We start from the raw sequence: 144,179 nt of genomic DNA on the forward strand, positions 1-144,179 counted from the left end.
TGAGAGTTTTGCCTCTTTCACCCCTCTATGCAAAAGTAGAAGTATGTCCTTTCCCATTTTCTTATCTTTATTCATCAAGGGGCATCATTCCACCCTGAGCCATTTCTATTACCATTCATTTGGACGAGAAGCATATTGTCTGTGCAGAATTGACTACCTAATTTGTAGGGCCCAGCACAAAATCAAAATGTAGGGGCCCTTGTTCAAAAATCACTAAGAATGTCAACACAATAACAGTAGAGCATTAAACCAAACACAAGCCCTGCTAAGTGCAGAGCTTTGTGAAAATTCACAGATTACACACCCGATGAAGTTAACCTGCTCCTGTGTGCCAAGATCCTCAGGCTTCCTGAGTTGAAACTGCTGGTTGACCTGTCTGACTCTTGCACTAGACTGAGTGTCTGAGGACAGTGACTGGGTGGTAGACATCCCTGTGTTATAGACAGTTGCAGGTGCTTATAGGAAACAGAGTAAACTGGGTTTTGTTTTACTTACCTGATATCATAACCACCCAATGGGTCCTAGACAAAGCTGATTTATCAAGACAGGGAAGTGCAATAAAGAAAGAGTACTTCACACAGACCCAGCTGTGTGGGAGACCAGAGTTTTGTTTTTATTTTTTTATTTTTTATTTCTTTTCTTTTTTTGAGATGGAGTCTCACTCTGTTGCCCAGGCTGGAGTGCAGTGATGTGATCTCAGCTCACTACAACCTCCACCTCCTGGGTTCAAGAGATTCTCCTGCCTCAGCCTCCTGAGTAGCTGGGATTACAGATGTGCATCACCACACCTGGCTAATTTTTGCATTTTTAGTAGAGATGGGGTTTCACCCTGTTGGCCAGGCTGGTCTTGAACTCCTGACCTCAGGTGATCCACTCACCTCAGCCTCCCAAAGTGCTGGGATTACAGGCGTGAGCCATGATGCCTGGCAGAGACCAGAGTTTTATTGTTACCCAAACCAGCCTCCCTGAGCATTTGGGGATTAGAGTTTTTAAGGACAACTTGGTAGGTAGGGGAAAGCCAGTGAGTTGGGAATGCTGATTGGTCAGCTCAGAGATGAAATCATGGGGAGTTTAAGCTGTCTTCTTGCACTGAGTCAATTCCTGGGTGGGGGTCACAAGATCAGATGAGCCAGTTTATAAATCTGGGTGGTGCCAGCTGATCCATGAAGTACAGGGTCTGCAAAATATCTCAAGCATTGATCTTTTTTTTTTATGATTATACTTTAAGATCTAGGCTACGTATGCACAATGTGCAGGTTTGTTACATATGTATACATGTGCCATGTTGGTGTGCTGCACCCATTAACTCGTCACTTACATTAGTTATATCTCCTAATGCTGTCCCTCCCCCCTACCCCCACCTCATGACAAGCCCCGGTGTGTGATGTTCACCTTCCTGTGTCCAAGTGTTCTCATTGTTCAATTCCCACCTATGAGTGAGAACATGCGGTGTTTGATTTTCTGTCCTTGCGATAGTTTGCTCAGAATGATGGTTTCCAGCTTTATCCATGTCCCTACAAAGGACATGAACTCATCCTGTTTTATGGCTGCATGGTATTCCATGGTGTATATGTGCCACATTCTCTTAATCCAGTCTATCATTGATGGGCATTTGGGTTGGTTCCAAGTCTTTGCTATTGTGAATAGTGCCGCAATAAACATACCTGTGCATGTGTCTTTATAGCAGCATGATTTATAGTCCTTTGGGTATATATCCAGTAATGGGATGGCTGGCTCAAATGGTATTTCTAATTCTAGATCCTTGAGGAATCACCACACTGTCTTCCACAATGGTTGAACTAGTTTACAGTCCCACCAACAGTGTAAGAGTGTTCCTATTTCTCCACATCCTCTCAAGCACCTGTTGTTTCCTGACTTTTTAATGATCGACATTCTAACTGGTGTGAGATGGTATCTCATTGTGGTTTTGATTTGCATTTCTCTGATGGCCAGTGATGATGAGCATTTTTTCATGTGTCTGTTGGCTGCATAAATGTCGTCTTTTGAGAAGCGTCTGTTCATATCCTTCACCCACTTTTTGATGGGGTTGTTTGTTTTATAATTGTAAATTTGTCTGAGTTTTTGTAGATTCTGGATATTAGCCCTTTGTCAGATGGGTAGATTGCAAAAATTTTCTCCCATCCTGTAGGTTGCCTGTTCACTCCGATGGTAGTTTCTTTTGCTGTGCAGAAGCTCTTTAGTTTAATTAGATCCCATTTGTCAATTTTGGCTTTTGTTGCCATTGCTTTTGGTGTTTTAGACATGAAGTCCTTCCCCACGCCTATGTCCTGAATGCTATTGCCTAGATTTTCTTCTAGGGTTTTTATGGTTTTAGGTATAACATTTAAGTGTTTAATCCATCTTGAATTAATTTTTGTATAAGGTGTAAGGAAGGGATCCAGTTTCAGCTTTCTACATATGGCTAGGCAGTTTTCCCAGCACCATTTGTTAAATAGGGAATACTTTCCCCATTTCTTGTTTTGTCAGGTTTGTCAAAGATCAGATGGTTGTAGATGTGTGGTACTATTTCTGAGGGCTCTGTTCTGTTCCATTGGTCTATATGTCTGTTTTGGTACCAGTACCATGCTGTTTTGGTTACTGTAGCCTTATACCATAGTTTGAAGTCAGGTAGGGTGATGACTCCAGCTTTGTTCTTTTGGCTTAGGATTGACTTGGCAATGCGGGCTCTTTTTTGGTTCCATATGAACTTTAAAGTAGTTTTTTCCAATTCTGTGAAGAAAGTCATTGGTAGCTTGATGGGGATGGCACTGAATCTGTAAGTTACCTTGGGCAGTATGGCCATTTTCACGATATTGATTCTTCCTACCCATGAGCATGGAATGTTCTTCCATTTGTTTGTGTCCTCTTTTATTTTGTTGAGCAGTGGTTTGTAGTTCTCCTTGAAGAGGTCCTTCACATCCCTTGTAAGTTTGATTCCTAGGTATTTTATTCTCTTTGAAGCAATTGTGCATGGGAGTATACTCATGATTTGGCTCTCTGTTATTGGTGTATAAGAATGCTTGTGATTTTTGCATATTGATTTTGTATCCTGAGACTTTGCTGAAGTTGCTTATCAGCTTAAGGAGGTTTTGGGCTGAGATGATGGGGTTTTCTAGATATACAATCATGTCATCTGCAAACAGGGACAATTTGACTTCCTCTTTTCCTAATTGAATACCCTTTATTTCTTTCTCCTGCCTGATTGCCCTGGCCAGAACTTCAAACACTATTTTGAATAGGAGTGGTGAGAGAGGGCATCCCTGTCTTCTGCCAGTTTTCAAAGGAAATGCTTCCAGCTTTTGCCAATTCAGTATGATATTGGCAGTGTGTTTGTCATAAATAGCTCTTATTATTTTGAGATACTTCCCCTCAATACCGAATTTATTGAGAGTTTTTAGCATGAAAGGCTGTTGAATTTTGTCAATGTCATTTTCTGCATCTATGGAGATAATCATGTGGTTTTTGTCTTTGGTTCTGTTTATATGCTGGATTACATTTATTGATTTGTGTATGTTGAACCAGCCTTGCATCCCAGGGATGAAGCCCACTTGATCATGGTGGATAAGCTTTTTGATGTGCTGCTGGATTCGGTTTGCAAGTATTTTACCGAGGATTTTTGCATCGATGTTCATCAAGGATATTGGTCTAAAATTCTCTTTTTTTGTTGTTTCTCTACCAGGCTTTGGTATCAGGATGATGCTGGCCTCATCAAATGAGTTAGGGAGGATTCCCTCTTTTTCTATTGATTGGAATAGTCTCAGAAGGAATGGTACCACCTCCTTCTTGTACCTCTGGTAGAATTTGGCTGTGAATCCATCTGGTCCTGGACTTTTTTGGTTGGTATGCTATTAATTATTGCCTCAATTTCAGAGCCTGTTATTGGTCTATTCTGGGATTCAACTTCTTCCTCGTTTAGTCTTCAGAGGGTGTATGTGTCATGGAATTTATCCATTTCTTCTAGATTTTCTAGTTTATTTGTGTAGAGGTGTTTATAGAATTCTCTGACGGTAGTTTGTATTTCTGTGGGATTGGTGGTGATACCCCCTTTGTCATTTTTTTATTGCATCTATTTGATTCTTTTCTCTTTTCTTCTTTATTAGTCTTGCTAGTGGTGTATCAATTTTGTTGATCTTTTCAAAAAACCAGCTCCTGGATTCACTGATTTTTTGGAGGGTTTTTTTGTGTGCCTGTCTCCTTCAGTTCTGCTCTGATCTTAGTTATTTCCTGCCTTCTGCTAGCTTTTGAATGTGTTTGCTCTTTCTTCTCTGGTTCTTTTAATTGTGATGTTAGGGTATCAATTTTAGATCTTTCCTGCTTTCTCTTGTGGGCATTTATGCTATAAATTCCCTCTACACACTGCTTTAAATGTGTCCCAGAGATTCTGGTATGTTGTTTCTTTGTTCTCATTGGTTTCAAAGAACATCTTTATTTCTACCTTCATTTTGTTATGTACCCAGTAGTCATTCAGGAGCAGGTTGTTCAGTTTGCATGTAGTTAAACGGTTTTGAGTGAATATCTTAATCCTGAGTTCTAGTTTGATTGCACTGTGGTCTGAGAGACAGTTTGTTATAATCTCTGTTCTTTACATTTGCTGAGGAGTGCTTTTCTCCCAACTATGTTGTCAATTTTGGAATAAGTGCGATGTGGTGCTGAGAAGAATGTATATTCTGTTGATTTGGGGTGGAGAGTTCTGTAGATGTCTATTAGGTCCCCCACACAATAATAATGGGAGAGTTTAACACCCCACTGTCAACATTAGACAGATCAATGAGACCAAAAGTTAACAAGGATATCAAGGAATTGAACTCAGCTCTGCACCAAGTGGACCTAATAGACATCTACAGTACTCAAGCACTGATCTTAAGAGCAGTTTAGGGAGGGTCAGTATCTTGTAGCCTCCAGTTGCATGACTCCTAAACCATAATTTCTAATCTTGTATTATCTTGTGGCAAATTTGTTAGTCCTACAAAGGCAGTCTAGTTCCCAGCCAAGAAGGGGATTTGCCTTGGGAAAGGGCTGTTATAATCTTTGTTTTGAACTTTAAAGTTCCTCCCAAAGTTAGTTCAGCCTACACCCAGGAATGAACAAGTACAGCTTGGAGGTTAGAAGCAAGATGGAGTTGGTTAGGTCATATCTCTTTTACTATTTCATTTACAATTTTAGCAGTTTCATCATCAAATAAGTAAGAGAACATTTTCAAAGGCCCGGTCCAGTGGGCTTCCTTCTACCCAGCCCCTGGCTTTGGTGGTTATGGCAGAGCTGAGTGAAAGTCATGAATAAGAATCTGCTCCTTCCATGGAGACTCCTGTGAGAGTTGTTCCAATGGTTTTACTTCAGTCGGACCCACTGAACTCAGGTTTAGCAGAATGTGGGGGAACTTCTGCACATTTTTAGGCCTGATTTTGTGGCAAACAGTGGAGCTATTGAGCGAGCACTTCTAGGAAATGAGAACAGATTGTGAGAAACAGTGCAAATTGCAGGAATTAAATAAGCTGGTAACAGCAGGCCTGTAACAGGCGAGAAAGGAGGAAAATGGCAGGAATGCGAGTCCTGCAGAGATGTGTATGTAGGCTCTGTGCAGCTGCAGGCTTGGCATTTGTTTGGGACTTTCTTTGTGTGACTTTGTGGGAAGAGCATTGACTTGGCATGTGTAGACCTATGTTTGTGTTCTAGTTCCACTGTTTACCAGCTAGCTGATTCTGGGAAAATTGCTAAACTTTCTCAGTTTCCTAGACTCTGCATGTAATAAAATCAAGACAATAATACTGTAAGTAAAATAAAATATTAATAAGACAAGCCAAACTGCATAGCTTTAACCAAAACATAGAAAATACATAAGTACTCTTATTTTGGTTACACACCCAAACTACAAGTTTTCTGAGCCCAAACAACATTTTTCCATTTATTTTCTTACTTCCATCTCCTAGGAGTTCTAATTATGGATCCTTATTCAACATCGTCTGTGGCTGGCTGGCCGTCCCTATCCTGATCTGCAGTCTCCATATTTGCATGAGTGAGCATTGTCAGCAAGAGTATACAGAGACTTAAAGATAGACAGACAGACAGAATTTGGTTTTACAATTTAAAAGCTGTATGATTTGGAGGAAGCAGTTTAAAGTCACTAAGCTTCAGTTTTCTCATAGGTTTTAACAGGGGTTATTTTTAGAATTGTTGTGAAGGCTTTATGAAATAACGTTTATAAAGCCCAAATACAATGGAGTGCCAATAGTTAGTGTGTAATGATAGCTAGTTTTATTCTGTTACTCCCACACCAGTTGATCCTGCACCAGAACAGCTGCTGAGAAGAGTAAATTCTAGTCCCTCTTGCTCATCTTTATCTGTGTGACATTGGGCAAAGCTATTCTACATTTCTAGGCTTGTGGGAGGAGCTAGACCATCTATAAAATGCTTTCCCCATATTTGTCTTTGATATGGTTTGGCCGTGTCCCCACCCAAATCTCATCTTGAATTGTAACTCCCACAATTCCCACATCATGGGAGGGACCCAGTGGGAGGTGATTGAATTATGGGGGTGGGTTTTTCCTGTGCTGTTCTTGTGATAGTGAATGGATCTCAAGACATCTGATGGTTTTAAAAATGGGAGTTTGTCCACACAAGCTCTCTCTTTGCTTGCTGCTATCCACATAAGATGTGACTTGCTCCTCCTTGCCTTCCTTCATGATTGTGAGGCCTCCCCAGCCATGTGGAACTGTAAGTGCAATAAAACTCTTTCTTTTGTAAATTACCCAGTCTTGGGTATGTCTTTATCAGCAGCATGAAAAATGCCTAATATGGTAAATTGGTACCAGTAGAGTGTGGACGTTGCCAAAAAGATATGCAAAAATGTGGAAGCAACTTTAGAACTGGGTAACAGGCAGAGGTTGGAATAGTCTGGAGGGCTCAGAAGACAGGAAAATGTAGAAAGCTTGGAATCTCCTGGACACTTGTTGAATGGTTTTGCCTAAAATGCTGATAGCAATATGGACAATGAGGTCCAGGGTGAGGTGATCTCAGATGGAAATGAGGAATTTGTTGGGAACTGGAGCAAAGGTGACTCTTATTATGTTTTAGCAAACAGACTGGCGGTATTTTGCCCCTGCCCTAGAGATTTGTAGAACTTTGAACTTGAGGGAGATGATTTAGGGTATCTGGCAGATGAAATTTCTAAGCAGCAAAGCATTCAGAATGTGACTTGGGTGCTGTTAAAGGCATTCAGTTTTAAAATGGAAACAGAGCATAAAAGTTTGGAAAATTTGCAGCCTGACAATGCGATAGAAAAGAAAAGAAAATCCTATTTTCTGAGGAGAAATTCAATCTGGCTGCAGAAATTTGCATAAGTAATAAGCAGCCAAATGTTAATTCTCAAGACAATGGGGAAAATTTCACCAGGGCATGTAAGAGACCTTTAGGGCAGCACCTCCCATCACAGGCCTGGAAGCCTAGGAGGAATAGATGGTTTCATGGGCCAGGCCCAGAGTCCCTCTGCTCTATGCAGTCTGGGGACGTGGTGCCCTGTGTTCCAGCCACTCCAACCATGGCTAAAAGGGCCAAGGTACAGCTTGGGCTGTTGTTTCAGAGAGAAGAAGCCCCAAGCCTTGGCAGCTTCCACATGATGTTGAGCCTGTGGGTGCACCGAAGTCAAGAATTAAGGTTTGGGGCCTCTGCCCAGATTTCAGAGGATGTATGGAAATGCCTGGATACCCAGGCAGAAGTTTGCTGCCAGGGTGGGGCCCTCATAAGAACCTTCGCTAGGGCAGTGCAGAAGGCAGTGCCTAGTGGAGGTGTGAGAAGAGGGCCACTGTACTCCAGACCCCAGAATGATAGATCCACCAACAGCTTGCACTATGTGCCTGGAAAAGCCACAGACACTCTATGCCAGCCAGTGAAAGCAGCCAGGAGGGAGGCCATACCCTGCAAAGCCACAGGGGCAGAGCTGCTCAAGACCATGAGAACCCACCTCTCACATCAGCGTGACCTGGATGTGAGACATGGAGTCAAAGGAAATCATTTTGGAGCTTTAAAATTTTACTGCCCTGCTGGATATCAGACTTTCCTGGGGACTGTATCCCCTTCCTTTTGGTCAATTTCTCCCATTTGGAATCACTGTGTTTACCCAATACCTGTGCCCCTGTTGTATCTAGGAAATAACTAGCTGGCTTTTGATTTTACAGGCTCATAGGTTGCCTTGTCTTAGATGATACTTTGAACTATGGACTTTTGAGTCAGTGAGTTAAGACTCTGGGGGACTGTTGGGAAGGCATGATTGGTTTTGAGATGTGAGGACATGAGATTTGGGGAGGATCAGGGGTGGAATAATGTGGTTTGGCTGTGTCCCCAACCAAATCTCATCTTGAATTGTAACTTCCACAATTTCCACATCATAGGAGGGACCGAGTTGGAGGTGATTGAATTATGGGGACAGGTCTTTCCCATGCTGTTCTCATGATAATGAATGGGTCTCACAAGATCTGATGTTTTTAACAATGGGAGTTTGTCTGCACAAGCTCTCTCTTTGCCTGCTGCCATCCATGTAAGATGTGACTTGCTCCTCCTTGCCTTCCGTCGTGATTGTCAGGCCTCCCCAGCCATGCAGAATTGTAAGTCCAATAAACCTCTTTTTTTGTAAATTGCCCAGTCTTGGGTATGCCTTTATCAGCAGCATGAAAACGGGCTAATACAGTCCTAATACCACAGCTAATATTTAATTTTCAAAATACCCATACAACATGGATATTACTATGTTCTCTGTTTTGCAGATGACAAAAATAAGCTTTAGGAGACAGAATAACATCCATGGAATGAGGAAACAATGAAGCTGGGTTTCCACCCAAGCCATCTGCCTCTATAGCATTTGTGCTTAAACTCTATGTCTATTGAAATCCATGGAATCATGCTAGGAAAGGATTCCTGCATCTACAACCCTTCACTTCTGTTTTTCAGTTTTTGGACATCTGTCTATGAGCCAGGGCTTCCAGAACCTCCAGTGGTTCCTTGGACCCTGAGTAAGCATTGCAATTACTCTTCCTCCTACAAAAATTAAAAGGAGAATAAGCATAGTTGCAGAAGAGCAGGTTGGTCCTCATGCCTCAGAATGAAAACTATCTCTGTTCTTTCTTTAAATACAGTTGCAGTTTGGCTGTGTAGCACTCTGTCACTTCCAGGAGTCTTTGCCCACCAAGGTCCTGAAGCTCAAGTCACAAGCGTCCAAGTGCTCCTGCCCAAGTGGGGCTCCAGAGAGCTAATTTTTCTCCAGACGGAGTTGGGTAGTGCATCTGTGGTTTTTGTCTGACCAGCATTCATTCTCCCTTTCTCTAATCACAGTGCCGATTTATTTAGAAGAAACACTCCTCTCTATTCTCTGTCCATATGACTTAATTAGCACTGATCCCATAGGCTAGCTTGGAGTATGAGTACATAACCTGGTTTAGGCTGGTCAGTCTTGGGAATTTTGCTAAAATTTGGGGAGAATACAGATATCTTTTCCATGAGGTCTCCAGAATATATTTCTGGGACTGCTAATGGCCATCTTCTTGCCTATCTGCCCAAGAATGAAGAAAACTAGGAGAAGAGCAGACTCAAGGGATGTGAATGGCCATAATCCTGATGTTGTTTGAGCACATGTACCCAACTGTGCTTGAAGCCAGCACTTCTATGAACCAACCCGTTCAACTCTGTTTTTTTTTTTTTTAAGTCAGTTTGTATTGGGTTTCTGTAATTTATGAAACCGGATGATCTCTGGATAATACATAAAGAGGGACATGGGTACAAACCTTGAACTGAGCAAGGAAGGACAACTAATTCTTTTTTTAATTCTCAAAATGCTTTCCTAACTATATGGTACCATTGAATCCAAGTGGTACTCTCTTGCAACTTGTGGTAGGCAGGAGCCTATGAATGTATTACCTTACATGGCATTAGGATCTTTCCAGATGTGGTTATGTTAAGGATTGAGGTGGGGAGATTAACTTGGATTATTCTGGTGAGTGAAATGTAATCAGAAGTATCCCCATAACTGCATTCTAACATAACTGTGTGCCTACTTACATTATAGGACACATGGCATCATAATCATGCATGAATGTCTAGCTCTGTGTTAGTTTCCTATGGCTGCCATCACAAATTACCAAAAACAGTGGCTTAAAACAACCCACATTTATTATCTCATAGTTCTGTAGTTCAGAAGTCTGAAATGGGTTTCACTGGGCTAAAATTAAGATGTCAGTAGGGCTGCACTCTATTCTAGAGGCTCCAGGGGAGGACTCATTTCCTTGCCCTTTCCAGCCCTCCAGCCCATATTCCTTGGTTGATGGCCCCATTCCATTATCTCCAAAGCCAACAATATTGCATTTCTCTGGGCTTTTTTTCTATAGTCAGATCTTTTTCTCATCTCTGACTCCCCTTTTTCCCTTAAGAACTTTTGTGATTACATTGGGTCCATCTGCATAATCCAGGAAACTCTTAATCCCATGTGCAACCTTTATTCCCTTTTGCCATATAACTTAACATATTCATGGCTTCTAGAGGCTCGAACATGGACACTTCAGGGGTCATTATCGTGTCCCATAATATCCTCCATCCAACTGGGGACTCCTTCATAGGAGAGATTGTTTTAATTAATCTTTGCATAACCAACAACTAACAAAGTTCTTCACACATAGTAGAAGATACTCGATAATGTATCTGAACAGATGACTGATTTAATGAATTTATGAAGATTAAAATAAGTGTTGTGGCATGAAAGCAGAGATTTCAAAAGTTTAACATAGATTAAAATGAATTGATGAGCATCTTGGTTTTGAGCAACAGATAGTATGCAATAAACTGAGTACAGAAAATGTTAATTATAGAATTTAAGTGGCAGAAATGTGAGTGTTTGCAGTTAAATATTTCCAACTTTCCTTTATGTTTGAAATTTTTAACAATAAGATGTTGGAGAGAGATCTTAATCCAGGCCTTAGCATACCAAACTACCTCCATAAATTGTTGAGAGATGGATAAATTTAGTGGAAATCTGCTTGCCAATTAGCTCGGAGGTTAAGATGGAGATCAGAACAGTCTGTCCTTTTCACTTTTCTGATGCACTGATCCTTTTCTGGCAAGTGTTATGCAATATGATCAACACTCCATTCCGAGGTGCTTATGTGCTGAAGGAGTTGTTGCTACAACAGCTTGTTGATGAGAAGCCTGCATAGCTAGTTCCAGCAATCTGGGCTATTGTTGAATGTGGGCAGTAAAGCAGCAGGTATCTTGTCTGAAGAAGTCTTCTGGGAGCCCTATAGTTACTGTGCATTACAGATGATGTTTTTATCCAGTTATGTATATGATACTCAGATGGAGAAAGAATGTGTGAGAGATGAGTTCAGTGATTGTCAAGTGCAATTGCAGACATTAAATTATATAGTTTGTTTATGCCCATATCTAAGAAAAGTAAATAAGGTCATTGGCAGGGAATTCAACAGTAATTGCTTCTCTTAGTCAGTTAATAAGCATTGTCTGAGCACCTACTATAGACCAGGTGCTGGGCTAGGTATTGTGATACATGTGGAGATAAATCAGTAACAGGCCTTGATTTGAGTCACTCACTCTGATCTCTAGGGAGATCTCAATGTCTGTAGCTATTTTTTACACCCTACTGCTCAGGAAAGGAGAGCTCTGTTCCAGTTCAAGGACAAAACAGATTTTTTTTTTTTTCTCTGGAGACGGAGTTTCGCTCTTGTCACCCAGGCTGGAGTGTAATGGCTCTATCTTGGCTCACTGCAACCTCTACCTCCTGGGTTCAAGTGATTCTTCTTCCTCAGCCTCCCGAGCAGCTGGGACTACGGGTGTGCACCACCACACCCAGCTAATTTTTGTATTTTTACAGAGATGGGGTTTCACCATGTTGGCCAGGCTGGTCTCGAACTCCTGACCACAGATGATCCACCTGCCTCGGCCTCCCAAAGTGCTGGGATTACAGGCGTGAGCCACCGTGCCCAGCCAGATTTTGTAAAGTATGCACAATGGAGCCACCATAGGGAGTAGTGCACTTTGAAGAAGATGCATGGTTAAACTTGGATCTACTTTGTGACTCACCCTATACTCCCTTAGACTAAGGTAACGCTAAGATTAGGTCTGCAAGTGGCATCTTGGGAACTGCCTTGCCTTTGGAAGGCCAAATGTAACAAGGAGTTTCCCAGTCAGAAGAATGCCTGGAATGAGTAGTTTAGAGAAGTTCCACATTAGATATGGGATGGGGTGGGGCGATGTATGATATAAAATGGCCTCAGTTATTTAACTCAGTGTTGCCTGGTACAGAACCACATAGGGACTCTAGCCGAGGACTGGGCTAGCAAGAAAAAGGGAGCGTTTTTCTGGAATGTCCTTTATATAGGTATATATTCCTCAGAGACAACATTTGAGTTTCTGTAGAGGTAAACATCTCATCAAGAGTCAGGGACTGAAATCTTTGCTCATCTTCTCTCAGGTGACATGTTTTACACTTAGCTTAAAGACCTTAAGTCTCAAATGGGGAGGTAAGATATACATCCCCATAGTGACTGATCATGCTAATTACCTTTTGCTGTAATAATGTATTATTTTATATTCCTGTCTCCTCTACCAGTTTTTGAATCATTAAGATCAAACACTATTCTTTGTTATTCTTTCTATTTCCAGTGCCTAGTAGAGTGGCACAGTGTTGTTAATAAATATTGTTGAATGAATTAATCATTAATAGGAGGCCAGGCATAGTGACTCATACTTATAATCCTAGCACTTCGGGAGGCCAAAGTCAGGATTTCCAGATCTGCCTGGCCAACATGGCAAAATCTCTCTGTACTAAAAATTACAAAAATTAGCCAGGTAAGGTGGGGCAGGCCTGTAATCTCAGCTACTCGGGTGGCTGAGGCATGAGAATCACTTGTACCTGGAAGGCAGAGGTTGCAGTGAGCTGAGGTTGTACCACTGCTCTCCAGCCTGGGTGACAGAGTGAGATTCTGTCTGAAAAAAAAAAAAAAAAAAAAAGAATTTATTATGGACAAAATGTGTCTCCTCAAAATTCATGTTGATGCTCTAGCCCCCAGAGTAGCTATATTTGGTTGGAGATAGGGCTTCTAAGGGAGTATTTAAGGTCAAATGAAGCCACATGATAGAGCCCTGATCCTATAGGATTAAAGATCTTATAAAAAGAAACATGAAAGAGCTCTCTCTACTTGCTTGCTCCCACCAAGGAAAGGCCACGTGAGGACATAGCAGGAAGATGGCCATCAACAAGCCTGGAAGAGACTCCACCTAATACTGAATCAGTTGGAATGTTGATTCTGAACTTCTAGCCTCCAAAAGTATAAGAAAATTAATTTCTCTTGTTTAAGCCATGCAGTCTATGGTATTTTGTTATGGCAATATGAGCAATGTGATACAGAATTCCTATCACGGTGTAAAACATTGAGAACATTAGCAAGATAGCCAACTAGAAAGAAGCTCCTAGTGCTTGTCCCTCTCACAAAGACAGCCAAATAAATAAATAAACAAACATTTTTAAGGAAAATAGCTAAAGGAGAGCACTGGAGTACATCAAAGGAGTAGCATAAATCCTGTAGAGAACAGAAACCCAGGATGACTACCTAGAGGATGGAAGGAAACAACTCACCTTCCCTAACCCATTCCCCAGATGGGATCACCTTGGAACCAGGAGGGACTTCTCTCTGTGAGGAAAAGGTAAATGATAGCACTCAGCAGCCTCCATCACTACCTTGGATACCTACAGTTCTCACCTCTAGGGGCTCCGGTAGTCCTCACAGGCACTGGACCCAGCTGAGGGAGTTTTCTGGATTCCACATAGCTGTAGGCCCTCAGAGAAAGAGCCAACCCCACGCCTTCTTTCTGTGGCCCTGGTGGCTTCCGCCCTGCTATCTTGGAACTGGAACCACTGCTGGAGTGTGTGCTGCTATGGGGCTGAGCAGCCATGACAACATTCCACTTCTGAGGCTTTGTCTCCATCAAACAACCTTAACCATCTCTAAGCAGAGCTACTACTACACTGTATGCCATGGGACCAAACTGCTGCAGAGCTGCTGTGTCCATCCCTCCCAGTCACTACTTTGCCCTTCCCCTTAGGACCTCACCAGAAACAGTACAGGCACAGGCCTGTACTGCCTCTGAGAAATCAGTAACTTGACTACCCAGAGCAGTCACACTCACCTGTGCCTGAGCTTAAAAGGGGGAATTGGTGCTTTGGCCACCCATGGAAGTTGCCCCTCCCTGTGCCTGAGCTGATGTGCTACCTTGTGCCTCAGGGAAACAAAGCATTGGCTAATCCAAGACTCCCTGCCCTGTAGCTTAAACAACAACAACAACAATAATATTGGTCTGCTCTCACATTGCTATAAAGAAATATTAGACTGTGTAATTTATAAAGAAAAGAGGTTTAATGGGCCCTCTGTTCTGCAAGCTATAGGAGAGGCATGATGCTGACATCTGCTTTGGGAAAGCCTCAGGAAACTTTCAATCATGGCAGAAGGTGAAAGGGAAGCAGGCACGTCTTACGTGGCCAGGGCAGAAGGAAGAAAGCAGGATGGGGGGAGGTGACACACATTTTTAAAAGGCCAGATTTCATGAGAATTCTATCATGAGACCAGCACTAGGGGGAAGGTACTAAACCATTACAAACAGCCCCTATGATCAAATCACCTCTCATCAGGCTCTGTCTCTAACACTGAGCATTACAATTTGACATGAGATTATGATGGGGACCATATCAAGTGTAATGCTTCCCTGAAACTGGACTGGCCTTCTAGAGTCTAAGCTGCAGAGACAGCCTTCTTCCCAGGGAGTGAAGTCATCACTGTGCTGCTCCTTGCCCACCCTACCCCTCCAGGGCCCAAGTGACAGTTATGCTCCACCATCTTGGGGTCCCTGCAGCCACTAGACCTGGTCTCATAGAGCCTGGGCTACTGTTGTGTACCACTATCCCAGGGTCCAGCAGTTCCTCATACCCTAGGACCTAAGATGACACTGTGCCCTATTGGCTCTTGTTTCCAATTTCCAGCTGTACCCTGCTACCAGGACCCAAGACCTCCAGAGTACCATTTCTTTCTCAGAGCCTGGCCAGTGCTCTGCCCTGTTCCCCAGGGTCAGAGTCACAGCTACAACCCAGACTCCTGGACTCAAGCTGCTTGATCAGGGAGATGGGGTGCCTCAGAGTAACAGGCCTCATATTTCTGAAAAGTCTGCATCCAACCCTGTCTCATCCAACCTGTCTCAGAGAGTACATTCAACCCTGTCTCACAGAGTAAACACGTACCCCAAGACTCAAGTAACACAATAGGTTTGTGAGATCCTGAGCCCAGGACCCTGGCTCCATAACCATTCTAAGTACCTGTGCCTGGAACCCAGGGCCACTGTTGCTGCCTGTGGGCCATGTCAGTCCCAACCCCAAAAAGGATTCCCTTAACTAAGAGTCCCTACTGTGGCAAAAATGAAAACAGCAGGATCCCCAAAACCCTTGCTACTGAAGACCTTAATAAGCTACACTGCCATTACTGCTGCCATAAATTCCTACAGCCTAGACCACAGAAGCACCCATAGCCATTGCTGAGATTGATTGCAGGTGAAGAGTCTGTGTGGAGGCTGGAACACTGCATCTACTGGGAACCAGAGATATCATACCCTTCCTAACCGGCACACTAAGAATCCTCTGCTTGTGGGTCTCTCCCTACAAAGCAGCTCTGTAAAGTGTGAAAGAGGTGATTATTCCACCAGAATGCACAGATATCAACACAAGGACACATGAAACGTGAAAAGCAAGGAAACAGGACACTACCGAAGGAACACGATAATTTTCTAGTAACTAACCCCAAATAAAGGAAAATGTATTAATTACCTGAAAAGAAATTCAAAATAATGATTTTTAGGAAACTCAGCAATATACAAGAGAACAAAGACAGACAATTCCATGAATTTAGGAAAACAATTTATGATCTGAATCAGAAATTTAATAGAGCTAGATATCATTAAAATGCCAGAAATCTTGAAACCAAAGAATTCAATGAGTGAAATAAAAAATGAAACAGAGAGCTTCAATAGTAGACTAGATCAAGCAGAAAAAAACATTCTGAACCTGAATATAAGTCTTTTGAAATTTCCCAGTGAGAGGAAAAAAAAGGAAAATAGAATAGAAAAGAACAGAGACAGCCCGCAGGACTTGCAGGACACCATTAAGCAAACAAACATTTGCGTTATGGGAATATCAGAAGGACAAGAGACAAAAATAGAAACAGAAAGCTTAGTTAACAAAATAATTGGTGAAAACTTCTCAAGCCTTGGAAGAATATAAACGTTCAGATTCATGAAGTTTAAACGTTCTCTAAAAGATTCAACCCGGAGATGTCCTCTCAGAGGCACATTATAATAAAACTGTTAAAAGTCAAAGACAAAGAGAGAATTTTAAAAGCACCAAAGAAAGAAAGAGAAAGTGCCAAAGAGGAAAATGTCAAGTCACATGTAAGCGAATCCCTATTAGACTACTGGTTGAGTATCTCTTATCGAAAATACTTGGGATCAGAAGTGTTTCAGATTTCAGATTTTTTTGAGATTTTGGAATATTTGCATGTACATGATCAGATATATTGTAGATACAATCCAAGTCTAAATACAAAATTCATTTATGTTTTATTTACAACTTACATACATAGCCTGAAGGTAATTGTATGCAATATTTTAAATTATTTTGTACGTAAAATAAAGTTTTGACTGCATTTTGACTGTGACCCATCACATTAGGTAAAATGTAATTTTCCACTTGTGGCATTATGCTGGTACTCAAAAAGTTTTGTATTTTTGAGTATTTCAGATTTTGGATTTTCTGATTAGGCATGCTCAACTTGTGTCAGTGGATTTCTCAGCATAACCATATTAGGCCAGGAGATAGTTGGATAATGTAGTCAAAGTGCTGAAAGAAAAAAAAACTATCAACCAATAATACTTGTATTAGTCCATTCTCACATTGCTATAAAGATACTACCTAAGATTGGTAATTTATAAAGAAAGGAGGTTTAATTGACTCACAGTCCCTTGAGGCTGGGAAGCCTCAGAAAACTTACAATCATGGCAGAAGGTGAAGGGGAAGGAAGGCATGTCTTACATGGCAGCAGGAGAGAGAGAGAGCACAGGGGAAACTGCCACTTTTGAACCATCAGATCTCATGAGAACTTCCTATCATGAGAACAGCATGGGGGAAACCATCTCCATGATCCAATCACCTCTCATGAGGTCCCTCCCTGGACACATGAGGATTGCAATTTGAGATGAGATTTGGGTGGGGATCCAGAGCCAAATCATATTGATACTATACCCAGCAAAGCTGTCCTTTGGAAATGAAGGGGAAATCATCTTTTCTAGACAAGCAAAAGTTGAGGAAATTCCTCACCATTAGACCTGCATTACAGTAATTTTTTCTTTTCTTTTTTTTTTTTTTTGAGATGGAGTATTCCTCTGTCACCCAGGCTGGAGGGCAGTGGTGCCATCTTGGCTCACTGCAACCTTCGCCTCCTGGGTTCAAGCGATTCTCCTGCCTCAGCCTCCCAAGTAGCTGGGATTACAGGTGTGCACCACCATGCCTGGCTAATTTTTGTATTTTTAGTAGAGATGGGGTTTCACTATCTTGGCCAGGCTGATCTTGAACTCCTGACCTTGTGATCCACCCACCTTGGCTTCCCAAAGTGCTGGTATTACAGGCATGAGCCACCACACCCAGCCTATTACAGTAAATGTTTGAGAGGTCTTCAAGTGGAAACCAAAAGATGCAACTTACTAACATGGAAATATATGAAAGTGTAAAATTCACTGATAAAGCTACATATATAGTCAAAATCAGAATACTCCAATACTGTTATAGCACTTTGTAAATCATATTATATATCTCCAGTATGAAGGTTAAAAATCAAATCAGCCAAAATAATAGTTACAATAAGTTATTAAGAAATACATAATACAAAGAGATGTAAATAGTGACATCAAAAATATATATTGTGGGAGTGGAAGTAAAAGTCTAGAGTTTTTGTATGTAACTGAAGGAAAGTTATATGTAAAACAGTCTATTATAACTATAAAATGTTTTATGTAAGCCTCATGGTAAACACAAAGGAAGAATCTATAGCAGATACACATAGAATAAAATAAAAGTATCACAATAAAGAAAAAGATCTTTTCTTCCTCTTGGAATAAAGGATCTAAGGATCAACAAAACAAACCTTAAATAATTAAAAACTGGCAGTAGCTAGTCCTTATCTATCAATAATTATTTTGAATATCGATGGATTAAACAGAAAGACAGAGTAGCTGAGTGGAATTAAAAAGTTAAGATTCAATAATATGGTGACTACAAAAAACTCACTTTAGCTTTAAGGACACACGTAGGCTGAAAATGAAGGGATGGAAGGAGATAATCCATGGAAATGGAAAGCAAGGAGAGTAGAAGTGGCTGTACTTAAATCAGTTAAATAGATTTTAATTCAAAAACTGTCACAGAGACAAAAGAAAATCATTATTTAATGATAAAGTGTTCAATTTATCAAGAGCACATAACAATTGCAAATATATGTGCAGCGAACTGTGGAGCACCTAAATATATAAAGCAAATATTAATGAAAGTTAGGGGAGAAATAGCAACACAATACTAGTTGGGGACTTCAGTATTTCAATCCATTTTCAACAATGGATAGATCAATTAAATATAAAATTAATAAGGAAACACTGAAATTAGACTAGACCTGAGACTAAATGGACCTAACAGATATATACAAAACTTTCCATCCAATAGCAGCAGAATATACATTCTTCTCTAATGCACAATATCCAGGATGATATTTTGGAAATATTACTCTGTAAAAGTATTTGCAAAAAATATTTTCAAAAATATGATGGGCTAGAAAATGAGTCTTAACAAATTAAAGAAGATTGAAATTAAATCAAATATTGTTTTTGACCACAATGGTATGAAATCAACAACAAGAGGAATGTTGGATAATTTGCACATATGTGGAAATTAAACAATATGCTTACAAACAACCAGTAGTTCAAAGGAGATATCAAAAGAGAAATTTAAAAATATCTTGAGACAAATGACAATGGAAGCACAACATAACAAAACCTATGGAATGTAGAAAAAGCAATTTAAACAGGGAAGATTATGGCAATAAATGCCTCTATTAAAAAAGATAAAAATACCAAGTGTATAGCCCACCATTGTGCCTCAAGAGACTAGAAAAAAAGAACAAACTAAACTCAAAGTTAGAAGAAAAGACAAGATAAAGATCAGAACAGAAATAAATGAAATAGGGAATATAAAGATCACAGAAAAAAATCAATAGAACTGCATTAGGTTTTTTCTTTTGAAAAAATAAACAAAATCAACACTCTTACCTAGACTAAAAAAAAAAGAAAAAAAGACTCAGATATATAGAATCAGAAATAATATTAGAGGTATTAAAACAGATGCCTCAAACAGAAAGGGTAACAAGGGACTATTATGACCAAATGTGTAGCAACACATTTAGTAAGCTAGAAGAATTGGATAAATTCCTAGAAAAATACAAGCTACCAAGGTTGAATCAGGTAGAAATAGGAAAGCCTGAACAGACCAATAACAAACAAAACGATTGAAGGAGTAATTTAAAACTTCCTAACAAGTAAAACTCAGGACCAGTTGGCTTTACAGTTGAATTCTACTGAACTTTCAAAGAAATGTTAATACCAATACAACTTAGACTTTTTTAAAAAAGTAGAGCTGGATACTGTAGCCTTGTAGTATAGTTTGAAGTCAGGTAGTGTGATGCCTCCAGCTTTGTTCTTTTGGCTTAGGATTGTCTTGGGAATGCAGGCTCTTTTTTAGTTCCATATGAACTTTAAAGTAGTTTTTTCCAATTTTGTGAAGAAAGTCATTGGTAGCTTGATGGGGATGGCATTGAATCTATAAATTACTTTGGGCAGTATGGCCAGTTTCATGACATGGTACTGGTACCAAAACAGAGATATAGATCAATGAAACAGAACAGAGCCCTCAGAAATAATACCACACATCTACAACCATCTGATCTTTGACAAACCTGACAAAAACAAGAAATGGGGAAAGGATTCCCTATTTAATAAATGGTGCTGGGAAAACTGCCTAGCCATATGTAGAAAGCTGAAACTGGATCCCTTCCTTATACCTTATACAAAAATTAATCCAAGATGGATTAAAGACTTAAATGTTAGACCTAAAACCATAAAAACCCTAGAGGGAAACCTAGGCAACAGCATTCAGGACATAGACATGGGGAAGGACTTCATGTCTAAAACACCAAAAGCAATGGCAACAAAAGCCAAAATTGACAAATGGGATCTAATTAAACTAAAGAGCTTCTGCACAGCAAAAGAAACTACCATCAGAGTGAACAGGCAACCTACAGGATGGGAGAAAATTTTTGCAATCTACTCATCTGACAAAGGGCTAATATCCAGAATCTACAAGGAACTCAAATAAATTTACAAGTAAAAAACAAACAACCCCATCAAAAAGTGAGTGAAGGATATGAACAGACACTTCTCAAAAGATGACATTTATGCAGCCAACAGACACATGAAAAAATGCTCATCATCACTGGCCATCAGAAAAATGCAAATAAAACCACAATGAGTTACCATCTCACACCAGTTAGAATAGCGATCATTAAAAAGTCAGGAAACAACAGGTGCTTGAGAGGATGTGGAGAAATAGGAACACTTTTACACTGTTGGTGGGACTGTAAACTAGTTCAACCATTGTGGAAGACAGTGTGGCAATTCCTCAAGGATCTAGAACTAGAAATACCATTTGACCCAGCCATCCCATTACTGGGTATATACCTAAAGGATTATAAATCATGCCGCTATAAAGACACATGCACACGTACGTTTGTTGCGACACTATTCACAATAGCAAAGACTTGGAACCAACCCAAATGCCCATCAATGATAGACTGGATTAAGAGAATGTGGCACATATATACCATGGAATACTATGCAACCATAAGAAAGGATGAGTTAATGTCCTTTGAAGGGACATGGATGAAACTGGAAATCATCATTCTCAGCAAACTATCGCAAGGACAGAAAACCAAACGCCACATGTTCTCACTCATAGGTGGCAATTGAACAATGAGAATACGTGGACACAGAGTGGGGAACACCACACACCAGGGCTTGTCTTGGGGTGGGGGGCGAGGGGAGGTATAGCATTAGGAGATATACCTAATGTAAATTATGAGTTAATGGGTGCAGCACACCAACATGGCACATGTATACATATGTAACAAAACTGCATGTTGTGCACATGTACCCTAGAACTCAAAGTATAATAAAAAACATAGAGCTGGAAAGAATATTTTATAACACATTTTATGATGTCAACATCACCTTGATTCTCAAACCAGATAAAGACACTCCCAAAACTAAAACTATATATCAATAAATCTGATAATTGATGCAAAAAATCCCAATAAAATATTAGCAAATCAAATTAAACAGTATATCAAAAGAATTATAATTCATCATCAAATGAGCTTTATTCCCAGCATGTAAAGCTGGTTTAACATATGCAAACCAATGAATGCAAGATATCATATTAACAGAGTGAAGGACAAAAACCACATGATCATATCAGTTGACGCAAAAAAACCATTTGACAAAAGTTCAACATCCTTTTTAGACAAAAACTCTTAACAGTTTAGGATAGAAAAAATGTTCCTCAACATAATAGAGCCCATTTATAAAACAAAACACAAAGAACAAAAAAAAACCTCAGAGGTAACATCATAATGAATAGAACATAATCAATAAAGAAACCCTGAAAATTCTTCCTGTAAGATCTGATACAAGGCAAGGATACTCATTCTCACCCTTTTATTTGGCATAGTACCAGAAATACTATCAAGTACAATTAGACAAGAAAAATATAAGTATCCAAATCACAAAGGAAGAAGTAAAATTATCTCTATTTGCAAATGTCATGATGCTATATGTAGAAAACCCAAAAGACTCCACCAAAACACTGTTAGATCTAATATATGAATTTAGTAAAGTTGCAAGATATAAAATAAACATACAAAAATCTGTGGCATTTCTATACACAAATAATGAGCTGCTGAAAAAGAAACTGAGAAAACAATCTCATTTACAATAGCATAAAAAAGTACTTAGGGATAAATTTAGCCAAGGCGGTGAAAGACCTGTACACTGAAAACTATAAAAAAATGAGAAAAAGAAATTTAAAAAGACACAAATAAAAAATATTCCATGCTTATGGATGAAAAGAATTAATATTATTAATGTGCATGCTACCTAAAGCAACTTACACATTCAATGCAATTCTTAACAAAATCTCAATGGTGTTCTTTACCAAAGTTGAAAAAACAATCCTAAAATGTGTATGAAATTATAAAAGACCCCAAATAGCCAAAGCAATTCTGAGAAAAAGAATAAACAGCAACCAATGTTAGAGGCATTACAGTTCCAGATTTAAAATTATGTAACAAAGGTATCATAATAAAACAGTATGGTACTGTCATAAAAACAAACATATAGACCCATGTTACAGAATAGAGAGTGTAGTAATAAATACAAATATATTTGGTCAACTGACTTTTGACAAGGGTATCAAAAAAGACACAGTGAGGAGAGGATAGTCTCTTCCATAAGTGATGCTGGAATAACTGGGTTTCCATATGCAAAATAAATGAAATTTGACCCTTATACCACACACAAATATTAATTCAAAATGGATGAAAGAAATACATATAAGCACTGAAGTTATAAAACTACTAGAAGAAGCTAGGCACAGTGACTCATGCCTATAGTACCAGCGCTTTTGGGGGCTGAGACAGGAGGATCTCTTGATACTTGGAGGTGGAGGCTGCAGTGAGCTGTGATCACACCACTACACTCCAGCTTGGGTAAAAGAGTAAAATCTTGACTCAAAAAAAATAAAAAATAGGGGGGAAATAAACAGGGAAAAAGGTCCTTGACATTGGCCTTGGCAATGATTTCTTGGCTATCGCACCAAAAGCTCAGGCTGCAATAGCAAAAATAAGTAAATGAGACCATATCAAATCAAAAATCATCTGCCCATCAAGGAAAGCAAGCCACAAAATAAAAAGGCAACCTGTAGATTGTAAAAAAATATTTGTAAACTATATATCAGATAAGAGGTTAATATCCAAGATTTATAAAGAACTCATAATTTAATAACAAAAGCCCCCAATTAAAAAATGGCCAAATGACTTTAATAAGCATTTCTCCAATATGACACAGAAATAATCAATAAGGCCCTTAGCATGGGGGTGGAGCTAAGATGGCCAAATAGGAACAGCTCCGGTCTACAGCTCCCAGCCTGAGTGACACAGAAGACGGGTGATTTCTGCATTTGTTTGAGGTACCGGTTTCATCTCACTAGGGAGTGCCAAACAGTGGGTGCAGGACAGTCGGTGAAGCGCACTGTGCGCGAGCTGAAGCAGGGCGAGGCATTGCCTCACTCGGGAGGCACAAGGGGTCAGGGAGTTCCCTTCCCTAGTCAAAGAAAGGGATAACAGACGGCACCTGGAAAATCGGGTCAGTCCCACCCTAATACTGTGCTTTTCCAATGGGCCTGGAAAACGGCACACTAGGAGATTGTGTCCCGCACCTGGCTCGGAGGGTCCTATGCCCACGGAGTCTCGCTGATTGCTAGCACAGCAGTCTGAAATCAAGCTGCAAGACAGCAGCGAGGCTGGGGGAGGGGCGCCCGCCATTGCCCAGGCTTGCTTAGGTAAACAAAGCAGCCAGGAAGCTCGAACTGGGTGGAGCCCACCACAGCTCAAGGAGGCCTGCCTGCCTCTGTAGGCTCCACCTCTGGGGACAGGGCACAGACAAACAAAAAGTCAGCAGGAACCTCCACAGACTTAAATGTCCCTGTCTGACTGACAGCTTTGAAGAGAGTAGTGGTTCTCCCAGCACGCAGCTGGAGATCTGAGAACGGACAGACTGCCTCCTAAAGTGGGTCCCTCACCCCCGAGCAGCCTAAATGGGAGGCACCCCCCCAGTAGGGACAGACTGACACCTCACTCGGCCAGGTACTCCTCTGAGACAAAACTTCCAGAGGAACTATCAGACAGCTGAATCTGTGGTCTCACGAAAATCCACTGTTCTGCAGCCACCACTGCTCACACCCAGCCAAACAGGGTCTGGAGTGGATCTCTAGCAAACTCCAACAGACCTGCAGCTGAGGGTCCTGTCTGGTAGAAGGAAAACTAACAAACAGAAAGGACATCCACACCAAAAACCCATCTGTACATCACCATCATCAAAGACAAAAAGTAGATAAAACCACAAAGATGGGGAAAAAACAGAGCAGAAAAACTGGAAACTCTAAAAAGCAGAGCACCTCTCCTCCTCCAAAGGAACGCAGTTCCTCACCAGCAACGGAACAAAGCTGGATGGAGGATGACTTTGACGAGTGGAGAGAAGAAGGCTTCAGACGATCAAACTACTCTGAGCTATGGGAGGAAATTCAAAACAATAGCAAAGAAGTTAAAAACTTTGAAAAAAATTAGAAGAATGGATAACTAGAATAACCAATGGAGAGAAGGGCTTAAAGGAGCTGATGGAGCTGAAAGCCAAGTTTCGAGAACTACGCAAAGATTGCAGAAGCCTCAGTAGCAGATGCGATCAACTGGAAGAAAGGGTATCACTGATGGAAGATGAAATGAATGAAATGAAGCATGAAGGGAAGTTTAGAGAGAAAAGAATAAAAAGAAATGAACAAAGCCTCCAAGAAATTTGGGACTATGTGAAAAGACCAAACCTACGTCTGATTGGTGTACCTGAAAATGACGGGGAGAATGGAACCAAGTTGGAAAACACTCTGCAAGATATTATCCAGGAGAACTTCCCCAATCTAGCAAGGCAGGCCAACATTCAGATTCAGGAAATACAGAGAACACCACAAAGATACTCCTCGAGAAGAGCAACTCCAAGACACATAATTGTCAGATTGACCAAAGTTGAAATGAAGGAAAAAATGTTAAGGGCAGCCAGAGAGAAAGGTCGGGTTACCCACAAAGGGAAGCCCATCAGACTAACAGCTGATCTCTCGGCAGAAACTCTACAAGCCAGAAGAGAGTGGGGGCCGATATTCAACATTCTTAAAGAAAAGAATTTTCAACCCAGAATTTCATATCCAGTCAAACTAAGCTTCATAAGTGAAGGAGAAATAAAATACTTTACAGACAAGCAAACGCTGAATGATTTTGTCACCACCAGGCCTGCCCTAAAAGAGCTCCTGAAGGAAGCACTAAACAAGGAAAGGAACAACCAGTACCAGCCCCTGCAAAAACATGCCAAATTGTAAAGACCATCAAGGTTAGGAAGAAACTGCGTCAACTAACGAGCAAAATAACCAACTAACATCATAATGACAGGATCAGATTCACACACAACAATATTAACTTTAAATGTAAATGGGCTAAATGCTCCAATTAAAAGGCACAGACTGGCAAAGTGGATAAGGAGTCAAGATCCATTAGTGTGCTGTATTCAGGAAACCCATCTCATGTGCAGAGACACATATAGGCTCAAAATAAAGGGATGGAGGAAGATCTATCAAGCAAATGGAAAACAAAAAAAGGCAGGGGTTGCAATCCTAGTCTCTGATAAAATAGACTTTAAACCAACAAAGATCAAAAGAGACAAAGAAGGCCATTACATAATGGTAAAGGGATCAATTCAACAAGAAGAGCTAACTATCCTAAATATATATGCACCCAACACAGGAGCACCCAGATTCATAAAGCAAGTCCTGAGTGACCTACAAAGGGACTTAAACTCCCACACAATAATAATGGGAGATTTTAACACCCCACTGTCAACATTAGACAGATCAACGAGACAGAAAGTTAACAAGGATATCCAGGAATTGAACTCAGCTCTGCATAAAGTGGACCTAATAGACATCTACAGAACTCTCCACCCCAAATCAACAGAATACACATTTTTTTCAGCACCACACCACACCTATTTCAAAATTGACCACATAGTTGGAAGTAAAGCTCTCCTCAGCAAATGTAAAAGAACAGAAATTATAACAAACTGTCTCTCAGACCACAGTGCAATCAAACTAGAACTCAGGATTAAGAAACTCACTCAAAACTGCTCAACTACATGGAAACTGAACAACCTGCTCCTGAATGACTATTTGGTACATAATGAAATGAAGGCAGAAATAAAGATGTTCTTTGAAACCAACGAGAACAAAGACACAACAGACCAGAATCTCTGGGACACGTTCAAAGCAGTGTGTAGAGGGAAATTTATAGCACTAAATGCCCACAAGAGAAAGCAGGAAAGATTCAAAATTGACACCCTAACATCACAATTAAAAGAACTAGAAAAGCAAGAGCAAACACATTCAAAAGCTAGCAGAAGGCTAGAAATAACTAAAATCAGAGCAGAACTGAAGGAAATAGAGACACAAAAAACCCTTCAAAAAATTAATGAATCCAGGAGCTGGTTTTTTGAAAAGATCAACAAAATTGATAGACCGCTAGCAAGACTAATAAAGAGAAAAGAGAGAAGAATCAAATAGATGCAATAAAAAATGAAAAAGGGGATATCACCACCGATCCCACAGAAATACAATCTACCATCAGAGAATACTACAAACACCTCTATGCAAATAAACTATAAAATCTAGAAGAAATGGATAAATTCTTTGACAAATACACCCTCCCAAGACTAAACCAGGAAGAAGTTGAATCTCTGAATAGACCAATAACAGGCTCTGAAATTGTGACAATAAGCAATAGCTTATCAACCAAAAAGAGTCCAGGACCTGATGGATTCACAGCCGAATTCTACCAGAGGTACAAGGAGGAACTGGTACCATTCCTTCTGAAACTATTCCAATTGATAGAAAAAGAGGGAATCCTCCCTAACACATTTTATGAAGCCAGCATCATCCTGATACCAAAGCCTGGCAGAGACATAAGCAAAAAAGAGAATTTCAGACCAATATCCTTGATGAACAGTGATGCAAAAATCCTCAATAAAATACTGGCAAACCAAATCCAGCAGCACATCAAAAAGCTTATACATCATGATCAAGTGGGCTTCATCCCTGGGATGGAAGGCTGGTTCAACATATGCAAATCAATAAATGTAATCCAGCATATAAACAGAACCAAAGACAAAAATCATATGTTTATCTCAATAGATGCAGAAAAGGCCTTTGACAAAATTCAACAACCCTTCATGCTAAAAACTCTCAATAAATTAGGTATTGATGGGACGTATCTCAAAATAATAAGAGCTATCTATGACAAACCCACAGCCAATATCATACTGAATGGGCAAAAACTGGAAGCATTCCCTTTGAAAACTGGCACAAGACAGGGATGCCCTCTCTCACTGCTCCTATTCAACATAGTGCTAGAAGTTCTGGCCAGGGCAATCAGGCAGGAGAAGGAAATAAAGAATATTCAATTAGGAAAAGAGGAAGTCAAATTGTCCCTGTTTGCAGATGACATGATTGTATATCTAGAAAACCCCATTGTCTCAGCCCAAAATCTCCTTAAGCTGATTAACAACTTCAGCAAAGTCTCAGGATACAAAATCAATGTACAAAAATCACAAGCATTCTTGTACACCAAGCACAGACAAACAGAGCCAAATCATGAGTGAACTCCCATTCACAATTGCTTCAAAGAGAATAAAATGCCTAGGAATCCAACTTACAAGGGATGTGAAGGACCTCTTCAAGGAGAACTACAAACCACTGCTCAATGAAATAAAAGAGGATACAAACAAATGGAAGAACATTCCATGCTCATGGGTTGGAAGAATCAATATCGTGAAAATGGCCATACTGCCCAAGGTAATTTATAGATTCAATGCCATCCCCATCAAGCTACCAATGACTTTCTTCACAGAATTGGAAAAAACTACTTTAAAGTTCATATGGAATCAAAAAAGAGCCCGCATCGCCAAGTCAATCCTGAGCCAAAAGAACAAAGCTGGAGGCATCACACTACCTGACTTCAAACTGTACTACAAGGCTACAGTAACCAAAACAGCATGGTACTGGTACCACGACAGAGACATAGATCAATGGAACAGAACAGAGCCCTCAGAAATGATGCCGCATATCTACAACTATTTGATCTTTGACAAACCTGACAAAAACAAGAAATGGGGAAAGGATTCCCTATTTAATAAATGGTGCTGGGAAAACTGGCTAGCCATATGTAGAAAGCTGAAACTGGATCCCTTCCTTATACCTTATACAAAAATTAATTCGAGATGGATTAAAGACTTAAATGTTAGACCTAAAACCATTAAAATCCTACAAGAAAACCTAGGCAATACCATTCAGGACATAGGCATGGGCAAGGACTTCATGTCTAAAACACCAAAAGCAATGGCAACAAAAGCCAAAATTGACAAATGGGATCTAATTAAACTAAAGAGCTTCTGCACAGCAAAAGAAACTACCATCAGAGTGAACAGGCAACCTACAGAATGGGAGAAAAATTTTGCAACCTACTCATCTGACAAAGGGCTAATATCCAGAATCTACAATGAACTCCAACAAATTTACAAGAAAAAAACAAACAACCCCATCAAAAAGTGGGCAAAGGACATGAATAGACACTTCTCAAAAGAAGACATTTATGCAGCCAAAAAACACATGAAGAAATGCTCATCATCACTGGCCATCAGAGAAATGCAAATCAAAACCACAGTGTGATACCATCTCACACAAGTTAGAATGGCCATCATTAAAAAATCAGGAAACAACTGGTGCTGGAGAGGATGTGGAGAAATAGGAACACTCTTACACTGTTGGTGGGACTGTAAACTAGTTCAACCATTGTGGAAGTCAGTGTGGCGATTCCTCAGGGATCTCGAACTAGAAATACCATTTGACCCAGCCATCCCATTACTGGGTATATACCCAAAGGACTATAAATCATGCTGCTATAAAGACACATGCACACGTATGTTTATTGCGGCACTATTCACAATAGCAAAGAGTTGGAACCAACCCAAATGTCCAACAACGATAGGCTGGATTAAGAAAATGTGGCACATATACACCATGGAATACTATGCAGCCATAAAAAATGATGAGTTCATGTCCTTTGTAGGGACATGGATGAAATTGGAAAACATCATTCTCAGTAAACTATCGCAAGGACAAAAAACCCAACACTGCATGTTCTCACTCATAGGTGGGAATTGAACAATGAGAACTCATGGACACAGGAAGGGGAACATCACACTCCGGGGACTGTTGTGGGGTTGGGGGAGGGGGGAGGGACAGCATTAGGAGATATACCTAATGCTAAATGACGAGTTAATGGGTGCAGGAAATCAACATGGCACATGGATACATATGAAACAAACCTGCACATTGTGCACATGTACCATAAAACCTAAAGTATAATATTAAAATTAAAAAAAAGCAATAATCAATAAGTACATGAAAATGTGCTCAACATCATTAGTCTTCATGGAAACACAAATCAAAACTGCTCTGATATAGCACCTCACACCTGTTAGGGTAGCTATTATCAAATGGACAAGAGACAGCAAGTGTTGACAAGGGTGTGGAGAAAGGGAACCCTTGTACGCTGTTGATGGAAATGCAGATTAGTACAGCCATAAAGACAAACAGTATGGAAGTTCCCAAAGAAATACAAAATTAAACTACCATATGACCCAGCAATACCTCTTTAAGGTACATACCCAAAATAAGTGAAACCACCACCTCATAAAGATATCTTCACTCCCATGTTCATTCCAGAATTATTCACAATAGCTAAGATGTGGAAAGAATCTAGATGTCCATTGATGGATGAAAGGATGCAGAAACTATGGTATAGATATACAATGGAATATTATTCAGCCTTAAAAAACGAGATCCTTCCACTTGATGCAACACAGGGATCTGAAAGACATGCTAAGTAAAATTAGCCAGACATAGAAAAAGGAACGAATATTGCATGATGTCACTTATATGTGAAATAAAAAAATGTCTTATATGTAGAGATAGTGAATAAAACAATGATTACCATGGTTGGGATGGCAGGGGAGAAAAGGGAAGATGTAGGTCAAAGGATACAAAGTATCAACTATGTAAGATGAACAAATCAAAAGATCTAGTGTAAAGCATGAGGGACTATAGTTAATAATAGTGTATTATATTTAGTATTTTTGCTAAATGAGTAGATTATAGGTGCTCTTGCCATGGGACACTGGGGTGGGAATGGGTAACTATGTGAGATAAAGAATATGTTAATTTGGTTCACTACAGTAGCCACTTTACTATATGTATGTACCTTACGTTGTGTAACTTAAATATACACAATAAAACATTTTTAAAAAGTGCAGAAAATGCTAGCATTTAAAAGGATAAAGACATCACTTCCAGCTGAGGGCAGGAGGATCATAACAATGAGGAAGTAGCACTGGAGAGCCTTGAAACCTAAAGGATGCTATTTCCAGTAACGGAAAACATGATGAACAATGGCAGGGGGTAGGAAAGGATAAGAAGTCAGATCACAAAAAGGAAATGTAATACCTGAAAATGGGGTTTGAGAATTTAAATGTTGGGGGATAATTTAACTTTCAGCTAAGGTCTTTTAACTTATTTTCATAGGCATCAAATAGCTATCACAATTTGAGAAGCCATACTAATGTGGTCAGAGTGATGCTTTGAAAGGAATGGTTTCTGTGTTCAGCCTTCTTGTCTGAGGGTGACTGACATCAGGCATGACCTCACTATTGACAGTCTCAACAGGATAATCCTATCTTGTATACAATACATCAGCCCCCAAATTCATATGTGATACTCCCACAGTTACAGGCAGTCATTCCTTACATCACTGCTAGTACAAAGTTTACTTTGGGGCCAGTTCTTATCCAAGCAGTTTATCAAGCCAGGGTCGCAGGCATCCATTGCAGGAGGAAACAGTAGCTCAGGAACTTCCTTAAATTTACCACTGGATTTATTTCCAATTCCTTTGTAATCTCTTCCTTAGAGCAGTAAATTCTGAGCTCAGGGCTTTGCATCTAATTCCAATATTTGGATTGTGAGAGCTTTTAATACCTGTGGACTTGGCTATTGCAGGGAACAAAATGCATCCCCATTAATCAGAACTAGACTGAGTCATGTTACACAAACCGCAGATTTCTACAAGAAAATTAAAAGGCAGTATCATTTCACTTCTGCTAAGTGTTTTCTTAAGATTCAGGGGGAAATTCGGGACCCTCTATATTGTGTCCAGTGATGCTGCCAAAAATATAGCACCCGGAGACACGACAAATGAATGTATAAATAGATATTGCTCAGAAGGGGTTAGTCATAAATCACTGTGTGAGCTGGAACCCAGGCCTCTTTTTTGTGTTGCTTAAAATGTGAAACGTTATTGGTGACTTCTAGAAAAATAATTTGATTTTTGTACAGTTGCTTTAGAAGGTTGTGGAAAAGTAGGGAAGCATAATTTCCCTAGTGGAACCAAAGGCAAGATATAAGATTTTCTGGTGACTCTAGGATCATATAAACTACTTTGATAATGGGATGGAGTTTGTTAAAGAACTGCAATGGTGTGGTTTCTGGAATCGTGAGTTTCCATCTTAAACATTTAAAAATCTGGGGTATGGTGATGGACTGGCTTTGGGTCAAAAATGCACTATAGTAAATTGCATTGATGTGGCAGCAACAACTACGGGCCTTTTCTGTTGGGGTCCTGTAATTCTTCCATAGTACTTACTCCTAGAAAACTTATCTCTGTGTTTTTTTAAAAAAACTGCTTTATAATGTCCTAAGTTATGTCTGAACTTTTATTTCTTAAAAAAATAAAATAGAGTTTCTGTTTGTTAAAGATATTAAACTCAAAACTGGAGGACGATGGCAAAAAGACATTAAGATCTTCATAGACGAAAGTGCTAAGCATTTTAATAAAACTGTGTGTTGTTAATGCTAAATTTTTAAAATATTTTTACAGATATTCCTATTATGCCAGTTATGATTTTGGTTAAAAGTAGTACCTTTCCTTTTATTTAAGAACACAGTGGTTGAGATTGCTACTTTTATTTTCAGAAAACATATAAAAAGATTTGGAAGGTAGTGAATTAATTCAATCACCAACCCCAATACTAATTCGTTAGGAGTCACCCAGGAGTTAGCCAAAAAGGCCTGAGATGTTGAATATATTTCCAAAGTGTTATAACTTCTCAATGGCCAATGTTTTTGAATTAGTTTTTGCTACATTATTTGTTTTCATGATTTTATTCTGCTGGCCATTTGGTCTGGGCTCAGCTGGATGGTTCTTCTACATGTCCTATCTAGACTCACTCATGTGGTACAGTCAGTTAGAGGGCTGATTGAGGCTTGTTGGTCTCAGATGGCCTCAATCACCAATTTGGAGTTTGGATCAGGTGACGGGGCAACTGAACCACATATTTCTAACATCTGATAGGCAGCTCTGGCTTTTTCTCTCCATGGTGACTGGGTTCCAAAAACAGCAAGAGAGGGCAAACTCCAGTGTGCAAGCTCTTTTTAAAGCTTCTGCTTTTATTATGTTGCTGATGTTCTATTGGACAAAACAAGTCACATGAACAAGCCCAGATACAAGGGTTGGTTGGAAAAATAGATTCCAAACAATTTAGATTAGCTTTCAGTTTTATAGATTTGCTGAAAATAATATTAGCAATCTCAGCTCATGGGTTTTTGAAGGAAGGAGTTGCAAAATATTGTGGTGCCTGTGTGTTTGTGTGGTGTGTGTGTGTGTGTGTTTTAGTTAATCTATCATATCAAACTTTTCTTTAATGATATGATCCTGTGGTGGATAAATATTGTAGCTCTTTTACTTACTAGTTGTGTGACTTTGGGAAAGTTTCTTAGCCTCTCTGTTCCCATTTCCTCATTGCCTCATGGGACTAAAAATAGTATTAAAGGATTAAATGTGTTAACAATTGTAAGGCTTGGAATAATGCCTGGAACACAGTGTACACTCAATAAATATTAGCTATTACTGATTTTGGTCCTTTCCTTCTGTATTATTTTCATATTATTGCTGTAACAAATGACCACAGACTTGGATTGACACAACACAAATATCTTACTGTTCTCAAGGTCACTAGGTGACCTCTGGGTTTTCCTGGGCTAAAATCATGTATCAGCATAACTGGGCTGGTCTATTTCCTTGCCTTTTTAAACTTTGTTCATCTTCAAAGTAATTAATGTCCAGTGGAGTCTTTCTCATATCACATCACTCTGATCTCTGCTCTATCATCATGTCTCCTTCTCTGACTCTAACTCTCCTGATACCCTCTTTCACCTATAAGGCACCTTGCCCTTATATTGGGCCCCCCTGAATAATTCCAAGCTAATCTTTGCATCTCAGGATCCTTAATTTAATCCCATCTTCAAAGTCCCTTTTTCCATGTAAAGTAACAAATTCACAGGTTCTGGTGATTAGAATGTGGACATCTTTGGGGAGCCATTACTTTACCTGTCCTAAACTTGGATTATTCATTACAAAAATAAGCATGTTGGAAACACTTCACTTAACCATAGCTCTTTCAGGAAAGATTCTAGTACCAATAAAGAAATTTCGTCTTCTACAATGTTGAGAGCCTGTCTTTCCACTCTATACTGACCGAAAGAAGAATAAATGTTTTGAATGATGAGATAAAAATTGTGATCCACTATGTATCAGTTAGAGTGTCAGAGAAAATGCTATATATTCACCAAATCTTATTTATTTTTATTCTGGCATTTAGCTATATAATACCTGCACCACTCTTGCCTCTCACTGTTGTCTTGAGACAAATCCTCACCAATGAAATGAGGGTGGCAGAGATCTATGTCACATCTGGAGTGAGGCAGTTAACAATAGGTATGGCTTTCACATGGCAACTTCCCTGTTAGAGGGACTCTGAGGCCCTAAGGATGACCAAGACACAAATTAGAAGAACCCTGGGTCCCTAAGTACCTGTGTAGTACAGAGCCCCACCTTTCTGCTGCTGAGACACTGAGAGTCGAAGTCGCTTCCATCAGCAGCTGGCCTACCATTACTAGTTTCCAAACACTGATGTGCTGAAAGACTGTCCATCCTCAGCTCTGTACCCTTAGTGAAAGGGGTTAGAGTCTGTGCTCCATCTTGACCACATTAGGTTTTTTCTTACTCCTGTACTGCAAGAAGAGACTTTAGATATTTCAATAGACTATAATTTGGATTAGGGAATACTAGAAAAGAGTGGTGGCTATTGATCTTCTCATGCTTCTGGCCAGAATAATTTTCACAGTATTACAGAATTTAAGGAGCCACAAGGTCTCCTAATAATCATCTCATCTTGTCTCTACCAAACAGATGAGGAAACTTAGGGTCATAGAGTTTCAGGGATTTTCTAAATTATTCTAGTGAAACTCAGCAGTAGAACTGGGACGTGAATCGAATGCAGCATTGAGCTCGGTACTCAGCATAGTGCTTGGTGTACCAGGTGGTCTGTGAGACGTTGTTAAATGAATGATTGAACGATGTACTCATCCTTCAATGTCCAGCACAATGCCATATTCATCATGGAATCTTTTTGAAAAGCTCCCATTTCAAATTAATCTCTCCCATCTTCTCTCTTCCTGAAAGATGATATTGATTCTGTATATAGCATTTAATAAAATCTGCCTGAAATGTAATTTGTATGCATCTATCTGGTCCTGGGGGACAAATAGGTTTTATTTCATTTGCCAAATTAGATTGATTGGTGGTAATGCCTGGATCACAGCATTAAAAGAGTGTGAGATTTTGTTCAGCTCAGTGGAAAAGAATGCCATAAGTGAGAAGGAATGTCTGCCATGGAAAAATGATTAGAATATATGGAACATGTGGCATGTGTTTACCAATCACAGTCTATTGTTTATTAGAATAAAAGCTTCTTTAGGACAGAGATAATATGGCTTTTTCTTTCTTATAGTCTACATGGTGCTAAGAAGAGTATCTTGTAAATAAAAAATGCTCAAAAATATTTGTTGAAGTAGACTGAAATTAAATTCACATGAATCTGAATCTATGTCTTTTAAAACTGGAAACTTCCATCTACTCCTTATCCATTTTTTTTTTTTTTTTTTTTTTTGAGACAGTCTCGCTCTGTCGCCCAGGCTGGAGTGCAGTGGCGCGATCTCGGCTCACTGCAAGCTCCGCCTCCCGGGTTCACACCATTTTCCTGCCTCAGCCTCTCCGAGTAGCTGGGACTACAGGCGCCCGCCACCACGCCCGGCTAATTTTTTTGTATTTTTACTAGAGACGGGGTTTCACCGTGGTCTCGATCTCCTGACCTCGTGATCCGCCCGCCTCGGCCTCCCAAAGTGCTGGGATTACAAGCGTGAGCCACCACGCCCGGCCTCACTTATTTTTATTCTTATATCTGTAGTCATGTGTCACTTAACAATGGACATATGTTCTGAGAAATGCATCACTGGGCAATTTCATCATTGTGCCACCATCACAGAGTGTACTTACATAAACCTAGATAGTAAAGCCTACTACGTACCTAGGCTATAAAGGATAGCCTATTGCTCCTGGGCAATAAACCTGTAGAATATGTTACTATACTGAATACTGTAGGCAATTGTAACACAATGATAAGTGTTTGTGTATCTAGACATATGTAAACATAGGAAAAACACAGCAAAAATATAAAGGGTAAAAAATGGTACACATGCATAGGGCATTTAATATGAATGAAGTTTGCAGGACTGGAAGTTACTCTGGGTGAGTCTGTGAGTGAGTGGGGAGTGGATGTGAAGGTGTAGGACATTACTGTATATTTCTGTAGACTCTATGAGTACTGTACACTTAAGCTACACAACATTTATAAATATGATTTTCTCTTCAGTAATAAATTAACCTTAGCTTACTGTAATATTTTTACTTTAAAAACTTTACTTTTTTAAACTTTTTATCTCTTTTGTAGTAACACTTAGCTTAAAACACAAACACATTATACAGCTTTACAAAAATATTTTCTTTACTTATATTCTTATTCTACAAGGCTTTTTTTTCTATTTTTCAATTATTTATTTTTACTTTTTAAGTTTTTTCATTGAAAACAAAGACACAAACACACACATTAGCCTATGCCTACATAGGGTCAGGATCATCAATATCACTAACTTCTTCCCTCAGATCTTGCCCCACTGCAAGGTCTTCAGGGACAATAACACGCATAGAGCCATCATCTCCTGCGACAGCAATGTATTCTTCTGGAATACCTCCTGAAGGACCTGCCTGAGGCTCATTTACAGCTAACTTTTTAATTATAAGTAGAAGGAATACATCATAAAATATACATAAAAAGAATAGTATAGCAAATACATAAACCAGAAACAGTTATTTATTATCATTATCCAGTATTATGTACTGCACATAACCGTATATGCTATACTTTTATATGACTGAAGACACAGTAGGTTTGTTTACACTAGCATCACCACAAACACGTAAGTAATGTGTTACATGCTCCAACATTATGACAGCTACAGTGTCACTAGGCAATAGGAAATTTCCAGCTTCATTATACTCTTATGGGATTCCTTTCATGTGCATGGTCTGTCATTGCCTAAAACCTCCTTATGTGGCACATGGTAGTATATTCAAATATTTTTTTTGAGGAGTGCTCTGAATCTCTGTGGTTAGTTTACATGTAACAAAGAATCTCTTAGAACTATTTACTTCAAAATATGTATTGATTCTCCCTTTTCTGGTCTTTATATTACGTAGAGGTATTCACATTAGTATATCCCTTCTGCAAGAGTATAATAGAAATAGTGCCCTGGAGGATTATCATAGTGTGCCAGCCAGAAACTCTGCCTACCACATGATGGCAAACCCACTGACAAACACACTGAATTGAAATTGTATCTTAAACACAAAGAAAGAAGAAAAGAAAAATAAAAAGAAAACAAAAGTGAAGAAAAGAAAAAGAAAGGAAGAAAAAGAGGTAGATATGAAAGGGCAGGTGAAAATATCAACTAATGTTGCTTTAAAGAGAAATGGAGAAAAACTTTCAAATACCACCATGAACAAAATCTGGGGAACTAGCCAGATGTTCTATGTGATATATTGTTAAAAAAATCAGAATAGTTGGGCTTATACCCCAATATCAAATTTACATGCTTTCTTGAGGAAATGTCAGTTATTGCTAAATCATTATTTTACAAAGGAAGGAACTGATTGGAGGCCCAGGGCTGAGGAGGAAATATGCTTTAATAATACAAAACTTATATTGTCTCTTCACTTAAAACCAAGAGTAGAGGAAGCTGGACTGCATTATATGGGTCTGTTTCAAACAGTGTTAAGCATTGAGATTTAACTCTTATATCTGCCTTTGAAGGTTGTCTCTCTATGCCCATTTTTGTAATCCACATTTGGTCCTCAAGGCATTTGAGAAAATGACCTAGTGGGTTCAGTCCTCATCTGCAACAGCCAATTGCACACCTCCCTGTAGATGTACCACGTGTGTCTCAAACTTACCGCACCTAGCATTGAACTTGTCCCACTAGGAAATCTTTTCCTCCCTATTCTGTGCCCCACTTCTCCTGATGGGATCGCCAAGCTGTCAGTCATCCAGGCACAAAGCTCCATGCTTAGCTTTGGCTCTTCTTTCCTCTTTCATGTTCTACACTCTTCTAGAAGCTCAATAAGTCATATTAATCGTACCTCCTAAGCAAAAGAGTAGAGTCTCTGGGGACCATCAGACTGAAATTCAAGACCCAGTTCTCCAACTGAGAAAGAGTGTGACCATGTGAAAGTTGCTATCTTCTCTAGGCCTTAGTTTTTAAAATCTAGAATGGAAAGGATACCTCGTAGACTGGTTATCCAGGTTTTCAATGATTTAATGAATGTAAACCACTTGACACCGTGTCTTTTATAAGTACATTGAAAGCCGAGTACAACTGATAATTGCTCCCACTACATATACCTCTATTATTAATACTGCCACCACCGTCCCCACCTCCCCTCTCTTTCCTCATTACCAGGACTCTCATTTAGGACCTCAGAATGTCTTTCCAAGGACCTTGCAAGCATCTTCTGCTCTGGTTTCCCTGCCTCAAGCCTGTTGCTTCAGTGTATTTTTCATATGTTTTTCACTGTTATCTTTCTGGTGCTTAGCTCTGACCAAGTCATCTGTGATTTTAAAAGTTTCTATGTCTTTCCACTCTCATGCCCTCTGCTCCTCTGCCTATGAGAGTCCCCAGAGGGTAGGAAAAGACATTCTATGGAAGACTATATGTCTTGCCTTGGCAACTACTTCTAATAGAGACTTGGCAACTACCTCTAATAGAGACTTGAAATTTTCGGAAAAATAAAAACTAGAGTTATAATCAAGATCAAATATCAGCCTCTTGAAAAGGACTAAAGATATGGGTCAAAGTCAAATAAAAAAATCATGCCTTTCTACTAAGGGTGGAAGTGTGTGTGTATGTGTGTTTGTGTGTGTGTTGGGAGTAGTGATAATAAATCGCTGATTAAAAATCAGTCTCTTGCTTTAGGGTGCATTTTCTACCCATTTCTCCCATGAGATCCCAAGGGTCACAGTAGAAAAAAATGGGCTAAATCTTAGGCTAGAGTCAAGAATGTCTTTAATTCTCACATATTCAGCTTAAGTGACAAGGGCAGGTTTTGCAGGCCAAAGCCCTATGGTAATTAACAAGTTGAATTTCACTGGGGGATTCTGGACCCTATTACATCTCTTTCAGGTGTCTTTAGGGCTGGCACTAAGTATTTGGGGATTCATGGCTTTGGAGTCTTAGTCAGGTGGCTTTCTGATTCATCACAAGCAACAAAGGCATTTTCTTAATTCATTTCAGAGAATGGTCCTGAAGCACTTCCTCTTTGGCAGGCACACAGCACATGGCCTGGGATAAAAAGATAAGTAAGGGTCAATCCGTGTCCTTGAAACATTAAAACTTACAGCAGACACAGACACATAAATAATAAAGATGTAGCATGAAGAGTGCTATAAGAGATGAATATATAAATTTTTCTGGAAACATAGATGAGAAAGCAATTAATTCTGTCTAGGAAGAAGGTTATAATTTCCAGGAAAATGAATCAGAATGAATGAAGATAGGGGAGTGAGAATCCAGGGGGTCTAAAGGCATGGAGAAGGGCTGCATGTGGGGGTCACATACCTAAGGCCAAGTGGTGTGGGGAGGGAGGTTGGCCAAAAATTAAAAAGAAATAATTAGTTAACCAAGCCAGATTGATATGCATTGTATGGGAGTATCTTTTTTTTCAATTCTGCAGTTTTGGCTGGGTTGTTTGCCCCAGAGAATCTTGCCGTTTTAGAAATGTTTTACATGGGAAATAACATGTCCAAATCTAATTTATTTTTTTTTTTTATTTCACAGGTTTTTTTTTTTTTTTTTTTTTTTTTTTTAGAGACGAGGTCTTGCTATGTTGCCAGGGCTGGTCTTGAACTCTTGGCTTCAAGGGATTCTCCTGTCTCAGCCTCTCAAAACCTTGGCATTACAGGTGTGAGCCACAGGAACTGCCTGAAATCTATATTTTTGAAAGATAATATTGGTGGCATAGTTGGCATGTACTGCAAGACCACTTAAAAGACTTGCATTATTAAGGCCAGGCATGATGGCTCATGCCTGAAATCCCAGCACTTTGGGAGGCCGAGGCGGGTGGATCATGAGGTCAGGAGTTCGAGACCAGCCTGGCCAATATGGTGAAACCCCGTCTCTACTAAAAATACTAAAAGTAGCAAAGGGCATGGTGGCACCCGCCTGTAGTCCCAGCTGCTTGAAAGACTGAAGCAGGAGAATCTCTTGAACCTGGGAGGCGGAGGTTGCAGTGAGCCGAGATTGCGCCACTGCACTCCAGCCTGGGTGACAGAGTGAGACTCCATCTCAAAAAAAAAAAAAAAAAAGAAAGAAAAGACTTGCATTAAATGAGACAAGATAGATAAGATGAAGAAGACCTGGATAGGGGAAATAATCATGGGCAGCAAGAAGGAAGATGATGCTACAGAAATGTCAGTGGTATCATTGAAAAGATTTGGTGATTGACTAGCTATGAAGAAGAAAATATCAAGAACGACCCTGAGATTTGTAATGTGGGCAGTTGGGTGGATGGAGATAATGCAAACTACATAGAAAAGGAAGACAAATAAGCAGTTTAGGGAAGATGATGGTTTTGTATGTTTTAATTTGATGAGCTTTTGTGTACCTTCTTACGAGAAATATTGGGTAAGCCACAGGAAATGGGAAATGTGGAAACAGGTTAGGACTTGGAATGTAGATTTCACACATAGGTGGTCAGCAAAGAGGAGGGCTTTGAAAGGACAAGAGTGATGGAATCCAGCAGAGAGAGAAAATGTAGAATGAGAAGAAAGTTTGGAGCAGAACTCTGAGAGACTCAGCCATTCAGGGGTGAATATTCTTCCTCTGTACCTTTTATAATCTTTCTCTCAGCTTATGACTTTAACCTCAGCTTCCTGAATCTTTTCATTGAGTTGACATATATGGTGAATTTCATCCAATATTTTATTTCAATAAATGTTACAGCTATTTAAAAAAAATTCTGTAAAAAACTATTTCCTTGCCTTCTGCCAATTAAAAATCAGTCTCTTGCATGGTGGATTCTCCCTCAGCAGATTTGGAACAGGACATAAATTGACCCATGATTTCTACACAGGCAATTTAAGTGGGCCATATCAACAGGCAATACTGTTAAAAATACGCAATTTGTGCCAGGTACAAAGCAGTGCACAGTGTGAACATACAAACCTCGATTCATTGGTGTTCTGAACATGAAATCCCTCCATCAAACAGCACTGCCATCTGCTCAGAGGTAACTTTCCTGCAAACCCACCCCAGTACGAGAGAACAATGGAAACGGAGGCAGTTGCTGAGCTATCTTTTCCTAGACAAAAGACTGATTCTTAGTATTGCCAAAAGGAGAGGCTGCCCTGCAGCAAATTGCTGTGGCTTCAAGTGTCCCCTTCATCCAGATATCAGGAAATATCATGGGCCTGTGGGGATCTTGAAGAGATGGAAGTATCCACAGTTGAGGAGAAGATCCTTCTTTAGGAGGGGAGGTGTCTTCTGAGAATTCCACATGAGTAAAGTTGAAGCACAGAAAACACCCATAGTAGCTTAATGTCTCATTATAAATATCTCGCAAGAGGCCAGAGTAAATACCCCATGTTGCTATGCCATGGGGCCTTCACCCTGATCTTAAATGTCTTATAATTTGGAGGTCTGAAGGAAGCCAGTACTCATGTGGAAATGGATGGAATATTTTGAAGAACAGCCAAATACTGAATCCAAAGCAAGCAAATATCCACCCCTTCCTAATGGTGCTGGACGGGGCACAGAGGCAGGAGAGCCGTGCAATGGTATTCCATGTGCTCTTGCCAAAAGCCAGAGGCTTTTTTTCCTCATTTATTTTAAATCATCCTCTCCAAACTCACCTCATAGTTCAGACTGCCAAAGCCCTTAAGTTCTAGTGGTCTGCTTTCCTTTTCTCACACCCTTATAAAACATATTGTGGTGTTTGATCTCATGCCAAAGATTGACCACTGGGGAAATATGGAAATGGAACCACTCAGTATTTTGTAACCAGAAGGGGAGAGGGGTGCATATGATTCCAACAGTGTTGACTACCCAGACTATTGCAACTGGTTGTTTGAAACCTCTGTACTTCCAGAGAAGTGCGTAGAAGTATAAAGGAAGAGGAATAAAGAAGCTTGTAGAAGTCCCACCCATAACTGTATCATCCTAAAGAAACCATTGTTGCTATTTAATCTTGCTGTCATTTTAATTTTTGTTTCTAATGGAGCTCATATATGCTAATTATTTCCTTTATTACATGTACATTTTACCAAATATTTAAAACTACAAAACAAAGTGTTTGCATTTTATTCTCACAACAGTTAGATATTCCCATTATATAAATAATTTTATAAATTCAGAGAGGTTGGATGACCCACTTAATGTCACACAGCTAATGAATAATCAGGCTGGAATATGAACATAGGTTCCCTGGCTTCATGTCTACAGTTTTTCTCACTACAAACACAGCTGCGAGATCTATTTTTATTTTTGTTTTTCTGGAGTCATTCACAGTGTTAAACAGCCTAAATTTCAAGCAGCATGTGAATGGATAATGCAGCCTGAACAGGTTAGTATCCACAGGTGTTGAGATTCAGTAATAAAGCTCTGGCTTCCTTGACCTCTGCAGACTTGGTTCCAGAATGGTGTTCCAGCTTTCTTAAAGGAGTTAATCCAGCTTGTTTAAGTCCCCAGTTTCCTATCAGTGGGTTGCTGAAAAGCTTTCCCTTCTGGGTTGTGATGCAAACTGAGTGCAAGATTCACACTTCATATTGAAAATAGGTAGAAAATAGCTGGTGGACTTTATGAAGAAAAGTGTATTGCCTTTGTTTTATGAGCTGTAATTTGTACAATCTTAATTTTAGATCTTGTTGAGTTTTTCAGTCAATTGGTATGGTTGACCCGCGTTCGACAGTTTGATCTTTGCTGTTTGTTTGCTGAACCCTTGTTTTCTTGGATTTAATGCAAGATTAAAAATAAGCTTTAAAACCATAAAAAGAAATTACTTATTTATTTTTCAAAAGTAAAAGTGCTTCCAAACCAAGATAGGATGTCTTGTTCCAAGTTCCAGTCAAGGCTACATTTTTTTGTAATTGAGTTATGACTCCACAATTGCTGTGTTTTATGATGGGAAATTCAGAAATCACCCTCCCGTATAATATATTATGAATATATTTTTCGTAAAAAAGTTAACTACCTACTTCCTCCCTGGAATATCACTGGGGTACTCATCATGTCTCATTAGAATTGTTGAAAACCACTGATGAGACCATAAGCACTTCCAAAACCTTTTCCTGTTCTGGCTCAAAGTTTCTCCACTGAAGTTCTCAGTGGCAGCTAAAAATGTGCCTTTCATCATTCAGCACCTAATTTGTGTCTACCAGAAAACGTTGTATCTCTTAACGACAAACTCTGTTTTGAACAGGGTTTACTGAAAAAGAGATATAAAGACACTTTTCCTTTTTGCTTTCCTTTCATTATGAATCTATAATCCAGAAACATGAGTTCATTCAAATTCTGCTCCAGGTAAAATAATCAAACGTGTACCTATGGTTTGTAACCATTTTTTCCCACTTGTTAAACTTTCTCAATTTATGGCCAAGATATTGCACATAAATTCATATATAAATTACATAAATGAATTAATACTAAAGTTTAATTACTTTTCTAATTATAAAAAGAATATATTTTATTGTAAAATATTTAACAAATATAGAAAAATAAAAATAAAATCACCAATAATCCTAGCATCTATAAAAATCTGCTAATGGTTTGGTTTTTTTGCTTCTAGTTTTTTAAATGTGCTTGTGGTAGGTGTGTGCACATGTTCAGAATACTACATATACATTTTTATATCTTGCTTTTTCACACAGAAGTATCATGTAGGCATGATACTTTTAACCTGCATAAATTTAATTGCTGATGGCTTAATTGAGTACATAATTCACTTAGGTATTTTCTCCTATTATCGACTACTTAAGTCGTTTTTGGACATTTAACTTAAATGATATTTTGTTGATTTAGAACTAAATACAGGAACTATTGGCCACTTATGATCAGATTTGTTTATGTTAATGCAAAGAATATTCATTGGTTTAGCCAAACGTAAAAAACAGCCTATACATATCAGAATCCTTTCGTTTTATGTTGTTTTGATCATCGTCCCTATTAGCAGACAACAGTTAAAAATTGGATTTGAAGTGAAAACTGTCCTATATTCTGATCTTGGTTTAGATATTGGCCTTCAATATATTAGGTATTAGACCTTAAGCAGGTTATTAAAGTTCTCTATGCTTCTACAAAACAAAGTTTATGATAATACCTATTTGATAAAGGAATCGTGATGGTTAAATGAACTAATGCATGTAACGGGGCTTTTAGTTAGCAATAAGGTACAAGAAACATACATACACGACACAAAACAGCATCACCAGTGCTAAGGTATGATGAGTATCGGGTCTTATGGGACTAGACAGAAGGATCACCTACCTCAGACAGGAAAGGCAGGGGCAGGGCTCAGATTAGGAAAAGCTACTTGATAAGTAAGTAGGAAGAATGGTTGGGAGTAAAAACGGAGTTAAGTGTTTTCCAAAGGGCCAAAGAGGAGAAAGAAACAATTTTATGTGGGGAGGGCTTAGGAAAAGAGGCATGAGATAGGAGTACAATAAAGACAGTTGCCCCAACCATGTTAAGATGAGAATAGGCACTCAGGATATAGAATGAGTGGGAAGCACCACAGACTTTGATATCATCTATGAGGATCAAGACTCTAGATGACAGGATTAATTGCCATGTACAATGTAGTTGATAGAACCACTATGATTTCTTTTTTTTTTTTTTTTTTTTTTTTTTGAGACGGAGTCTCGCTCTGTCGCCCAGGCTGGAGTGCAGTGGCGCAGTCTCGGCTCACTGCAAGCTCCACCTCCCAGGTTCACGCCATTCTCCTGCCTCAGCCTCTCCAAGTAGCTGGGACTACAGGCGCCCGCCACCACGCCCGGCTAATTTTTTGTATTTTTAGTAGAGACGGGGTTTCACCGTGGTCTCGATCTCCTGACCTCGTAATCCGCCCACCTTGGCCTCCCAAAGTGCTGGGATTACAAGCGTGAGCCACTGCGCCCGGCCTAGAACCACTATGATTTCTACTCATAGTTCCTATGGAAAAGTAGAGCAAAGTTTTTACCTATGGTCCTAAGAACCAATATAACTACTTTTATATTTTGATATTTTGGGGATACTTTCCTATACATGATTACTTTTATATGGTGTGATCATTCTGTGTATATAATTTTTATCATTTTTTCCCAACTTCATGTTACACTAGGAACATTTCCCCATATTCTTACCAATCTTTCAAAAATGTCATTTTAATAATTATATAATACTCCAGTATAGAGATTTATCACAATGCATGTAACCTTTCTCCTGTTTTAACTTCTAAGTCTGTTACAGTTGCTTTCTATTGTTAATGTTAGAGTAATCACATTTTTCATTTTTGTTCACTTTTTACCTTAAATCCTTAGGTTAGATACTAAGGAGCTAATTATTGTGTTAGTGGGAAGGGTTGTACCCAATGCTTCTGGGATCCATGTCACATTCCCTCTACCAGTCTCTCATTTTATTTGTGGCTGGGATGTTCCATTCTAACAATTAGGCTCATTTTACATTGACAGCATCTCACCTTAAGTGTACTGCCCAGCTTGCTTTTCTTTAACCAACACTAGGAAGCTCACAGGTGCTTTCTTGGCCTGTGCACACATGATGTTCAGCAGTGTAGGGGATTGAGCATTCCTAAGAGCAACCCTTGACCAAAGGCTTGATGTTGGCAGATATCATTATAAATGTCCCCATGACTTTTGGATAGAAAATTTAGGGTAGCATTTTGTATACTTCTTGGGAAGTTCTAGCAAAGTTGATTCCCCATTTCTCACAGTGGGAATCTTGATATTGTACTTATAGTATGCTTTTTCTTCTTTTGTTGCCTCACTCTTCCTAGTCCTTCACTTTTGTTCTAAGGAATGACTCTCCTGAACATATTATCTTGTCAAACGTGGAAAAACCCATGCTAAGGCAAAGGGATCATAATATACATGTTGCAAATCTTGCTTTTAAAGTGTTAATCATTCCTCATACATTAGTCCTATTAAAATCTTATTTGTTAGCTTCCCTTGAGGGTGGAGCTCCTCAGTGAAGAGTATACCTTGAATGATATCTGAACAATGACCACCAATCTTATTTCATCCAAGTACCAACAATAGTGATTTATCTTTTTCAAGTTGAGTTGTACCTAGGCTCTAAATACAACAAGAGCTAAGATAAGTAATACCTTAGGAGCTCCCACTCCACCAGTGGATGATGCCTGCAAAGTCTGTTGCTACATGCTCAGAGTCCAATGCCTGTAGGAAACAAAACACAGTGTTTTTACAAACGTGGTGTTCCAGGAACCCAACCTACCATCTGCTTTGAATTTTTGAATCTTAGGTTCCACCCTGGCTCTGCATTATTCCTGGAAGCCAGAACCCTACAGAAAACTGAGCAGTTCCTTGAGTCTTGCTCCTTTTTCTCATGGCCCAGTGAGTTCCTAGTGCTACTCCTGGGCAATATTCTGCTTGTGTGTTCTTCAACATGATTTCATCCACACTTTCCTAATCCATGATTTCTGCTCATATCTGATTGAGGACTCCTGTTACTGGCATTGATTTGGTTGGAACTGCAGTCACCTATATGAAATACATTAAGCAAAAAGCTAGAAGACTGTCACAACAAAGTTTAGTGATAAGTCCTAGAGATCTCATGTACAGAATAGTGCCTATAGTTAACAATACTGTATTGTATACTTAAAAATTTTCCAAGAAGATAGATCTTATTTATAAAAAATAAATAAGAAGGCAACAGAAAACTTTTGGAGGTGATGGATAAGTTTATGGCATAGATTGTAGCGATGGCTTCACAGGTGTCTACTTATTTGCAAACCCAAATTATATACATTAAGTATGTATGGATTTTTGTGTGTCAATCATATCTCAATAAGGTGGTTTTTAAAAAGGCTTAAAAACAAGTTTAGAGAATGTAGAACAGATAAAGATGGAACAGAGATAAGGACTTGGGTGAAAAATTAATTTGCAGAAGTTCAAAAGTGAAAATTCCTGGATCCCAGGCATGAAGTCCCTTTGATATATACTTTATGACTTCAGTGTCAAACTTTCTTCACCAAAGGCCTCTTGAGAATGAAGTTAAGAGGCACATCTTTGTAGAGGTGTCCAAAATGCCCCACATTAAGATAATTTCTGAAGGGCAGCTAGAAGTTATACATAATACACTTCACATTTTACAGAATAAAAGGTCATGCGTAATTAGCTCACACCTTCTCACTGTACTCCCCAAGATGAAAAATCTTAATGCTTTCACTCCTCCATCATTCATTTAAGACCTGCTCAAGAGAAGAAGCCACATTCTTTACGGAGATGCCTCTCATCTGATAACACTTTATTAAATTGCAGGCATGTCTCCTTGCTGTTACCTGACCACCCTGAATTATTCATAATCAGAACTTAAAACTGTCCCTTTATCTAGAAATTCAACTCTTGCCTTGCACATCTTGTGCAATTTACTGTGTACTTTAGAGACAATAGCATTATTTATTCTTCCAGAATTATCTGAAGTCCATACCATTTATCCATCACAGCTCGCAAGTATATTCACTGTTTCTTTGATTGCTTTCATCTGATTATTTTTCAGCTTCCTTTCATCTAGTGACTAATACGCTGGGAAAAAAAGAGTTTCAGTTGTCATTCTATAATGGGTAGTCCCAAACTTGTGATGTTCCCTGCTGCCAGTGGAATTCTCACTATCATTAATTCATTTATTTAGCAAGAATTTACTGAGTGTTCTCCCAGGAAGAATACAGTAGTGAAGAAAAAATAACTGTGGTCCCTGTGAAGTTTGAAAGTAGCATATAAATTTGGGAACCCCAAAAGGGAAACTTATCCCCCTAAATACATGGGATAACCATCAAGGGGTTGATATGCTCCAGTAAGTTTTAGGCAGAAAAAGAGGGTTTCCAGTCATGTTGGGGAGAAGGAACAGTTTCTTCCTATTTTTGTATGTTGGATATCTATAGGATTTTGGACAATCACTTCATTATCCTGTGTCTCATTTTGTCTTAAGTATAAGGGGAGGACAATAATTTTTATTTCATAGAACTATAAATATGACATGATTAAATATGTATATAGTGCTCAGCACAGTGAGTGGCACATGCAGAAATATTAGTTATTGTTGTGGTTGTTACTGATGCAACAAAGAACCTTGGATTTTAGTAGTTTGAATTTAGGATTCAGGTACACAGTTATTATCCATGAGTTCTGCCTGGAGGTAACATAATATTGGCCTTGTGGTCAGCTAAGGGAAAAGCTGGATACAGATATGAGGATGAGAGCCTGAATACAAGCGATTCAGGAGAATGGAGAAGGTAAGTGCTAGAAAGATGTTGTGAGAGAAATTTCACCTATCCAAGAGTTGTTAAGCAAGTTCTTACAGGATGTGACATCCCGAGTTGAGCTTCAGAGAATAAGAAGGGCTTAGCTGCGAAGAGAAGGGAGATTATAACTGTTAAGGAAAAGAGTAAAGTGTTTGAGGAACAACAAATAACTTATTCTAGCTTTAGTATAGGATATAGAGTACCCATTACATTTTGGGAAATGGTGAAAGAAGATATTAGAGAGAAAACAAGGGCTATCTATGTAGAACCTTATATAAAAATTATTAGGGGAGGTAACTAATACTAACAATTCCATGATATCAATGGGTTAACCTAAATAAGTTTACTTCTCAATAATTTAACAATTTAATGTAGATAGTCTGTGAACTCATAGAATCTTCCAGATAGTGCTCTAGGGACCCAGGTTCTTTTGATTTTGTCATTTCATCATCTTTAGATACCTTAAAGTATTGGGGTCTTTTGCTAAATCATAGACTTCTGGGGTTAGAATGCCATTCTAGAATTAAATACTCCAAGCCAACATTCCCCAAATTGTGTGCTGAGGCAACCCAGGGTGCTGCAGCCTCCTCACAAAGGCATTTTTCTAAATTTCAAGAAAAACACAATGATGCTTCACATCTTTCAGAGAGCATGGCAACTACCACCTCGAGATAGTTTAAAATTTTAACACCAAATCACAATATATTCCTTTTAATGAGGTCACATCTTTGCGTAGCTAGGATTTTTATTAAAAAACAAGCAACAAGTGTGTGTGGGCAATGGGGTACGTGAGAACTCTCTGTACTTTCTGCTCAATTTTGCTGTGAACCTAAAATGACTCTAAAAACAGTATGTTACAAAAAAAAAAAAAAAACCTAACATAACGTGAAAATCAATGTGAAACAGGGAATGAAGGTGATAGTGCAGTCTTTTTCCAAAGTTAAGAGGTTATATAGCGTGTCCAAGAGGTACATGCTTCCTATTCATAAGTAATTTTGGTTATATAAAAATGAAATAAAATATTTCTCTTTATATGTATTATTTTTTCAAAAAGTTACTCAGTAGTTAGGATACAAATACTTGTTAATTTGTTTTTACCCAACTACATAATAAAATTATTAAGTATTTCTTTGGGCTGTGAAAAAAAATTACTCTGATACTAAATGTGCCATGAACCAAAAACATTTGGAAGACTCTCTATTAAGCTGTATTAAACCCTTTTAGAACTAGAAGTCTGTGTGACATACTCCTTTTAATCTATCTTAATTAAATTTTGTACTTTCAATATTTACTATTGCCTTTTATTTCAGTGTTCTTTTTAAAAATTTGTATGAATTTAAGGGGTACAAGTGCACGAATTGTTACATGAATATATTGCATAGTGGTGACCTCTGGGCTTTTAGTGTAACCATCACCCAAATAATGTACATTGTACCAATTATTCAATTTCTCATCCTTCACCCACTTCCCACCCTTCAGAGTCTCCAATGCGTATGATTTCACACTCTGTCCATGTGTACACATTATTTAGCGCCCACTTATAAGTGACATTATGCAGTATTTGACTCTGTTTATGAGTTATTTCACTTAGGATAATGGCCTCTACTTCCATTCATGTTGCTGCAAAAGAAATGGTTTCATTATTTTTTATGGCTGAATAGTATTAGTATTTTTTTATCTAATAATCTGTTGATGAACATTTAAGATGATTCCATATCTTTGCTATTGTGAATAGTGCTGACGGGGAACTAATATCCAGAATTTACAAGGAACTCAAACTGCTGCTATTTTTAAAGCAAAAGCCATGCTGTGAATGATATACAGTCTACAAAATTGTGCTCCTTTTGCTTGTACCATATAATTCAGCACTTAATTTTATATTTCTATTTTTAAAAATGTTTACATTTTCTATCGCTATCTGTACTATATAGCACTTGTAGGCATAGAGGTCTCATGTTCTTGTATCTGTGTGCATATATCATAAATCAATTTATTCTAAGCATAAGAAAAATTAGATACATACACATTGCTCTGTTAGTAATTGTTATCTCTAGGAGAGTTATTTTATAAATGTTAAGTGGTCAGATTAGGTGTGGGATGTATTTTATTTTTCTGCCTGTTTCTTCAACATTTTTCAAATAGACAGTTTTTAGAGACACTCTGCAAGGAGTGCTTCTGGCATAAAGATTTGTGATAGCAGAAATCAAGCCAAATTTTATTTGGCAATATCTGTGCGACAGGCATTGTGTTACCTGCTTTAATGTAGTATTATTTTATTTACTTCTTACAACTGTCCAAGGAGGTATTTTTTTTTTTCCACAAATAAGCAAATGGAAGTTCAGTTCAGAACTTCCGGATTCTTGTCTGGTTACATGAAAGTTTTAAAACTCAAGCTCAAGCTAGTCATAAAAACACATATAATTCAATTTCTGTAAGATATCCAGAACAGAGACAAGAAAGATTAATGGTTGCTTGGGACTGCATGCTGAGGCATAGGCATAGTGGTGGGGGTTGGGGTAGCTGGGGAACGAAGGGTGTTTGCCCATCCATATGGGTTTCTTTTTGGGATATACCTGTGAATATATTAAAATTTGGTAAATTTTACATTATAAAAAGTGGAATTTTATGGTATGCAAATTTATCTTAATAAAGCTATTTAACAGAAAATAAAACAAACTCAAGCTCTCTATTGTTTAAGGCTGAAGGACAATTTAGTAATGAACTTCTGTTACAACCTAGTCCAAAGGATTCAGTAGGATCCCAGAAAATGCTTAAAGGCAATAAATTCTACATGGGAAGGAATATTCCTTATAGGATTATTCACTCCTCCTTAAAATGTATCATAGCACCTCCTAAAATATAATTAAAAACTGGAAAATTATGAGTGCGGTACGGCTAGGTAAGGGAGGTCCTTTAAGTCAGTGCGCCCCACATCTAGCATAAGGCCTGTCACATCATGTCTCCTCAACAAATATGTGTACAATTGAAGTTGCATCAGTGACATTCAGTAACAATAGTCTATTCCTGGGAAAAAGAACCCTTTTATAGAAAGAATAGCCTATTTTCCTGAGGTGATTTGAAAGAAGCACATTGCCCATTTGTGTTTTCATATAAGTTTTTGGGAATCTCCTTTGTCATTACGGTTTAATTACCATGGAACCCCTAATCCAGGCCAGAAATTCCTCGCTGCCCACATTTCTTTCTACTTCAGAATGCGTATCTAATAGCAACCAATTACTTTTCCTATTTTCTCACTTGGAATCTGTTTTGGGAGCAGGGAATTGCTATCTTATAAAATCAGTAACATCTGTGACGGAGGGCAGCTGAGTGGGGCAAGGTAGCGGGCTAGACAGGTTTCCTGAGTGGTAAGGTTCTTTTCCTCCGCGGGGATTGCTCCAGGACAGTTACTTGTAAAGCCTTCTATGGCTTTCCAAAAGTCTTTCCAACCCTTCAGCCCCCCTTTTTCTCTAAGGGGGAAGAAAAGAGTTTTGTGTTTAAGAGGTCAAGTGACTTAAAGGAACGCTTCCAGCCTTCTGAAAAGTTTCCGTTTCAAACACATGAAAACTAATTCTGAAAGAACAACCCCAACTCTGCTTAGCTTCCAGGTATGGCTTTGATTTCCATGCTGGCATGCATCTGCCCCTCACTATTTTAGCTGGTCTTCCAAGAAGTCGGGCTTGGTGCCTGAACACTGGTGCTTTTTTACGTTTGGCCACAGCAGACCTAATGCTGAAATTGGCGCTTTAAAGATTAGAAACCGCATTATTCTTATAAGCATCCTTATGCTACATGGAAATGAGTCTTTTATCGTTTTCAGAAACAGTTTTGTACTTGAGAAACATATCCAAGATGCAATGGTGTTGGATGATTTTAAGAAAACAAGGGAAAAGAAATGATCCTCTAAAATGTATTAAATAATTTGTTTTAGATTCTTTTCCCTTATTCTATTCTTTCTCTCTCTCTTTTTTTTGTTTTGTTTTAAACAGAAGTCTCTTCTGTATTCTTTGGCTTAACTGGTGCCTTGATACATCTGCGATTTTCAGATAAGGCAAATTCAAGGGTGAAAAAGATGGTTTTATTTTGGGGGAACTAATTTTGTTGTTGTTGAACAGCCTCTCTGCTCTTTGAGCAGGCAACAAAAGTGTCATTATCTGGATGTGGGAGCTGCTGATAAATTATTCATACCACTAATGATGATGCTGAATCTTCCTGGGGAATGCTGTGACTTATTTTTCTTTTTCTTAAAAGATGAAACTACTTGTGTAGGCATGTCTGGCACACATGCATGCTTGAGGCAATCAGGTGTGATGTATTCCTGACACGCATCCTTTTCCCGCCATTCTCCAGGCGTGGGTTTTAAAATCAAATCCTCTGGATATTTGGCCTTCTTTTGTGTAATAAATTTTTAGATAAATTCACCAGCTTGAAGGAGAAAGAACTAACGCATAGCTACTTGTGATTAAGAATTTGACACCATGGATCACATTAGTATCTTAATTGCTGGTTGCAGGTGCACATGCCTTTGAAAATGACGAAATGTTACAAGCTTGGACAATATAAATAAGAAGATAGGGACACTGTGCTATTGAGGTGAAACTCAATAGTGTTTATTGAGAGCATATTCTATGCTAAGTTCTTAGTACACATTATCTCATTTAATCATCGCAACAGTCTTATTTTGCTAACAAGAAAACGGAGTCTTAAATTGGTTGAATAATTTTTCTGAGTCACTCAGGTAGTAAGTGATGAAACTAAAAGTAGAATCAAGAATATTATGCCAAACCCCATGCTATTAACCATGCAACTGTTTTCTAAGTGCCTACTATATGGCAATCAGAATGCTAACTCTTGGGAGTATAAAGGCAAGTAAGTCATTGCTCCTGCCCTCAGGGAGTTTACATTTGGAACTCATATACTTTGATTATATTATTCATTCGTTGAAAGAACCTTGATTATATTACTCATTCATTGAAAGAACGTTAATTGAGTGTCTGTTTCAGTGCTGTGCAATATATGGGATGGTGGTTCTATCTTCAGAAACAAAACTTGGGACATGCCATCTGGCATGGATTATGAATAATGAGATGGGATATAATGGAATGGAATATTTCAATTGAAATGTTTTGGCACTGCTTGTAGAGAGGAAAAGGGGATAAAAGGCCTGGGAAGCTAGATATGAAGAAAAGCGAAACTATGAAAACTGAAGGAATAGCTGTCTTAAGGTTTTTCTTTTGAAGAACGCGAGGCCATGTCCAGAATAGATGGATGTTGTCTGTCTCTGGAAGCCTCATGCTTCATATAAACTTTTCATATGGGCTCAAGACTGGCAAGTAGAGAAGCTGGAGGACAGTAGAAGCCCTAGCTCTGCCCATGCCTTTTGTTGCTGAAAACCTGACAGGTGGTGAGCAGAGAACCAATAAAGAGACAAGCAGAGGAATTCCAGTTTTCTCAGCTTAGGATATGGGTGGAGTAGGTTCACCTAGGAGTGTAGCAGAGAGAGACGTAAAGGTCGAGCTTACTACAACCTCTCACTCACTTCTTCCTATGCCATGTGGCTAGAAAAGGCAATTATTCTGTTTGATTTGGGCATTGTGTATGATCTTTCTAACAGGCATTTTTTTTTGTAAGAAAACTGTTGATGAATTAGCTTTGTATAAATATGGTTGTTTTTACCTTTTAATCATAAGAAATGTCACTTTCATTTGAAGAACATGTTTTAGGTTCCAGTTTTTAACTTACTCTCCCATGGTTTTTCTTGGAATCCAAGGCCAGTGATGTCATTCAATGATAAATTATTGAATAAAAGGGTGAGAAATCTTTTCTTTGTGGTCTCTGCTACACTAGTGTATCATTAGTCAAACTACTCTTTTCAATGGGATATAGAAAATTAGAAGGAAAATATCTCCCTTGTTCTCCCAAGGAAGGCAGAGAAATATGGAGATCAAAAAATTAGGAGCATTTGTCCAACAAATCTCCAGAAGCAGTTGGAGGGGAGGCAACTTTGCTTTAACCCAAAGATAGGCAAATTCATCTTTGAATCTTCCTTGTGTGTGTCTAGGTATCGGTAAGGAAATTAGTTCAATTCATTAGATATTGATTGATTATCCACTGTGCGTTGGATCTCTGCAAGGTATCACATGTGTCAATTAGGGTAGACTAGGTTCTGCTGCAATAACAAACAATCTTCAAATCTCAAGTGAGCAAAACCAAATATTGATTTCACACCCAACAGACATTTCCAAAACATGTTGACATCAGACGTTTGCTCACCACAGTCACTGAGAGATTCAAGCTGAAGAAAGCTGTACCTGGATGTGTGTTTCCTTCTGCAACAGGAAAATATGTCGTGACTCAGTCTCATTGGATCTCGAAGCCTCTTTCCACAGGGGCCACATATTACTTATGCTCTTATTGCCTGCACAAAGGAAGCCATTTCTAACTTCAAAAGGGTGGGGAAGTAAAATCCATGTGCTTGGAAGGAGAACTAGAAGTATTTGGTAAGCGACTTTAAAGATTACTACCTAAGCAAACTGCCCTCCCTCAACATAAAACTCTTATCAGCTATAGGATGAAGAAAGGCAGGTACATGTGGTTCCAGCTCACCTCCAAAAAAGAAAACTGAAGCTTTGGAGGGAAAAGTTGTGAAAAGTTTGGTTGATTGCTTTTATTTTTCATTAGCTTTCGGAAAACACAAATGAAATCCTCAATTTATCTATTTATTTCTTGTTCAGCTAACATGTCATATGGTTACAAACTAGGTGAGAACAGTGCTAGAGGATTTACACGTATTATATTTCTTTTAATCCCCTCAAAATCTTTATGTACTATGTTCTATTTTTATATACAAATAAAATAATATATTCGTAAATATTTTACTAATATATATTATATATAATAGTATAATATAATTATATCATAATTATACTACTTTATATTATTATATTATGTTACATAATAACTTGGTAGTGATGGAAATAATATTATATAGTATTATTCAGTAAAATAGTACATAGTACTCTTACATACTATATAATATTATATAATGTTATTTCCATCACTCCCAAATTTTCCTTGTGCTCCTTCCCAGTCTCCCCCGTCCTTGATTTATTGGCAAAGAAATGAAAGGCAAAATGTTCAGTTATTCATTGCTCATTACATATTTTTTTAAAGAATCTGTACGCCAGGTACTGGGCTACTTCCTGGCAATGCATAGATTAAAAGACCTGGCCTCTGCCTTCAAGAAGCTTACAATATACTTGAAAGGCAGTCACGAAATAAATGTCAAAAGATTTCTAGCTTTGCAATGTGGCAAATCGACTAATGCAAAATGCATTTCATTATAAACTAGAAATTCTGGAGAGAATCAGTGACAAAAATCCAAATCAAGGTTGGAATAAGTTTGCCAGGTATTAATCATATTAACGTTTTATCAAACAGAAACTTACCCTGTTGATCTTGTATCTTGATTTTGTACAATTCAAATAGGATTCAGTTTCAACATATACTTTTAGTCATTCTGAGACACATCTTTCTGTCTTTATGGGTGTTATGTGAAATACATTGAGGAATAACTTCCACATCTCAAAAGACTGTTCTTTTAAAGAACTGGGCTTAAGACCCCAAAGCTTAGTAAACACCTCAGCAGTGGGTAGAGTGTATGCATATGAGGGGCAAAAACACAGAGTAACAGACATATCTCCCCCACCTTCTTCAGCTTTACAGAATGAATCGACGGTGCAACATTTTCTCATTTCTTGAAGCCAAGCTTGACATCAAATGTGCCTGCCTTCACTGCTTTCAGATATAATTAGGTGTTGAAAGCTCTGAGTAGAAGGATTAGAGATATGAATACCAACTTGACAGATCAAATCAAATACATTCTGATTTGATTGCATTACTAAGTCAATTATTATTTCTTGTCACATTAATTATGGCAAGAGTTATAAAATGTGTCTTCCAATAATTCCCTACCTAAATCACGATGGCCATATTCTTGTGGTGAATCTGTATAAGGTCCAGGCTACACATTCATGTTCACAATGCAGGAGGGACTAGAAGGAGGGAAGAATTTTTATATTTATCTATTCATTTATTTAATATTTAAGCACCTATTCTGTATGAGGTATTGGACTTAGTTATAAATGTTGGGGATACAAAAATAAAAAGATTCAGCCTCTGCTACCTTCAAGGAACTCACAGTTCGGAGAGTGAGGCCAACCCAAGACAGACAAGTCTATTTGACAATACAGGAGCGAGGGAGGGGAAAGGCATAATAGGAGAATGGAGAGAGGATGAATTCTGCTGGCGTATTCAGAGAGATCTTCACAGAGGATTTTGTTTGGATCTCATGTTATTTTTGCATCAAGTCTACCCAGAAACTAGGGGACTACTTGAAAACTAATCGGGATAATGTTTTGAAATATAACAGTTATTTGTGTGGTGGATGCTTAGTAGTCTAAAGGTAATGCTTTCTGATTAGAGTTGAAAGAGACTAGAAGATATTGTGCTGAACAAGGTCATCGCTCATAGAAAAAATGGCCCAAGAATATAGTCCAAGCATGTATCAAAGCCTAGAGAGCAATCGCATTGTCACTCTGCTCCCAACAATACACACGCCTAAAGTTTCTAAATGAGACTAAGGAATACTTGATGTTGAATCAAAATATAAAGGGTTACTTTGGTGTATGAGTGTGCACTTACATGTATACCTGAATTGGGCACAATGGTTGAGGTGGGGACAAGCTAGGAAGGCATGAAAGTCCCTTCCATGAGCCAAGTACATAGCTGGGCACATTCAATGGCCCTTAGCTCACTTAGCCCTCATATACTCCTCTTGAAGAAGACAATATTCTCGATCATTTGCAGATAAGGAAATCGAGAATTAGAAGGGATGGGTAACTTACTCAAGATTAAACCACTAGTATATGGCAGCGTTCAGATTCACACTTGGTTGTCACTGATTTAAAAAAAACATTCCATTGTGACTATGGTGCAACTTTAAATCTAGACACTATTTTTGCCAAGGTGGATCAGAGTAAGTAAACAACTTTCTCAGGATCATAAAGAAACTTAGACTCCAAACACACAAGCTGCCTCTAAGTAATTGTATTCTCTTTTCAAACTATGTATTAAGCCACAGTATGTGGTCCTGCACATCTTGTAATTTACATATATATAGTATATAAAGTGAGTGATACAGATCAGACCCAATAGTTTTGGAATGAGCAAACTGCTGTATCTAGTAAGTTTACAAGAATTCAACATGAGGTCAAATTTCAGACACTAATCTCACTTGTTTAATGGAGGAAAGTGGAGGAAAAAGAAAGAGAATCAATTAAGCACTGTGCTAACAACAGCAACAAAAATAGTTACAATAGCTACCATGAATATGGTATTTATTATAAGGCATTATAAGCATTTTACGTGGATTAACATATGTAATCAACAAACAACCCTATGAAGTAGGTTCTATTACAATTCTCATTCTACTGAAGTTGCAAATGAGCAGAGAGGTTAAGTCTCTAGCCCTAGGTCACAAAACTAAAAAGCTCTATTCTCAGCATTCTAACCCAGGCAGTCTGTCTCCAGAGCTCATGCTTTACAAATGTTTTCTTATTTAACATTGGATGTGATTATATGAAATATTTTTATTGCCAATTTCCAGATGAGGAAGGTGAGGCTCAGAGAAGGGTAATGAAATGCCCAATGACTCACCAAGAGCAATGGGCAAAAAGAGGATTTTAAACCCATGACCCTGTGTTTGTTTGGGGTACTAGTAGCCTGCTAGACCAGAAGTATTAAAAAGTACCCTTGGGTATCAATAACATCCTCATAAGACTGATGTGGCAGAAGACATGAAGTGGACTTCTCTTGAATCTACTAGTCATTCGTTGATTGAATCTGCTTGTTCATCCCCTATTGTTCCCAGTTCATTTCAGCGTTTGGAATTGATTATTTCAACCACTGGGTAAGTCCCACCTGTTATCTGAATTATTCTCAACCCAAACAGACTATGTCATAGAAGCCTCACATGCACCAACATAAAAGAACTAGAATTTATCTTATTCCATTTAAGAGGCAGCCATTGTATAAACACTACACTCTAGAACTAACTGCACTGGTTCAAATCCTGATTTTCCTTATTTTTGTCTGTACTACCTCAGGTAAACTATTCATCCTTTTATATATCTGTTGAAGAAGATGATCACAGGACCCTGCTCCTATGGTTGTTATAAAGATTCATATACTAATTCATATACAGTGCTTGGAACAATGCCTGGCACACAGTGGGTACGCCATACTTTGCAGCTTTTGCAGCCAAGGATCCAGCATTCTAGGAAGCACCTTTTTCCTGGTGCCCATTATAATTAAGGGTGTAATCCCACTTCTAGCCATCTCTTCAAATCCTGATCTGACCCCCAGACCACTCATAGAATTATCACGCACTGCCTAACCTTTGCTAGCCCCTTCTCAAATCTTGCTTTCTGGTGCCTAGGCCTTTGGCTGGGACACAATGTCACATAAAGTTTCCCATTTGAAATAGTTATGATAGGGCCATCCTCGTGACTTTAAGGATCCACACAGATTTGCGATCTCCATGGATATCAAAATGAGAGATGACAAAGCCTGAGTTTTCATACATCACTGGGCACCATCTCGCTGACTTTTGAGTCCACTCAAACAAGAGTCCAGTACTGTGCAGTATCACTGCAGATCTGCTCTAACCTGGTTTCCTCCTCTTTCTCAGCACCTGCTCCAACATACAAGTCTTACATGCTGCTGAATGTATATGAGTTATATACTGCTTAGAGTATGTTGAGAACCAGCCAAAGATTGTCTAGAAGAATATTTTTTCTGGTGTTTTAGCCCTGGACCTCTTTAATCCAATATTTTGAATAAAACATTTCAATCTGTGTGTAAGATTATAAAAGACATGTGACTAAGGTCTAAGGAGATGTTTTATGGTAAATCCATGTACTAAATAGAGATGGAATTTGGATGGGAACTAAGTTACATACCCATTGTTGACTCTTTTTTTTTATGATTTTATTTACTGAGATATTTTGGGACTAAGTTATTTATAAAATGAAATTATGAAACATTACTGTCTGAAGTTAGGAGATCAGTAAAAGTGGTGTCTCAAAATTCTAACCAATTCTAAGATCTATTATTATGAGACTGATAATTTTACATTTTGTGGTTTTAAAGAATCTATTTTTAATATTAACAAATAAAAATTATATACATATATGTATACATATTTGTGGTGTAAAATGTGATGTTTTGAAATATTTGTAAATTGTGAAGTGGCTAAATCCACTGTGTGATTTTTAATAAATGCTATTGGTGCAACCTATTCCAGAATCCAAGACTATACAGCAAATGCTCACTCACTTTTTAGCATTTAGATAATTCATCCCTAACAGAGTTCATTTTGCTCTCGTTTTCCAGATTTTATACAAGAATTCTATATTTTGCCAGAAGTTGAAGATCTTTCTAATACTCTGTACTCAAGGGGGAGGCAGAGCTTCCTATATGTGGTGGCTGAAACAATTTGGTCCAAATGGTTGATGCCACAGGCAAAATATCCAAAGATTGTTCATTTGAAAATTATGACTCTTTTTCAGAATTTTACATCACGTTATTTGTTTTATGGACTATTCAGTATGCATTGCACCAACACTAATTACTGCACTAATAAGTCAGCGTGCTACCAAGATGTTTTGCCATTATAATTACAGCCACATGTTGTTGTCCTTCCTCAAATAGTCCAGGCTTAATTGCATCATTTTTCAGGAGAATTTATGTGGTGCAGCTTAATTCAAAATTACTACATGAATAAATGAAGTGTAAACTTTTTTTTTGTACTGACTCACATACAGAATAAATGTTCTAGAGAGGAGAGTAGCCAAGTTTCATTTCCCCGTTGTCTGTGGTTATTTCTGTGATGAACTCCCAGTGGTAATTTATAGAATGGAGGTCGCAAAATGGCAGAGGAATGAGGGTGAACATGTAGAAAGAATTTTGTGAAAGGTGCCAGGAGCATGGGTTCTAATCTCTGCCCTTCATTTACCATCTGACTCTTGTGGTTTATTTTTCCTTTTTGAAGCTTCAATTTCCTCATCTGAAAATTTAACAAGTTGTTCAAATGATCTCTGATTCTCTCTAGCTCTCTCATCTAATAATATTTTGCTTCTACTAGTGCAGTTCTGTGAATATTAAGAGTCTGCCTGCCCTTAAAGGAATTACTCTTCTTTCCCATGCTAAAAATGAATAATAAGATGCATAAAATAAAAATCAACACAAGTCTTTTGAATTCTACGTTCTATAACCAAGCCTGCTCCCAACATTAACCTATAAAACCTCTTCCTTACACTTGCATATATTTATTTTTTTCTTCAATTTTCCTTTTTTTCTTTCTACCCTGTCAATAAAATTGAATTTGATTTTGTGGATATGCACATATTGCTATCCTGATCTTCGGAAGTTGGACTCCCACTGCTGATTGTCTTGTATGTTGGTATGGAGGAGAAGTCATTTCATGCCCCCTGCTCTGCCCACTCAGATTGTTCTTTAGTTTGTGACTTAAATTCTAACATTTTTAACTAAATAGTGCTGGCTATGTGGTGAATAAAAATTGGCCTAAAAATGAAACTCTTTCCTTTCCTTCCATAGAAAACTATGCTGTGGTTGGATATAACAAAGAATACCAGTCCATGCACAAAAGCTCCTGTTAGCCAGTCACATTTTTTTTCCTGAAAGGAAGGCTGGTTTAACAGAGATACACCTCTCCCTTCCCACCCAGGACTGAACAGAGACAGGAAGGAAGGAAAAAGAGATGTAACTATGAAGAGGCATATGCTGTTGGGAGTCTCAAACTGTGACCTACCTTTGCCTCATTCAGGCAAATCTTTGAAACTTGGTTTCCTCATGGTAAATTGGAGATAATCCTGCCCACATGATTAAATGAATAACATATGAAATATATGAAATATGTGTTTCACAAGACCTCTAAAACAGGTTGATTTTCTACGTCTTAAAAGTAAGCCGATAAGTATATGCAATTGCTGGTAAGAGCATTCTAGGCAGTGAGAAATGGGTCAACAAAATTATAGAGGTGGGAAAACAAGGTGTGCTCAGTGACCCCCAAAGTGGAACTAAAATTTCGTGAAAGAAAATATTAAGAAAGCAGCATAGAATGGTAGGTAGAGCCAGGTCTCAGAAGGCTGTCGATACCAGGCTGTAGAGCTGAGCTTTATGCTCGTTCTGTAAAGTAGGATTAAGTAACAAAACCTCTGATGTCACAGTAGGAAGTTTGCAGGGTCTCCACGAGTCCACTTTTTGCAAACACTCTTGTACAAATTAGAAAAAATTCACACCTTCCACACTTCTTCCATTAGTCAGAAGTTTATCTTTATGAGAGATGTATAATGCTATGGTGTCTCTGATGTGAGTTGTGCTCTCTGGAGATACGGTGCCCTTGTGCAGTGAACAATTGCAGGAGACACGGAATCTTTGACCTGTGGAATTTTATGACCCTCGATTGTGGAGGGGAGTGAGGAGTGATAAATTCATCCATTCACTCTTTCAGAAAATATATCCTAAATCCTAAGGATCTCTTAAATGCCAGGCAGGGTGTCAGGCACTGGGGATACAGAGATAGAAACACTTTCTGATGTTAATGAATGGTGAGACTACATTATGAACAGGTAAATAGGGTTCTGAACATTCCAGTGAGTTTATACCAGGTGCTAGCTGTGCTATGTTGAGAAAGACTGTGAGCCCGCATGTTGTCTCTAAAGGATAAAATATCTGGATTGGCCATAGCTTTATCCCATAATCTCAGGAAAAATAAGTGGTGGCATGCATGGTACCTGACATGCTTGGTTTAAAGTAGTGGTTCTTAACTAGGCTAACTTTGCCGTCGAGGGAACATTTGACAATATATGGAAACATTTTTGGTTGTCACCCCACGGGAGGGGAGGTTGCTACTGGCATCTAGTAGGTAGAAGCTAGGGACATTATTAAATGTTCTACAATGCACAAAGCACCCTCCCCCTCATCCCCGGAAAAAAGTAATGTTTTGGTTCAAAATATTGAAAGTTGTGGCATTGAAAAACCTTTATCTCAATAAACATTATTCGTTATGCTAATGTAACAGTTCATATGGGAGATAATAGAGTAGGAGGTAAAATTTCCAGCAACAGTATTAGGTAGGAAATGGACCTAAGAGAGAGAATGGGATCATAATGTGAGAAAGAAAATTTCTTAATTGACTGGAAATAGAGGCACAGTGATGGAGAGAAGTTAAAAACAGGTTTCAGGATTATAGTTTGAATGACAAGAAAAACGGTGGTGACATGACTAGTAACATGTTGGTTGGATGTGATTATTTGTAGGGGGTAAGGAGAAGTAATTGATTCAGTTTTTGGTATGTTGAGTTAATAGGACAATCAGATGAACACACCCAGGGAGATTCAGAGATATGGGGGGAGTTTGGGCCACTGGAAGCATCTGGGCATGGGAGGCATTAGCAGTGTACTTGAGATGTGAAAGTGCATGGCATCTTCAGACAAGCCTCACTCAATGACGAGAAATACATGTATGCATTTCTCACAGGCTGTGGCTTTGGTGGCTAAAGAACTTCGACACTATTCATCGTCCTATCCCCTGCTTTCAAAGAACTGCAACATCCTATCCCTTTCTACACCCACATTTACTCCCTTCCAGGCTAAATTCCTCTGAAGTTAATAGGTACAATGGACAAGGAGATGTGGGGAAGGAGTGGAATTTATCCCACACTTCATCAATTTCCATTACATTACATGGGTCTTGAAAGATAAAAGGAAAAGGTCTGGGGGCAAAACACATTTTAGGTTTCATTGAAACAGGGCTTGAGTGTTCCATTCATTCAGCCAGAGACTGTGAAGCAAAGCATTTCAGGGCTGGAACTAGTCCTGTGGAATCTGGTACCCACGAGACCAAGGAGGGGGGCGATTTTGAGTCTCCCTTCATCACAGAGAGACACAGCAATTGCATTTTATGAGTGTTCCCATTTTTATGAGATTAGAAATAGAAGTAAACTTATGAGACAGAAATAGAAGTAAACTTATCCACCTGTCTTCTTTCTTCCCTCCCTACTTCCTTTTATTTTTCTTCAACAAACATTTATTACATGCTGCCTATAGACTTTTTATATGCCTCAAGGATAGAGAATTGACATGTTATAGTAGTCAAAGCAATTTTACATTTCGTTGTTATCTGCTACTCACACTCACTCTCCACAGGGCAGGCCAGGAATTATTATCTTTACTTTTCATATAGGGAACTTGGGCTGAGAATAGTCGGACCTTAATTAAAGTTATATGTTGTCTTTGTTCAAGCCACTATGACAAAATACCAGAAACTGGGTAGCTTATAAAAAGCAGAAATTTATTTCTCACAGTTTTAGAGGTGGGTAAATCTAAGATCAAGGTTCTGGCTGATTAGATGTCTGATGACTCAGATGACACCTGCTAGCTGTGTCCTCACATGGTTGAAAAGACACGCTCTCTAAGGCCTCTTTTATAAGGGCACTAATCCCATTCATGAGGGCAAAGCCAAGACCTCCCAAAGGCCCCAACTCCAGATACCTTCACATTGATGGGTTTTAACATATGAATTTTGGGAGGACACAAACATTCAGACCAGAGCATATAGCTAGTTGGTTATATGCCCAGGACTAGAAGCCAGCACACCTGATTCATTGAGCCGAGATAGAATAGCAGAGGAAACTTTGCATAGTGATCCATAAGCTTTGAAAAAAAAAAAAACAAACCTACAGAACCAAAGCATATGAGGAGGGGGGAAACAGTATAAAAATAAGTCCTGTGACTCAATTGACTAGCTGTGTGAGATTCCACTAGGCTTGATTTCTTCTTCTGTGATATGAGAATGCAAGATCAAATAAGTAGTTTTTCAACCTACTTCTTAAACAGCTAAAACATTTTTTCCAAATAAAATATTCTTTAAGACTTTGATATATAGATAAAATTAAAGTGAATTTGCTTATATTGAAATAGCAGCAGGGACTCCAGAACAGGCCTACTTGATCCCTGCTCTATCACCTCCTTCTCTCCCACCAGTGGACACTTAAGCACCTGAAAACCTCAGGATTCTGCAGAAGGCAGTGTGAAATCTCCTAGGCCACATCTTCCTAGCCTAACCTATGTTTCTAGTCATGATCATCCTTTATCTAGCATGCACATAACTTTCAGCACCACGATTTCATGTTTCAGGTGGGAAACTGGGGGTGTGATAGGTTAAGAAACTTCCCCAAGATTATTTAATGAATGCAAGATGGTGCCAATACCTCGGCTTTTTTTTTCTGCCTGTAGCTTCCTCCCAGTGGATCTGAAGTCTCCTGCTTTGAATTTATCAAAGATAGAAAGGAACTCCTATGTAATAGCTGTAGTGTACTGGGACCTAAGGTCTTAGGGAGTTGATCAGTTCACCCTTCCTGCTTTTTTTTTTTTTTTGAGACGGAGTCTCGCTCTGTCCCCCAGGCTGGAGTGCAGTGGCGCAATCTCGGCTCACTGCAAGCTCCGCCTCCCGGGTTCACGCCATTCTCCTGCCTCAGCCTCTCTGAGTAGCTGGGACTACAGGCGCCCGCCACCACGCCCGGCTAATTTTTTGTATTTTTAGCAGAGACGGGGTTTCACCGTGGTCTCGATCTCCTGACCTCGTGATCCACCCGCCTCGGCCTCCCAAAGTGCTGGGATTACAAGCGTGAGCCACCGCACCCGGCCCACCCTTCCTGCTTGGTGGAGAAAAAGGCTCTGTGTTATTTCTAGTTGTGTATCATGCCATACCAGCCTGTCCCATGATGTTATTTTAGTCATTATCTGTTAATCAACTGGAGAAAAAAGAACAGGCTTAAATAATATGGTTATAAGGGAATAGAGAAGATGGAATGGGGAAGTATATTCATTCATCCATTCAATAATGCCTACTGTGTGCTAGGTACTATAGGTGCTGGCAATATGAAAGTAGTCACAAGAAGTATGATTCCTGCTCTCCTGAAGTGTACAGTCCAGTGATAGAAATAAAGCATTCATCAAAAGATTGTCCTAGTCTGAAACAACAAGCTGATAAATTCTAAGAAAGAAACACGGTTTCTGTGGGAATTGTTTAGAGCACCTAAACAATTTTGGGAGTTCATTAAAAGCCTCCCTGAGGAAGTGGCATATGAAGCTAGAGGGTGAATTTATTGAATTTATGAAAGATTTAAAGGAAAAGCGGTACAGGGAGAAGGAATGGTGGGAGTATGGGGAAGAAGACAAGTGTGGCTGGACTGGAGAGAACGAAATGGAGATGACATGAAATGGGGCTGGAGAAGCAGCCGGAATGTAAACCATTGTACTGACAACGACCACCCAGGCTGTGTGGATGGTCTGGATTTTATCCTGAGTGCAGTGCGGAACCGGAAGGAAGAGTTGTCAGCATGAGGTGACAGGATCAGAATAAAGTTTTAAAAAGATCTCCTTGGATGTTGTGGGGAGACTAGGCCAAAGACCTAAAATATTCTGGATCTTTCTTGCCTTTAAAGTATTAGACACCACCAGACAGACTTCTGGAGACAATCAAATAGGTTCTAACCTAAGATCTAATGAAAGCATAATGAAAATATACCTTTTAGTACTTGAGAATTTCACATATATGGATATATGATTTTTAAAAATAGACCTGATTTTAAATTTGGGTTCATTAGCTATATGATATCAGACTGTTTCACATCTCTGTCCCTTAGCTTCCTCATCTACCAAAAATAGATAACAATACCTATCTCAAAGAAGTTTTTAAATATAAAAACATTTTAAAAGGGTGAGATGCCTGACATTGAATATTAATTCAATAAATATGAATGATTTGTATACGACTTAAATTTTAGGTTTTGAGGCCGGGCGCGGTGGCTCACGCTTGTAATCCCAGCACTTTGGGAGGCCGAGGCGGGTGGATCATGAGGTCAGGAGATCGAGACCACAGTGAAACCCCGTCTCTACTAAAAAAAATACAAAACAATTAGCCGGGCGTGGTGGCGGGCGCCTCTAGTCCCAGCTACTCGGAGAGGCTGAGGCAGGAGAATGGCGTGAACCTGGGAGGCGGAGCTTGCAGTGAGCCGAGATCGCGCCACTGCACTCCAGCCTGGGTGACAGAGCGAGACTCTGTCTCAAAAAAAAAAAAAAAAAAAAAAAAAATTTTAGGTTTTGAGCTGATGGTTCTTTAGTTTATAAATGAAGTAAAAGCTGCCTGACACACAGATGTTTAAACAAGAAAGCTAAACAAATGACTAAAAATTGTTTATTGAGCTGAACAAGGACAGTTAATACTACCTGGGTTAACAGGTGCTTAATTGCCATTTCCTGCCCAAGGAACACGTTCCCAGGAGCCGTCTGCTCCAGTGGGTTCCCAAGGCTCTGAAGCCTTGTGTGCAGCCTCTCTTTGAACACCTCTTCTAGAGGTACGACGTGTGTATTTTGACAATCTGAGCCCCAAGTGGCCCAATATTTTCAGCAAGATTCAGAGCTAGAGCATCTTTTGCAATAACAACCAGTTTAGCTTAAAGCTGGAGGCTGTGCTGACCAAGAGGAAAGACGGCCAATGCTTACTTGGCAACTGGAGCACACAGCCAGTTGCAGCCAAAATGCTATCGCCCCATTCACAGTGGGGTGCCAACCACAGCAGTCTAGCTCTTCCAGGAAGGGTGCTCATGGTGTCCCACCTAGGTCCCCTTTATGAGGCCAACAACCCATCTATTGGTGCTGTGAGTGTTGGTTGCTAACAGCTCAGGGCTATCCTCTTCCTGGGGGAAATGCCATTGGCACCCAAGAGGTTATGCATCCTCTCTCCCTGGAGATAGACTGCAGGAAATGAGTAATTAAGGTGGGGCTGCAGAAGGCTGGCCTCTTGCCTGAAGATGAGGCAATTCACCTCGCTGCAGTACTTGCTGTAGGATTAGGCTGAAGCTAGTCTCCAGTTGAGACCACATCTGCAGTTTTTTCCCCTTGCCTGTCCTGGTCCTCACACTCCCTTTCTCCTGGGAATATACCCTTTAATAAATCATTTGCACAAGAATCTCCATCTCAGGCTGCCTCTAGGGAACTCAGTCACATTTAAAGCATTGAATTGTTTCTTGGGAAACCTACCAATGTAAGTAGAAAGGCATCTGTGATGCCACAAAGTGAGACATCAGACAGTCATAGCTAAGAGTACGGCCTGCAAGGCTAGACAGATACGGGTTCTGATCTCAGCAGCATCATTGACTGGCTGTGTGACCTTGGGAATGTCTGTTTAATTCTTGAAGTATCCATTTCTCCATGGATAAAAATGAGATGAGTGGACGTACCTCAAATGAGATGTTGTCAGAGATAACAGTTTGAAAAGTACTTGGCCTTTAAAATTTTATAGCATGCTGCCTTACATAATAAAATTGGGTGATGAATGGTTGCTTATCCATTTATTTGAAAAATCTTTACTGACCATTCATTGTATGCAAACATAGGAACCACGTTTGGGCTGGATAGAGACCAGTCCTAGGCAGATCAATAGTGGTTGTGAGAATGACAAGTGTCATACAGTAGTGACACTGAGGGACAATGGCTTACTATAATTGGAGGATATGGGAATTATAATTTTGAGGAGGCAGTGTGAACATTTTCATGTTTCTGCATGAACATATACTTTATGAACAGAAGTGACTGGCAACTTGGGTTAAATAATGACTGAATAGCAAATTTAGGATAGTAAAATGCCTTAAAGAGAGAGTGAGAGGTTGTCTCACTAGAGGTAAGGATTCTAGTCTCAAAGAAGGATAAAACAAGGAGCCATTTGTATACATCCCAAAAGGTTCTAATAACTTAGATATCATTTCCACAGAAGATTTGATGATTTTAAATGAGAAAGGCTTATGACTCTCTCTCTCAAAAAAAAAGAAGGGCAGTTCTCCAGTGGTTCCATAAATTCCCAGATTCATAATTTTGAATTTTGAAATTCCTCTCTCTGTACATACAGCACGACATCTGCCCTCATCACTTTGCTCTAAGGGGCAGCATGCCATAGGGAACTAGTACAGTTGTTGCTGTAAGTAGTAATAAGCCTGGTCTTTGATCCACAAACTTAATGCTTGCTCACAGGATAAAATATAGATATTAAAATTGTATCAATGTTATAAGTTATTAGATAAGAAACCACAAGTGAATTATTGATATAAGTTATAAAGCATGAATTGGGGTTCAGCAGGCAGAAGTGAACAAAGGCATTCCAGGCAGAGGAAGCAAAATGAGCTGCAGGACATATACATGAAAATAAAATATGGGGATACTATAAGTAGATAAGCATTTCCATTGCTTATCATTTAGGTCTGCATTTCTTCCCCATTATGCATAGCCTATCGCCTTTCTATTCTCATAAAGCAATAGTGTTTGGCCATCACTAGTGCTGTCTGAATGGTGTTCTATTTTAGGGAGGAAAAAATTAAGCAAATATTAATATTAGGTCTTGAGGTGATACATTATAGACGATGGAATATTTTTTCCTAAACATCAAAAACAATGTTAATTGAAATAGAGAAGCTTTGATTGCTCAAGGGGCATTAAAAGCCAGAAAGGAGTCAACCTGAACATATGTGTGGATTGGAGCAAGTTGGTCCACATAGCCCCAGTAGAGGGAGATTACCATCTGCAGAAACAAAGAAAGTGATTCAGAGGAGAAAAATCAGGCAGCACATACAGCACAGGCTTGAAGAAACCCTTTGGATGCCTGGTGTCATTTTTCTCCATCCTAGTCCTAATGGTAGCTGTCCAGGGCTAAGGGTTTCCCAGGGGATATTTCTGTGGTTAAGAGGTTCGAGTTATTTAATAACATATTTGGAAAGCTTTCTCAAGTCCACTTTAAATGAAAAACATTAACTTAATGATATAAGAAGACAGCCTTTACTCTTTGAATAATGTTATTTTTGGAAGCATGCAAATGCACATACAGAGTTATAATGTTGGCAGGCACAAGCATAGAGATGCTACAAGAAAGTCTCTTACCTGCAGTAATAGTAATAGTAACTCCTTACATCCAAGTAGCACTTTCAGTGTGAAAATATTGTTACAAACATAGTCTTATTGGGTCCTTGAGGAAGACAACCAGGAATTATGAGAAAAGTAGGGGCTTTGGAATAGGACAGACCTGGGTCCATTTCCTAGCTCTTCCACTGCCATATTATCTTAAGCAAATATCCTAACCTCTGTATAAATCAGTTGCCTTATTCATAAAAATTGGAAAACAAACACCTTGCAGAGTCAACTCTGCATTTACCCCAAATGTAGAAGTCACCTAACATAGGCTGGCATAGTAGGTTCTTAATAACTTAACTATTTGTTAAGTGCAGGTGAATTAGGATAGCCTGTTTATTTATTTTTTTTTCTGAAGAGAAAATGAGAACTTAAAAGAGATAAATGACAATACCAAGGACACCAAAGTAGAAAATAAATAAGTTTAAAACCCACATTTTGTATTCCCAAGATGAGTTCTTTCCATTACACCATGCTGCAGTCTTGGGTGTGCCAATTTTTCAGCAGCTCATTTGGGGACAATGAAATTGAGTTTGTAAGATAAACCTGCAGAAGGTTGATAAAAGCTCTAAATCCCAACCCCACCAAAGATGTCCACATTCCTGTTTCCAGAATCCATGAATATGTTCCCTGACATGGCAAAATGAGCTTTGAGAATGTGAGTTCAGGACCTTGGGATGGGGTATTATCCTGAACTATCTGGTAGGCACAATACAAGAATCTTTATAAGAGGAAAGCAGGAGGTCAGAAAGGAGATGAGATGCTATGTTACCGACTTTGAAATGGAGGAAGGATCCACAAGCAAGGAATGTAGGCAGCCTCCAAGATTTTCTCCTAGAGCCTCCAGAATGAACACAGCCCTGGTGACTCATTTTAGACTTCTGACCTCCAGAATTATAATACAAATTTGTTGTATTAAGTAAGCCATTGAGTTGGCGGTAATTTGTTACAGCAGCAATAGGAAACTAATACAGAATCCAATAAAAACCTTAGCCCAGGAAGTGGTAGAGAAAAGTGGACTTTCTAAATTTAATCTATACAAATAACAGTGATGATGTTTTGAAAGTAAATGTCTGATACTGCCTCTTCCTGAAACTAGCATTGGATATAATACTCTTATTTTCCTCAACTGTAAAATGGGAATGATAATAATGGGTACTAGAGAACTAAATAGAAGTATTCTGTGGATCATGATACATCAATTAAAGTCTGTTATTGTATTAGGGCATTCTTGTGTTGCTATAAATATCTGAGACTGGATAATTTACAAAGAAGAGAGATTTTATTGGCTCATGGTTCTGCAGGTTGTACAGGAAGCGTGGTGCCAGCATCTCTTGTGGTGAGGGCCTCAGAAAGCTTTCAGTCATGGCAGAAGGTGAAGGAGAGTCAGCGCATCACACAGCGAGAGTAGGAGCAAGAAGCAGGGGAGGTGCCACACTCTTTTAAACAACCAGATCTCATGTAAACTAATAGCGAGAAATCACTTATGACCAAACGAATGGTGCTAAACTATTTGTGAGGGATCTGCCCCCATGACCCAATCACATCCCCCCAGGCCCTACCTCCAACATTGGGAATCACATTTCAACATGAGATTTGGAGGGGACAAACATCCAATCCATGTCAGTCATTATTATATACATGAAGTTTAGGGTTAATAAAGTGTTCAATAGTAACAGCCTAGATAGTTTAGCTGTGGGTTAGAAGATATGCTAAAAATTCAATGAGAGAAGCTTCCATTAGAGAGATTTTAGTTGGTCCAAATAAATATTTTTAAGAAATGTATTCTTTATGCTTAAATGGGGATATCTAAGCAAATATAAAGAATATTCCAAATATATTAAAGTGATTGTTAGACTTATGGAATTGTAGACTTTCACAGTTGGAATGGACCTTAAAGGATCCTGGATCCAGTTATTCGGTGAATGCTACGTTTTCTATTAGGCATACCAGATAAAAGATTCAGGGGAAGCAAGAGTGTTCATTTGCATGGCATGTTTGGATATCTACCATTTATTCAGTGGCTGGATCATTGGAATCCCACCACAACCCTTTGAAATAGATCAAGCCCATAGCAACTGCCTATTTTTTAGGAAGAAGAACAAGCAGAAAAAAAATAAAGCTTCTTGCCCAAGTTATACAATTGGTTAAAGTAATCTCAAACAATTTCTGGGCAAATCCTCTCATGGCTTGGTTGAACTGTGTTTCATGGAAACCTAGGGTTCTAAAGAAGAGCTGGGTATGCCATATGGGGTGGGGGGGAATCAATGCTGAACAAAACAGGCATAGCACTTGTCATTGTGGAATTCATAGTCTAGTGGAGAAGACAGACAATGAAGCAAATACAATATCACATGGGAATTCCAGGTAAATAGACCCAGTGGGTGACATGTGGGATCACAGGTCAGTAAAGCCTTGACTCCTAGAATTTTGGTTCCACCTCCAGGTTATGTTTCTTATACAATGTGCCCTCTTCCAGAAGGTAATCAATTCACCATATTATCAAAGATTGACCTATCTGTGAACCCCATTTGCCTGTTCTCTTCCTTGGAGTGTATGTAATGAAAGCTAAAATAGCGGCAGAGGCAGGCATGACCATGCCTAACAACATTGCCTAAATTTAAGAATCGCTCCAAAGAATCCTACTGAACTTAAGGATCCTGAAGGCATTTAGAGATTCCTGTGGTGGTGGACTCCTTGCAACTTGAACTTCTTGAAGTCACCAAGTTAGATGAGCTCATTCCTGGTGTAGGTGAAGGGAAGGAGCAAGACTTTCTTTAAAAATCTGGTTTGTGTGGGAGATTGCCCAATGGGTACAAAATTATAGTTGGATAGGAGGAATAAATGTTGCTGTTCTATGGTGTAGTATGGTGACTAACACTAACAATATTGAATTATGTATTTCAAAATAACTAAAAGAGAGGATTTTGGATATTCTCATTGCAAAGAAATGCTCAATGTTTGAGGTGATAGATATGCTAAATGACCTAATTGATCATTACACAATTTATACGTGGATTGAAACATCAGACTATATCCCATACATCTGGACAATTATTATATTAATTAAAAATAAAATAAAACTGGAAAAAATCTGATTCCTTTTTTTTTTTTTTTTTGAGATGGAGTTTCACTCTCTCACCCAGGCTGGAGTGCAATGGCGTGATCTTGGCTCACTGCAACCTCCGCCTCCTGGGTTCAAGCCCCTTAGCCTCTTCAGTAGCTGGGACTACAGTCATGCACCACCACACCAGCTAATTTTTTTGTATTTTTAGTACAGGCGGAATTTCACCATGTTGATCAGGCTGGTCTTAAACTCCTGACCTCAAATGATTGGCCTGCCTCTACCTCCCAAAGTGCTGGAATTACAGGCGTGTGCCAACATGCCCGGCCAAAAATCTGATTTCTAACCTGATTAATGACTACTACCTTATGTGAAATCATGCTATGTCAGAAAGTACAGCAGTGATAAATTCTATAAAATTTGAGGCATTATTATTACTTCAATTAGAATTAGAGGCGAACTCTAGGGAAAGAATCACAATGTTTCTTGAGTATATTTCAAAATCTGGAAGAATGTTTTGCTCTTGTGTGTGTGTGTCTGTGAGACAGAGAGGAAAGAGAGAGAGAAAATAAAAAATTATCCTTCGATGTGGAGAATGCACCTTGTCCCGGTGCCATCCTTTGCCCTTCTGGGCTGGAGAAAATGCTCTATCAGGAGCTCCATTCTGAAGATTTTTCTGCAAGTGGGACTTGAATATCACAACTTAATCTCACATCCTCACTCTCATACTAATAATACTTCCATTTAGGTCAAGCTCAATAGCAAAATATGTAGATTTTAGTACCAGCTCCAAGTCCATTTGAAATATTGACCTGAATAATACTTTTAGGGGAAGAGAGTAAAGACAGAGGGAATAGATGGTGGAATACATGATTTGAAATACACAACATTTATGCTGAAATAATCATCTCTGACATTCCAATTATCCAATCTATAGAATTTCTCTAAGAGCTCAATCAGGGCGTTGATTTTAACTTTTGATCAACTCTTTTCTTCTTTACATTGCTTCTTCAACTTTCCAGATTATATTTTTATCTAGGTTCCCTTCTATCACCATGTTTTCCTCATCTTTTTTGCAATTTTCTATCTTTCCTTCCACTCCACATCTTGTCTTTGATGCCTAGCTGATTTCTTCTCTGTTTCTTAAAATTATTATAGTGCAAAATGGTTGAGTATAGATCTAAAAGTACAGGTAATAATCTAGAGTCAGATTTCTTAAATACTGGTTCTACCACTTGTTGAGTATGAAGACTCAAGAAAGTTACTAATTTCTCAGTCATTCCATTTGATCATCTATATAATGAATGTACTTTCTTTATAACATTAAGATCAGGATTACATGGGATAGTACATATGAAGCACTTAGCATAGTGTCTATCACATGGGAAGCACAAAATGAAGATTTATCATCATCGTCATCATAATCATCATCAATATCATCAACATCATCGTCATCATCATCAATGCCAGGTTGCCACAACCTATAGCTCTAGCTTTGGCCACTGTCTTCTTAGCTTCCCATTTATCAACAGAAGTCCACTGGCATTACCACTAACATCTTTGAATCCACATACCTAATTCCAAACTCACATTTTTCTTTAGAAATTCCAATTGGATTTGAATTCCCAGACATTCTGACTCATGATGACTGGAACCACAGAATAACTAATTAAGAACTTGGTTCTAAAAGTGTCTGAATAAATAAGGCTATAGAAAAACTTGTTGAGGTAGGAAGGATTTGATAACACAGGGAACGTGGTTGGATAGATACACTGGCAATTGTGTTGTTAGGAAATTGCCAAAGCCTCCTGAGTAAGGACTTAGAGTGACTAGGGTTTTATGAGCATTTTTCTATTGGAGTTGCTTCCATTGCATATGTTTTCTAAATTTAGATCACAGGTCAAGGCACACCACAGGCTCACGATTAGTTATCTCACAGGTAATTCTTTCTTTACATGGCTTAGGGTAGCCTGCCCCATTTGGAGCTACAATCCTAGGAGAGTTGAGATGTATCTAATTCCGATTTTAATGGACTTAACAGACCTTCTTGGCTCCCAGCATTTAGCCAGTGGGCTCAGTACCAAGTTTGACTTTCAATATTCTATCTAGAACACTAATACCACAACCTTTTATTTATTGATTTTTTGTCTTCCTTATTTGCTTTAATTAGCCCAAGTGTCTTAAAATGAGAATTTTGACTGGATTTTATATTTCTACTACTCTCTGTTTGTGTATATTGAAAATTATGAATTCACAGTAATAAATTAAATTCCAATCCAACAGGAGCTCTTAGAGAAGGAGCGTGTGGCTGTCTCTCCTCCACACCCCTCCCCCATTCCCTGTAAAATGCTCTCCTGCTATGCTTGGTCTCTGATACTCTATACTAGGCTTCCTCCCACATGAATGCTCTACCCACTCCCATTTAGGCTTTGATACTCTGCACTAGATCATCCCTCTCTGCAGGGTCTCACCCCACTTAGGCTTTCACCCTCCATGCAAGGCTGACTTTCTAAAGAAATACCCACCTCATTCTGCCTGGACTCTGACATCACATACCAAGCCATATCCTTGCATGCATGAACATCCGCTTTGCCACACTTGGATTCTAGCTCCCTGTGCTAGGTTCTCCCCATGCATATATATTGTCAAGCCTACTTGGACTTTAATATTCCACATCAGTCTGCCTTCAAGGGGATGCCCCTGCATGACACTCTCTTTAACCTCTCAGGCTTTGACAGCCATGATCAAACATAATCTCACCCTGCTGGAACTCAAACTCCCCTCTCTGGGACACCATGGCTCTCTTTTGTTTACCAAACATATTCGCCTTCTGGTACGCCAGCTAAAATAAATAGTTACAGCAGTGAACTGTCCTGACAGGAAACAAATAGGAAAGGGAGAGAAGAAAGTGAAAAGAAACCCCAGCTCTTTCCCTTTAGATGGAGGTAGATTTCTGATTCACCTGGGAATTGCTGAGCTTTCATTTTTACATACTACTCTGGCTTTGAGTTTCTTCTTGTTTCTTACAGCTGGAGATGTACAAGCTTATGCGTGTGTGTTTTAAAGTAATTGTTATATTGTATCCAGCATATTTTCATATGATTTAAACAGAAACAGAGGCTTCCTGGATGAACCCATTCTGGTGTATTGATGTAATGACACTTGAGTTGAAATCAAAAGAATAAGTGAAGAATTAAGTAGATGAAGGGGGAGGACAGACTGTTAAGGCAAATCTGAAAGCAGAAGAGAAGATGTTGGGGACATTATGTTTGCAGTGCAGAGAGTGAAGGAAAAAGTAGGGTTGAGGATGAGGCTGGAGAGGAAGAAAGTAGCCAGATTACATATAGCCTTTGTGTTTAACCTAAAAGGAAAGGGAGGCCAGGTCTGATGTTCTGAGGAGTTCTGACTAGTTACCTTTCAAAGGCAATGGATTGCCTCTAGCAATGAGGTTCTACCTTGTTCTAGCAGGTAACTAGGTCAATGGAATCTGGCTAAAACAGTGGCAAACTCTTAAGCAAAATTCACCAGGCACTTTATGTGTCAGATCCCTGGCTCTTTTCTTCAATTCCTGCTTACTTCTTCAGTTTTCTGACTGTCTTTCTTGGAGTTCAGCAGGTTTCTTACTCTCTGGTACATTCTCAAATGAACTCCCAGGTGGTGATCTGACTATCTGTCTCAGTGCTGACTCTGAAGTCTCAGACAAAACCTGCCTCACAAACCCACATTCCCACTTAAATCTGGGTTCACACCAAGTCCCATTATGCTTAGATCAAATTTCACTCAACACATTTCAGCTAGAGAGATGGATCTATAAGGTGAATGATATTGTCTCTCAAATCAGGAGGTTTCTGTCATCCTTAATAAACACCTTATCCCCCACCAAGATTCTCTAGGATGGCATTTGTATTGTGTTTCTTTGTTGTTTTCCTGCTAATTTGAACTTTACGTCATTTATGCTGCCTTTACAAGGGTCCCGCTATTGTCTATTTTTCAATCAGAAAGGCCAAAAACAAAGCTCATAGGGAAGTCTGGATTATGAGTACATGGAATCTCATCTGAGGATGAATTTAATTCACAGGCATCTCTAAATACTTAGTGATGGTTAAAATGCTTGCAGGCTGTGCCATGGCACATGAATACAATTAATTACAGTATTTTTAAAAAAGAGATGAAATTGGGGAATTGAACACTGACCAAACGTGTAACACCTCAACTGTGTTTACATGTCCATGTGTTGAGGTCTTTAGTAGAAAACTCAGATAAAGATTTCAAAGTGAGAAGAAGAAAACTCTGAAGTGGCTTGTAAAAACTTCAAGAATCATAGTCAATTGACTGAGGTTCCTTCCACAGAAGAGAAAACTGCAATGGAAACAATGTTGACTATGAAATCTAAGAGTTCAGTTTTCCAGTCCTGGTTACTAGCTCTGGCTCTGTTATTGCAGGTAAGTTAGGAAACATATATGTCAAATATGGAAGCATATTCCATACACCTAGCAAAAATTCCAAAGTGTAGGCACTCAATAAATGTTAACTCTGTGTGCTAGGCCATTTTTGCATTGCTATAAAGAAATACCTGAGAATAGGTAATTTATAAAGAAAAGAGGTTTAATTGGCTTACAATTTTGCAGACTGCACAAGTATGGCACTGGCATCTGCTTGGCTTCTTGGGAGGTTTCAGGGAGCTTTTACTCATGGCAGAAAGTGAAGAGGGATAAGGTGTCTCACATAGTGGAAGCAGGAGCAAGAAAGAGAGAGTGCATGGGGAGGCACCACATACTTTTAAACGACCAGGTCTCATCTAAACTCAGAGCAAAAGCTCACTTATCACAAAGGGAATGGCCTAGGTCATTCTTGAAGGATCGATCCCATAATCCAAACACTTCCTACAAAGCCCCACCTCCAACATTGGGGATTATATTTCAACATGAGATTTGGGTAGGGACAAATATCATTCTGTCCTGGCCCCTTCCAAATGTTGTCCTTATCACATTTCAAAATATAATCATCCCTTCTCTAAGTTCCCCCAAAATCTTAACTCATTCCAGCATTAACTCAAAAGTCTCAAGTCCCAAATCCAAACTGAGTTTCTTCCACTGATGAGCTTATAAAATCAAAACAAGTGATTTACTTCCAAGGTGCAATGGAGGTCTAGGCATTGAATAAACAAAAGGGAGAAATTAGCCAATAGAAAGGGAATACAGGCCCTATGTAAATTTGAAACCCAGAAGGAAAGTCATTAAATCTCAAAGCTTAAAAACAGTTTCCTTTGACTCCATGTCCACATCCTGGCACACTGCTATAAGAGGTGGATTCTTAAGGCCTTGTGTAGCTCCACCCCTGTGGCTTTGCAGGGTTCAGTCTCCAGGGCTGCTGTTATGGATTGGAGTTGGATGCCTGTGGTTTTTCCAGGAACAGGATACAAGCTGCTGATGGATCTACCATTCTGGGGTCTGGAGGACAGAGACCCCATTCTCACAGCTCCTATAAGCAGTGGCCCATGGGGCACTGCATGTGAGGGCTCCATTCCCACATTTCCCCTTGGCACTGCCCTAGTAGAAATTCTCTGTGAGGGCTCCAGCCCTGCAAAAGCCTTCTGCCTGGCCACCCAGGCTTTCTCATACATCCTCTAAAACCTAGATGGAGGCTGCCAAGCGTTCTTTCCTCTTTCATTCTGTGTACCTACTGGCTTAACACCATGTGAAAGCCACCAAGGCTTACAGCTTGTATTCTCCAAAGAGGCAGCCCACACTGTACATAATAAGCCACAGCTTGATCTAGAGTGGCTGGGATGTGGGAAGCAGTGTCCTATGCAAGGAAGAGGGGCCCTGGGCCGGGCTTACAAAACAATTTTTCCCTCCTATACCTCTGAGCCTATGACAGAAGGGACTGCCTTGAAGGTCTCTGAAATGCTTTTGAGGTCTTTCCCCATTATTTTGAATATTAGTCATTCTCCTTTTTAATTATGCAAATATCTTCAGCAAGTGGTTGCTCTGTGGCTTGCTTGAATTCCTCTCTCAAAAAAACATTTTTTTCTCTACCACTGACTAGTCTGCAAATTTTTGAAACTTTTACACTCTGCTTCATGTTTAAATATAAATTCTAACTTTAAGTAATTTCTTTGCTCCTACATCTGAGCACAGGCTGTTAGAAGCAGCCAGGCCATATCTAGAATGTTTTGCTGCCTAGAAATTTCTTCCCCTAGATACCCTAGGTCATCACTCTCAAGCTCAAACTTCCACAGATCCCTAGGGCATGAACAGAATGCAGCCCAGTTCTTTGCTAAGGCATAGCATATGTGACCTTTGCTCCAGGTCCCAATAACTTTTTCATGTCCATCTGAAACCTTGTCAGCCTGTATTTCACTGTGCATATCACTAGCAGCATTTTGGTCACAACCATTTAACCAGTCTCTAAGAAATTGCAAACTTTCCCTCATCTTCTTGTCTTCTGAACCCTCCAAACACTTCCAACCTCTGCCCATTACCCAATTGCAAAATCATTTCCACATTTTAAGGTATCTTTATAGAAATGCCCCACTCCTTGGTATCAATTTTCTGCATTAAGCCATTCTTGCATTACTATAAAGAAATATATAAGACTGGGTAATTTATAAAGAAAAGACGTTTAACTGGCTCATAGTTTTGCATGCTGTACACGCATGCCACTGGCATCTGATTGTTTTCCTGGGGAGGCCTCAATGAACTTTTACTCATTGAGGAAGGTGAAAAGGGATCAGGTGTCTCATATAGTGGGAGCGGGAGCAAGAGAGAGAGATTCAGGGGAGAGGTGCCACATATTTTTAAATGACCAGATCTCATGTGAAGCTAGAGCAAGAGCTCACTTATCACGAAGGGCATGGAGCAAGCCATTCATGAGAGGTCTGCCTCCATGATCCAAACCCCTCCCACCAGGCCCCACCTCCAACATTGGGGATTACCTTTCAACATGAGATTTGGGTGGGCACAAATATCCTAACTATATCACCCAGTCTCTTCTGTTTGGGCTACAGCTACAAACCCACTTCAGCATATTTAAAGTTTAGATTAATTCTTGAAGCTGTCCTTTTAGAATGGATAAAGACTAACATTACTTGATTAATTCTATAAATTGAGAGAAGCCACTTTGGCTACTGGAAGCCAAAGTTTCTAGGAATCTCCTTTTGACAAAATATATGTATGAAAGATACATTAAACAATTGAATCTTTATTTCTCCAAACCGTTTGCCTCCCTGACCCTATCCCATTAGAAGAAAGCTGAAATGTAATTTCAAGACAAATATGCTTGCCCTTTTCATTCTAATTTGGTATAGCACAAGCCACAGGGCATAGTGGTTTCTTTTTGTTCCAAGTGTGCAAATTTCTCCACATGGAACATTCAAGAAACTTGTTTATTTTGAGAACAGGATCTTATGATATATGCACTGATTCAATATATTTTAAAATGTCATTGTTTCAGATGAGAAAAATTACTACTCATTTTAGAGCATTTGAAGACTACAGAATGTCCCCCCACATATAATATAGTTAAATAAAAACCTACTACATAAAAAAACTGTTTTCCTGAGAAAGTATTCTTTGAGTGCCTATTCTGTACCCACACTTTGATAGGCACTAGGCATCAGCAACACAATACATATAAAGTTGTTGCTTTCATAGAGTTAGTAGAGGAGAAACGAAATATAGAAATAAAGAAACAAATCAATGATAAATCTTGATAAAATTTGTGAAGAAAGTAAATGAGGTGGTGTTTTTCAAAGTAATAACACATTAGATAAAATGGACAATATGGGCTTTCTAACGTGGCTTCTGAGTGAAAACTGAAGGAGAGAAGGAGGCACCCACAAAAAGAGTTATGAGTAGAGACTTTCTGGTGAAAGAAAGTAATTGTGATTAGGAGACAGAAAGAATCTTGGTGAGAAAGATAAAGGAGGTCAGAGTGCCTGGTATATTGTGTGCTGGGGGAAAATGATATAAGATAAACTTACAACTGAAAAACTGAAGAACTTGGAGTCTGATGTTCAAGGGCAGGCATTCAGCACGGGAGAAAGATGTAGGCTGGGAGGCTAGGCCGGTTTCGCTTTTTCACGTTTTTCTGCCAGCTTTATATTCACTGGCAGCTGATTAGATGGAGCCCATCAGGTTAAGGGTGGGTCTGCCTTCCCCAGCCAACTGATGCAAATGTTAATCTCCTTTGGCAACACCCTCACAGACACACCCAGGATCAATGCTTTGTATCCTTCAATCCAATCAAGTTGACACTCTGTATTAACCATCACAATATTGAATCAAACTAAGTGCCAGTCAGTCAGTGGTGGATTGGATAAAAAAAATGGTACATATACATCACAGAATACTATGCAATCATAAAAAAGAATGAAATTACGTCCTTCACAGCAACATGAATACAGCTGGAGGCCATAATCCTCAGCAAATTAACACAAGAAAAGAAAACCAAATACTGTATGTCTCACTCATAAGTGGGAGCTGAACATTGAGTGCACATGGACATAAAGATGGGAACAACAGACACTGCAGACTACCAGACAGGGGAGGGAGGGAGGAACGTGTGGGTTGAAAAACTACCTATTGGGTATTATTCTCACTACCTTGGTGGCAGAATCTTTTGTATACCAAACTTTAGTTTGATGAAATTTACCCATGCGACAAACCCGCACATGTGCTCCCCTATCCAAAATAAAAGTTGAATTAAAAATTAAAAAAAAAAAATCTTTGCCTCTATAAGGAACCGGCTTTGTAAAATAACCTCTCCTTCACATTCATTGCCTTTCTAATCAAATCAGGACAATATTACAAACACATTTCCTTCAGAGTAGTTTTAAGGATCAAATCAGGTGTATGTAAAACACCTGCACTAAGTTCATGCTCAATAAATTTAGTAGATAGCACAACACAGTGGGACAAATACGAACTTTGAAATCTAATAGATTAAAAAGAGTTCAGCTCCCAGCTCAGCATCTAATTGCGGGCGAGGCATTCCTCCTCTGAATTTCAGTCTCCTTATGTAGAAAATGGGAAAAAGAATTTCTCTCTCTCATGCAGGTTGTGGAGTTTTGGTGAAATCGTGTGTCTAAAGTGCCTCCTCAGGTGGCACACAGTGGGGCTTATCAAACATGACAGGAGACAGTGCACACTTGCTCTGCTTATGTGGAGACTGGATCAACTGTCTTTTGCTGCCTTGATCTGATCACTTTCCTAATTTCCCTGAAGGACACTAAGAAGTGGAAGATGTGGCAGGCATGAGCTGGCAGAGGGCTGGGTGCTAAACTGTGGAGTGAAGACCTGTCATCCATTAGGAAGTCAGTTACTTTGTAAATTCTCAGAGAGTATGTTCCCAAGAAAACCCAACCCCTATCCGCAGGCACCTAGGCACAAACTTTCAAAACTCTTCACCATGCAACTTTCATAGTGAATAATAAAGAAGTATTTTTATTTCTTCTCTTTTACCCTGGTTGCCGGAGTTCTCTCAAACCCCACTCTGAAAAAAATTTAGCCCGGGATGTGCAGGGTTAGTAGCTGCATGAACATGTGATCTTCCAAAGGGGCACCCATTTCTATCCCCTTTTGCATAGTGCTTCACCAGCAGGGGCTTTGGGAAAACCCAGCAGGTTCAAGGCCCCGACCGTGGCTTCTCTACCTTCTCACACACAGATGGAGAGCGATAGGTCACAGAAAGGGCCAGCCTGGTAGCTCCACAGCTCTCTGCTCTTGTCACAGGGCCATGCACGCGTCTGCTTTCTCTTCACCCCATCTTAGATGAGAAAGAAGAAAACTGCAGAGAGATCATCTCTTCTGCCTCAAGCCAATTACTGAAAATGGTAAGATGGGAGAGTGGCAGAGCCAGAAAAAGAAGCCGCCTTGACTCTGCCAAGCACTCACTCCTGCTGCCAACTCCAACTCTTTGTCTGCAGACAGTCTGTGCAGCCGACTAGGACCTGCCTCAAGCACCGCATCTGCCCGGGGCTCTTTCCCAGTATAATTTCCTGCTCTCCAGCCCACCCCGGAGGATGTCACTTTCAGATCCCTCTCCCAGTCCTCCGCGACAGCTTCCTGTCAGTTGACTCTCCCCCACAAGTCTTTTTTGACAAATCTCAGAGATGCAACAGCTGGTCACCCTTCAAGACTTCCACATGTCTCTGCTGCCACTTACACAGATTTCTTTCTTCCTTATTGATTTTTTTTCCATTTCTCCTCTTCTGTTTTGTCGGTAATCAACTAACAGTTTACAGTCTCTTGTATTGCTCAGTTCTCTCTATTTAAAGTCCCTACCTTGTGGCAACTCCTGCACATATGGACCTTCCAATTATAAAATTAAAAGGAACAATAACAGGTACTAACGTCTCTGCTTACATTCTGTTTTACTGTTCAAAAAGTATTTGCACAAGCAGTTGCATTATAACTTCTCTCTGAGATAAGCACCTGGTGCAAAGATTTAGTTTTAAATTTTTATGAAAGATCAAATAGCTTCAAAATAATAATTATAATGTCTATTTAATATTTTTTTTGAGACAGAGCCTTGCTCTGTCACTCAGGCTGGAGTGCAGTGGCATGATCTCTGCTCACTACAACCCCCATCTCCCGGGTTCAAGCGACTCTCCTGCCTCAGCCTCCCCAGTAGCTGAGATTACAGGCTCCCACCACCATCCCCGGCTACCTGTGTTTTTAGTAGACACCAGGTTTCACCATGTTGGCCAGGCTGATCTAGAATTCCTGACCTCAGGTGATCCGCCTGCCTTAGCCCCCCAAAGTGCTGGGATTACAGGCATGAGCCATAACACCCGGGATAATGTCTATTTAATTTTAAAAAGCATCCATGCACCTACCATCAAACTTATGAAACAGAATATTATCAGCTCCTCTGAGTACCCAGGAACCAGCCAGCTCTCTATCTCAGTGCTCCTCTTCCCTCCTCTCCCAGAAGTCATGGTCATCTGAATCTTGGGTTTATGAATGCCTTACTTTTCCTTGTAGTTTCAACACATATCGTGTGTCCCTAAATAATTAACATATAGTTTTGTTTATTTTGAAAGATGGGATGTAAGTAAAATCATACCATTTGCATCTTCTCAAACTGTGCTGTTTAACATGATGGCCACCAGCCACATGTGACTCAGCACTTGAAACATGGCTAGTCCCAATTGAGATGTCCTGCACATATAAAATTCGCTTCAGATTTCCAAGATTTAGAACAAAAAATAATGTCATATATATCGTTAATATTTTCATATTGACTACATGTGACATGATAATGGTGAACATATTACCTTAAATAAAATACAAATTTATTGTTAAACTAATTTCACCTGTTTTTTCTTATGTTCTTAATATGGCTGCTAGAAATTTTAACATTAAATATGCATCTCACATTTGCAGCTTGCATCATATTTCTATTGGACAGAGCTACTCTGGAGCTTGTATTTTTCTTAGTGCCTTCTTTATGAGGCTCATTTATATTGCTGTCTATAGCAGTATTCACTGTGTGTTGTAATATGCTTTATTCCTCTATTCTATCGTTAGTAGATGTTTGGATTTGTTCCATTTATGAATACTGCTGATAGAATCAGCAAGAGTTTTCTAGAGTAATTGTAGGTCCTCAGGTTTGCACATATTCATATCACTAGATAGATAAAGTTGCTTTCAGAAGTGGTTATGCCATTTTCACTCCTACCAGCAGTGTAGAATTCCCATGCTTTTTGTATCAGCATCAGCAAACATTTTCTGTAAAGTGTCACATAGTAAATATTTTAGGCTTTAGCATCAAGAGGCAAAATTGAACAACTATTCTCCCTGAAAGGCTAACAGTCTTTTTAAACTCTTCATTTAAAAATGTAAAACCATTCCTGGCTCATGGGCTATACAAAAGAGAGTAGAAGGCCAGATTTGGCCTGTGGAGTTCACCAACTTTGGCTCTACCTCCTTGTCACCACTTGATATTGTCAGTCTTTAAGTTTAGCCCATCTTATGAATGCAAAGTGATGTTTCACTGTGTTTTTAATTTTCATCCCCCTGATTACAAAGGAGGATGACCATCACTTCACTGGTTTATTGACTTGTGATGTTTCCTTTTCTTCAAAAATGTTGGTTTAAATCTGTGGCCCTTTTTATTAATCCAGTATCATTTCATAGGTAATGGAACTGCATTTGCCTGAGAGGACAGACTATGTGAATGTTCTAAGATCCCATAGCTGGAAGGAACAAAATGTAGATCTATTCTTTTTCCTCTAATCTCTCTGATGCTCTCTTTAAAAACAAATTAGCCAAAAACTCTAACACCATTACTGTGATTTACAATCTTATTTGATACTGCTATTCGTTTTACAGATAAATGTCTTTTATTCTTAACTTCTAATAGATTCTATAATGCCTGTTTGGATAAGGGTAGTAACATTCGTATGATTTGAGGTGTGCTTTGGAAGCATCATATTGCTTAGAGTGTGTAGCTGATTTTCTCATTGCCGATTTTGCACACTGTGTCTTATCTAGTCTCCATTTCTTCCTAATCAAGAAAGCCTAACTATATATGGACAGTACTTTGCTCAGCTGAAAAACCTGATGTCCCAGGCTGTCTTGCACCTTGTGATAGCTATTTAACATACATGGAAGTCCATTAAGTGGTGCTTCTGGAAATGATTTTGTTCCCCTGATTCAAGGGAATACATTCAAGGAGCACTGGCCTTTTGATTCCACCTCTACTTCTGCCTGGAGTTTAGCCTCATACCCAACAGTGCAGGAGCCAATTTCAATCACAGAAGCTAGAAAGTTCCTGGATTCTCAGTGGCTTCCTGAGCACCTGCACTAGCCTTGGACTACCTCCAGATGTCTTATTGCCAGAGAAAAATAAAGCCTCTTCAACTGAAATAAGTTACTGTAGTCAGGCTTTTGCCAAAGCAGCTAAAGCCACTTTAATTGATGAAGGCAGAAACACGGGCTTGCAGAAGGTCTAGCTCATGTTTGAATCACTTTTAGTGACTATTTTTTTCAGGAAAAATATAAATTCCAGAGAAGATACATCATATGAAGTCTTAAAAATGTTTATAGAATTATCATATATTTACAAACAAATGGAAGAACGTTCCATGCTCATGGGTTGGAAGAATCAATATCATGAAAATGGCCATACTGCCCAAGGTAATTTATACATTCAATGCCATCCCCATCAAGCTACCAATGACTTTCTTCACAGAATTGGAAAAAACTACTTTAAAGTTCATATGGAACCAAAAAAAGAGCCCGCATTGCCAAGTCAATCCTAAGCCAAAAGAACAAAGCTGGAGGCATCACGCTACCTGACTTTAAACTCTACTACAAGGCTACAGTAACCAAAACAGCATGGTACTGGTACCACAACAGAGACATAGATCAATGGAACAGAACAGAGCCCTCAGAAATGATGCCGCATAGCTACAACTATCTGATCTTTGACAAACCTGACAAAAACAAGAAATGGGGAAAGGATTCCCTATTTAATAAATGGTGCTGGGAAAACTGGCTAGCCATATGTAGAAAGCTGAAACTGGATCCCTTTCTTACACCTTATACAAAAATTAATTCAAGATGGATTAAAGACTTATATGTTAGACCTAAAACCATTAAAATCCTACAAGAAAACCTAGGCAATACCGTTCAGGACATAGGCGTGGGCAAGGACTTCATGTCTAAAACACCAAAAGCAATGGCAACAAAAGCCAAAATCGACAAATGGGATCTCATTAAACTAAAGAGCTTCTGCACAGCAAAAGAAACTATCATCAGAGTGAACAGGCAACCTACAGAATGGGAGAAAATTTTTGCAACCTACTCATCTGACAAAGGGCTAATATCCAGAATCTACAATGAACTCAAACAAATTTACAAGAAAAAAACAAACAACCCCATCAAAAAGTGGGCAGAGGACATGAACAGACACTTCTCAAAAGAAGACATTTATGCAGCCAAAAAACACATGAAGAAATGCTCATCATCACTGGCCATCAGAGAAATGCAAATCAAAACCACAGTGACATACCATCTCACACCAGTTAGAATGGCCATCATTAAAAAATCAGGAAACAACAGGTGCTGGAGAGGATGTGGAGAATTAGGAACACTTTTACACTGTTGGTGGGACTGTAAACTAGTTCAACCATTGTAGAAGTCAGTGTGGCGATTCCTCAGGGATCTCGAACTAGAAATACCATTTGACCCAGCCATCCCATTACTGGGTATATACCCAAAGGACTATAAATCATGCTGCTATAAAGACACATGCACACGTATGTTTATTGCGGCACTATTCACAATAGCAAAGAGTTGGAACCAACCCAAATGTCCAACAACGATAGACTGGATTCAGAAAATGTGGCACATATACACCATGGAATACTATGCAGCCATAAAAAATGATGAGTTCGTGTCCTTTGTAGGGACATGGATGAAACTGGAAAACATCATTCTCAGTAAACTATCACAAGGACAAAAAACCAAACACCGCATGTTCTCACTCATAGGTGGGAATTGAACAATGAGAACTCATGGACACAGGAAGGGGAACATCACACTCCGGGGACTGTTGTGGGGTGGGGGGAGGGGGGAGGGACAGCATTAGGAGATACACCTAATGCTAAATGACGAGTTAATGGGTGCAGGAAATCAACATGGCACATGGATACATATGTAACAAACCTGCACATTGTGCACATGTACCCTAAAACCCTAAAGTATAATAAAAAAAAAAAAAAAGAATTATCATATATTTGCAGAAAACATTTCCCATTTCCCTGACAGCATTTCACTCTGTAAAAACTAGGCTGTAATATAAAAGAACACTGTTCCTTAGATTTTTTTTTTCTTCAGTTATCCATGAAATGAATTAAAGAAGACTGAAAGAAGAATATTTGTAGAATCTGGGAAGAGGCATTGGGTTACCATCTAAAATCGCAGAAGGAGATAAGCATGGTATGGGAGAAAAAGTATGGGATTTTGAAGTTGATCAGACAGACCTGTATTCAAATCTTAACTGAGTCATTTAGCAGCTGTTAGGTCTTCGGCTTTCTGAGATTTATTTAGACTGAGCTGTTATAAGGATTAAAGGCCTTTTCAATATCCATTACTTCTTAGGTCCTCTTTCTTCTTCTGAGAGTGATTTTAGTAAAACAAACTTATAGTGAATGAAGAATAATTAATGCTAGACACAATACTTCCTGAAACAAATTGCAAATAGTTGTAAGAATCCTTGATAATTAAATGACTCGGTTAAAAAATAAAGAAACATATTGATTGTTCTTTAGCCTTAATCTTTACCTTTTCTGGTACTTGGCAGACTCGTATAACAACCACACCAACAGCTACCCCTCCACATACACAGATTGCCTCACTAACACCTTCTAGTCCCCACTCATTCTTCTAGTCTCAGCACTGATTTCACTTCTCACGGGATGCCTGGCCTGAAGCTCTCCAGTACCCCATCTTTTCATATTGTGTTTATTCCTGATTTGTATCCTAATTCCTTGCATTGTAATTTCTTGCTTACTTGCTGTTTTCTTCCCTAGACTGGGAACTGCCTGAAGGCAGGGAGCATGTTTAAGTCACCATCTTATCTATAACACCAAGCACAGTTTCTAACACAGTAGATGTTTAACAAATACTTCTTGAATGAGTGAGTGAATGTTTGACTTCTTGATGCCAGGTATGGTTGGGTCCACTTGTATGCAAGGTCAATCCAACTGGATTGCAACCAAAAGAGTTCAAATACAATCACGTGCACTGTGAATCCATCTGTGGAATAATCATATAACTGAGGCAATAGCATTGTATGACGCCTTAAAAAAACAGAGACAAAGAGTAATAATGTGAGGCCAGGTGTGGTGGTTCATGCCTGTAATCCCAGCACTTTGAGAAGCTGATGCAGGTGGATCACCTGAGGCCAGGAGTTCAAGACCAGCCTGGCCAACATGCCGAATCCCTGTTTCTACTAAAAGTACAAAATTAGCTGGGTGTGGTGGTGCATGCCCGTAATCCCAGCTACTCGGGAGGCTGAGGCAGGAGAATCGCTTGAGGCAGGAGAATGTTAGGGGGAGGTTGCAGTGAGCTGAGATCGCACCGTTGCACTCCAGCCTGGGCAATAAGAGTGAAACTCCACCTCAAAAAAAAAAAAAAAAAAAAAGAACAACCACAAAAGAGTAAAGAATGTGCTTGTGTTCCTCCATTCTCCATCACTCCAGCACCTTTCACAGGAATGTGAGCTCTTATTCAAAGAAACATGAGGGAGAATGCAGCAACAGTGTCCTTAGAATTTGGGACCTTTGATTACAGAGCAATATTTCCTTAGCAGTATTTCTGGAGCACAGCAATCATATATTAAGGAACAAATGTGCCATTGGAGGTTTGATCCATATAGTAATATAATATTTGTATGAATATAATAAAGTCATATAGATAAAATATGAGTAAATACAAATATTTATAAATCTATATTTATAAAAATAGATATAAAATAAAATATTGTTTTATAGTTTAACATATTAATATTTACACATTAATAGATTGCCTCATGTTTAAATTTTTGGTGAATTAACAGGGAGTAACTTTCTTAAAATGGCCTCAATTAGAATTCTAAGCAGAAGAGCCCTATAAACAGATGGCTTCAACACCTCCTCCTCCATCCTGGTTACCCAAAGACCCTTCTCAACCAGATAACCATTAAGTATGTTAATATATTAATATAGGCAGAAACAAATGTGTTAAATCTGGGAATAAAGACTAAGAATTGATCATGCAGAAGAAACTATTAAGAATTCCTGATAAATATATGCTGTTAGGAAATGTGTGAGGAGGAAAAGTTTTTGATGAACTTGGTATGTTTTATCTCTAGAGGAATAACAATGGGGCCAGAATAGTAATAAGAGGAAAGCCTAGGAGACCTCACATCTTTCAAAATAAATTTCCACTGAGCTGAAGAGCTAGATGTTAAAATAAAATAAAACAGTAAATGTGGTAGTTTTAAAAAATCATATCAGAAGGGGAAGGCTTTCTAAGCTTAAAGGCATCTTAGGAACAAGAACAGAGTAGTGAAAAAATAGTGAATACAGAAAGGTATTTAAATTAATACAACCTATTTTTATTTCATTAGGATGGCAATTACAGACAGTAATAAAAGTTTTGGAGGAAATATATTTTAAATTTCAACAAATTATTTTACCAAAATGAATTTTAAATTGATACATATATGATATATACAATAATCATATATATATATATATATATATAAAAGAAGAGTTTAGTGAGGCGATCTGTGCATGTGGAGGGGTAGTTGGTGGTGTGGTTGTTATTTAGTCTGCCAAGTACCAGAAATAGCAAAGATTAAGGCTAAAGAACAATAATACATTTCTTTATTTTTTAACCTAATAATATATTAACATGCAAGATGAGAAATAGATTTTGCATGGAGATAAGTATCATAAACAAAGTTAAAAGGAAATTACTAATTAAGAACATTTTTTCACCACTTTGGATACAACAGACTAATTACACTACTCAAAATATACTCTTATAAATAGAAATAGAACAAGTTCAGTTTTGAGAAATGATCAAAGGACATGACTCTGTGGTTCTCAGAAAAAAATTAAGAAGAATTCTAAATGACCTTAGGATCTATGACTAGATGTTCAATCATACACATAATTAGGGGAATGAAAGTTAAAGCAGGATAACTTCTGTTACCTAGAATAAAAAGCTTGATAAAACCATTCTTAGCTGAAGAATAGGGAGACAGGTACTCTGCAATGTCTAAGTAAAATTAGTGTAATCATAGTGAAGGGAAATTGAGCCATTCCTAATTTTGTTTTTACATAGGTACTGGGCTTAATAGCTGGTGATGAAATAATCTGCGTAACAAACCCCCATGACACAAGTTTACCTATTTAACAAATCTGCACAGGTACCCCTGAACTTAAAATAAAAGTTTTAAAAAAATGCATACATGTCTTTTGACGTGGCAATTTCATTTTTAGAAATTTTGACTGCAGCTGTAACAGATGTGTTCACACATGTAAAAGATAAATTAACAAAGATGTTTATTGAAGTTTTGCATGAAATAGATGATAACTGACAACAATGTAAATGTCAATGAATAAAACAAATTGTGGTACATCCATAATATGTAATATTATACTGCTGTGAAAAAGAATGAAGTTTTAAAAAAATTAATATATACCTGTCTTATGCTTATTATGTGACGTTTAATCTTCATAACAATTTTATGAAGTAGGTACTATTATTATATCCATTTTAAAGATGAGCAAACTGAGGTTAAATAATATGCTCAAGGTTGCAAAAGCTATTATATGTTGAATTCAGAATTCAATTCCGGCAGCCTATCTCTAGAATCTGTCCTAATCACAAAATATGCTGCCTATGACAATTATATTGCTCATGTATACTTTTTTATAACAGCGCAGAATATGATTATCATAAGCCCATTTGTATTAAATCCATCCATATACGTATATGCTTATGAAGCCATCGATATTTCTGGAAAGATACACAAGCAACCAGTAACAGCAGGTATCTAAGTACTATGTTGGTAACATTTGCATTTATTGTTATAGCAAAATATTGGTAATATCTCAACTCTGAAAATATTCAGGCTATAATACAATGAAATTATTGTGGCCATTACATTTTTTGCTTAAAAGAATTCATAGCAGTGGGGAAAATGCTTGTATTATTATATTAACACAAAAACAACATATATAATATATTCATGATCATATTATATTGAAAAAGTATACTTAAAATTATTACAATAAAAAATGCACAAAAAATGACATGGCCGGGCGCAGCGGCTCACGCCTGTAATCCCAGCACTTTGAGAGGCTGATGCGGGCAGATCATGAGTTCTGGAGATGGAGACCATCCTGGCTAACACGGTGAAACCCTATCTTTACTAAAAATATAAAAAATTAGCCGGGCATGTTGGCACATGCCTGTAGTCCCAGCTACTCGGGAGGCTGAGGCAGGAGAATCGTTTGAACGTGGGAGGCAGAGGTTGCAGTGAGCCGAGATGATGACACTGCACTCCAGCCTGGGTGACAGAGCTAGACTCCGTCTCAAAAAAAAAAAAAAAAAAAAGACATTAGTTAATCATTTGGGGGTAGTCTAAGGGTTTTCCAGCTTTCTACATTTTTACATTTCTGAATGTTTTGTATGTATTGCATGTAGTGTAAAATACATTTTATTTACAAAATTAATGTCACCAACTCTGGGAAAAGCAGACTTAGAAGGCTAAGGGTTGGGCTTGGGACTATACTGATGTCATTAAGATCTATTAAAGATGGTATTTGGCCAGAGGATTTCAGCAATACCTGGCTCCCACTCCCCACTTTGGTCCTATTGTAAGAGACCCCTCCCCTTAAGGTCTTGGAGAGGAGAGGGGAATATATGTGTAAGGAACTATGGCTATGCCATGAAACCCCTAATAAAAATCCATTAAATGGAAAAAGAAAACCCAGGGCTAACATAAAGCCTCACACAAAATTCACACTAAATTAAAACCGTATGTATTGGATGATATTGGTCTAGAAGATCATCAGAACAAAGGAAGTGCCACTGCAAAAGAAGGTTGAAGAAGGAACTTTCTCCATGTTCCTTGTCAAAAATTCTAAGATAGTTTCTGGCGTTAGTTGTGCCACTTTGTTACATTACTTACTAGAGCAGCGTATGGCTGTTTTGTTAAAGCCACATAGACACACGTCTGCTCAAATAAATTAATGTTCCCATCTCAACTGGATGATTTGGCAGGAATAGCACACTCTGCAGCCAATGTGTAGACTGACCCACACAACTCCCCAACTGAAGGAGCTGAAGTGGAACGTTATTTATTATGCGTATAAGCAGTTAAAGGCAGTACATTTTCTTTTAAAAATTTTTTCATAACAACATCTATTGATTTTTGCCCAGCATGCGGTTTAATGCATTTGTGTTAGAATTTGAAAATGCAGGAGAGGCTCTGGGAAATGATGCACAAATTGGGAAGGAGGACAAGATGTGTGTTTTAAATGAAGAGAATAAGATAATAGGCATCTCACTACTTACTAAAAGAGGATACTTTGTTCAAAAGATGAGATGCAGGTGCACACACACACACACATACACACATTACACTTTTAAGTACATGTACCACTTTCTGACTGTCTGGTTACCCTGAAAGTTTAAAAAGCTTTCTAGATCTATATTATTGGAGAATGAACAAAACGTATTTTGTATTAGGACTAATTTATCCTTGTTTGACGATTCCAGTTCTTTCTGTAATTATCACTGGACTAAACAACTTAAGGTATCCTCTATTCTCTTACTCAAGGGAGTATCAAAGTATTCTGTGGTATCAGTGTTTTCCAGTTATCTGTTCTACTATACTACGAGAAATTGCAGTGTGCTCCCTCTCTGATTTGCATGGAAACACTATATAACTATAACTAAATATATTTGCCATGCAGAGTATATGAACTGAGAGACACAGTTATATTTCAATAGGAGCACAAATTCTGGCTTCAAACCTCTACTATTATAGCCCACTACAGGATAGCAAAGTGGTTAAAAAATGGGCTTTCAAGTCATTCAGATATTGAGTTCAAATTCTCACACCTTTTCTTACCAGCTGTATGATTTTGGATTGTCCCTTTATTCTCTGAGCCTGATTCCTCCTTGGTAAAAGGAGAATAAGTATCAAGGTTAAATGCAATGATATATATGGGCAATTATCAAAATGCTTGGCACATATTGATAATTCAGAGACAGGGTAAAAGGCCAGGGTTGTGGGCACAGCACACTGAAGAGTAGGGCTAGTGAGAGTCATATGAACCTGGAAAGTTCACGACCATGTTCAGGATTCTCAACTTTAAGGATCTGACTATCCTTGAACTTGGTTAATAAACATATTAAGAATTTTTAATGCAACCTTAAGGGCATTAAGAAGGTACCCTTAATATACAGGCGCATTCTTAAAAGGCTTTTTTCAAGGAATATTTAAAAGGTACCTAATGTGCAGTAACACTTTTCTAGGCACTATGGAATACAAGACAGTCAATCAGTCAGAGAATCTGCTCTCAAGCTGTCTGAAATTCAATTCTACACAAAATTCCAATTTTACACCATATTAAGCATTTCGATGCCAACTAAGACATCACTTCCCTGTAAGTTTAGATCTACATTTTAAAACTAGTTTTTAACTTTGGGAGGCTGAGGCAGGTGGGTCACGAGGTCAAGAGATAGAGACCATTCTGGCCAACATGGTGAAACCTCATCTCTACTAAAAATACAGAAATTAGCTGGGCGTGGCGGCATGTGCCTGTAGTCCCAGCTACTCGAGAGGCTGAGGCAGGAGAATTGCTTGAACACGGAGGTGGACGTTGCAGGGAGCAGATCGCGCCACTGCACTCCAGCCTGGCGACAGAGTGAGACTCCATCTCAAAAAAAAAAAAAAAACAACAATAACAAAAACCCTAGTTTTTAAAGTATTTTAAAGATAATACATCTCTCTGTCTCTCTGTCTCCATCTCTAATTCTGTCTCTGTCCTCCCTTTCAATCCCCACTACCTCATCAGCTACGTGCAGTTTCCTGTCCTCCATGTAGTAAAACCAAATCTCTGCATGGTCTTTGGCTGTTGATAGTAATGTGTCTCTAGAATGTACTTATGTATCTGGTTCTGTCAAGGTTATTTTGTTTGGATTACCATTTTGGTACTGGGGATCTGTGTGTGTGATTTAAAAAAAGCTTAGTTGTTGCTCTGGCGCTTATATAATCTTTCATACCTTATGAATGCTTTAGATTCCAAAAGGTAAATCTCATGAAGAACTTGGGGTTATAATGATACAACTTCAGAGCTTCAGAAACAGCTACTAAAAAATAGTGATTCCACCCAAGTAAATGAAGCTTTATTCTACTGGGACTGAACAGAGAAACTTAAGAGAGGAAATATTTGGAATTTGGAAATACTTGAATTCTTTTGAACTTTAAAATACCAATTTAATTTTTCAAATTTGCTTTCACTTTGGGAATTTAATAATTGATTCATATTGTTCAAATTGGAGTACTTTTTGTATTCCAGGCAATGCATTAATTTAAGTATTTTTGTTGTCATTTGAGCCCTTTACATAATAACCTCTAGTGTACTGTATCAGGTAATGTGCCTCCATATAATTTGAAATGAGATTCAGAATAGACAATGAGCTTCCAGCACATGGTGCAGGGTGGCCTTTAGTCAATGTAATTGATGTACCCTGCTGATCCATATCCAAATACATATCCACCATCCTTCTGGCTGGAGGGCTGTTGTGTGGGCTGTACAGATTGCGGGTGGGGATCTGTGTTCACAGAGACCCTCATGTGAGTGACACTCCCTAGAGAAAAGCCTGAATGATCATTCCTCTTTTGGCGCTAAAAGCTAAATTACCCACCAACCATCCCAGGAGCAGAGGTTGCTTCTGGTGGGAGAATCCCTCTAAAATCATGATTGTCTTGCTAAACTTCAGACCTTTGCCTCAAGGTAGACAACCCACCACGAGTTGACTTGGGATTGAGTTAAGATCAATAAGTTGAGGAATGGTATTGCCTAGGTTTTCTTCTAGGGTTTTTATGGTTTTAGGTCTGACATTTAAGTCTTTAATCCATCTTGAATTAATTTTTGTATAAGGTCCATGTCTAAAACACCAAAAGCAATGGTAACAAAAGCCAAAATTGACAAATGGGATCTAATTACACTAAAGAGATTCTGCACAGCAAAAGAAACTACCATCAGAGTGAATAGGCAACCTACAGAATGGGAGAAAATTTTTGCAATCTACCCATCTGACAAAGGGCTAATATCCAGAATCTGCAAAGAACTCAAACAAATTTACAAGAAAAAAAACAAACAACCCCATCAAAAAGTGGGTGAAGGATATGAACAGACACTTCTCAAAAGAAGACATTTATGCAGCCAATAGACACATGAAAAAATGCTCATCATCACTGGCCATCAGAGAAATGCAAATCAAAACCACAATGAGATACCATCTCACACCAGTTAGAATGGCCATCATTCAAAAGTCTGGAAACAACAGGTGCTTGAGAGGATGTGGAGAAATAGGAACAATTTTACACTGTTGGTGGGACTGTAAACTAGTTCAACCATAGTGGAAGACAGTGTGGCGATTCCTCAAGGATCTAGAACTAGAAATGCCATTTGACCCAGCCATCTCATTACTGGGTATATACCCAAAGAATTATAAATCATGCTGCTATAAAGACACATGCACACGTATGTTTATTGTGGCACTATTCACAATAGCAAAGACTTGGAACCAACCCAAATGCCCATCAATGATAGACTGGATTAAGAAAATGTGGCACATATACACCATGGAATACTATGCAACCATAAAAAAGGATGAGTTCATGTCCTTTGTAGGGACATGGATGAAGCTGGAAACCATCATTCTGAGGAAACTATTGCAAGGACAGAAAACCAAACACCGCATGTTCTCACTCATAGGTGGCAAGTGAACAATAGAACATTTGGACACAGGGTGGGGAACACCACACACCAGGGCCTGTCATGGGGTTGGGGGAGGTGGGAGGCATAGCATTAGGAGGTATACCTAACATAAATGATGAGTTAATGGGTGCAGCACACCAACATGGTACATGTATGCATATGTAACAAACCTGCACATTGTGCACATGTACCCTAGAACTTAAAGTATAATAAATAATAATAATAGCACAATAGGGACTAGTGGTTAGAAGCAGCCAGAGCAGGCCAGCCATATGGGGGCCGCCACACTGCCCCCCACACCTGGCTGTGTCAGCACGGTAGATGGAGTTGAAAAGAACTGGGTTCAAACTCCAGTTCACCTACACATAAGTGGGAATGCTGTGGTTATAAATTGAATTCAGTTGTCTTCATCAGAAAAGTGAGAATAATACCTAACTCATAGGATTTTCTAAGGACTAAATGAGACCCATGCATAATATTTAGCACAGTGTCAGGCACAAAGTAAACACTAAATGTTAACTATGATAGAATATTCATAATCATGTGTATGTGGCTATGCTACATAAAATTGGGATAAGCTGTTTTCTCCTGACTATTCCTTGACCTAGACAAGTATCAAATGTACCTCTCAACAAGGTTGTATCAATTTACATGACAATAAAAGTATGAGTAAGCCCCCCAAAGAAAATAAGTTGAGGAAACAAAAATTCAGGAATTATAGGAAACAATGTTCTTTTTTTCTCTTTGTTCTTTCTTCAGCCCATAAAATAGAAATCCTTTCCCTCTCAGAAATACTGACAAGCAGCCTCTGTCATCCTCCCCTCCCCCTCCACCCCATTTTGTCATCAGGGCCAAATCATTTTCTCCATTACAGCTTTGTCTAATGACTGACATTTTGCTCATTAAAAATTAATGCATTTGCAAAAACGTATACAATTAAAAAATTTAAAACTTCATTTTCCCCATCAAAACCCCAGACATAATCTTTCTAGAACATTTCTATGTAGATAAAAGTATTTTTGTACATATAAAACAAACATCTTCTACCTTCAATGTATGAGAATTTTTGATCCTCAAATCCACATCAAATATCATAGAGTTAGGATGATTATGAGAAACTGTTAGTTCTAAGAGAAGAGTGGAATTCCAAGGTTAGATGTTAACATAAACTGGAAATTATCTAAGACTCGTGAAACAAGTTGAGGTGCTGTTGCCACTCTCACTCTATAGATGAGAAAACTGAGGACCGAGAAGGTTAAGTGACATGCTCAAGGCTCATATGCCCGGTAGGTGGCTAGAACCCATGATTTCTAAAGCCAATTTTTTCTTTTAGCTCTGTCATCTTGCTTGCCTCACCTCTATACCTTTCCCTTGAATTCACAGAATAATCTGGGAGACACAAAAGGCATGATTCTGCTGGTACATTTCGGATTTGGCTAAATTGTTCTCCATGTGCTTTAGTTAGGCCTACCTTGAGAGGAAGCTGAAGGATAAAATGTGTTTGAAGCTAGCTGCTCCCTTACATAAATCACCACACACAGGGGTCTTCCATCACAACCTCTCTAGCATATCATTAAAGGACTGGGATATTTATGAGAAGCTGTTATTTCTTCTAAAAGAAGACTTGTTCCCAGCATTTGAGGTGCATGTCTCCTCATCCAAATGCTTTATGCTAAAGCACCTGTTGGTGGCAGAGTAGGAAACAGTTGGCAGTGAACTATAAGTGTAAGCATTTGAAGGTAACTAGGTCTTATTACCGTATGCCTGCATACAAATATTATTTCCCTACTGTGGATGGAGGAACAGAAGCCTTGTGTCTGCAAAGATATGAACATTTGTTTGGGAAATTTATGTTGATATATAACAGCATATGGTCTTTTTCATCATGGATTTATGTACAGGAGGCAAGCTTCATGTTCACAGTTAGAAGCATTAAGGCTGGAGCCACGTGAAGTGACCTTGCGTGTGGCTGCCTTGGCTGCAATGAGAAGCACTGTGCTTGGCACACATAGGCAATCAAATGCTCTCCCAAAGAAAAATGGTAAGCATGACTCATGAAGAATCTGATCTTCTAAATTATCAAAGGGACACTGACACTACCCTTAGATACTGACTCTAGAGAGAACCACATCGGCATGGTGTAAAAGAGCCACCATATTTCAGAGAGGTTTTCTAGTGAATAGCCTAAACAAACCACATAAAGCTAGGAGAAGCAAGAATACATTACGAGGTCTTGCCAATAACTGAAAAATACTCTTTATACTTGCTTTAAAAGACAGAAAGTGGGAACCAGAAGGCCCCTAGAAAAATAAGATTGCTAATGCTTAGGATTAATAAGCTTTAGGTTTGTTGTGTTAATTTACTGGTTTTCTATGGTTGATGTTATGTTTTATTGATTGATTTTTTTGGTTCATGTTACTAGCCAATTTAATATTTATTTCTGTTTTATTTTTCATATTTATGCCATGCATTCCAGAAATACTTGTGGTGCTGAGAGAGACTGGTTACATTTAGAGGATGTTGGGCTTGAAAAATTAGAAAACCTGGATTCAAATTCTAGCTCAGTTATTTCCAGTAGTATCTGTGAGTAATTTATGAACTCAGAACCTCAGTTGCTTTATCCATGTAGTGAAGTTAATTATTGGCCTGACTTTTCAACAAAAGTGCTGTCAGACGAAAATACAGTAATGTTCATGAAAGTACTGTTGAAATTGACTTGAGGGAGGAAGGAAAGAAGTGAGGGGGAGAGGCAGAGAATAAGTGTGGGTATAAATATAAAATTATGTGAGTATGCATTAGTTTGCTAGAACTGCGGTAACAAAATACCAGACTGGGTGACTTCAACAAGGGAAATTCATTTCCTCATAGTCCTGAAGGCTGGAAGGTGCCAGCAGGGTTGATTTCTTCTAGAGCTCTTCTAAGGCTCTCTTGGCTTGTAGATGGACATCTTCTCACTGTGTCCTCAAATGGTCTTTACTCTGTGCACACAGATCCCTGATGTTCCTTTTTGTGTCCAAATTTCCTCTTCATATAAGGATGCCAGGCAGATTGGACTGTGGCCCATTCTAAAAGACTTGTGCTAACTTAATCACCTAATTAAAGGCCCTATCTCCAAGTACAATCACATTCTGAGGTACTGGAGGTTAGGACTATAACATATGAATTTTGGGGGTACATAATTTGGTCCATAATCATACTGCATTTTTATTTCCTTCACACACTGTATTTAGAGTTTCTGGTTTTGTGTGGACTTTTTGGCTTTCTGTTATCATCATTTATAGCATAAAGGAACTAGGCCACATGCTCCTTCCAACAATTCCATTTATGACTATAGGATAATATATCAGTTTTGTGAAGAAATATCAATGAGCATGAAAAGAAGATGGTAGCTTCAGTTTGAAGCAAATAGAGAAAATGAATAAATACATTCACAATCTGTATAAAATTATTATTGTCCCATTGGTATATTTTCCATAAGTCCTATGAAGAAAGCCTATTTGGGGAAACATACAAGAAATATTCCAGCAGAAATTTAACATTAACAATTTTAATGATAAAACCCTCACTCTTTTACTGCTTCAATCTGTTTGATGTCACAAGGCTAACTCTCCTCTGGCTCTCATTCTCTGGCTGCATTCTTCTCGTTCTACAACTACAGGCTTCTACCTCTACCTCCCTCTACCCCCACCTCCCCTTCGTCACCTCACAGCACAGCTCCTTCATAGAAAGTGCGAAGCCAAAGACCTGCCCCATTTCTCTCTGTTCTTTCTTGGCACCTAGAATCTTCTGTGCACAGTCTGGCCCAGATGTGAGTCTAAATAATTGTCTAATTTACTATCCACCTACATTGATAGATCACCTATGTGGAAGGCTATCACCAGGTTTACACAGCTCTCACTTGTCCTCTCCTAGGTCTTCTCTGACAACAATTTGTTCCCCCACATAGCACCTGTACTTCTCTTTATATTTCCTCTATTGGAATTCTTGTCATATTGCATGTAATTACTGTTACAATCTCTGCCTTCCCTGCTGGACTGCAGTTCCTTGAAGACAGGAAGCATGTCTGCCTTCTTCTTGAAGGTTTCTATTTAATTTAGCACAGTCCCCGATGCAAAGTAGATATTAATTAACCTTCAAAATATAGGTAATATAACAGTTTAGAGCATGTATCCTGCAGTCAAACTGCCTGCATTTCAGCCAACATGTGATCTTTGGTAAATTACTTAGCACCTTTGTTATATCTAAAGTGGAGATAATACTACTACTTACTTGGCTGGGCATGGTGGCTTACGCCTGTAATCTCAGCAATTTGGGAGGCCGGGGCGAGCAGATCACTTGGGGTCAGGAGTTCAAGACTAGTCTGGCCAACATGTCAAAACCCCATCTCTACTAAAAATACGAAAAATTAGCCGGGCATGGTGGCAGGCACCTGTAATACCAGATACTCGGGAGGCTGAGGCATGAGAATTGCTTGAACCTAGGAGGTGTAGGTTGCAGTGAGCAGAAGTCGTACCACTGCACTCCAGCCTGGGTGACAGAGAGAGACTCCATTTCAAAATGATAATAATAATAGTACTTACAGACTTGTAAGGATTCCATAGGTTAATACATTTAAGAATTTAGAACAATGCCTGGCACATAGAAAAATTCAGAAAAGGCTAGCAGTTGGTATTGTTATTAGTAGTTAAATGACTGAACAATGGGTTAGTGGGATGAGGGAATCAATGGATGAATGAGTTTTAAGTTGGTGTTTGGCAATAAGTCTCCAGATTGGTATCGCTAATATAGTGTGGGGTATATATATTTTTTTCCTTTCAAGGAAAAGACATCTAAAATGTCATTAAAACATGGTACATTTGTGCTTCACTATCAAGTCTTTCTTGTCAACAATGATAATATGGGGTCTGTCAGAATCGATATTCTGGTATGAATTTTTAAGAAGGAATGGACTAGGATACAGTTTTCCCTTAGTATTTCTGACAGTACCTGGAATACATTCACATCAGAAGATTCCCTTTCATTGTATGTTGACTTTTTATCTTTTAAAAACTGTCATTCCCTATGGTGCTGGCAAGTAGTAAGGAACTCAGTGAATATTTGTGGAAGGAATGAGTAAATAAGAGAGGGCAAACAATTTGATGAATTATTACTGTTCATAAAGTTCACTGCTAGAAAAATACTGGAAAATTGCAACTGGAGAATCAATAGAGACTACCTTGGGCTCTAACATTTTGGATGTATGAGGTTGGGGAGCTCATTTATATTCTATGAGCCTCCGTTTCTCTTTTATAAAATAAGTATAATTGTATTCATTTTATGGTGGTATGGAGATTAAATGATATTATTAAGTTGAAATACCTGCTACATAGTAGTATCTATAAAAATTTATATTTCATTTTCTCTGGTTAGTCATCAGCAAAATCAGGAGATATTTTTCAAATATTTTTCAGTTTCTCATTGTCATGAGGGAATGGTGATAATTACTGAGACACCATACTTATTGGTGAGAAATGTTTTCCATTTCTTTGAGACTGTTTAACTTTTCTAAAAAATCCCAAGTTAAAAATGTTAGCTTTATGATGGAAAGTGCATGTCAGGAACAGAAAAGCATTTTTCAAAATATTAGAGTTTTGGCCAATTGTTGGGATTTGAGCTCTTGATTAGTTCACAGATCTACAGATTAAAGAGTGTCTGTGAACCTGATCAAAACTTGGGACCTCCAGCTTGAAACAGACTGTCACAAGATCAATACAACTACTTCTACAAAGTATATAGGCAAGAGGTAAAAATTGATTCTACTGCATTTGAAATTGTATTTACATTTTGACCTAGTTCCTCTTTAATTCTTACATACAAAAACAATGCTGTTATACATGTATGTCTGTCAGTTGATAATGGCTATCATTGCACATCAATCAGAGGAAGTGATGATATGGGAGAATGGAGACATGGGTTCTAGTTCTTGGCCTATCCTGATCAGCTGTGCACATCAGTCAAGTCGCAGCCTCCACCTAATGGCCAGTATGAATCCAGGGCAGCCTTTCTCCCCCAAAGTCATGAGGTTTTATATAAGGAATACCCATCCTTTCCTAATATGTTCCAAAAGCTCTTGAGGTAGAGAAGCTCAAAGAGGCAAAGGCTATGAAAACAGTGAAAATTTTAAAAATAAAATGGTTGGGTTCATTTGTTGATAACTGTCACAAGGAAGAAGCCATATTCATCAGCTATTAATCTGATTCTAAATTTACATTTTATTGTTGAGCTTTTTTTTCCTTTTAAAAAATTTCAGAGGCAACACAGTGAAATGGAAAAGGCACCAAGTTAGAAATCAGAGGGAACATTTTCTTGCTGAATTCAGCTTTACCATTTTCTTAACATATTTCTTTGGGCAAGTCATTTAGTCTCTCTCTCTTTCTTTCATTTTTTGGCAAAAATAAAAATAAATTTCCCGTTCTAGGTAATTCGTAGGTCCTTTCTGATCACCAAACTTAATATAACTTTATTTTGTCCATAAGGTGCTATTAGCCAGTGCCAGGCACTGTTCCTTTATGTGTAGTTTTATTGTTACATTCAACAAAGAGTGTTTGACATTCATCATTTGCAGAAGGTTATGCTGGATGCTAGACTACTATTGTAGTAGTTATAATCTGATGAGGGATGGTGTGTAAAATATACTTATGTGTAAAATACTATGCAAGAAGTGTGACTATATCACAATAGAAATACAGGAGAAAGGATAGTTAATTCTTCCCGGGATGGTGGCAATGTCACCAAAGGCCTCAGAAAGGTGATGAAACATAGGCTGAGTCTTGAAGCACAAACAGGATTTTTCTAGATGGGGAAAGATTAGCAAAACAGAGGGCAGACATAAAAATACTTAACAAAATGTGAAATTGTGAAATATTACTGGTATTATTCATAACACCCTTACAGTGCTCTGCTCTGGACCTTGGCAAGCAGCAGTGACCATAAGTCTATCTTAATTAATCAACTGGTCAGAATGACAAATGAGAAAAGCCAGCTCCTTTGACCATTCATTTTTCTTCTTGGTTGAGTATCCATGTGTGATCACTATTTTGGAATTGGTTACACCAATTGCCTCTCCATTGTTTTTACCAATTGCTTGTACCATTCCCTCATTAATATTTATGAGGCACATGCTATGTATAGGCATAGGCTATGTGGATAGCCTCTGTGCTGAGTGATTTGCATATATTGTATCATCTTTTTACTTACTATGATCGAGTGATAGAGATATTTTCATTGCATTTACAGAAATAAAATTGGGTGCCTTGTGGATTGATGTGACCTCACCAGTGACATAGACTTAGTCAGTGGTGGGATTACAAAACTGATGTGTCTGAGTCCAGTGCTCATGCAGCTTCCATATTTTGCTGATTCCCTAAAATTTGGTGTATAAGGCTATGGCATAATATATTGGGTATATATAAACATATATAATCTGTAGTGAAGTCTGGTAGATTAGATAACCCTTCTGTAGCTGATTGGTCTGCAATGATTTTTCCCATTCGTTTAGAGTGGTCCCATTCACAGAAGTGAGACTCCATTCCTAAGTCTGTTTAATGTGATCATTCCCCCTTGCTGAAAGCTGACTGGCAAATTAATAGGTTTTTTCCCCTTTGGATGTATTTTTTTTTTCTGTTTGTTTGACCTGAATCTGGGAACTAGTCAGTCACTGGTGGAGACACCCACAATATATGACACTTAGAATTTCCTAAAGGCCATTTACCTCAACCTGGAAAGAAAACCATTCTTTTTTTTTAAATACTAGCTTTGTTGAGATATAATTCATATGGTATAACGTTCACCATTTTAAAGAGTATAATTCAATGGTTTTATTATATTCAGAGTTGTACAACTTTTATCAGAAATTCCAGAGCATTTTCATCACCCCAAAAGGAAACCCTGCATCCATTAGCAGGCCCTTTCCTTTCCTCCTTCCCCCTAGCCTAGGACAACTACCAATGTACTTTCTGTCTTTGTGATTTGGACTATTCTAAACATTTTATATAAATTGAATCATATGAGTAAGCCATTCTTTAGCAGAAGCGACTAAAGTTGATATATAGAAAGAAGTACAGATAAGAAATAGGTATAGATGAATATAGAGAGATTTTAAGAAGCATTTGCCTCTCTAATTTCAGTTGCCCTGAAACACACTTGCATTCCTGTCCTTTCTACAATTTTGTTGTTCAGACTGTCTTTTGACAGTCTGACGAAGATTAACTTGTTTAACCCAGATGTGCTGATAAAGTTATTTTGTCTATAAGTAATTTGAACATCCTCCCTAGCTATTCATTATTAATCAAGAGTAAAAGCTGTCCAATACAGTGTAAAGTTTAGTCTAATGCAATTGTGTGAAACAACAATTTAGCTACTACTCAGATTCTTTTGAAGGAACACGAAAATCCTTGAAAATGTGACTCTTTTGGTTTGGTGGAGAGAGGATGGGCTTTGGAATCAGCTCGTGCCAGATTTAAATCCATGTTCTGTCATTAACCAGGTAATCATCTTGGGCTAGTCATATCATTTATTTGAGGGTCAATTTCTTTTTCTGATAGTCAGGATAATGCTAAATAGAGCTTTTGGAAAGACTAGTAAGATAATATATGAGAAGAATCTAAGACAGTGCCTATTATCCTGTAATAAACCATAAATGCCATTTCCTTTGGGAGTCTAGGCATATCTGGGGAATGTATGAATGGCAGAGTCTACTAGAAAGTAGTATTTCCCCCTCAATAGTGTGAAGTTGTTATTTGCAAACTGGTTATGAACTAACCATGAACTCTCTGGTGAAATGTGAATGAAAGTGTATTACCCGGGGTTTAAAAGAAGCAGGTGTATCTTTGTTCTCTCTCTTTCGCCTTAACTGGCTCAAAAGTCCTTTGGGATGGCAGAGCTACAGGACTGTAGGAACTGAGTCCCTGAATTTCTACAAAGAGAAAAACTGCATGCCAAAAGGGAAGGGAAGTGTTGGACTCTCATATGAGTGAGGAATAACTTTTATTGTGTTAGGCCATTGAAATTTGCGATGTATTGATTATAGCAGCTAGCATTACCATAATTAATACAACATTCATTAAGCCCCTATCCTTAGGATCCCATTGAGAGAACACAAATTATAATGTCCTAGGGTTCATGGCCTTGTTTCTTCATGGAATACCAAATTTTATTTATCTGAATACAGTGGCATTTATGTTGTCTTAATGAGAGCGTTTTTCAGAAAGATCAATGACATAAAACTGTAAAATTCATGAGGCTATTCCATGACCCTTGAATTATTTTTTTCTACCTTCATTCAACATTCATTCAACAAATATTTATTCAGCACTTTGGATAAGAGAGAAGAAATAGTGAAGTTATATTTTAAAAACTAGATAGAAATACCATACTGGGTAATTGGAGGGTAGTGCTCAAGGTAAGCTGTAGATCATAGGTGTATTATAACAGCCCTTTGGAAAAATCCTCTGACTTCAAGATATGTTTGATTATTGTGTCCACCTTTAAGTTTTTAGCTGTTGCTCATCAGATATAATACATCTAATGTTTAAAAACGTTTTTTTCTCCCCAACATCTTAAACCCATGTTATGTGGATTTCCAGGCACCAAAAGTGATGTAATTGTTGAGGAAACAGAGACTTTCCCCATCAATTGAGCTTTATAGAAAGAATGAGGCCTTGGAGCCACTGAATCCTAGGTTCAAATCCCATCTTCAACCTTTCTGAGACTCACGTTTCTTTTCTGTAAAATGGGGAAATTAAGGGCTATTTCATAGGGCCTTAGAGAGGATTTTGAGTCATTTACATACAATGAATATAGCCTAGTAAATGCCCAGTGAATGGTAGGAGGTATGGTATTGCTCCAAAAAATCCCATTTAATTCACTACTCCAGATTCTCTGGTGACCTCATGACTTGCAAGCATTCTTGTGCAATTTGGCTCCTCTCTGCTTTTCAGATAAACAGAGGACTCTCTGACCAAGTCTGACACCAGTATATGGACATATACACAGATGTGTGCGTGACTGCACATACACATATGCATACATGTGCACATATAAACACACGTGTGTGCACATACAAACAGGTACACATCAGTGCATGGTATGCACTCAGACACATTTTCCTTCTGTCAGGACATTCATGATGAAGGGTTTAATTTCTATGGCCTGAAGGTTCTAAAGATTCTGCTATTTCTGCCTACACATAAAAGTCCCTACTCAGCTTCCTGAAAGATATTTATTTGTTTTCCTGGTACCTGCTTTAGGTTTTTTATTTTTGTCGTTTAGTCCCACAGAGGGGCAAAAACTCAGTGTATCAAAGGTCTAGAATATTTAAAAGGCTGTCTTGATCAACACTCTATAAATAAGCTAAATTAGAGTTCTTTAAATATGGTATGATATTTCTGGGAACTTAAAAGCCCTGGTGTGAATTGAATGTTCCTTGGTTTTCTGTAAAAGCACTTGAGCTGGTGAAGTGCTTAATAAATTTTGACCTTTGCTCTGAAAGTATGCATTTTCCCTGGGTATGCTGTTAGCTTTTTGTGCCCATGTTACTGAAAGAGAAAAATAAAGCAGGAGAGGATTTAGTGGGAAAGTTTGTCTGTACATGGTTCTCTGATGAGAAAGCCCAATCTAAAACATAAAATAGTGGGGACAGCATTCAATCTGCCTCTTCTCTGATTGCCTCTATGCATGAGTATAACATGAATCTGCATGAATCTGATGCTACTTTCAGATTTAGGAAAGTTAAAAAGTCAGTCCACTAAATGTGCAGGAGAAAAACCACCCTCCCTTTTCTGGTTTTTATGAATTCCCACCTCCATTAGAACATTCAACAAAACCGGTTTCATAGGAAAGAAAAATCATTGCCAAGGATCAGGGCTAGCATTTATGTAACACTTACTAAGTGAGCATCTATACATTTTGAGCATCTAATTTAACTCCCAATATCATAAAAACACTCTGAGGAAGGTACTATTATTATTATGCATATTAATAGGTAAAGCAACAGAGACACACATTAAATACATTGTTTAATAGTGGGGTCAAGGCTTGAACCCAGGCAATCTGGCTCTTGACAACTTGGCTTTAATGACCGTCAAAAGCATGTGTCAAGTATCTGTCAAATTATTAGTGAGAGGCTGTACGATACTCGATAAGAGCATGCATTATGGTGTTAGATACCCATAAATTGTAATGCTGGTTCTGCCATGTAGAAATAATTGTATGTGACCTTGAGCAAATTATCCAAGCTACCTGAAGTTCTTTACCAGTAAAAGATATAGATAATACCATTTATCTGATAGGGTTCCTTGTAGATTTAATGAAGAACAGATGCTAGGCACTCAATAAATGTTAGCTATTATGATTATTTCTCTGTCACTAGTTTGTGAGCTCCTTAAAGGCAAATTGCTGTCATCACTGTTGTATTGCTCAGTGCCCTGCACCATGCATGGCACATAGCAGACAATCAGTAGAGTTGGAATGACTGAAGAAAACGATACTTTTGTTTTGAAGGGCATTGACTCGCTTCTGAATGTGTACCTTCTATCCCAAAGGGTCTTCTGTGTTTGTCTTTGAGAATAAGGTCACTGGGATGTAGCAGAACCTAAGTATAGGGACCTTTATGAAAAGATAAGCCCTTTGCTTAAATAGCTCAGGTTATTTTCCTTCCAGGAAGCTCTGTACACTGACACAACATCCCCATGTGGCCAAATCTCATGAAAAGTTGTACGCTGTTTGGTATCACAGAGAGCCATCCTGACAAAAATACACACAGATCTCTCCGGGCTATTTGTTCATTCGCCAAGTATTTATTGAATAACTTCTGTGTGTCTGACTCTTGAATACCATGGGTGGAAAATCAAGCAACATCAGTTCTCACTCCTGAATTAGCCTATAACCCAAGTTAAACATGACAAATATATTGTCCCCATGCTCTTCTAAACCGTACTCAGGATGAGGTATCACTGGTTGCCTTCTGCTACTCTGCTTGGGCTGAGAAGCTACTAGAATGAAAGTCCTTAGCAGAAGGCTCTCTGATTTGGTCACTAATTCCCAGGACATGGCCATAATACATGTTCAATAAATATTTGTTGGAGAAAGGGATTGAATTCAGCTGGCACCAATGGTGAATTTTTTTGATTCCTTTGATTTTGGAGAAGTTATCATTTTAATTGTATAAGTTATCAGTTTAGCCAAGCAAAACTGGTCTTATCCCCTGGATTGTAAGGATGGTAAATCCTTCCAACGAAGACCTTTATGCAACTGGTTTAGGATGGGTATAACCCTTTTCCCTCTCCACATGCTCCTTAGGGATACATGTGTTATAGATGACCGGTGGTATGTGCTACTGCCCTTCCCTCACAATTAGTACTTAGGAAAATAATACAGAAAACTGCCTCAATGTGTGATGAATATAAAAGCTACAGATTACGTTAGTCTGGCACTCACAGTCACTGAGTAATCATCAAAGTGACAGAGACTCTACAACTTCAAATTCTAAAACATTTGTGTATCTTGCTTTCAGATCCAAGTTCTGCTGTGGGGCAGCCCTCTACTCTTAAAAAGAAGCTTCAGATTCAACTCTATGATGACTGTTGTCTTATTCCTAATTTCAGTGGTTCTTCCTTCCAGCTGGGATACAACCTCATTGCATTCTAGATATTTTCATCTCCTCTCACCCCAATCAACCTACCCACATAACTATGGAATGCTGTGGCCTATCTCTATGACTTAAATGGGGAAGGTTACTTTTGATCTCAGTTCTCTTAGAAAATTCTCCTACCCATCAATCTAGGGAACTAAACAATGCAAATGCCTCTGAAAGCTGTTAGCCTCTTTGATGCACCAACAGTGGTTCACTGCTTACTCCTGCTCACTCCTCACCACACCCGGCAGCAGGCAACTAAAGCTCTAAAGGCTTGATATTTTATTGCTCTTTATATTTGTATTTATAAGTCAGAGTGACTGCCTACGAAGATATGCAACTTGCTAATAAATAAATGAAAGGATAAATGGAAGGTGATTAAACCACATGGATGAGACTAGAGATACTACACTTCTCATATTTATATTCACAGGTGAAACAGAAAAGTGGCTTAGTCACTCCTTTTCCTTCAGGTCCTCAGCTTGTATCATCCGTGAAGGCGTGGCCAATGTGCCACTCCTGGAAGCACTTTCTCAGCCCTGGACCACTGAAAATCCCTCCCAAGCTAAAGCAGCCCTGACTGTAGCAGATCAAAAGAGAGAAGAGAGAACATAGTACCAAGAAGACATACACCTCATGGTGGACAGTATGTTCAGCCTCCCAGACTGCACTTCAGTACAGAAGGACTTCGTCCAAATAGTGTCAACCTTCTCTCTTGGCTGAAGACAGCTGCCTTGACCAGGATTTTGCTTCTTCCGAGGGCCAGCCTGCATCCAACGAGTAGCTGATGGGGACTGGGTATATCGCCCCTGCTCAAAAGGGCCATTCAATGTCAGAGTTCCCCACAGTTGATTACAAACTGAACTTCTCCTCTACCTAATCTGGTTTTCTTCCATTTCTGTACAGGTATTGATCCCAAGTAGTTCTAATGCCTTCCTGCACCTACTCCCTTTCCCAGAGACTGCTTTCTAGGTAATCCAGTTTACAATAGATTTCTTCATTCTTTTCACTGGTGGTTTTAAAATCTTGATATAGGAAACAGCTTCATCCCACTGGTCCCATTGTGTTCATGACTGTTTCCCCAGAGGAAGGGTGCTAGGCTAGGTAGGTAATAACTCACAATAAAGACTGTTGAAAAAAATGAAATGATAGTGAAAAAATGGAGACACAAAAGGCTTTAAAATCATGTAGACAAAGTGTACTTCCAACTGGTGCTATGTGGTCTTGAGCAAAGTACTAAGCCTCTCTGGGCCTATCTTATATATTTCATAAGGTTGTTGAGATCATTATATAACATCATGCAAAATGAGAGCCGAGGGCAGTAAAAGGCTAAATTATTGGTAATTTCTACTAGTAACCATTGTTTGCGTGATTCATTTTTACATTAAATGTAGCCAGAATAAGACAATGTACTTAAAGTATGCACTATTTTTCTAATTATCTGCTGGAATGTGATGTCAGTTTAATGAGTTTCAATTAAGCTTCAGTGGAATTACAGGAGGGTCAGAGAATTGAATTCTAATCAGCCAGAGCACATAGTTTCAATCAGTGTATGTCTATGACCTGGAATTGCCTGTGCTCTTATCTTAGGAGCTTCAACTGGCCAGAGTTGATTTCCTTTGCTTCCAGCCCCTTGCACTAAGTCTTAGTTATCTTAGACAGTATCCTTGCAGCAGTAGGGTAGGGGACATTGTAGTAGAATGGGAAAATCCCAGACTTCTCAATTATAAAAATATGGTTTCAAATTCTGCCTCTGTTACCAGCTATACAGATTTGGAAAGTCATGTAACATCCCTGAGCATCCATTTCTAATCTCTAAAGAGTGGTGATAGAGTAATCAAGAGGATCTCCTTGGCTTTGGTCCTTAGCCCTTCAGATTCCTGTTCTAGTCTCTTCCTGGAATGATTTTCTAAAGTATAAATTAGACCATTTTTTTTCTTTGTTAAAACTCTTCAAAGACTGGCGGTATCAGTATTAGTTGTTGGTGGTGATTGTGGGGGATGTTGAAAATACGGGTTCTCTGCTCCCATCTCAGACTTAGTAAATCATAATCTCCTAGCATGAGGCCAGTTATCTATAATTTCATTCAGCTGCCTTGTGAAACCGAGTTTGCACTCATTAGTGTTACCTCTGCATGGTCTGACCCCAGCCTACTGTCAGCATTATCTCACCTCCTTCAGGTCACCGGCTAATCTGTGGCCAAATCAACTGCTGACAGCTTTTGATATGGTATATGTCTATCCTTGCTCATGCAGCTTCCTCTGCTGGAATGACTTTTGTATCTCACTTTTCTGCTTGGTAATCCCTTACACATTTTACAAAACTTCACGGAGGATATCTTCTGTGAGGATTTTCCTGCCCCACATCCAGGAAGAATTGATTATGTACTCTTTACAGGCTCCCTAATAGGCTACACAGAATCTGAAAATTAAATGCCTAACTCCCTAATATAAACATTTGGCTTCTTGCTTGTGAGCCTGTAAATGGCTGGATATAAGTAGTATTATTTGTCTTTATATCATCAGACCCTGCACATAGCATATGGCCAAGAAAATCTTGATGAAGAAATACAGTCCACTTTTTGAAATTATGAACCCTCTTATAGAGATGTGTAGCTGTGATGAATGAGAGCACAGAACCACAAGTTGTTAAAGGTCCCTTTGCCTTTGTTATGGTAAGAAACAAATCAGTCACTCTCTTTGGATCATTAAACTTGGCCCATTTCATCTGGGGCTTTGGACAAGCTGTTTCTATTGAATGCTGCCTTCTCCTCTTTAGGAAAGTTAGCAGTTTCAGTCTGCAGCTGTGGCATTAATACAGGTGCTGACATATCAGGATGCTCAAAGAGCAAAAGTTTTTTGCGTGGGAAGATTACCAAAGCTTTTCATTTTAGTCCAACCCACAGGCACAGGGATGATCTAAATGGCACGCTATTTTATCCATCTGCAATTGCCCAGGGAGGTGTGCTGTATTTTATGGACAAACTCTTGGCAGGAGATATATCATCCAGTGGTTTTTCTATCTGCTGTCTGAATCACAATTGAAGGTCAGATATATTATGGCTCACCTGCCAATGCTAACTACCTTTCACAAAATTATGGTCCTGCTGAATGGATGAATGCCCCTTAGTACACACTTTCCATCAAAGTTTTGGAGGTAACGGTTACTGATGCCAGTTGGTTCTTGGCAACAGCAATAAACTTCAAGCCATAGACAATGAGAACCCTTGGACCTTCTGATGTGTGGCTCATGCCTTAAGATCTTTACAGAGAATACAAATGGTGATGGTAAATCAGACTGAACTTTCTCCTACTTTCCTTAAGCCTCTTTTTCTCTCCAGTGTCATGTTCCGCTGCTATAAAAAAGTTAAGGGTCTGTCAAACAGATATTTATTCTTCGCTGAGTCAGAAACTCACTCTATAGCTACATATTTTTTACTCTTTTTCCATGTAGGAACAGTGATTTTGGACTCTAGTTGGGTGATGAATGCTGCTGAGACATCCTCATATGAAGAGGGTACATGCAAATTAAAATTGAAGCATAAACTTGGGTATTACTTGGGGAATGAGGTACATAGGTTCACAGCCCAGCAACTGTCACATTTCTATAGTTCTTGACCTCTTATTAATTTTTACCACATGTATTCTGAAAGTGATGCAGTAGAATGTTGTCAGCGTGTACTCTAAGCTAAACAGAACTGGGTTGAAGTCCTACCATTGCCACTATAAATGCATGGACTTGAGTGAGTTATTCTATGTTCCTGAGAGATAACGGTGGCAAAGTGCCATATGGAGCATATAGTAAGCACAGAGTAAATATTAGTTATTTTTAATCATTTTATCATTGCCTACCTTCTTTCATGGTTATTAATAATATATTAATCCTTAATATATGTCTCTGCCTCAACATTATAACAAGACAAGAGTTATATACTGATCATTTCACCTACAGTTCTCCAAAAGTATGCATATTGGAATTTTGATTATATTACTATACATAAAAATTTTGATTACAATTTAATATAACTCTAGTATTTTTTCTAGAAATACAAGTTTCCTGGAAGTGACTTATCCAGATGTGTTATATGAAAAGGCATATATAATACTAATTTTCTACTAGGAAGACTTTGTGTTGCACCTAACCTATAGCAAGATCCAGGAAAGATCAAAAACGTGAGTTTGGATTACATTGCGACTAAAAGCATGGTGGTCACACTTGGCTCCTTTAATTACATTCTGTATTAAGTTTGGGCCAATGAACCTCTCTAAGTTTCAGTTTCCCTTTTCGCAAAATGAGAACAATAAAATGTACCTACTTCTTAGAAATTTCATGAGAATAGTTTAAGAAAAACACAGGTGAAACACTTAGAATAGTGTCTGATACATAGTAATTAATGAATACATGCTCACATCCAAATAGTAGACTTAACCTGTCTGAAATCTAGTACTAAAGATATAGACAAAATAGGAACAAAAACAATTAAAACATTCTTAGCAATAAGTGGAAATCTATAGGAAATATTCACTATTATTTTCTGGTGTCATTTCAAAGAACTTTCAGATTCACCAGTGTTTTGGGGAAATGGCATTTGAAAGATGTGCAACAAAATGTATGTGGAGTACAAAATATGACCTATTTGAAATATTTTTTCATTTACAGGCTTCCTAATAGTGACCCTCCAGGGAGAAAGTCTCAGTATTGTGGTCATCTGATCCTTATCCTTCCACAGCTATTGCTGACTGAGAAAGAAATGAAAACTGAAATGTGGTAACTGACAGGAAGGATTTCTCAGGCATCCGTTAAAAAGTCGCCTAGTGACATAACCAAGTAGTGACATTGAAAGTGAGCACTCTAAGGTTTTTAATTTAGTGGGACTAATGATCAAGTCCCAGACTACCCTTCAGTACTTCTTTGGCTTAGCATAGCAGAACACAAGGCTTGAAGGTGCTAATGAATTAATAGATGAATGAGTAAATAAGATGTGGAGATATTCAACAAAAGCTACTTTTATCATATGCTTTGCAGAGGGCAAGAGCTCAAGAAATAGTTAATTAATTAATTAGTTAATTAATTGGGAGATAGGGGCAGGTGACTCATGAATCCCAATGACTCAGGGATAATTGTAATTTTCCTTCATTATTTAAAAGCATTTCTCAAATAAACTTTGCTTTTTTACTGAATAATTTTGAGATTTTTCCAAATATTTACTGGCAAAAAAAGTCAGCATCTTTTCTATGACTTGGCCATTCCTATAATGTGCAGGGAGAAGGGCAGGCTAATTTTCGAGATGGAATGTGAGATGTTCCCTGTGGGAGACTGAATCACCCCATAGTTCTTGATTCTTAGTGATTGATGTAAAAATCTATTTGAAGTTGAAAAATTATATAGTTATGTTTCAGTTCTCACTCTTACCACTAGTCACAACAATATCCCTAATTTTTTTTTTTTTTGCATGTAGTCCTTTAAGAAAAGTATCTCTATCTAAAATAGACCAATAGTATTTTGACTCATTGTTCTGTCTCTTTTTAGCTTCAAGTTTTTAAAGGTTGGGGCTTCTTAGTACAGACCTTAGGGTTTTTTGTTTTTTTTTTAGACGGAGTCTCACTCTGTTGCTCAGGATGCAGTGCAATGGCATGATCTTTCCTCACTGCAACCTCTGCCTCCCAGATTCAAGTGATTCTCCTGCCTCAGCCTCCCAAATAGCTGGGATTACAGGCACCCACCACCACACCCGGCTAATTTTGTGTCTTTTTAGTAGAGACAGCATTTCACCATGTTGAGCAGGCTGGTCTCAAACTCCTGACCTCAGGTGATCCACCCGCCTCAGCCTCCCAAAGCGCTGGGATTACAGATGTGAGCCACCGCGCCCAGCCCTTTAGGTCATTTTTAAGACATGACATTCTTTTAGCTATTAGAAAGGGTCAGGAACCTTTTGTGCTATCTTCAAGCATCTGTGGGAATATTGGCTATCATATCTGAAAGTGAAGTTCACATGCCTAGCAAGGGTTTCTTTAATTGTCTAATTAACACATTGAAAATGATTACTGGAATGAGGCATAAAACTACAATACAGGCCATCCCAAGAGTGGTAACTCCCAAAGAAGCATACTTTCTTTTAAGTCCAGTCATTTTAGCCATGAAACTTCAAGGGTATAATTGTGTTTTTATATAATAGGTAGGAATGTTTTCTAAGAGAATATTATTAAACAAAGACTACTGAAACTTTGAATTGGTTTCTGATATTGGAGTTTGATAGGTACTTTGATTCACTTAGGTTTTCCCACTCTTATTAAGAAGATCCTATTGGCTAACTTTTTAATATCAAGAATGCATTATGCTGCATTATAAAGGTCTACATGCTTTTTAAGAGTTAGCTAAATACAGGATGTTATGACTCTTTCATCCCATAGGCATCTTGAGTTGCACTGTCCAATGTGGTACACCCTAGCCAAATGTGGCTATTTAAATTTAAACTTAACTTAGTTAAAAGTAAGCAAAATTGGCCAGCCACGGTGGCTCACACCTGTAATCCCAGCACTTTGGGAGGCTGAGCCGACAGATCATGAGGTCAGGAGATCGAGACCATCCTGGCTAACACAGTGAAACCCTGTCTCTACTAAAAATACAAAGAAAAATTAGCCGGGCGTGGTGGCGGGCGCCTGTAGTCCCAGCTACTCGGGAGGCTGAGGCAGGAGAATGGCATGAACCTGCGAGGCGGAGTTTGCAGTGAGCCGAGATTGTGCCACTGCACTCCAGCCTGGGTGACAGAGGGAGACTCCGTCTCAAAAAAAAAAAAAAGTGAGCAAAATTATAAATTCAGTTTCTCAATCACAGTAGTCACATTTCAAGCACTCTAGAGGTGCAAACGGCTATGGTATTGGACGTCATAGTTTCCATCAGCATTGAATATTCCATTGAACAGCACTAATCTAGGGTGACCAACAAAGGTATCTCAAATATAATAGACTTAATGGAGATCTGCAGGGTAAGTCACATAATGGTGCACTCATCACCATTAGCTCAGGAAATCGGAAGAAAATGTATTTATCCTGAATGACATAGAGTCTTCCATAGTCAGTTACTTGCATGTCACTATTTTTGTCCCCTGTGCTACTCCCATTTCTTCAATTAACTTTTTGTTTCTCAAATATTTCTTTAAGAATGGCGGCACACTGTCTGGTAGGGGGTAAGGAGAGAAAGGAAAAAGGATTAGAGGGCACACTGATGTCTAAGCAACAAAACCCTGGTATTTTGGGTTGAGAAGTTCTCACACTGTAAGAAGTTCTAAAGTTTCATTTTAGAAAAAAGGACTCTTTACAGCATTGATTTCTGCTTTTTCTGGCAAACCTTAACTTCCTGGTTCAAAGAAAAGACGTGTATAAATGAGACCCACAAGGCTTCTTTGACATCAAATCTCTCTTACAGCAGAACATTTTGATAAGTTAAGTGTAAATGAACCAGAAACATATGGATTAATTTTCCCCACGATAGTAAGAGGTTAGAAAAATTGTGGGGAAAAAGTACCTGGGAAAATGCATTTGGGGGCTTGCTGGGCCCTTGATGCTTAAAAATCAGAGCATATTATTTTGCTGGAAGCAAAATGTAAAGTAGAACCAGTCACCTCAGTTCTGTTCCTTGGGCAAAGCTTCTGAGGAAAATTGGAAATGACAGTTGCATTTCCCTTTTAGCTGATAGGACTGTGATGATGTAGGTTGAGAGGGAGCTGGTGCCTGTACCTGGCACAGTGGTGGGAAAAACGGAGTGTGGAGTGGGGTAGGGTGGAGTGGGGTGCTCCCTTCTTGTGCCAGTGAACAAGAGCCAGCTGATAAGGTGGGGTGGCCACTGAGAAGAAGCAATGTTTTGTGAAAGGCAGTCCTCTTTGTACTTGGATACACCAACAGGGTCTTTCTGCCTTCTTGGGTGCACTTGAAAGGTTTTAAGTTAGGGAAGTGACATGATCATGTCAGTCAGTGGCCCTGGGGAGCGTGGCTACAGAAAGACTCAAGTAAAGGAAAACAAGTCAGGAATATTAGGCAAGAGATCATGGGGTCCAGAATTTAGGGGAAAATAGAAAGCATTTAGATAAAAAAGAATGTTAGGGCTTTGTGATCCACTTGATATGGAAGATGAAATAAGAACCTAAGGCAAGAACTAAGGAATCTGCTCCAACGCCCACAACTTTTTTCACATCCAGCTCTTCTCACTCCAAAGTTTCTGACATATAAATCAAACAAGCAATTCATTCCTTCACTCATTCATTTGATTATTGGTAAGTATTTACCAAGTACATCCTATGTGCAAAACATTGTGAGGTGTTTGAGATGATGATGCTCAGCTTTGGGCTGATTATGATTGTTGTAGGAAGATTAGCTCACTAGTATCTTATGATATTGTTATCCAAAATCATTCGTGGAGACAGATCAGATAATTGGTAAAACTTAAACCACTCATATTTCAGCTAGACTAATTCAGAACTTTTGCTGTTATAGTTTGGCTGAAGGTCTGAAAATAAAGCTGCTTTCTGGGGGTGGAGCCAAGATGGCGAAATAGGAGCAGCTCCGGTCTACAGCTCCCAGCCTGAGCGACACAGAAGACGGGTGATTTCTGCATTTCTGTTTGAGGTACCGGTTTCATCTCACTAGGGAGTGCCAAACAGTGGATGCAGGACAGTTGGTGAAGTGCACTGTGTGCGAGCAGAAGCAGGGCGAGGCATTGCCTCACTCGGGAAGCGCAAGGGGTCAGGGAGTTCCCTTTCCTAGTCAAAGAAAGGGGTAACAGACAGCACCTGGAAAATCGGGTCAGTCCCACCCTAATACTGAGCTTTTCCAACAGGCCTGGAAAACGGCACACTAGGAGATTGTGTCCTGCACCTGGCTGGGAGGGTCCTATGCCCACGGAGTCTCGCTGATTGCTAGCACAGCAGTCTGAGATCAAACTGCAAGGTGGCAGTGAGGCTGGGGGAGGGGCGCCCACCATTGCCCAGGCTTGCTTAGGTAAACAAAGCAGCCAGGAAGCTCGAACTGGGTGGAGCCCACCACAGCTCAAGGAGGCCAGCCTGCCTCTGTAGGCTCCACTTCTGGGGGCAGGGCACAGACAAACAAAAATTCAGCAGGAACCTCTGCAGACTTAAATGTCCCTGTCTGACTGACAGCTTTGAAGAAGGTAGTGGTTCTCCCAGCATGCAGCTGGAGATCTGAGAATGGACAGACTGCCTCCTAAAGTGGGTCCCTAACCCCCGAGCAGCCTAACTGTGAGGCACCCCCCCAGTAGGGACAGACTGACACCTCACTTGGCCGGGTACTCCTCTGAGACAAAACTTCCAGAGGAACTATCAGACAGCTGAATTTGTGGTCTCATGAAAATCCGCTGTTCTGCAGCCACCGCTGCTGACACCCAGCCAAACAGGGTCTGGAGTGGACCTCTAGTAAACTCCAACAGACCTGAAGCTGAGGGTCCTGTCTGGTAGAAGGAAAACTAACAAACAGAAAGGACATCCACACCAAAAACCCATCTGTACATCACCATCATCAAAGACCAAAAGTAGATAAAACCACAAAGATGGGGAAAAAACAGAGCAGAAAAACTGGAAACTCTAAAAAGCAGAGAGCACCTCTCCTCCTCCAAAGGAATGCAGTTCCTCACCAGCAACGGAACAAAGCTGGACGGAGGATGACTTTGACAAGTTGAGAGAAGAAGGCTTCAGACGATCAAACTACTCCGAGCTATGGGAGGAAATTCAAAACAATAGCAAAGAAGTTAAAAACTATGAAAAAAAATTAGACAAATGGATAACTAGAATAACCAATGGAGAGAAGGGCTTAAAGGAGCTGGTGGAGCTGAAAGCCAAGTTTTGAGAACTACGCGAAGATTGCAGAAGCTTCAGTAGCAGATGCGATCAACTGGAAGAAAGGGTACTGCTGATGGATGATGAAATGAATGAAATGAAGCGAGAAGGGAAGTTTAGAGAAAAAAGAATAAAAAGAAATGAACAAAACCTCCAAGAAATTTGGGACTATGTGAAAAGATCAAACTAACGTCTCATTGGTGTACCTGAAAGTGACGAGGAGAATGGAACCAAGTTGGAAAACACTCTGCAAGATATTACTCAGGAGAACTTCCTCAATCTAGCAAGGCAGGCCAACATTCAGATTCAGGAAATACAGAGAATGCCACAAAGATACTCCTCGAGAAGAGCAACTCCAAGACACATCATTGTCAGATTCACCAAAGTTGAAATGAAGGAAAAAATGTTAAGGGCAGCCAGAGAGAAAGGTCGAGTTACCCACAAAGGGAAGCCCATCAGACTAACAGCTGATCTCTCGGCAGAAACTCTACAAGCCAGAAGAGAGTGGGGGCCGATATTCAACATTCTTAAAGAAAAGAATCTTCAACCCAGAATTTCATATCCAGCCAAACTAAGCTTCATAAGTGAAGGAGAAATAAAATACTTTACAGACAAGCAAACACTGAGTGATTTTGTCACCACCAGGCCTGCCCTAAAAGAGCTCCTGAAGGAAGCACTAAACATGGAAAGGAACAATCGGTACCAGCCCCTGCAAAAACATGCCAAATTGTAAAGACCATCGAGGCTAGGAAGAAACTGCATCAACTAACGAGCAAAATAACCAACTAAAATCATAATGACAGGATCAGATTCACAAATAACAATATTAACTTTAAATGTAAATGGGCTAAATGCTCCAATTAAAAGACACAGACTGACAAACTGGATAAGGAGTCAGGACCCATCAGTGTGGTGTATTCAGGAAACCCATCTCACGTGCAGAGACACACATAGACTCAAAATAAAGGGATGGAGGAAGATCTATCAAGCAAACGGAAAACAAAAAAAGGCAGGGGTTGCAATCCTAGTCTCTGATAAAATAGACTTTAAACCAACAAAGATCAAAAGAGACAAAGAAGGCCATTACATAATGGTAAAGGGATCAATTCAACAAGAAGAGCTAACTATCCTAAATATATATGCACCCAACACAGGAGCACCCAGATTCATAAAGCAAGTCCTGAGTGACCTACAAAGGGACTTAAACTCCCACACAGTAATAATGGGAGATTTTAACACCCCACTGTCAACATTAGACAGATCAATGAGACAGAAAGTTAACAAGGATATCCAGGAATTGAACTCAGCTCTGCACAAAGTGGACCTAATAGACATCTACAGAACTCTCCACCCCAAATCAACAGAATATACATTTTTTTCAGCACCATACCACACCTATTCCAAAATTGTTCACATAGTTGGAAGTAAAGCTCTCCTCAGCAAATGTAAAAGAACAGAAATTATAACAAACTGTCTCTCAGACCACAGTGCAATCAAACTAGAACTCAGGATTAAGAAACTCACTCAAAACCGCTCAACTACATGGAAACTGAACAACCTGCTCCTGAATGACTATCGGGTACATAATGAAATGAAGACAGAAATAAAGATGTTCTTTGAAACCAACGAGAACAAAGACACAACAGACCAGAATCTCTGGGAAACATTCAAAGCAGTGTGTAGAGGGAAATTTGTAGCACTAAATGCCCACAAGAGAAAGCAGGAAAGATCCAAAATTGACACCCTAACATCACCATTAAAAGAACTAGAAAAGCAAGAGCAAACACATTCAAAAGCTAGCAGAAGGCTAGAAATAACTAAAATTAGAGCAGAACTGAAGGAAATAGAGACACAAAAAACTCTTCAAAAAATTAATGAATCCAGGAGCTGGTTTTTTGAAAAGATCAACAAAATTGATAGACCGCTAGCAAGACTAATAAAGAAGAAAAGAGAGAAGAATCAAATAGATGCAATAAAAAATGAAAAAGGGGATATCACCACTGATTCCACAGAAATACAAACTACCATCAGAGAATACTACAAACACCTCTATGCAAATAAACTAGAAAATCTAGAAGAAATGGACAAATTCCTCCACACATACACCCTCCCAAGACTAAACCAGGAAGAAGTTGAATCTCTGAATAGACCAATAACAGGTTCTGAAATTGTGGCAATAATCAATAGCTTACCAACCAAAAAGAGTCCAGGACCTGATGGATTCACAGCCGAATTCTACCAGAGGTACAAGGAGGAACTGGTACCATTCCTTCTGAAACTATTCCCATCGATAGAAAAAGAGGGAATCCTCCCTAACACATTTTATGAAGCCAGCATCGTCCTGATACCAAAGCCTGGCAGAGACATAACCAAAAAAGAGAATTTCAGACCAATATCCTTGATGAACATTGATGCAAAAATCCTTAATAAAATACTGGCAAACCGAATCCAGCAGCACATCAAAAAGCTTATACACCATGATCAAGTGGGCTTCATCCCTGGGATGCAAGGCTGGTTCAACATACACAAATCAATAAATGTAATCCAGCATATAAACAGAACCAAAGACAAGAACCACATGATTATCTCAATAGATGCAGAAAAGGCCTTTGACAAAATCCAACAACCTTCATGCTAAAAACCCTCAATAAATTAGGTATTGATGGGATGTATCTCAAAATAATAAGAGCTATCTATGACAAACCCACGGCCAATATCATACTGAATGGGCAAAAACTGGAAGCATTCCCTTTGAAAACTGGCACAAGACAGGGATGCCCTCTCTCACCACTCCTATTCAACATAGTGCTGGAAGTTCTGGCCAGAGCAATCAGGCAGGAGAAGGAAATAAAGGGTATTCAATTAGGAAAAGAGGAAGTCAAATTGTCCCTGTTTGCAGATGACATGCTTGTATATCTAGAAAACCCCATTGTCTCAGCCCAAAATCTCCTTAAGCTGATTAGCAACTTCAGCAATGTCTCAGGATACAAAATCAAAGTACAAAAATCACAAGCATTCTTGTACACCAATCACAGACAAACAGAGCCAAATCATGAGTGAACTCCCATTCACAATTGCTTCAAAGAGAATAAAATACCTAGGAATCCAACTTACAAGGGATGTGAAGGACCTCTTCAAGGAGAACTACAAACCACTGCTCAATGAAATAAAAGAGGATACAAACAAATGGAAGAACATTCCATGCTCATGGGTTGGAAGAATCAATATCGTGAAAATGGCCATACTGCCCAAGGTAATTTGTAGATTCAATGCCATCCCCATCAAGCTACCAATGACTTTCTTCACAGAATTGGAAAAAACTACTTTAAAGTTCATATGGAACCAAAAAAGAGCCCGCATCACCAAGTCAATCCTAAGCCAAAAGAACAAAGCTGGAGGCATCATGCTACCTGACTTCCAACTATACTACAAGGCTACAGTAACCAAAACAGCATGGTACTGCTACCACAACAGAGACATAGATCAATGGAACAGAACAGAGCCCTCAGAAATGATGCCGCATAGCTACAACTATCTGATCTTTGACAAACCTGACAAAAACAAGAAATGGGGAAAGGATTCCCTATTTAATAAATGGTGCTGGGAAAACTGGCTAGCCATATGTAGAAAGCTGAAACTGGATCCCTTCCTTACACCTTATACAAAAATTAATCCAAGATGGATTAAAGACTTAAATGTTAGACCTAAAACCATTAAAATCCTACAAGAAAACCTAGGCAATACCATTCAGGACATAGGCGTGGGCAAGGACTTCATGTCTAAAACACCAAAAGCAATGGCAACAAAAGCCAAAATTGACAAATGGGATCTAATTAAACTAAAGAGCTTCTGCACAGCAAAAGAAACTACCATCAGAGTGAACAGGCAACCTACAGAATGGGAGAAAATTTTTGCAACCTACTCATCTGACAAAAGGCTAATATCCAGAATCTACAATGAACTCAAACAAATTTACAAGAAAAGAACAAACAACCCCATCAAAAAGTGGGCAGAGGACATGAACAGACACTTCTCAAAAGAAGACATTTATGGAGCCAAAAAACACATGAAAAAATGCTCATCATCACTGGCCATGAGAGAAATGCAAATCAAAACCACAGTGAGATACCATCTCACACCAGTTGGAATGGCCATCATTAAAAAGTCAGGAAACAACAGGTGCTGGAGAGGATGTGGAGAAATAGGAACACTTTTACACTGTTGGTGGGACTGTAAACTAGTTCAATCATTGTGGAAGTCAGTGTGGCAATTTCTCAGGGATCTAGAACTAGAAATACCATTTGACCTGCCATCCCATTACTGGGTATATACCCAAAGGACTATAAATCATGCTGCTATAAAGACACATGCACACGTATGTTTATTGCGGCACTATTCACAGTAGCAAAGACTTGGAACCAACCCAAATGTCCAACAACGATAGACTGTATTAAGAAAATGTGGCACATATACACCATGGAATACTATGCAGCCATAAAAAGTGATGAGTTCATGTCCTTTGTAGGGACATGGATGAAACTGGAAAACATCATTCTCAGTAAACTATCGCAAGGACAAAAAACCAAACACCGCATGTTCCCACTCATAGGTGGGAATTGAACTATGAGAACTCATGGACACAGGAAGGGGAACATCACACTCCGGGGACTGTTGTGGGGTGAGGGGAGGGGGGAGGGACAGCGTTAGGAGCTATACCTAATGCTAAATGACGAGTTAATGGGTGCAGCAAAACAAAATGACACATGGATACATATGTAACAAACCTGCACATTGTGCACATGTACCCTAAAACATAAGTATAATAATAAAATTTAAAACAAAATTTAAAGCTGCTTTCTTTTCTAAATCAGTTTGTCTATCTCTAATGAGCCCTTGGTTAGAGTCACTTGTCAGGCAGCGATATCCTGCGTTAGAGGAAATTGCCATATTAATATTTATAGGCCCTTATAAACCACTTTCTCCATGCAAGATCTTAGACCCAAATGCACCAAGTCAAGCCATTGCCCCAAAGAAGCAACCCATTTTTTCAAAAAGGCAACACATCCCCTTATGTTGTCAACAGAAGTTACAACACTTCCGCCCATGGCTGGCCTTGGCCAAGAAGAAAAGCATCTATGTTTTCCTTTTGATTCAAGATCATACAGTTTGATGAGATCTCCTTTAAATGAAACTGGTTTAAAACAAGGGCTGGAGGGATGAAAGGAGGAAATGTTAGGATGATCTTCAGAATTTATTGCACTGACCATTGTACTAACACCATGAGAAGTGGTAGAGCTGGAATTTAAACTATCTACCTTTCAAACCCTTGTTCTTTCCACACCAGCACAATTTGTTGATTTGAGGATATATAAGCTGAATTAATCAAGTTATTCACCTCTCCTCCAAATTGTCTTGACCAGCAAGTGCTACAGAGAGAGTGGCAGAGAACAGACAGTCTGCAGACCAAGAAGTTAAAAAAAAAAAAAAAAAAAAAGTTGGCAGGTCACCCCTGAAAGCTAAAGACTTCTTTACTCTGCTACAATATTTCTCACACAGGTGAAGCTTAGACATAAAAGACATGAAAGTCTCCTAATATATAATATATTGGCTGAAAATTTGATGATGTGGGGATTCTTGTATTCTTGACTGTGACTATGTGTTTCATGTTTTGTGAAAGATTGTTACTTTTTTGTCATTGTCAACTATCAATCGCTGTGTTCATGTGTTGGGTTCATGTTACCCACCTATCTTCTATGAGGAGAATAAACTATGTATTTTTTTATTTATAAAAAAGGAATGCAGCTGCCCTCTTGGTACCCAAGGTCTTGTCCAGCATCTAGGAAGAATCAGGTCACAGAAATGAATGGAAGGGTGGTGAAAGTGGAGGATTTTATTGAGCAGTGGAAGTGGCTCTCAGTGGGATGGGAAGCTAGAAAGGGGATGGAGTGGGAAGATGGTTTTCTCCCTGAGTTTGGCCATCCTTTGCCAAACTGTTCTCCAAAGTCCTGCTATCAAGCCGTCCCTCTGAAGTCAAGCTGCTTCTCTCTGACGTCCAGCTGCTTTTTCTCTTCTCTCCTTCTCTGTTGTTCTGCTCTGGCACTCAGCTGCTCTGCTTCTCTGCCACCCCTCTGCCAGGGGAGACTGGGGTTCTTATGGGTACAGGATTTGGGGGGGACAGGGGGGCCAAAAAACAACATTTGAGCAGGAAAATACTAATGCATGTTCTCACTTTGGGCCACAGTCCCAGGCTTGAGGGAGTGGACCTCACTGGGGACCGCCCTTTTCTAGTCAGTATTTCCATGCCTTCTGTCCATATCACTAATATTTTGGAAATTTATTTAAAATGCATGGATAGGAGACCCTCTTTAACTATTACAGGTTAATAGAAATGCTCTCTTGGCAAGTTTAGGTGAGAGAAATGCCTTTTTTTCCACTGTCTTGGAGATCTCAAGATCATTACCCAGACTTCAAAGATAAACAGAAAAGGGGCTACTCTAGTGTGAAATCTTATATTTACATTCCTCATCACTCACTGAGAACCTTAGTAAATGTGATTTAACACATAATATTTATCTGAATATTTCTCCACCTATAGGAGATTAGAAGTAGCAAGCTATGTGAGAAAAGGGAAAGGAAGGAGTGATAAGCAGATTAGGGAAAGTTTGAGAAAATCTATTAAGGAAGATGAAGAGAGTGAGTTAATGTGATATTTGCAACATGTATCACTTATAAACAATAACTACTGCTTGATTAATTAAAAACATATAAACCAAAAAAAAAGGAATGCTAATGAACCTTAAAGATATATTTACACTGATAAGATCTCGCTGTTTTCTCTTTTCTAAAACTTCCAAAGACTAGCCATTGTTTCATAAACAAAAAATGTAAGTACCTTAGAGAGACACAGCTCTTCAGGACTAGCCCATATAATAGAGATAAAGCAGGGCCCAGTACTTAAGAGCAAGCTGTGAAAATAGCCCCAGTTTGAGCCTAGGCTCTACCAGTTTCCTACTGAGTAAACTTGGCCAAGTCACAGGATCTTTCTGCATCTCAGTTTCCTCATCTGTATAATGGGAAAAGTAATAGTACTATGACATAAAGTTATGTGAAGATTAAATGATTTATTATACTTAAGGTCTTAGACCAGTGTTGGGTGCATAGTTAATACTCAAATGTCGGCTACTACTCTTTCCTCTCCTGTAGGAACTCCCAGCTGCCTCACCTACTACTCTGTGTGTGAGCCCGAACTGCTTTTCATCAGTGCTAGTCTGTACTTATCATTTCTTTCTGACACACATGTATTATTTTAAAACTCAGTAAAAATATAGACTTTCCTAAAAAGGCTTTATTTGATTAAATCTTCATCTCTATAATAGAAACTTTATCTGCATTTTTTGAATCTTATGTCTTTTCTATACTTTTCACATTTTTTTTACAGTACAAAGAAACCCTTCAAATACATTTCTTGCTCAACTGCTATTATTTCTGCTGCTGCTAACTCCTGCTGCTGCTGCTGGCTACCATTTCTTGGGAGCTTACTCTGTCAGGCACTGTGCCAAGTGCTTCATATGCATTATCCACTTTAAATCTTATAAAAACTTCAGGAGGTTAGTACTATTCATTCATTTAAATCATGTTTATTCAGGGCTTACTTTGTGCATGTCAATGTTCTGGACCCTGAGAATATATTAATACTAGCGAGCAAAACAAAGGTCCTATCTTTGTGGAAACTTCATTCTGTTGCTCCCATTTTAAGAAGGTATCTGAGTCTTGCGCAGTTCACAGAGTGAAAGAGGTATTAGCCAGGCCCAAGGCTATTGATTCTAGGTCTCATACACAGCCACCTTTTCTTTTTTTATTTATTTTATTTTATTTTATTTTATTTTATTTTATTTTTATTATTATTCTTTAGGTTTTAGGGTACATGTGCACAATGTGCAGGTTTGTTACATATGTATCCATGTGCCATGTTGATTTCCTGCACCCATTAACTCGTCATTTAGCATTAGGTATATCTCCTAATGCTGTCCCTCCTCCCTCCCCCCACACCACAACAGTCCCCAGAGTGTGATGTTCCCCTTCCTGTGTCCATGAGTTCTCATTGTTCAATTCCCACCTATGAGTGAGAACATGCGGTGTTTGGTTTTTTGTCCTTGCGATAGTTTACTGAGAATGATATTTTCCACACAGCCACCTTTTCAAGGTGTCATTGTGAAATTTTAGTTTTCTTTCAGTTTCTATTTTCTCCTTTTTCTTCCCAACATCTTCCATTTCCTGTTTGGAGATCCATAGGGTTCCAAGGAAATTGATTCCATCTTAGCTCCAGGGATGGAGAATGTGACCTAGTCTAAGCGAAAATACCCCATGACTTTAACTCTGCAGACCACAGGGACTGGTTCAGGGGTACAAATGTGACCCAAGCTGGTCAGTGAATCCACTTTCCTTGGATTGAGGGACAAAAGTACTCTTTCTTCCTGTGGATAGCGTAATGTTTGTATATGAAGCCTGAAATTATAGTCAATTTTGCCTCTATGAGAGAAGCCAGTGTGAAAATAAAGTCAATTCATGGAGGAAGACAGAACCAAGAGAATTTCAGAGAAAATAAATTAGAGCTCTAATGACATTATGAAATTCTGGTTCAAACTATGCCTAAAGCTCCTGTATTTCTGAACTTGTAAGAATCACAAGGCAATAAACTCCTTTTATTTTTAACCAGTTTTATTTTAGTTGCCTGTGTTTTAACTGTTGTTTTTCTTTGTAACTGAAAACATCTTAAATGATAGACAAAACAAAGGTCAGTGCCTGTTCTTCCTCTTGGCTCCACTCATTACTTTCATCTCTCTTTCATCTCATCTTTACTTATCTTTTTTTACTCCACTTTCTTCTCTTCTCTTTCCCACTTCCCCACCCAAAATTCATATGGCTTCTGTCAACACTACTTGTAGGCACATTAACAGATGTAATAATGAACTCACAAAATATTTATTTCATAAAAAAATTACATAGGGCCAGAAGGGACTTTGAGAGATAACGTGTTCCAGCTCCTTCCTTCAGGTAGGTAAGCTATTATTAGTCTCACAAGGCAGATGAAGCCCAGAAATATTAAACAACTTGTTCAAGCTGGTTAACAACAGACTGGGAAATCAACCCTAAATCAGAGGGTCAGAGAATCATGGCATTCAAAAACTCTAAGTGCCTCAGAGAGTCTGGGCTCAACCCACTCATTTTATACTTTGGGAAACTGAGTATTGATGAGGTTTAGTGACATGCTTAAATTCACATTGCAAATCTGAGGCAGACCTGGGACAAACATAAACTTTCTGAAGCCCTCTCCAGTGTTATTTCCACTACATTAAACTGGTTCTGCCTTTTAAAGTCATTGTTAAAATATGTTGGGTAATTATTGAAATTAATCTGCCATACTTGAGGAGATTCAGTGCTTTATTCAAATGGCTTGTTAAATCCCCTCTATTGCCTTGATCTCTGTTGGAGCCGGATTCATTCATAACACATGACCCAAGGACTCAGAAACAACTTTAACCATAAATCCATAATACTCTTTTACCCTTTGTTGAAATCAGTTACTTTACTCAAAAAGTGTTCTTAATTAATTTTTAATACACAATTTTCTTCCTTTCTTAAAATTAACTTCAGTGTTTGTGGTGGAGCAGGGGTTTGTGTAGTAAAAGCTGACTTCCCACCACCACCGCACTTACATGAAACAGTCTGGATTTTTGTAACGAAAAGACTTCCCCAAGTAAAAAACAACGACTTGGGGGAATTTTCTATCATTACAGCTGTTGAAACCTTGTTTCCATTTCTTTTAGCTTTAGTGCCCAGAAACAATATAATCTCATGACACCCAAACAAGTAAGCATTTTTCCAGCCCAGTGGACTAGGCCTGATGCCACCAAATTGCTGAAGCTCCCTTCTTAACTATTTACACAATTCTTCCAGGTTCAAACGTAACTGTTCTTCTCTCTATTCTCCCTTCATCTGCAACTAACACCACTGTGGATCAAAAGCTCTTATTCAGTCTCCCTTCCAAGTCCACAACTCTCAATTTTCTGAGTGGGAAGCTGGGAGTGGGAGGGAGAATCCATTCCTCACTAGTCTTAAGCATTCTTCACACTTGATTATCTTCTCTAATGAAATAGGTTCTAATATACACAATTGTATCTGCCAGGACTTTTATGTTATGACTGCGTACCAATAAACTCCAACTTCTCACTTGAATAAAGCAGGCAAGGTTTTTGTTTCGTTTTGTTTTCCTCTCATTCATGTTGCATATGCAGTGTCATCATCTGGAGACACCCCTGTGTGTCCTCATTGTATGTGTTCACTACACAGACTGAACAAGAAACTTGATGTTGCTGTGGCAGAGGGAAAAGAGCATTCTAGAAGGTCTAACCTCAGCTGATACTCCAGCCCAAAAATAATACATATATCACTTGTGTTCAAATTCATCGGTCAAATAAAGTCAAATTACCGTCCCTAATTACAACCAGAGTATGAGAGAGAGAAAGCCACAATATGTGTGCGTGGCCCTAAAGAACCAAAGACTACCATATGACATTTAAATGACAATGTTTTTTGAAAAAATATGAATTGACTGAGGAAGGCAGAGAAGGAGGAAGAGGAGAAGGAAGGTGAGTGAACTTTAAGAATTTTCTTATGGTGCTTAAATATTGTTTTTCTACTGCCTAGACCCTTCAACTACAGCCATATGACATTGACAGAGGCAGAGCCAAATATCAGTCTCAAAACTAGAATATGGACTCTTGTGTTTACTGGGAGATGGAGAGGGTTTGGGAGCCCACAGGGTAACTTTCAAACATCGTTAAGTAGCCAATAAGAAAATTTATGATCTGGGTCCTATTTACCTCGTTTTTTTTCTTTTTTTTTTTTTCTGTTCACTGCTACACTCTGTCCAAATGAAGATTCTTGAGTCCTTTTTTATTTATTAGTGTTATATTTTTATTATTATTTCAAATTTTCCCTAATCATTTTCTTAAATAAATATTTAAAAAACTTATCAACTGAATGATTACCTTAAGATCAGCCTTCTGTAAATAAAATTGTAATTTTTAACTTAATGCTGTTTTGTTTCAAAAATTTGCCATCAATAAAGTACTTTAGAACTGTCTAGATTATTTTTAATCTATCACACTTACCAAACATGTTTGGAATGTAATTATTTTGATATGAAAAAGACCTAAAGATTATAGATAAAACCCAACACTTTTCCATTACTAATAAAGGTGACAATCTTAAAAAAGCTTTTTCTGGCATTTTCTTGATGTTAATATAGGTCTCTTAATCTTTGGAGATCTGTTAAAATTAAAAACAATTGTGCTAATCATAGCCTCAGAGACAAATCAGAAGTAGGCTTGAGAAGGTGGGTAATAACAAACTCCTCCGAGCTAAAGGAGCATGTTCTAACCCAATGCAAGGAAGCTAGGAACCTTGAAAAAAGGCTAGAGGAATTGCTAACTAAAATAGCCAGTTTAGAGAAGAACATAAATGACCTGATGGAGCGGAAAAACACAGCATGAGAACTTTGTGAAGCATACACAAGTATCAATAGCCAAATCAATCAAGCAGAAGAAAGGATATCAGAGATTGAAGATCAACTTAATGAAATAAAGCACGAACAAGGTTAGAGAAAAAAAGAATGAAAAGGGATGAACAAAGCCTCCAAGAAATATAGGACTACGTGAAAAGACCAAATCTACATTTGATTGGTGTACTTGAAAGTGAAGGGGAGAATAGTATCAAGTTGGACAACACTTTTCAGGATATTACCCGGGATAACTTCCCCAACCTAGCAAGACAGGCCAACATTCAAGTTCAGGAAATATACAGAATATCACAAAGGTACTCCTTGAGAAGAGCAACCCTAGGACACATAATTGTCTGTTTCACCAAGGTTGAAATGAAGGAAAAAATGTTAAGGGCAGCCAGAGAGAAAGGTCAGGTTACCCACAAAGGGAAGCCCATCAGACTAACAGCAGATCTGTCTGCAGGAACCCTGCAAGCCAGAAGAGAGTGGGGGCCAATGTTCAACATTCTGAAAGAAAAGAATTTTCAACCCAGAATTTCATATCCAGTCAAACTAAGCTTCATAAGTGAAGGAGAAATAAAATCCTTTAAAGACAAGCAAATGCTGAGAGATTTTGTCACCACCAGGCCTGCCTGACAAGAGCTCATGAAGGAAGCATTAAATGTTGAAAGGAAAAACTGGTACCAGCCATTGCAAAAACATACCAAATTGTAAAGACCATTGACACTATGAAGAAACTGCATCAACTAATGGGCAAAAGAACCAGCTAGCATCATAATGACAGGATCAAATTCACACATAACAATATTAACCTTAAATGTAAATAGGCTAAATGCCCCAATTAAAAGACAGAGACTGGCAAATTAGACAAACAGTCAAGACCTATCGGTGTTCTATATTCAGGAGACCCATCTGATGTGAAAAGACACACATAGGCTCAAACTAAAGGGATGGAGGAATATTTACCAAGCAAATAGAAGCAAAAAAAAAGCAAGCGTTGCCATCCTAGTCTCTGACAAAACAGACTTTAAATCAACAAAGATCAAAAAAGACAAAGAAGGGCATTACATAATGGTAAAGGGATCAATGCAACAAGAAGAGCTAACTATCCTAAATATATATGCACCTAATACAGGAGCACCCAGATTCATAAAGCAAGTTCTTACCGACCTTGAAAGAGACTTAGACTCCCACACAATAATGGTGGGAGACTTTAACACCCCACTGTCAATATAAGACAAGCCAATGAGACAGAAAATTAACAAGGATATTCAAGTCTGAAACTAAGTTCTGGACCAAGCGGACCTAATAGACATCTACAGAACCTTCACCCCAAATCAACAGAATATACATTCTTCTCAGCACCACGTTGCACTTATTCTAAAATTGACCACATAATTCAAAGTAAAACACTCCTCAGCAGATGCAAAAGAAAAGAAATCATAACAAACAGTCTCTCAGAACACAGTACAATCAAATTAGAACTCAGGATTAAAACAAACTCACTCAAAACCACACAACTACATGGAAACGGAACATCCTGCTCCTGAATGACTACCGGGTAAATAATGAAATTAAGGTAGAAATAAATAAGTTCTTTGAAACCAGTGAGAACAAAGACACAATGTACCAGAATCTCTGGGACACAGCTAAAGCAGTGTTGAGAAGGAAATTTATAGCACTAAATGCCCACAAGAGAAAGCAGGAAAGATCCAAAATTGACACCCTAACATCACAATTAAAAGAACTAGAAAAGCAACAGCAAACACATTCAAAAGCTAGCTGAAGGCAAGAAATAACTAAAATCAGAGCAGAACTGAAGGAAATAGAGACACAAAAAAAACCTTCAAAAAATTAATGAATCCAGGAGCTGGTTTTTTGAAAAGATCAACAAAATTGATAGACCACTAGCAAGACCAATAAAGAAGAAAAGAGAGAAGAAATACAAACTACCATCAGAGAATACTACAAACACCTCTATGCAAATAAACTAGAAAATCTAGAAGAAATGGATAAATTCCTCCACACATACACCCTCCAAAGACTAAACCAGGAAGAAGTTGAATCTCTGAATAGACCAATAACAGGCTCTGAAATTGTGGCAATAATCAATAGCTTGCCAACGAAAAAGAGTCCAGGACCAGATGGATTCACAGCCGAATTCTACCAGAGGTACAAGGAGGAACTGGTATCATTCCTTCTGAGACTATTCCAATCAGTAGAAAAAGAGGGAATCCTCCCCAACTCATTTTATGAGGCCAGCATCATCCTGATACCAAAGCAGGGCAGAGACACAACCAAAAAAGAGAATTTTAGACCAATATCCTTGATGAACATTGATGCAAAAATCCTCAATAAAATACTGGCAAACCGAATCCAGCAGCACATCAAAAAGCTTATACACCATGATCAAGTGGGCTTCATCCCTGGGATGCAAGGCTCTCTCGACATGCAAATCAATAAATGTAATCCAGCATATAAACAGAACCAAAGACAAAAACCACATGATAATAGATGCAGAAAAGGCCTTTGACAAAATTCAACAACCCTTCATGCTAAAAACTCTCAATAAATTAGGTATTGATGGGACATATCTCAAAATAATAAGAGCTATCTATGACAAACCCACAGCCAATATCATACTGAATGGGCAAAAACTGGAAGCATTCCCTTTGAAAACTGGCACAAGACAGGGATGCCCTCTCTCACCACTCCTATTCAACATAATGTTGGAAGTTCTGGCCAGGGAGATTAGGCAGGAGAAGGAAATAAAGGGTATTCAATTAGGAAAAGAGGAAGTCAAATTGTCCCTGTTTGCAGATGACATGATTGTATATCTAGAAAACCCCATTGTCTCAGCCCAAAATCTCCTTAAGCTGATTAGCAATTTCAGCAAAGTCTCAGGATACAAAATCAATGTACAAAAATCACAAGCATTCTTATACACCAATAACAGACAAACAGAGAGCCAAATCATGAGTGAACTACCATTCACAACTGCTTCAAAGAGAATAAACTACCTAGGAATCCAACTTACAAGGGACGCGAAGGACCTCTTCAAGGAGAACTACAAACTACTGCTCAATGAAATAAAAGAGGATACAAACAAATGGAAGAACATTCCATGCTCATGGGTTGGAAGAATCAATATCATGAAAATGGCCATATTGCCCAAGGTAATTTATAGATTCAATGCCATCCCCATCAAGGTACCAATGACTTTCTTCACAGAATTGGAAAAAACTACTTTAAAGTTCATATGGAAAAAAAAAGAGTCCGCATTGCCAAGTCAATCCTAAGCCAAAAGAACAAAGCTGGAGGCATCATGCTACCTGACTTCCAACTATACTACAAGGCTACAGTAACCAAAACAGCATGGTACTGGAACCAAAACAGAGATATAGATCAACGGAACAGAACAGAGCCCTCAGAAACAATGCTGAATATCTACAACTATCTGATCTTTGACAAACCTGACAAAAACAAGAAATGGGGAAAGGATTCCTTATTTAATAAATGGTGCTGGGAAAACTGGCTAGCCATATGTAGAAGGCTGAAACTGGATCCCTTCCTTACACCTTATACAAAAATTAATTCAAGATGGATTAAAGACTTAAATGTTAGACCTAAAACCATAAAAACCCTAGAAGAAAACCTAAGCAATACCATTCAGGACATAGGCATGGGCAAGGACTTCATGTCTAAAACACCAAAAGCAATGGCAACAAAAGCCAAAATTGACAAATGGGATCTAATTAAACTAAAGAGCTTCTGCACAGCAAAAGAGACTACCATCAGAGTGAACAGGCAACCTACAGAATGGGAGAAAATTTTTGCAACCTACTCTTCTGACAAGGGGCTAATATCCGGAATCTACAATGAATTCAAACAAATTTACAAGAAAAAAACAAACAACCCCATCAAAAAGTGGGTGAAGGATATGAACAGACACTTTTTAAAAGAAGACATTTATGCAGCCAAAAAACACATGAAGAAATGCTCATCATCACTGGCCATCAGAGAAATGCAAATCAAAACCACAATGAGATACCATCTCACACCAGTTAGAATGGCCATCATTAAAAAGTCAGGAAACAACAGGTGCTGGAGAGGATGTGGAGAAATAGGAACACTTTTACACTGTTGGTGGGACTGTAAACTAGTTCAACCATTGTGGAAGTCAGTGTGGCAATTCCTCAGGGATCTAGAACTAGAAATAGCATTTGACCAGCCATCCCATTACTGGGTATATACCCAAAGGACTATAAATCATGCTGCTATAAAGACACATGCACATGTATGTTTATAGCAACACCATTCACAATAGCAAGGACTTGGAACCAACCCAAATGTCCAACAACGATAGACTGGATTAAGAAAATGTGGCACATATACACCATGGAATACTATGCAGCCATAAAAAATGATGAGTTCTTGTCCTTTGCAGGGACATGGATGAAACTGGAAAACATCATTCTCAGTAAACTATCGCAAGGACAAAAAACCAAACACCGCATGTTCTCACTCATAGGTGGGAATTGAACAATGAGAACACATGGACACAGGAAGGGGAACATCACACAGTGGGGACTGTTGTGGGGTGGGGGGAGGGGGGAGGGATAGCATTAGGAGATATACCTAGTGCTAAATGACGAGTTAATGGGTGCAGCACACCAACATGGCACATGTAGACATATGTAACAAACCTGCACGTTGTGCACATGTACCCTAAAACTTAAAGTATAATAATAATAAAATTTTTTTTAAAAAAAGAAAAATATTTTTACTAAATATGTTTAGTTCTCTTTCTTTCTCCTTTTTTTGCTTTCTACTTGTGTTAAGCATTGGAATGAAGTATTTTAAAATAAGTCACATTGACTTTGGTGTTGGAAGGAAGATAAAAATCATTGGATTTCTAATGTAAGGTTTATAGAGAAGATGGGGTTTAAACTGTATTTAAAAACAACAACTAGAGACTAGTGGCAACAGAATACATTGGAGAAGCTTGTTTCTTCTCTTAGTTCCACTCTTAAGCTGTGGCTCTCTACCCCTTATTTCCTTCTTTCTAAGGGAGGAGGAGAAATAGATCTGACTGGGAAGACATCATATCAGGAGATATATCAGGTAAGAGCCTGGTGTTTGTTGAGTCATATCGAAGTCACTGCATTGAAAAAGACAGGATAAATCCTATTTCACTCTCTCCTGAAGACTCTGGCCTCTTGCGTTCTTACCAAGATTTTGTTTCTAGGTCAAGACACAATTGTTTACCTCCACAAGAGTAGCTACTGTAGGATAAGTATACTTAGTCTTTGCAGGATAAATTATCTCCAAAGATTCAATGTCTGGACTTGAGGTAAGATGCTAAGAGTTGCTCTTTCTGGCATCAGGTAATTCCTCAATTCTCCAATTCAGCCCTAGTAGGGACACATGGAGAGAAAATGTTACCAAGGTCTATTAATAAAGACCGTTGTTTACCATTTACCATATATTATATTTTTATTACTTGTTGGAATCTGGTTTGGGGGAAAGGGAATGGGATAAGATGTTGCTGTTCCCAAAAAGAACTCCAAAACCTGTGAAAAAATAGAGGAGGAGAAGGAAGGACCCACATATTATATTCGCTATATAGCAACACTGAAGTATGAGGGACAGATAAACAGGTAAGAAAGATTTCAGTGATCAGGCATAGTGGACCACGAACCTAGCACTTTGGGAGGCCAAGGCAAGAGGAATCCTTGAGCCCAGGAGTTTGAGAGCAGCCTGGGCAACAAAGGAAGGCCTCATCTCTACAAAAACTAAACAAAATAAGCTGGGCATGGTGGCATGCACCTGTAGTCCTACTCAGGAGACTGAGGTGGGAGAATCACTTGAGCCCAGGAGGCTGAGGCTGCAGTGAGCCAAAATCACACCACTGTACTCCAGTCTGGGTGACAGAGTAAGACCCTGCCTCAAGAAAAAAAAAAAAGAGAGAGAGGGAGAGATTCTATATTTATACAATACATACATACATATATATGTATACATATGCATATATACATATGTATATGTGTGTATGTATATATATATGTATGTATGTGTGTGTGCGTGTGTGTATATATATATATATAGAGAGAGAGAGAGAGAAAGAGAGAGAGAGAGAGCCTCTATAAAGTGCTTGGCCCAGTTCCTGAAATCTAGTGTTCAATAAAAGGTGTCTTAAATAAAGATAAATACTTACCATTTATTCTTTCATCATGTTGAACTTTTTGAACAGAGGAAGAAATAAGGGTAAAGAGGTGATATGAAATATTAGATCCAAGGAGGTAAAAGGTCTTAAATATACCTAATGTTAGCCTACCATATTAAATTTGATAAGTGTAAGGCACACCAGGGGGAAAAAGACTCCCACATGATTATATGACAAGCTACAGGCAGAGCTGGTTAGAGGAAAAGAGTATAACACATATTGGCAGAAAATGTAAGTGTTAGGAAAATTTTTATGTTTAATACAGTTTGTGTTATCAGTGACCAACCAAATGCTTGACACATATTAAGTGTTAAATGAATTATTGTAAAAATAAAAAACGATGCTGGGCATTGTGGCTCATGCCTATAATCTCAACACTTTGGGAGGTCATGGTAGGTGGGTCACTTGAGCCTAGGAGTTTGAGACCAGCTTGGGCAACACGGTGAAACCCCATCTCTACAAAAAATACACACACACGCACAAACACACACACAAATCAGCTGGGCTTGGTGGTGTGTGCCTGTAATCCCAGCTACTCAGGAGGCTGAGGAAGGAAGATCACTTGAGCCCAGGAGGTTGTTGAGGCTGCAGTGAGTCGGTATTGCACCACAGCACTTCAACCTGGGCAACAGAGTGAGACTTTGTCTCCAAAAAAAAAAAAAAAAAAATTAAAAAAGAATAGAAAAAAAGTCGAGTATTTAGAATATTGATAGGATATAAAATAGATACAAAAACTAGAGACAGCATTGTCAGCCCAGAAATAACTAAAGTCCCTTGTCTCCTGAGAAGCTTCACCTTTGGCTTGATACTTTAAGTTCTTAATGTACTGTCCTGGGTGGGTAAAGGGAGAGAAGGGCTTAACTTGAACTTTTTGAAATTGAGAAGGATGTTTCATTCCAGAAACTATAACTTAGAAATCCTTCAAGCTGGCCACTCAGAACCAACAGACTACAGAAAAATTCATTTTAAAAAGAGTCAAGTGAGGTTCATGAATAACAGAGGGTGTTGAGGAAAATAGGGCTGCAAGAAATTACGGACGTTCCTCTGCTCTCCCAAACCTGTCTTTAGAGGGCCTCATGTTTAATCTATAACCCAGTTTAGATTCTAAAGATAATGAAAGCTGGACCCAAGTAAAAGTGTATCTGTTTAGAATAATTCAACCTTGAGAGAACCAAACAGGAACTTAGTCCTAAACATCCAAGAATTATTTGGCATCAAGTAGGTGCCAGTGGCAATGTAGTAGGAGATCTATTGCAAAAGTACATGACAGAAGGTGGCATTTACAGAACAGTAGAGTAAGGACCTCCAAAAATATGCTTCTTCAAATAAGCAATGTCAATACTGGCAAAAATGTCAGAACCAAAGTTTTCTGTACTCTGGAAATTAATAAAAGGTTTATAACAACCTGAGGAGTGTTATTTCAAGAAAATTGATATGTCTTAATAAGAACAGTAAGGCTATTGGTGTTTTTACTTACCCTATTCCCATATCTCTCTCCTCAACCTTGAAAACGAACAGGATTTCAACTACAGTAGCTGTGAAAAGCAGCAGTCCAGCAGACTTTGGAAAGTTCAGAATTGTCTTAAAAGCTCCATCTCCAGCAAATCATCACTGTTTAACCTATCCGGAAATACCTGAAAAGTTATATTTAACTCAGGTCTTGATCTGTGTTAACATCCCTGTATTCAGTACATTTGTCAAAAATAATCATTGGCAATTGGTTAACATTGCAGCTGTTTGAGGTGGCAGTATCAGTTGTAGCTAAAAGAGGCTGGCCAAAAGAACTTAGAGAAATTAGAGAATGAGATGTCCCTAGGGTGCTCTGAAAAGCTCTGACATATTCCCAGGAATCTAGAAAGACACATGCATAAGCAGAGCTGTGTGCATGCACAGGAAAAGCCATAGAAGACTCCACTTTCTCACTTCTGGCTTACCTTGAAGCTTTGCACAGCAGAAGATGAATATTAAGACAATTATCAATTGCTTACCAGAGCCTTGAAGGCATGTCCCAACACAAACACACACAGAGCCTCTCAACAAAAGTTAATTGGTTCCAAATAGTTAGGGATCTTGCTTCAATCATTAGCTGGCCACTAAGCTAATTAAACACACACGACAAAGAATACAAACTTTACAAAATTAGACCAGGAAAGTTACTAAACAAACAGCAGGAGCAACGACAACAAAAATAGCCCTAAGGAGGAGAAAATCTGCTGTATCTACTTACCAAATTATATTACTTAGCACGCCCAGTTTCAACACAAAAATCATGCAACATGCAAGGAAACAAGAAAATGTGGCCGATTCACAGGGGTAAAAACAAAATCAAATCCAAAAACCATCAATGGAAACTATTTCTGAGAAAGCCCAGACACTGAACTTAATAGACAAAGATTTTAAATCAGCTATTATAAATATGTTCAAAGAAAAAGGAAATTATGACTAATGCATTAAAGAAAAGTATGAGAACCATGTGTCATCACATATAAAATATCAATTAAGACATAGAAATTATTTACAAAAAAAGGAGAAGAAAAAATTCTAGAGTTGAAAAGTAAAATAATTGAAATAAAATATTTGTTAGTGGGGCTCAAGAGCAGGTTTGAGCTGACAGAGGAAAGAATCAGTGAATTTCAGTAAAACCAATCTCCAAATATTAGAAAAAAATTCAAAAATTTTGAGATTTATCCGGTCAGAGGAGCAGAAAGACAAATAAATGAAAAAAAATGAACAGAACTTCAGATACTTGTGGGACACCACCAAGCATATCAACAAACACATAATGAGAGGCTCAGAAGAAGAGAAAGAGGCAGAAAGAATATTTTCAAGAATAATGGCCATAAACTTCCTAAATTTGATGAAAAATAATCTGTACATTCAAGAAAATCAATTAACTCCAAGTAGGATAAACAGAGAGATGGATACCTCAGTGATGGATGGATAGTCAAATTGCTGAGAAATAAAGACAGAGAGAGTCTTGGAAGCAGCAAGACAAAAGTAATTTATTTATTACAAATGGTATCTTCAATAATATTAAAAACTTACTTCTTATCAGAAACTAGGAAGGGCAGAAAGCAGTGGGAAGACGTATTTGATGTGCTTTGTCAACCAAGAACCCTATATTTAGTAAAACCAACCTCCATATGTAAAGAAAAATTATGTCATTTCCAGATAAAGAAAAACTGAGAGAACTCATAGCTAGTACATCTGCCCTACAAAAAAAACTAAAATAAAAATAAAAATAAACAATATCCTGTGGAATGAAATAAAAGAATACTAGATGGTTCTACTAAAAATACAAAAAGTTAGCTGGGCGTGGTGGCGGGCGCCTGTAGTCCCAGCTACTGGGAGAGGCTGAGGCAGGAGAATGGCGTGAACCCGGGAGGCGGAGCTTGCAGTGAGCCAAGATTGCGCCACTGCACTCCAGCCTGGGCGACAGAGCGAGACTCCGTCTCAAAAAAAAAAAAAAAAAAAAAAAAGAATACTAGATGGTAAATGGAATCCACATAAAGACAGAAAGAACACCAGTGTGGCGATTCCTCAGAGATCTAGAGCTAGAAATACCATTTGACCCAGCCATCCCATTACTGGGTATATACCCAAAGGACTATAAATCATGCTGCTATAAAGACACATGCACACATATGTTTATTGCGGCACTATTCACAATAGCAAAGACTTGGAACCAACCCAAATGTCCAATGACGATAGACTGGATTAAGAAAATGTGGCACATGCACACCATGGAATACTATGCAGCCATAAAAAATGATGAGTTCATGTCCTTTGTAGGGACATGGATGAAACTGGAAACCATCATTCTCAGTAAACTATTGCAAGGACAAAAAACCAAACACCGCATGTTCTCACTCATAGGTGGGCATTGAACAATGAGAACTCATGGACACAGGAAGGGGAACATCACACTCGGGGGACTGTTGTGGGGTGGAGGGAGAGGGGAGGGACAGCATTAGGAGATATACCTAATGCTACATGATAAGTTAATGGGTGCAGCAAACCAACATGGCACATGTATACATATGTAACAAACCTGCACATTGTGCACATGTACCCTAAAACCTAAAGTATAATAATAAAATAAAATAAAATAAAATAAAGAAAATTCCGTAACTCATGTAATGAAGTTTATAAAGCTAGCCATAAAAAAAAAGATAACTACATAGCTAAATACAAAACACAGTATAACTTATTTTTTACTTATAACCCTTTTATTGTCTAGTTTAAAAGATACACAGATAAAGCAATAATAATAAAACTGTGTTGATGGGCATATAAAGTATAAAGATGTAATCTGTATGACAATAAAAGCACAAAGGAAGTGGTTAATGGCGCTACATTGAAACAAAGTTTTTTGTAGTACATCGAAATTAAGTTGGTATTAACATGAAGTAGATTATTTTAAGATGTTAATTATAGTCCAAAGATCAAGGACTAATCAAATAACTCAAAAATATATAGTAAAAGAAGCAATAAGGGAATCAAGATGGTACTAGAAAATATATCTTCAACGTAAAAGAAAAGAGTAATGGAGAAATAGAGAAACAAAAAAGGAAGATGTATAGAAAACAAACAGTAAAATGTCAAATGTTGTCCTACCTTATCAGTAGTTATATTAAAACTAATTGGATTAAAGCATTTCAATCAAAAGGTAGAGACTGATAGAATGAAACTCAAAAACCTAATGCTATCACACTTTTTAGATTCAAAGTCACAATTTAAAATATAAAGAGACTCACTTTAGTTTCAAAGACACAAATAGCTGAAAGTAAAAGGATGGAAAATTATATACCTTGCATATAGCAACCAAAAGAGAAATTGAGTGGTTATACTAATATCAGACAAAATAAACTCTAAGAAAAAAATGTTATTAGAGTTTTAAAAAGACATAATGATAAAAGACTCAATCTATTAGGAAGATATAACTATTATAAATATATATATGCATCTAGCAACAAAGCCCCAAAATACATTAAACAAAATCCAAAAAAATTGAAGGGAGAAGTAGACAATTCGACAATGGAAGTTGAAGACTTAAATGCTTCACTTTCAGGAATGGATAGAACAATTAGGCAAAAGATTAATGAGGAAAAATAAAACTTGTACAAAAGTATAAATCAACTAGACCTAACAGAAATCTGTAGTTCACTTCAACCAACAACAGCGAAATGCATGTTCTTTTTACATGCACATGGAATATTCAGGACCTTTCATGACACACACACACACACACACACACACACAACGTAGGAACAGAAAGCAACATCTTCAGCTTGATAAAGGCTATCAAAGTCCCACACTTAACACTATACTTAATGGCAAAAAGAATGAAAAATGTCTCTCTAAGCTTAGAATTAAAATAAGGATGTCCACTTCTATTCAACATTGCACTGGACTTTCTAGCCAGGGATATTTGGACAGAAAAATAAATAAATGCATCCCAATTGGAAAGGAAAAAGTAAAAATGTTTTTGCAGGTCTTTTATATACAGAATCCTAAGGAATCTACAACAAAACTGTCAGAAGTAATAAATGAGTTCAGCAAGGCTGCAAGATACAAGATCAATATCCAAAAATCCACTGTATTTCTAAACACTGGTGATGAACAATCTGAAAATGAAATTTAGGAGTGTTTAATTTAGATGGCATCAGAAAGACAAAATGCACAGGAACAAATTTAACTAAAGAAGTGTAAGATATGTACTATAAAACATTACTGAAAGAAATTTTAAAAATCTAAATAAATGGAAAGATATCTCATGTTCATGGATCAGAAGGCTTAATTGATGGACGCACTCAACGCAGTCCCTATTAAAGTTTCATCTCCCTTTTCTGAAGGCATTGACAAGCTAGAACTAAAATTTTTATAGAAATCCAGAAGACCCAGAATATCTAAACAAATCTTGAAAAATTGAATTAGGGGAATTCATATTACCTGATTTCAAAACTGACTGCAAACCTACAGTGATCAAGATCATGTAGTACTGAAGAATAAACATATAGATAAATAGAAAAGAATCGAGAATCCAGAAATAATCCCAGATATTGTAGACTTCCATTTATATAAAGTGTTCATAATAGGGAAATTCATAGAGACAGATAGTAGATTCAGAAAGTAGATTCAGAAAGTAGATTAAGGACTATGGATGAGAAAGAAGTTTCAGGCAGTGACTGCTAATGGGTACAGAGTTTCTTCTGAGTGGGACAAAAATGCTATAAAATTAAATAGTAATGATGGTTACACAACCCTGTTAATACACTAAATAATATTGGAGTTCATACTTGGAATGGCTGAATTTTGTGCTATGTAAATTGTATCTCAATAAAGCTATTATTTAAAAGGTAAGTAGAAGAATAATCTCTTTAAGTTATAAATATTTTTAAAGAAGCTGTATATGCAATATAGGATAGTTTCATATAAAATTTAATATTTCTCTAAATTTAATATTGAAATCACAATACACTTTATTGAAAAAAGGTTTTATTTTCTTCTTCCATATTCCTCACTCTTTTTTCATCCAGTCATCAAGTGTCCATTGTACTCTACTGTACAAGCCATCTCTACTCATTTCTACCATCTTACTTTCGGTCCCTTTCCTTTCTCATGAGTATCTACTTACTTTTATAACAAACAAGGCCAGGAAATAGCATCTATTTTTTTTTTAAGTCTTAGTTTGCTTTTTCTCAAACTTTCCTCCAAGAACATTCTCTGAAGTAACTCATTTGTCAGGAATAACGGCTCACCTGCTAGAATGAGAGGAGGCTGAGGGCAAGGGGAATGATGGAAAACGCATTGACAATTTATCAAGGTAAAAGTATCGACACTTCATGTTCCTTTTAGAAAGACAGAGAATTAAAAAAGGAAAGAAAGCACTCTCATTGACATTCACATGCTGGTTTTTGAATTATGAAAGTGGAGACAGAGATAGAGATGTGGGTGGGAAAGAGACTCCTACAACACTGAGGTTGAAAGGACCTCAGAATTATTTCCTTCAACTCCTCACTTAAAAATGAAGAAACCGAGGACTAAATGACTTTCCATAGGGACTGGGCAAGCTACTGAGTTCTTCCAGTTTCTTTTTCAGTGTCTCTTCCACTTTGTCCTTACAGCAAAGATTCCAACTGTCCCCAGTCTTCGTTCTTTTCCTTTTACATTTGAAAAGAGAATACTCTGGGTTTTACAGAATACATGACCTATCACTGCAGATATTCCAGTTCCCAGTAGGGGCAGCTAGGAAATATGCAACTTATGCATCTCTTCCCTGAGGGAAATCAGGGGCCTTCCATTGCTTTTGTTTTAGTTATCTTCAACTGTGATGAGGAAGAAAACTTCCTAGGAAATGACAAATCCATAGTTAGAAAAAACTGCGTTTTGTTACAATTTTATGGCGCAGAGGATCCCAACAAAACTCTCCAAACTGTTGTATGAAGAAAAGAAAAAAAAAACCTCTATCTTACATAACTCACTGTATTTTGGGGTCTTTTGTAGGAACTTAACCTGTACTTAACATGTAAAAACATGAAAGAGGATTTCTTTCTTCATGGAAGAAATGCAATGGTTCACGCCTGTAATGCCAGTGCTTTGGGAGGCTGAGGTGGGAGGATCTTTTGGGGCCAGGACTTTGAGATCAGCCTGGGCAACACAGCAAGAGCCCATCTCTATAAATATTTTCAAAATTAGTTGGGCATGGTAGCACACGCCTGTAGTCCCAGATACTCAGGGGGCTGAGGGGATTGCTTGAACCCAGGAGTTTGAGGTTATAGTGAGCTATGACCATGCCACGGCATTCCAGCCTGGGCAACAGAGGGAGACCTCATCTCTACAAAGAAGAATTTTAAAGAAAAATGTCCATGGGAACAAGGAATGCACATTACCTGTCTATCTTAGTCTTTTCTGCTGCTATGACGAAAATACCATAAACTGGGCAGTTTATAAACAATAAACATTTGTTTCTCACAGTTCTGGAGGCTGAGAAGTCTAAGACATAAGTGCTGGTAGATTCAGTGTCTGTGACGGCTTTTTCCTCACAGAGAGCAAC

Source organism: Symphalangus syndactylus, chromosome 19, assembly GCF_028878055.3.
Source record: "Symphalangus syndactylus isolate Jambi chromosome 19, NHGRI_mSymSyn1-v2.1_pri, whole genome shotgun sequence".
In the NCBI taxonomy this organism is placed as follows: domain Eukaryota; kingdom Metazoa; phylum Chordata; class Mammalia; order Primates; family Hylobatidae; genus Symphalangus; species Symphalangus syndactylus.